This window comes from Malania oleifera, chromosome 3, assembly GCF_029873635.1.
Source record: "Malania oleifera isolate guangnan ecotype guangnan chromosome 3, ASM2987363v1, whole genome shotgun sequence".
Lineage (NCBI taxonomy): Eukaryota > Viridiplantae > Streptophyta > Magnoliopsida > Santalales > Ximeniaceae > Malania > Malania oleifera.
This window is the reverse complement of record NC_080419.1, coordinates 70,589,069-70,708,131: the sequence shown is the minus strand read 5'-3', so window position 1 is coordinate 70,708,131 and position 119,063 is coordinate 70,589,069. Positions and strand designations below refer to the sequence as shown.

The 119,063-nt window shown below is 36.8% G+C and overlaps 1 protein-coding gene across 1 annotated transcript; it reads right to left on the bottom strand.

Annotated features, from left to right (window-relative positions):
* Nucleotides 1–8,016: 8,016 nt before the first annotated feature.
* Nucleotides 8,017–97,944, bottom strand: LOC131150672 (uncharacterized). Its single transcript, XM_058101537.1, has 10 exons — nt 97,455–97,944; nt 77,154–77,329; nt 75,611–75,742; nt 75,465–75,515; nt 66,926–67,022; nt 32,923–32,969; nt 31,894–32,110; nt 8,920–9,049; nt 8,751–8,793; nt 8,017–8,656 (listed from the first exon to the last, which is right to left on the bottom strand). The coding sequence occupies exons 1-10, from the start codon at nt 97,507–97,509 to the stop codon at nt 8,579–8,581; spliced, it is 1,026 nt and encodes a 341-aa protein (XP_057957520.1). The 5' UTR covers nt 97,510–97,944; the 3' UTR covers nt 8,017–8,578.
* Between the last annotated feature and the right edge of the window lie 21,119 nt (nt 97,945–119,063).

Here is a 119,063-nt window from a genome sequence, read left to right as displayed (position 1 = left end):
TATATTTGAAAATATGTTATTATTAAAGTTAAAATCAACAACCTTTGAGTTTTCTAAATATGAGACTACCTCTTTTGAGTTTTAGAGAACTTACAAAAAAAAAATCCTAAAATTTAATTTCATTGACAAAATGAATCACTTGTCAACTATTATGTTTGTAAAAGAAAAGAATTTTACCCTTCAAAAATCATACTTTTTGCTCTTACTCAATTGTAAAAAAATAATATCAATTTAATAAATTAAAAATTTCAATTAGTCTATAATGTCTTGAAAGTCGACTTGGTAAGTGAATTGAAGACCAATCCGCTCCCCTTTGACTGCTAATTAGTTTGATCGATTTGGGCAAACTAACTGATATATGACAATGTAATTATATTATTATTTTAAAAATTTTTTTAAATATATGAAAAAATTTAAAATTACTAATAAATCGCAAAATGCTTATTAATAATGCTACAAAATGTTTGTTACGTGTGATTTGCATATAAATGAAATGACTAAACACATCAGAAAATAAATAAAATATACTTCAATATATTTAAATTTAAATAACCAGTCAAACATGGTGCTAAAAAATGTACACTAAAATTTCAAATTTCATATTTCACAAATTAAAATTATAAAAGAATGTTAATCCTTTTGTGTGTAGAATGTGAATGCTAAAAAAATTAAAATTTATATTAATTGATTGATCTTTATTCGAGCTAACTCGCCTATTTTTCCCAGTTCTATCTCGATTGCTATGCTAATGAATATGTATTCAACTTGATAGTATTGGTTTGGTAATATGACTACCAACAGTGGGGCGAAATGACCGAACTTTACTTTTCAAGTATAATGACAAGGATGATTTGCAAAAACTATTTATGCAAACAAACACTCAATCAAGTCACATGAACAAGTAACAACTTGAAAATTCACTCCTAGAAATAGTTTTAGAAAGCACACAAACAACCTGTCCAAACAAGAATCACTTGGCTAGAAAGCTTTCAATGAAGTCATGCTTAGAAAGCACTTGGACAACATGGTGAAACCTCGAATGGAAACCTAGCTAAGATGGAAAGCCGCTAACACTAGGACTCCATCTCCTAAAATTGGATAGATACTTAAGTAGAATCAACATAACTTTAAAAATATAGAGTTAAAAATAACATAAAACAATACAACACAATATACTGCTCGATATAATAAAAAATTATAGCACAAAAATTAAAAAAGTGGCTCTTGGTTCTTTTAAGAAAATTTAGCACAATTTTTGCCCTTTTAAATCAATTTCAAGGATTTTGTATAAGGTTTTGGGTGTTGAGTGTTGCTCCCTTTTCTTTTTTCTTCGTCAAAAAATATCTCTTTATTCAACTCCTCTATAAGTAGCATAAGAGTTCTCTCTATATATCCCAATGTATATATTTTTGTACTTTTATTCATATTATATCTCTAAAGGCAACCTATTTATAAACGCAAAAAGAAAAGAATTACTGGACTACCAATCACTAAGATAATACAAAACAATTTTAGATTCAAATTTTGGAGCTTGGAGTATCAAGAGGCAAAACATGCTTGCATAGGTAGCAAGGAGAATTATGTTACAAGACAAATATTTTCATTTCTAAGAAAATGAAGTTCAAAGTCAATACAATTTGAAATATCTTCTAATCTTATAAAATATTAGCACACATAATCCTTCAATAATCGTATTGATTGTATCATCATTGTGCACCTTCTCGGAATGTGACGGTGATCATTTAGCCAAAATAGTTGCCTTAAAAAAATGTCATCTAGGCAAAGTGAATCATGTGTTTCCTAGTCACCCAAGTGACTAAGTGGAGAATCGTTTAGAATAGATGTAAGTCAAATACTACAAGCAAGGCTCAAATCGCCTAGAAGATGGAATTGCTTTTTATTAAGGTAATACAGAAGTTGTAAGTAACCACTCTAGGTGACAAAGAACAAGTAGTCCTTAGGCATGATAGTCACATTCGTCATTTGGCGAAGTTTGCCTATCATATTTGGTGATGATGGCCTCCTAAGTCATCAGACTAAGGTTGCCCATCATTAGATGACAAGGAAGATAAGCATTGGGCAAGCATGTCAACTATAATAAATTGGACCTCTAATGTTATAAAACTATTTCAATTTATGATTAAGCTTGAAATGTTTTATAAAATTTCTCTATTATTATTTATTATTTTAAATTTATACTAGTAATTGTAGAATTGAGGTAGGTTTGACCTAAGAAGGGCATAAATATTGTAAATGGATCTCTAACTCAACTCAACAAACATCATGCAATAGCTCAATGCTAAACAGAATCCAATTCCTTTTATCCCTCTTATCTCTCTCTCTCTCTCTCTCTCTCTCTCTCTCTCTCTCTCTCACACACACACACACACACACACACTTTCTTCTCCCCTTATTCTTTTCCATCTCTATCCTTTCTTACATCTTCTAGTATAAGCCTTTCCAGCTCTCTCTTTTCTCATTCCTATGATTTTTACAATTTCTACAATTCTTACTGTCGCCATCCTTACACTTTCGACATAATGAGTCGATTGACAACCATTCCACCATCTACTCATCTAAATATTCACCATCTCTTAAAAGGTGCTTTATTTTTTATTAAACATTTTTTTGTATACTTATGTGGGACCTTTTATGTCATTAGTTACCTAAGGGGTAAGGTAAGGCTATTATGTTGCGAGAGCCAATCAGGCTTGTCGATGCTAACTTGGTGATGATTCGACAAAAAATTGCTAGTAAAAAGTGTTTGAGTAGTTACATATACTTCTCATGGGTGACAACCGTGATGAAAATAATCATGGATGGTCCAAAAATAGAGATGAGATCATAGATGGAGAGCGTGCGAAGAGATATGGTGGGGAAGTCAAGATTCACAAAAGAAATGCCTATGAAAGCCTTTACTGCCCATTCACCCATCATTATCCTATGGGTTCATCTGAACCATTACCTATAGCTGTAATAATGGATTTGACGAGCATATTCTTTTGCAAGAGGACGTTGGGGGTAAATTCCATTCACCCCACAATCGCTACATGGTCGTTTCATTCATGATGACTTCAACCAAACTAAACAACATAAAGGGGCAACCAAATATTTTCCTAGATACTATCGGCTATAAGAAACATGCGAGTGATTTATTGGCCAATTGTATAGAAGAAGATGAAGAGATCAAGCTGCCATCAGCCAACATCACAAAGAATTCTTAGTGGCCAATTACAATGCAACGGAGAAAGATTCTTATTCGGCCAAGTATAAAAAAAAAAAAAAAAAATTTAAAATACATGTGTTTTCGAAGACTTAAACCTTTCCAATGATGAATGAAAAGATGATTTTATGAATGAAGATAAGCTCAAACTCGATTTGGAGATTAGCAAGTTCAACAAAAAAATTGATCTAGGCAAGGACCATTGGCTTAGCCTAAATTCGATATTAGGTGATCCTTTTTAATCCTCCACTCTTAGTCAGTCAAAACTTGTTTGGGGTTCAATATTCTAGAATTATTGTTGACAAATAATTTGAGACAACTATTCTACCTAGGAGAGGTAATACATTCTTCATGGCATTCATCTATACGCTTACACAAAGATCCCCAAGCAAAGCACATGATGAGCATTGCGTAAGACAACCTTTCCTAGCATCAGGTTGATTATCTTGATGTAAGGCAAATTATTTGCAAAAAAATCGCCAAGGTGAAATGCACAACAAGCATCACCTAGGAAAGGATGGGAAGTGATTTGAAGTGAAGACTAGGTTTTATTTAGGTTTATTTAAATTTGGCCAATGCTTAGGACTTAGCCAAGGAAATAAAACATAAAAGAACCATAATCTAATTCTCCTAGTAGCTTGGAGAGGATATACAGATCTTGTAGCCATTGAGCCTCCCCTCTTGATCAGTCAATGTCATCTTCACCTCAAAACTATCACGGATTGCATCTGTAATGGATTCTAGACTGCTAATCACCTTGAACTTTTCTCCTTTGTCATGCCAAAGTATTTGGCGACGAGCAAAGATGAATTTTGAATTCTAGTGCAAGTGGTATTGACCTCAATCTCCTCACTAGCTCCTAAACATCCTTGCGTTTTTTTATCATTGACCTGATGGTATTGATCTCCAAAGTGTTCTAGGAAGCATCTTAGATATTATCTCTGGCATATAGTATCGTCTTGCTCTATTTGATTTTATTTAAACACTACTGCACTAGCACTTCTATTTATCTTTGAAAATAAATTATGTAGCCAATCCCACATAGTAGGACTTAGGCATGCTGTTTTTGTTTAAACTTGTAGTGTTGAATAAATTACTTGTAAATTTTTCTTCAATTTGGTAACTTGTAACTTTTGAGATGCTAATTAATAAGATCTATTTATATTATTTGATCCATAACTTAAATTATGTTTTGAATTCTTTCATGATAAGCACGTGAGGAGAAGAAGATGGAAGCTTTGATGTCACAAATGAAAGCATTACAACTGATTAGAGATATTCACAATCATATGATTTTGAAGCTGTTGAGAGATTTATTGAGATTGTTTAGTGTTGACTTTTTGAGTCCGGTCCTTGTTTTGATGCTGACAAAGCACATGTATCTCATGTATGCATTTAGTGTTTGAACATGTCTATATATTAACATGCACATGTGATAAAGGGAATGAAAGTCAGAAGGAACTTAAAGAGCACATACTCCTAGCGTATTCCATGGGGAATATGAAGAGCAAAGAAGACACGTTCATCTTTATTCATATTGCATTTAATCTTTATGTATGTAATAATCTAAATGGTCTGTAATAATGCTCTGCATCCATGATAGGTATGAATGCTCAATGACCATAGATTCACCATAAGAACCAATACCCTTAAGATAAAATGCCACAGTTTATTCACGCAGGGTTTAAACAGTTCAAGGGCCAAAATGGATTTAATAAAGATTTCAGTTGACCGACGCCAGATTTTTTGGGCTTAATTTAAAAGCTTAGGCCTTAAACTGACTTTAGGTCCCCACACTTCATGAAAAATCCTATTTAAATTCAAAAGTAATACCCATGTGAACAAGGGTGTCTTTCTAATCAAAATCAGGACCTAATTTAACTTTGAAAGATCTTCAGGCGACCGACCAGAGGGTGTTATAAATGCCACGATTGACTGAATTGGTAAAAAGTCAATTCTTTGACTTAGCTCAGGCGACGGTCCCATATTAGAACTAAATATCCATGGTCGACTGAACCTTAGAGCTGTCTCTTTTTACCAGCCCCGATCGACCAAACCTCTAGGTCAAAATCACCTCGGGCGACCGAATAGAAAGAACCGATAGACCAAATCCTAGATCGAGCGACCGAACTTACGAAGGTTTGGTTTTTCGCCCTGGCTTGGCTGACCGGTCCTGTTCTCAGCCAACCGAAGCCAATATGAGCTTTGTATCTATTCGGGTGACCGACCCTATGAATCGGGCGACTGAACGTCTCGGGTTCATGAAAATTAACTACGGTAATTAGGGTTAAAAATTTAATTAAAATTTTTCAAAATATCTAATGTGTCCCCAACGGCTATTTTTTGAAGGTATTCTATATATACCCCTCATTTGTTTTGATTAGCAGGGGATTAGCAAATTAATTAACAAAAATCCTCTCAAATTTTTTATACTCTTATTTGCCCATACTCCATTTTTTTAAGCCTAATTTTTCATACTCTCTCTCATATTCTTTGCTAAAACCATTTTGAAATAGAGAGTATCATTTTATTAAACTCCTCACTTGCAAATTAATTACAAGTTGTAGGGAAATTGATTGTTGTAATTGTGTGTGTTATCTTACATCATTTCCCTTGGCATATACTCACACAAATACATATTTGATAAAATCTTCTTTGAGAGTTTTACTAGTGTGATTATTCCCATAGTATTTCATATACAAATATTGATTGGGAAAATCATTTCTTTACTTCTGAGTCTTGGCATCCTAATTGCAAGACTTGAAAACTTGCATATCATCTTTGATATTTTCTTTGCTACTTTTAACCCAAGATATTTATTGTGGTTGTCATTTAAAAATATCTTTGAGATATTTGATTTGGGTTGTTTAGATTCTTTGATTATTCATATTGTGAATATACCTTCTAGAATCAAAGAACAAGGATCTCACTCACTCATACACACACACACACACACACACACACACACACACACACACATATATATATATATATATATATATATATATATATATATATACTGTTGTGAGTTGATATACTGTTTAACCAAATCTCACTTGAGCATTAATTTTCTATCATATTTGAGTGCATTAATTATACTGTGCTTAATTGTTGTAAATTCTACTTGTGTTAGAAGCATTTATTTGTACACAAAATATTATTTGTTGTATTACCAACGTGTGGTCGAAAGAGGGAGACTTGCTCAGTGAAAAGTCCCGAATTTACTCAGACCCAATTAGGAGAGCATCAGATTGGTTCAGACCTGATTATGAGAATTAGGTGCACCAGCTTGTAAGGACGTTGTATTAAGTGTCGTTCTACCCGTTAAGTGAGTTTTAGTGGAATCTTCTTCCTTGTTCACTTGAAGTGGGGACGTAGGCAAGTTTGGCTAAACCCCGATAACATTTCTTGTGCTTGATTTTAATTTTTACAATTTATTTTTCTGCACTTGAATGTGTATGTTTTTATTATTGTGAATGATTGAGAAATACTGAGCCTGTCGTATCTATTTTATTTATCTGCTCAGTCTTATATTGTTAGGTTTGGTATTTGATTAGACAAACCCTAGGTTGAGTTATACTAATTGCGAATTGAATTGAATCTATACATAAATTTTTAAATACCCAATTCACCTACTCTTGGGAATACACCAATTGGTTTGTTATCATAATTGTGTTAATTATGTTATCATACTCGTGTTAATTAGTTAAACTTAAATCATTCAGACTAGTTAGATTAGTTGACTCGAGAACTACTCAAGTACTCAATTCACTTACCAATTCAATTTTCAAAATATTGTACTTAACTAACAATTTCTCTAACTCAATTCATTAAATTAATATGATTTTTCTAATTTATCTTATAACAATTGAATAAAAAGATAAAAATATAGTTATGTTAAGATAAAAACCATTTTCACCAACAAAAGATTCGTCCATAAAATCAAATTTTTTAGGAATTTTTTGATAGTTTTTTAAAAACTCAAAAAATGGTGTCATATTCTTAAATTCATGAAGTGGTGCTGTATAATAAAGCAAATGACAATCTAAAATTTTTTTTAATGGAATTCATAATAGAAAGTATATATTTTAAAAAAATACCTATTTTCAATCTTCATTATAAAAATGCATATTCCTTTCATATTTCATATTGATGAAAATAACAAGTAATTGAAAAAGAATTAACCATCACCTCTTTTTTCTGTCTCTTTTTTTCTTTTAATATCCGCCTAATCTACAAATCAAACCTTATGATTACAATTGGTTTGCATAATACCTATCCCTAAGAATAAATTAATTTTAATAAGTTAATTATATAAAAAAATTATGTTATTATAAAGCAAATAATGTGAAACATTTTATCAATCCATGATATGGGGAATAACTATTCTCAAATCTCATCATCATAATGCCTACCCCTTTCTCATTACATGTTGAATGAAATAATTAAGAAGATATAAAGAATAACTATTCCCTTAATTCTCAAAATTTTTTCCAATAAATAGTTATTTTGTTGAACCAAATGAGTTGCTTATCGAAAAAGAATCCTCTCTCCATTGACCATAGAAGCATTTTCCCCGACACTAAATGCCCGTGTAGTGCATAAAAATAAAATAAAATAAGACGAAAGAAATCAATTTTATCAACTAATTTCATCATTTTTTTATTCAAATTTAATTCATTTTCTTGCCTATTCTGCAAACCATATGATTTCAACCCAGCCATTCAACCCAGACAGACTGCCATTTCCGTCCTCTTTTAATGTGTTTATGTTACCTTTGCAGTCCGCTGTCCTTGTTCAGATTATATTCTCATTAATAGAACAAACCTTGCTGATTTTTCTTCTAAAGAGAAAAATCTGTTTACAAATGGGAACTTATTTCGCTACAGAAATACATCTAAATTCAGCTTCCCAACGCTCCATTTTGGTATATCATCTCTAACAGTTTCAGTGTTGGTCACATTGAACAAGAATGCCTCGGCATGAAATGCCCTCATCCTGTCAACTGTACCCTTTTTACTTAATTTTCTTCTTGACATTCAATGGTGAGAATTTAGCATCATCTGGGCAGGAAAGTAATGTGATAATGTTTAACCACTAGTTTGGTTTTTAAAAGCGTTAGGGAAACCGCAACGATCCTCGTTACTCGCCAAGTTTGATGTTTACCTCCAATGGAAACACAGGTTGATAATAAAATAAAGGCAGCAGCACCATAGCCAAGAAACTGATTAACTTCTGTACATCTGAATAGAGAGGTCGGGACTAAGAAAGTCAAAGCAGAAAAACTCAGTTTCTGGAAACAGCAGTTTTTATTATAGAGAATTTGATGAAGAGAAGCACTGCAGAATCCAGTCCCTAAAACATTTCCAGCATTCTCCCCCTTAAAATGGCTTCTGCTTTCCTCACCTGCTTAACAGATCCTATGACGAACACCTACACAAAAACCACCACGTCAGGAGCTTCGGTGGAGGAGATTCACACAACTAAGCTTGGTGGTAAACCTTCCCCATAGATCAGGAAGACTAACCTTGTCTGGTGGACCCTTGGCACCTCCAATGAGAATTTCTGCACTGCAAAAAACACATACAATTATCAGTAAAAAAAGTGGCCAATCAAGCATTTCCCAAGATGGAAATAAATTTTGCATGCACACGTTTTTTTGCAGGTGCACAGAGGGGAGAGAGGGAGAGAAATACTCGCAAGATTCCTTTATTGACAAAATGGAAGCTCCTTTTCTTCCAATAACAAGTCCCATTTTTCCCGGAGGAACATCAAGAACTGAAAGGATTTCTTCCGCTGGGGCATTCTCCTCCACAACTAGGCTATCTGCAAGTATAGATTGCACCTAGATCAGTATTTTATCGAAAGTAGCTCCTACATTCCAACCCGAGTGTTTAAATCGTAACATAATTTTGTGGATAAAAAACAATAAAAATCATAATATCCATGCATTCAACAAGAACATAAATAGAGAAATAGAGAAAAACAGATACGTGGAAGACAATGATGAGAGAGAGAGGGAAACAAATCAGATTACATCTTCTTTTCTTGTACAATTTGTTTCTCCCCTTACCCTTTTTTATACAATCCATTTGAGCAAGATTTTGAGCAAGATTCCACTCTTAACTTATTCCAACAAACAACAAACAAATTCTAACCCTAAATAAATTCCATACTTGAGCAGACCATGGTTCAAAACATCACACTCAAACACATCCTTTTAACTCAAGCTTGGGTAATACAAGAACATTATATAGCGGACAATCTCTACATAACCGAACCCAAATTACTCATGGATGCAAAATGCATATCAAAACCAAGCATAATGAGGTGGACCTACTTTGTTCCTGCAATTGTCTTCTTCAAGCATTTCCATATATCTGACATGTTATTTTCTGTAGAGTTGAAGAGAGGACACCATGCATGTTTTGCTCCTATAAATTCAAGTCCTACCAATTCCAGAACCTTAAGAAGCAAAATAAATGACCTGACAAGAACAGGTGAGGGAGAGAGAGTAGGAAGAAATCAAAATTAGCAGAGAGCAAAGAGGAGGCGAGAATAACAGAGTAACAGGAAATATTAACAGAAAATGGGAAGGAGGATAGAAAGGTAGACAAAGAGAGTGAATTCAAAGAAAGGTAACACGGGAAGGAACAGCAAAATATGACAGCACCTCTGACACGGCAAGCATGAAAGAGTTTCTCGACTTCATCAATGAGAATGCACTCATTGATTTTCTCCCCATTGGAGGCTCCTTCAATTGGTCTAACTCCTGGTAGACTCCCTGTTTTTCAAGGATCAGCAGGCTCTTAATCTCTGCGGATTGGGAAGAACATTGCCCTAAGGTCTCTTAAAGAGTCTTCTCACAAGGCTCATCTCAGACCATTTCCCCATCCTGTTGGAAATGGGAGGTATTAGGTGGGGGCCAATTCCATTCCAATTTGAGAACATGCGGCTCAAGTATAATGGTTTGGTGGTCTGGTGAAGAAATGGCGTACTACTCTTTCCATTTCAAAAGGAAAGCTAGTTTTGGATTAGCCCCAAAGCTAAAGGGGCTGAAGGTGAAGTTCAAATGGTGAAACAGGAGTACTTTTGGAAAAATTCAGTCGAAGAAAACTGTTTTCTAAATGGCTTGAAGGAACTTAGTGAGGAGGAACTAAACCAAGGCCTCGATGCTTAGGAGTCAGGCAAGGAGATTCTCACTTAGGAAAAGAGCTTGCAGCTGTCATTTTAACATGGAAGAGATCACATTGAAACAGAAATCCAAGGCTCTTTGGCTTAAAGAAGGGGATCAGAACACCAGGTTCTTCCACCAAATAGCAAATGCTCATCATGGGTTTGACTCTGTCTAGAATTGAACTTGGGGGCAAGTCCTTACTTGAAGTGGAGAATATTAAAAAGGGTATCTGCGGGTTCTACAAGGGCCTTTATGCCGAGCTGGAGCCTGTAGACAAGCAGTTAATGGCATCACTACTTTAAGCACCCTGAACCCTTCCACTGCAGAGTTGCTTGAAAAGATTATTTGATGAGGAGGAAATATTTCAAGCCTTCAATGAAAGTAATGGAGATAAAGCTCTGTGCCCTGATGGTTTAACATTGGATTTCTTTCAAGCTAATTGGAGACTCCTCAAGCAAGATATTATTAACTTTAATGATTTCTATTGTACAGGCAGATTCTTGAACTCCACAACCTTGCCCCCAAGAAAACTGGGGCTAGCAATATCAAGGATTTTTGCTCTATCAATCTGGTTGGTCATATCTATAAGATCCTGTTCAAAGTCGTTGCAAAGAGGCTTAGAAAAGCAAATCCAGAGGTCATTGGCCACCACAAACATGCTTTTGTAGCAAGAAGGCAGCCCATTGATGCAGCCGTTATTGCTAATGAAGTTGTGGATGCCTATAGAAAGGAAAGGAAGAATGGACTGGTTTGCAAACTTGACATGGAGAAGGCCTTTGATCATACTCATTGAATTTCTTCCATTGTATTCTTAGAAAAATTGCTTTTGGGGAGTCATGTGTAGGTGGATCCATCAATGCATCTCAACCCCATCCTTCTCAATGCTAGTTACTGCCCGTAAGATGTTTTTCACTCTACTAGAGGTTTGAAGCAAAGGGATCCTCTTCCCCTTCATTATTTATCTTGGTTATGGAAGTTTTAAGCCTTATGTTGAAAAAGGATAATGAAAGAGGCCTCCTCCAAGGTCTTAGCATTGGAATGAACAGGAGGGAAATGTAAGTCTACGATATCCTATTTGCAAATGAGGCCATTACTTTCTGCAAAAATGACCTTCACCAGATCCTCAATCTTAGGTGCATCTTCCTTGGATTTGAAGGAGTCTCTTGGTTGAAGGTGAACTTGGAAACAGCAAACTTATTCTGCTTCAAGACATAACTGAGGGGCCTCTCCTTGTGGGCCTCTTGGGATGCAAGCTGAAGGCTCTTCCAATTACCTACCTTGGGGCAAGATTTTAGATACCTTCTAGTAAAATGAGAGGTTGTTAAACAAATTTTAAGATATGGAGGTTTGGGGCTAAAATCCCTATCACTTTCAGTAAACCTCTCCTTGGAAAATGGCTCGGGAGATTCATGAATGAGGAGGATAATCTTTCGGAGGGAAGTAATTGCTTGAAAGTATGGGCTTCTGCATAATGTTTGGACCACTAAAGCTGAGAGAGGGCCGTATGGTGTTGGAGTATCAAAAAGGTTTGAGAGGATTTCTTCCCTTACATCAGTATCCTAGTAGGGAATGAGGATAATGTTTCCTTCTGGCATGATATATGGTGCAGTCGATCTCCCGACAGTACCAAATTCCCTTCTATCTCCAGTTTTACTCGTAACAAGGATGCTCTCATCAGTAATCATATCCAAGTTTCTGACCAAGGGAATTTTTGGAAAATTCCTTTGATTAGGAATGCTTTAGATCAAGAAATGGAGCAACATATTGATTTTTTAATTGCTTGTACAAAAATCCACTATTAACACCACAAACAACCCCAAGTGGACCTTGGAAACTCACTGCCCCGGAAGAAACTACTGACAACCTCCATGGAAGCTCATCTGGAAAACAGCAGGCCCCTCTAAAGTTGCTTTCTTGCATGGGATGCAACTCTTGGAAAAATTCTTACTGTGGATAACCTTCAAAAAAGAGGGCTTTCCCTAGTAAACAAGTGTTTCTTGTGTTTAGAAAATGCGGAAACTATTGATCACATCCTTTTGCATTATCCCTGGACCAAAACCCTATGGGACCGGCCATTTCCTCAATACATCAATTAACTATTGCTAGAATAGTCGAAAGAGAGTTGTGAGCTTGGAAGATATTTGTCTCTATTTTGTGCGCCTGATCTCTCTTCTTTTTCCTTACCTGGTTTGAGAATCGTGTGAATGTTTCTCTGCTTGCTGTCTAGTTCCATGTATCTTGTGCTGATCCTCCTATTGCTATTCAAGAAGGGAGGAGATTCTCCTCTAGCTACCACTTCCACACCTCTAGTTTCCCTCATAAGATAATCCTATTTACCAAGTGGTTGATCCTCCAATTGCTATTCAAAAAGGTAAACGCACTTGTACCCGACATTCAATCTCTAGTTTTGTTATAATTTCTGGTCACCTTTGTATTACTGCTTGGTTAGTCTTTTGTTGCTATTCCAAAGTCTACTTTTGAAGCCTTGTCCCACTATGGGCGGAGGAATGCAATGATTGAAAAGATGTATGCGCTACAAGATTCTGATAATTGGGAGTTGGCAACTTTTTCATCCTAATAAGTTTACAACTAGTTGTCACTAGGTGAACACCATGAAGGTCAATCCAGATGGTTGAGTGGCTTGATTGGTGTCCCGCCTTGTTGCTGAAGGATATACTCTAGTGTATGGTTCGAATTACTTAGACAAATTCTCCCATATCCCAAATTTTTTTTTGGTACATTCGTGTATCTCCTAATTTTACTTAGCCACCACCAATCATTGGCCTTTACACCAATTAGATGTGAAGAATGCTTTCCTACGAGATGATCTTCAAGAGGAGGCCTATATGGAGCAACCACTAGGGTTTGTTGCTTAGTGGGAGTCAAGCTTAGTATCTCAGCTCAAAAGATCATTATATGGTTTTAAACAATATCTCAAAGCATGGTTTGGTCAATTCAGTGTTGTAGTACTTGAGTTTGGCCTTTAGACAATGTGCAATAGATCACTTTGTATTTTATTGATACTCCATCCGACAATATTTTGCTTACTGTGTATGTAGATGATATTGTAATTGCTGATAATGATGATCAAGGTATCCAAGGCCTAAAGCATTTCCTATAGCCTAAATTTCAAACCATGGTTTTGGGACCATTGGAGTACTTCCTAGGTACATAAGTTTCGAGATATCGTACAGATGCACTTGTCATAGAGGAAGTATGTTCTTGATCTTTTAGATGGGACTGGGTTTTAGGATCCAAACTTGTTGACACTTGACAAAACTATGTTCTAGTGCCAAATATGGGTTATATTGACGACTTGTTAGAAATTTGAATTATCTCACAATCAATCAACTTGATATATCTTTTGCAGAAAGTGTTGTGAGTCAGCTTCTTGATTCTTCGTCAATAAGTCGCTAGGATGCAGTAATTCGCATCCTGAGATATCCCAAGCATGCACTTGGGAGAGGTCTCTCATATTAGGATCAGGGTCACACTCATATTCAGGGATATGCTAATGCAAATTGGGTTGGGTCACCTTTCAACAAAAGATCGACAATAGGTACTGTATCTTTTTTGGTGGCAATTTGGTTTCTTGGAAGAGTAAGATACAACTGTGGTGGCCAGCTCTAGGTTGAGAAATTGTTTGGTTGAAGAACATGTTGGAAGAATTGGACTTTCCACACTCTTAGTTTATGAAGTTGATGATTGATAATCAAGCTGCCACCTATTGCCTCCAACCTAGTTTTTCATGAGTGGACAAAACACATTGAAATTGATTGCTAGTATAGGAGAAACTTGTGCAAAAGCTCATTACCACCACTCATGTGAAGTTTGGTTTGCACCTTGCGAATTTATTCACTAAAGCCGTGGGGGTTTCTTGTGTTACATTCATTTGTAACAAGCTAGGAACATATGAACATATGCTCCTAGCTTGAGGGGGAGTGTTTGTTAATGGTTATTTTGGTTATTTATAAATATTAGTATGTGCTAGCATTATGATAAGTGTGAGTTACTAAGGGTATTATGGTCATTGGCATGTATTTGACATATATTATAAATAGAGGAAGAGACCTATCATTGTGATTAGGTCTTTCATTTTATTCGATTATTCAACAATCTTAAGAAATGAAAGTGAACACCAATGCATGAGGAAAGTAGGTATCTACTTCATTGGTAACCACCTCCAAACTCCGAAGATTACGAGGACTGCGAAGGGGAATGACAGGCTACTCATTTGATGTGGAATAGCATGGAACCAAGAATTTCTGACAAGGCTAACATTTCATAGGATTGCGAAGGCTGTTTCAGTATTTTTGAGTCATATAAGAAGATTTTCAGCTTTGACTGAAAGAATAGGTCTATTAGTGAGTACTATTGTACTTGACCAACTAATTAGTATTGATATTGAGATGATTAAGAATAATTTTTGGCTGCTAAGTTTCTGACCCAAGTTGAGTCCCTAGCTTCAAATGATCCATGAAAACATTCCTGCCTAAAAATCCATACTATTTATGAAAGGAGCGTATGCCAGAATCCATAGGATCACCAAAGATAGGTCTATCCTCCCTTCTCAAGCTTCTTCTAGAGTTCAACCATGGTCAAAATTGCATCGAACTGTGTAGAGATAGTTTGGGAGGGCATGGCAAAGGTTTAGAAAGACGTCATACTCGTGTTTGTCAAAACAAATTGTTTGTTGGGGTAATACTTGTGTTTGCACACCGTGGGGAAGGAAAATGATAGCGTTGATCTTTGGTGAGATTACCATGGAAAACCACCTTGAACCAACAAGTATTATGTTTATGGTGATTCAAAAGGGGATCCTTTTGACATGCTCATTACATTTATTGTGTCCTGGGAAGAGTATAACAATCTTGTATGTATGGTCCGACTTCAAACTCAATCTTCTATATTTAGTGTTACCGTGGCCTGATCAAGTACAACAAGGCTTCTTACTTCTTCATCCTCCTCTCCCTGAATTCTCGACTCTTGTGCTTCATCCCACAAGACAAGTAGACTTGACTTATTTAAATTCTTGAAAACCAGTACTTCATACTTTAAAGTTACATTTGGATATGGTTTAGTTACCCTTGCTTCTGGTAATGGGTGCATTCTTTGTTTTCCCTAATATGCCACATTTGTTATTTAAAAGTCACTTGACTAAGTCTCAGAGATGCTCCGTAACCTTCTTTCCCTCTTATTATTCTATTTAGGACCTTTAAACAAAGAAGAGGATTAATGGACTTATGAAAGATGGATTATTTTACTTTTATGGTGGTGGTGGTAAGAAGGATGGATTATTTTACTTCTATGGTGATGGTAGTGGCAACTCCAACTCCTATATCATACATCTTCATTTTCCACTCATGGTGTTTATTTGGATTCCTCATCATTCCATCTTCAAATCCTAGTTTGCTTCTAGTTTTGAGTGTTAAGTGTCACAGTCAAGGAACCACACTAGGTTTTCCCTTTCTATCTAGGATTGAGTCTCATAGTGAGTCCTTATTTTCTATTGTCCATTCAAACACTTGGGTAAAAAACTCGAAGAATCATAAGCATTTTTTTGTTGTTTTTGGATGATTATTCTCGTGTGACTTGGTTACATTTGTTAAAAGATAGCTTGAATTTCTTAATGTATTCAACAAATTTGTGAAATGAAAAATCAATTTGGATTTGGCATTGGTACTCAAACCTTTTGGTATGATGTGTTATTTAATTCAAAGTTAGATTCAACCTTTATTCCTAAACAAAAAGGTTATTCATCAAACATTTTCTATGAATACTCCTAAAACAAAATGAAGTAGCTCAAAAGAAAAATTGACATTTTCTTAACAATGATCCTTCCCTTTTCCATATGCATGTTCCCAAATATTTTGTGTTGATGCTACCCTTATAGCTTGGTTTTTGATTAATAAGATGCCATATAGGAATCTTGGGGAAAAATCCTCCTTCCCATACTGTGCTCAAAGGCCTTCATGTTCCCTCTTATTCCTTGTCATTTTTTTGACATTTTTGTACAAGCTTTATTCATGTTCCACATATTGGTCGAGACAAGTTGTGACCTTGAGGAGACGCCTTATTTTTCTAGTTTTGGATCATCCTTGGATGTGGCATTCTTAGTGACTCAGCTATTCTTGGTCCACCAGTTCCAACCATTATTCCTCTATAGGATACTTCTACTCTTCTTCCACATGAGGCAGTTTTGCATTTGAGAAACTATTGGAGGTCTATGAGTGTTGTAAGCTAGGTACTGACATCACCATCACCATGTACCTTTTTTCTCTGGTTCTAGAGATCTCAACTACACTTGGATTTGCCCATTTGCCATCGGAAAGGTACTAGAATTTGAATTTTAAGTTCTTTATCACGTATCCTAGTGCAAATTATGCTTTGGTTCTTCATCCTCTTTCTACTATGCATTCTTTTTCCATGTCTATTTCCTATGTTTCTATTCCTTCACATGTTGAGGCACTTGTGAATCCTAGATGGAAGCATGTTGATAGATTCGAAAAAGAAGGTCTTGACTTCTCAAGGGACATGAACATTGGAAGATCTTCCTTTTGGTAAGGGTTGGGCAAGTGCCATTGGGTCTATACCACCAAATATCACCCCCATGGTTCTATTGGAAGATTAAAAGGTTGGCTTGGAGCCAATGGATATACCCCAAACATATGGTATTGATTTTTTTGAAACCATCTCTCTCGCCATTTGACTTAAGTATGTTGGAGTTTTAATTTCATAGTTGTTAAATTTAATAAACTCTTACATCATATACATGTCAAGAATGCGTTCTTATATGGGGATTTGCACGAAGAAGTGAACATGGAGCAACCTCCGGTGAGTGTCACTCAAGGGGGAAGTTGCATAAGGCCATTTAAGGTCTTAAACAGTCTCCTAGGGACACTAGACAAATCAAGTAGGTTTTTAACCTTTGCTTTACACACTAATACTAAGGACATTCTTCTTCTTCATTTTTTTTTTTTTTTTTTCTTCAACAAGGGGACGTGTGGTGCTTCAGCCAAAATTTTAAATCAACACTTGGGAACTCTTTATTATTTTCTCGAAGTTAATATTGTAAGGTGTTTGAAAAGTTTAAGCTTGTCTCAGCAAAAAATATACTATTAATTTGCTAAATGGGGCTAGTATCTTGGAAGAAAAGCCAAGTGACACTCCTAAAGATCCAAATGTTATGGATGGTGGCCTTAACTTTAAAACAAGCATCAGAATAGAAAGTTGACTGTTGCTAGACCCATCATATCCCTTTTAGTGGGTCTGATTAGCCTATTTATGAAGAATTCATACAGGCACACTCTTTGTAGGCTTCGATATCACAATAGTTCTCCTAGTACAGGATTGGTATACAAGTGTAATGGAAACTGTTGATATTGTTCAACACTCTGATGCAGATTGGACTGGTTCTGTTCAACTACTATATATTGTATGTTTGTGGGTGGCAATACTGTTTCACCAAGGCTTTATTTAAACCCACCTTGCCTAATTGTCTTGACAAGAAACATTTTTAGATAATAAATGAAGAATTCATTAATAGAATAAGAATATGCAGCTAGGAGCCTAGGAGACTAAGACACGTCCTTAACAAAGTCTGGAAAATCCAGATAAAAAACACAAAGGAGCTACCTAAAGACTAAAGAACAAAAGAGAAAAAAACCAGCTCAAGCTAACACTCCCAACACAAAATGCTAATCACGCTGAATATCAGAAAAGGTCATCCCCTTAAAAGTCCCTTGTCCCACACACCAAAGAGAAGCCAAATAATGTATCTTTTCCCAAACCAACAACTGGCAGGACTTTTTCCCTAGCGCATTACGCTCCATCCACGACCCCCAAAAGACTGCAATAAAAGCACATTTCCAAAGCGCTGCCCTTTCCTTTTTCCTGCCAAATCCAGCGAAACCCACTGCCCAAAAAACCTCCACTGTCTTAGAGCTCACCCAACATTCACCTAAAAATTCCAAATAACTTATTCCAAACACTCCAAACATAGTCACAATGAATGAACAAATGTGATGATGATTCTGAACAATTAAAGCATAGAATACATGCCTTTAAAAGTCTCCTAACCTGCAGCAAGTTATTGGTATTAATTATATCAAGCACAACCAACGAGATAAAAGCCTTAATTTTAAAGGGGGCTTTGGCCTTTCAAATGGAAGTATAGAGAGGAAAAAATAAATTAGATCTATTAAAAAAATCACAAAAAGATTTGCATGAATAAACCCTTGAAGGACTAAAGACCAAGACTGCGTATCCTACCCTAAAGAAAAACAACAGTTATTCAACAAGACTAGCAAAGACGATAGCTCTACCATCTCCCTATCATTTAATGGTCTACATAAGTGCAAATCCCAAGAAGGCAAAGGACCACATGGATCAACAACAAAAGAAGAAATGGACCCATCCTGCCCTAAGCTTGGGTGAAAGAAGCATGAAAAAGAGGTGGACAAAACTACATTCCCTAGCCAAGAATCTTTCCAAAAACGGATATTACTACCTCTTCCCACCAGGAATTTAATAGGAAGAATGAAGAGGGGATAACTCCGAGAGATAGCTTTCACGGACTCTCCAAAGAACGTCTAAATTTCAAAATAGTATCCCATCCATTCTCGTATAATCCATCTTGCTTTTAACTAAATGCCACAGGGAGGAATTCTCTAGCTGAAACTGCCAAAGCCATTTAACCAAAAGAGTTGTATTTTTAGACACCAGATTTCCAATACCCAAACCACCCTCTTGTTTAGACCTACCCACCCACATGATCCCTAATATCCTCCACCACTAACCACAAGAAATCCCTCATTATCTTCTCAGTCTTATAAGCAACCCCCGCCAGAATCTTGAAAATTGAAAGAAAATATAAAAGGGATATTAGAAAGGCAGACCTAAATAAGAGTAATTCTACCACCAAGAGAAAAAAGAGCATCTTTCCACCCATCCAGTCTCTTAAAAACCCTTTCCACAACAGAATACCAAAAGCTAGCAGATCTAGGGTTACCCCCCAAAGGAAACCCAATAGGACAACAGCCAATCCAAAACACTACACGCCACCTCCACAGATAGCTCCCTAACACTCTCACCAGACATATTGGTAGCAGCAATACCGCTCTTTCCCATATTAATCTTAAGCCCAGAAACCTTCTCAAAAATGTGAAGGAGACCCAAAACTTTCTTGAAGGATGGTCTATGGTCCTCTAGATAAAAAATAGTAGTAGTATCAGCAGCAAACTGAAGGTGCGAAACCTTGACCCCAACTGCTCTAACAAGATGTAATTATGTGATATTTGTACACCTCCTGCTTGAGGGGGCGTGTTAGAGAGTGGACAGGTTATATAGAGTATTTTATATTTATTGTGTGAGGGGACTTTTTGTAATAAGGAATTTTTTTATTTAAATTAGTCAAGAGAGTCAACAATTCAGTCCCTCATTAGGCTGCCAGTTCTCTTCCTTCCCTTCTCCTCCTTTGTCTTGCACTAAACTAATTATTTTTTTATTAATCCATAGGTCTTTGAAATTTACAAGAAGAAAGAAAGAGGAGAGAGAAGAGACAAGGGAGGGAGTCTTCTGCTTCCCACACTTCCTTGTCATGATCAGAATCAGAGATTTAATTCTACCAATTCTGTTTTGTTTGAAACAATATCATTTTGCTGGCCTGCCTAGTGTTTCTGTTAGGAACAGTTGGTTATATTGATCTTTGTTACTTGATGACACTTACTCTAGATTTGCTATTGTTAGTTGTTCGTAATCACTTTTTATAAAAAGAAAAGGGTAGTAGTACTATAACTCTCAATTTAATTTTTATTTCTTCATCATCTCAATTGATTCTGCTGCACTAGAAGTAGGACATAAGAATTTGGCATCAGTGCAGGTCTATATCCGGTGGATTTAAGTGGCAAAGGCACAAAATTCAAGGCTCATGGGGACCAACTCAAGAGAGAGAGAGAATGTGTTTACTAGAGAAGTAATCAGAACAGAACTTTGTTAATCTCATTCCTAGGAAATATTAGATCTGCAGTTGAAAACCAGAACAGAGCTTTATGAATTCAAGATATTTCAAGAGCAAGGCAATAAATGAATTAAGCAATTGTATAATATGCAGAGGGTTGGACTCGGTGGATGTTTCTCAATTTTTCTAGGCAATGTCTCGAATCCTGAAAATGGTTGCAGCCCAATCCAAAAGAGCTTGAAGTAGGAGAGGCTAGTTATCAGAGTAAAATTTTCGAAATTGGGAGATTTCTCAGAGGTCATCAGGTAGATACCTCTATTTTTTTGTTGGATAGAAAAATGTAAATAGTATTTCCTGATCAATCAGGTTCCTGAGAAATGCAAAGTAGAAATTACTGCCCTTTATTTAAAAGAAAGAGAAGATATTCCATATCAAAGATTCATAATGGATCAAACTAAATGTTCCATGGGATACATTTACTGCAGTCTGTAGGAGGTTTGGGCCAATTGATTATCAAAATATAGTAGTGGAATTCAATAAGCTACAACAAACTGACAAAGTTTCAAGTTATCAAGAAATGTTTGGAGAGCTAAAATTATTGATTGCAAATCCAGGTTTGTCACAATCTTATTTTGTATCCAGTTTTTTTTTTTAGTGGATTAAAGGAGGAGCAGGTACATAGTATGCATGTTGAACCCTTCCACATTAACTAGGGCTTCTAAAACTGCCAAATTAGAAAAAAAAAAAAATGGCATTAATTTCTCATTTCCTGCTACTTCAAACCATCCCAAAATTTTTCAAATTCCATAATTTCTTATTCCTCAAAGAATCCACAAACTCAGCTACATCCTCTGCCATATACTTTCAACAAGTCACCCTTGGCTAAAAATTCGGAGGAGAAACAAGTTTCAAAATTATTGGAAAGTATGCTCTCTAATTCTGTGGTCAATATAGTGAATCCCAGGGTAGAAGGCAACTGGATTGTGCTTAAGATATAGGGATAAGTATGTACGGAGTCATAGGTGCAAAATAAACAGTTAAATTGTTTTTATGTGCTGAGGTGATGATCATTTAGGAAGAAATTTTTCAGGAGACCTTAAAAGAGTTTGGACAGGAATTAGAAATTTCTGCTCACGCTTTAGCTGGACAAGTGATTCCAAAGACTTCAAATATATAAAAGTTTCTATTTTATTTTTTTATTTTTAAAAGTCTTATTTCAATTTTTATTTACAGTGGCAGCACCAACAGTTTTTAGACCCAACTTCTGTAACAGCAGGTTACCCAACTGAATCAACAATTTCTGATGGAAATACTATAAGTGATCATCCTAAGTGACAATTGGTTTAGAATATGGAAGGAATGGGACTTCACAACTGAGGTCAGATTTCTTCAATTCGGAGGATGTGATATGGTCCTGGGCATAGATTGGTCAGAGCCTTAACAGAGTTATCATTCTCAAGTGCACAGGGGCTACACTTTTTTTCATAAGGATGGTCAATTGGTAGTCCATAGAGTTAGAAACCAAGCTGAATGTAACGTGGCTAACAAAAGAGCATTCTACAGGCTTTTTTCACACAGGAATTTCTAGTTTATTTTGCCAATTTTGATCAGTTAATGCAACATTGCCACATGTCTTTTATTATCCTTCTTTACTGCCTCAGGAGAGAAATTTGAAGATATATTTATAGAACCTCAGGGTCTGCTTACTGCTTGACCATAAGATACCTCTAATCCCTCAAGCTAAGCCTCTTTATCAGAAAGCCAATTGATGTTCTTATGTAGGAAAGGATGATAGTGAAAAATGATTCAAGAGATATTATACAATGGAATAATAAAGCAGAGAAATAGACCACTTGGGAACATACACAATTCCCGCATCTTCATCCACACTTCGCTATCTCTGAATAACAAATAGAACCTCCTTCCAAACTTGAACAATCAGAAATCAATGAAGATTGAGTCACAACTTTACTTGTCTCCTTTGAAACCACAATCTACTGCTACTCTCGCAAAACCTCCACCAACCTCCCCTTCATGACCTTGAGGAATGAAGATCACATAATCCTCACCATTCGATTGTAGACCCACCTCCATAAAATTGCCTGTCTGGTTTGCTTTAATCCCCACGCAAAATTTTACCTGAATGAACAAGTGACCTCTGATTTTCTCTGATTTTGATACAAGCACAGGCAAACACTCGCATACCCAACTAGCAGCTGATAAAGTAAATCTAATCCATCAGCTGCAATTCTAAGTTTTCTTCTCTAAACGAACAAAACCCTTGCCTCAACCTGTTAATGATCCGCTGATGGGGGTCAATTTGTACCTCTTCATGATTAAATCCATCAAAATGAACGAAAGAAAACTGTGAATGCAAACACAAATTTTCATGCTTCAGCTGTAAAGATTTTAAACATTCTAGCAACTGTTATTTGGAAAAACCCATCAGGAAGCGCACACTGTTTCTCTCTCTCCCCTAAGAATAGTATTATAAGGGGAGAGCACATAGGAATGGCCGGGGCTAAGGTTTATTAAGAGAACCTTCAGATTAAAAAAAAAAAATTTAAATTTTCCGAACTTACATGTGTCTAATCCATCAGCTGATGGACTAACTTTGAACCTACCGATGATCAAATCCATTAAAACGAACGAGAAAAAATTGAGAATGCAAACACAAATTTGTGTGGCTCAGCTGTAAAGCTTTTAAACATGCAAGCAGCTGTTATTTTGGAAAACTCATCAAGATTGAGAATGGTATAAGGGAGAGAGCACGATGGAAGGGTAAGCACCAAGGTTTATCCAAATAACCTTTTGATTTTCAAAAACAAAAATTCTAAACTTACATGCTTCAATTAAAGTCCTTGCAATAAATTTTCAATCATACAAGATCATTCAACCATTTTCACCTAGGCGGAAGAACAGAACTTTCTCTTTAATTTCTATTATTCATTCATCATTGGATAGGATATCAAAAAAAAGAAATTGGAAGCTTTAGAATCAGCTTCCTTCCTAACTAGCCCTCTCTTTAAACTTTAATGACAAAAACCAATTCTTTCATCTTCTTTTAGTGAAGATGATTTCTTGTCTGAGTGCAACTATACATATAAACAATTTTTTTATTATGAAGTAAGCTATAATTTACAACTTAAAGTTTCACAATATTAAATTTTATATAATTTTAATGCAAAGAGAGTCCATCCTTCTTACCATCTCAAATGCACTCCAATTTCTCTCACATTTTGACAAGCCACATGTCAAGCTTAATATTTGAATAACAAATCTTTTCAACTTAGTACACTCATCCCCATAAGAATCCCACCAATCAGCTGGGGAATTTTTTGGTTCTTGTCATTCTTGCTGGTTCAATGCCAAAAAGTCCACTAGCGTTCTTAAATTTATCAATTTGTAAATCCATTTTTACACTTTCATCAGGATCACCAAAATTCTTTGACAGCAACTGCACAACCCCATCTTAGCTCCTGCATCAACCTTTAAATCTAGGCTACAATTATGCTACAATTATAGTGGGGACTACAATTATAGTGGGGATTCAAAAAGTAGGCTGCATCATGTAATGGCCTACGGAGTTGAAGCTCCCATGTTGCATCAATAATGTCCCAAAAGTTACAATAAAACCAACTGAAATAAGATAACTCTTTAAACTTACTCAAATTGTATATAAAACTATTAAAGCAAATTCAAAACATCAAGAGAGACTTGATTTACCTCTTCTGAACACTGTTTTAAGTACAATTGTATTTTTTTCCATTGCACAATTCATTTGCTCATAAATAAGCCCTACTTCTTGTGCTGGATCCAAATCTACCATAATATAGTAGTAGCTAGGGGTGTACAAAAATTACGAAAAACCGAAAAAAGGACCGAAACCGAACCAAAACACATTTCGGTTCGGTTTTTCGGTTTGAGGTTTCGGCTTCGGTTTTGAAATATAAAATATTTCGGTTTTGGGTTCGGTTTTGGACCAAAACCGAACTGAAAAAACCAAAAACCGAATTAATAAATTATAATTGTATAATTTTATAGAATAATGATAATTATAGATGCTGCCTGTTGGATCGCCAGTCGCCAGCAAGAAACCACCTCTGAATCCACCATGGCTACCAAAGTCGGAATAATTAAAGTGTGGTCTCTTCGTCTTCGTCTTCATCTTCAAGTGCTTATGGTGGTTCTTCTGGGTTTAATCATCAATCTCCATCTTCGATCTGCAACTGGAACGGGCTCTATCCAGTCACGCAGCTATTTGCCTCTTCGGATCTGGGTAATCAGCATTCAGCAACAGATTTTTCTTTCCAAGCTTGATGCCATTTGGGCCTTCAAATCAGCCGCTGACATGATCAACGACTCCAACTCCATAAACTCCGGTGAGAGATCCTCGCTGAACAATGACTTCCATGGCATCACTCACTAACCGCCTATGTGCTCTGTCACCAAAATGTCGAGGACAAAGGCACCGTCACCGAATAGAAGAACTCTCTCTTAATAGGTGAAGCTTCCATGGCATCAAAATTAATTAATATATTTCTACTGAACTTTCATTGTGGTGTTTATACATTTCAAGAAAAGAAAACAAAACATGGAAGAAGAAGGAAGTGAATGGATGATTCTGTGTGACATTCACCACGACATTAATCTTCAAATCCAACAGCTTCAATTTGTGTGTCTATATATACATGCATATATATATATATATATATATATATATGTAGTTCTGGGTAGATAATTTTTTAAAAAAAATTGCTTTTGGGTGATGTCAAATTTACAGGGACATGAAATCTGGAGAATCTGAGTGGAGATTAATATTATTCCACAATCTGGTATTCACAATGCCCCCTCAGCCTCAATCTGGAGAATCTAAGTGGAGATCATAATATTAATTTATTCCACAATCTAGCCTGCAGCCCTTCCAGCGGCTTTCTTGTGCAGAAAAGCAGAGAGAAGAATTTAAGATGCAGGAACCACAAGACGCTAGCCTTCCCACATCGGTTGGAAATGAGAAGAAAACAAGTATCCCCACCTTATATATTTTAGTTAGATCCTCCTTTCTACATGTCTCAGGCGCTTGGCTTTGCAATTAAAGTGTTGGCCCAGGAGTTAATAATGGGCTGTGGCCTGTTGATGCAGCCCAACTTGGGCCCAAGTAATGTTTTTGTTGCTTGATAGTTCAAAATTTGGTAAAACCAAAAATAACTGAACCGAACCGCAAAGCTCACAGTTTGGTTTGTTCATAAAACGACGGTTTACGGTTTGGTTTCAGTTCAGTCATTTTGAAAACTGAGGAGTTTGGTTCGGTTGGTGGTTTTGGCAAAAACCGAACCGAACCAAACCGTGTACACCCCTAGTAGTAGCAATACAACCACAAGGCAAGTACTGCCATATAGCCAAAAACCTTGACTTTCCAACATATATATATTTTTTAATGTTCTTCCCTTTCTTGTGAAGCTGCAACCCTACTAGATTACTTCTTCGGGGAAAACACAGACATCAAGGGTCCTTTATGCACACTAAAGCAAGATAAATTCAAGTATGCAACTGCAAAGCATGTCTTAGCTAGTCTAATGAGATCCCTCCCTTTGGTAACTCTTTCAACTAAGTAATGAGCATGGTCATAGAATATATATATATACATATATTATGCGTTGTAATTTTTCTACGTTTTGCAATAGTAACATAGATGGACTTAAAACTCTTTCAACTAAATAATGAGCTCGGTCATAGAATATATATATACATATAACGCATTGTAGTTTTTCTACCTTTTGCATTAGTAACATAGATGGAATTGAAGCTTCCTCTCAAAGTCTTCCAACATCAAATCAATGATATTAGATGCTATATATATATATATATAACGCATTGTAGTTTTTCTACATTTTTCAATAGTAACGTAGATGGACTTGAAGCTTCTCTCAAAGTCTTCCAACATCAAATCAATGATATTAGATGCAAAAGGTGTCCAAAACAATTTTTTACTTTTCTCCATTAACATCTCACCAGCTAAATTGTAGTCTGAAGCATTATCTTTCATAATTGTACAACATTCTCTACTCTAAATTGCTTTGACAACCTCATCTAACATTTCAAAACCTTTTCTGCAATTTTTGAAATATAAGAAATGCTAATAGATGACAAAGAGATGGTTCCCTTGGGGCTATTCACCAAAAAGTTACAAATGAGTCGCCTATTTTTGTCCGTCCTTCCATTAGACATAATAGTGCAACCAGCTTTCTTCCACTCTCACTTGTACTCTTCAATCAAATCCATAACCTTCATTATTTCATTTTTGATAAATTTCACCTTAATTTCATGATAAAGTGCAGGACCATATTTCCCAACCATATCAAGCATTAACAAAAATTCTGGATTGTTCACATAGTTGAAATAGAAAAATCTGGCAACTCATTGACAAACTTTACCCCAATCTCCTTTTCTGAAAATTTGATTCCACGTAGCTTGGTTTCTCAGTTTGGATACAAAAACATCATGTTTAATCCCCCTTTTTCTGTACTGGTTGCACCTCTCTACATGATTCATCATCTAGACTATGAATTTTTTTTTTCTTGCTAAGATTCCTTTGTTTGAGGGTGCAAAATGTCAGGGTATTTTTTCCTCACATCCTCTGCAACTTTGCCACAGGGTCAACATTTTTCCTAGTTCCAGCAAGATGATATTTTTAGCCTATGTACCACACCAAATAAAAAAACTCGAAAACATTGGCACTTCACCTTCTTACGATTATTATCCACTTCTATAACATGTTGTCATCCAACATCAGACCTATTACCTGCTGAGTTTTTCTTTTTTCTATTCCCAAATCCAACAACACCACTAGACATGATAGGCTGCAAGCACAGCTGCACAAATCTAGAATTACAAGTTCATATAAAATCAAGAAAGCAATCAAAGAAATTAACAAACCAAGCTTAATTCAGTGAAGTAAAATGAACTGCTGTGCTGTCAGCAGCAAACTACTATGATTCTCTGTTACTGTCATTAGAGTCATCTTCAAGAAGAAGAGGAACAAGACTCAAGATTTCTGGCTTGAAACTCTTAAAGATATTGATAATTTCATATGCAGCAATGGCTGAATAGATGTTTGTTCATCAAAGCTTTTCAAGAGCTCTCTGGCTGTTGAAAACTTCAAAGAACCAGGTGCAGACTGAACACAAGACTGCAACTTCAAAGCTCTCAGCAAGACTGCAACTCAAGGAAGTTAATTGAACACCAAGAAGAAGTTGATTCCTAGTAACGGATTCTGATCGAACACATGAAGGATTGAACTCCAGAACTATCTGCAAACTGCTGTGAGAGACATCTCCTAGAACAAATCCCATGTGCTATTTTGCCCTAATTTTGAAGATTTGGACCAAATAGGCCAATAGATCTCTCTTCTATTGCAAGACAAAACTTTCGGGCCAACAAAAAAGTAAAAAACGCATATTCCTTATCTTTAAAGAATAGAACAGAAAAGGCCACTCTAGTTGAAGAAGCAAACTGCTGTAACGATTCTATGATTCTACCAATTCTGCTGTGATCCTACCTGATCCCGAACATATGCATATCACAATCTTGATAACCATGATCCTCTCTAGACAAAGTTCCAAGACAGCACAAACTTCACCGCCATAAAATCTTCACATCTTTACCCCCCCAAACTCCCCCAAAAAAAAAAAAATTCCTAAAATTGATCAGCAAAAAATCCTCCAAGGTGCTAGGGCACCTAACATTCTATAAACAGACTAAAAAGCTTGTTACACAACCAAGCCATGGAACAAAGGAGAAATAATGTGTGCCTCACAACTAGAAAAACACATCACACATATCTGGAGACAGTTTTACAACCACATCGTCAATTGTCAGAGTATGTTGGATATTACAATTCTCAAGCGCATCAGATCCATAGCTTCTTGTTTAAAACTTCCACTGGGATCCTTAAATTCATCCAGTTTTCCATGTTCCAAGTTGGTGTTCCTCATGTTCCTTCTTCATGTTTTACTGTCATTGATCTTGACAGCCAATTTCAAGTCAAACAAATGACAAATCTGAAAAGGCGCATGATCCACTGCAATAACCAAGCAAGTGGTCCAACTTATCAGTAAAAGAGGCTAATAGGGAAGATTGGTCTTTCTTACATTACCAAGTTCCACACTTCAAGCTTTGAGAACAAGGCTCATCTTATCGCAGCAATGGGGGGAGGAGGGGAGGTATAACACAATTTCATGATCAGAATCAATTTAATTCTACCAATTCTGTTTTGTATGAAACAATATATATAATTTTTATGGAGCTGTGTAGTGGTTCAGTTAGTAATAATTCATCGGAGTGGTTATTGTTACTTGTTGGTAGTTACTCTGGATGGGCTATTGTTAGTCTTTGATAATTACTTTGTTATTTATAAAAAGCAGAGTAGTAAGGAACTAAGGATCATAGTGAAATTGATAAAACTTTCAATTGTATTCTTCTTCACAGTTGTATCTGATACTGTCCCACTGGAAATGGGGCATACCTTTCATCATTCTCTCCACCATGGATATTGGAAAAGGATATGTGTATGGCGAACAAAGAGTTGCTGAAAGAATTAAGGATAGACTAGAAAGTTATACACAAATTCTGTAAAAAAGATAAAAACAGAAAAGAAAAACAGAGGGAGGGAGAAATAGAAAAGGCAAGGAAGAAAAGAGACGAGGTTGAGAAAGCAAAATTTAGTTCAAATTCCTCCATAGCATAACCAAGAACAACTGTTTTGACTGTCTATGAATGGAAATTGCTCTGATACCAACTGTTATGTCCCTGCTTTCGAAGAAAGGGAGAAGAAAAGACCAACCAACTGGATCACGTTTTTCTTCATGTACAATCACCTTTTCCCTTTACTCTTGCTACACAATCCATTTGAGCAAGATTCCCTATTATCATTCCCAACAAAGAATGAAGTCTAACTGCTAATTAATGCAACTCAATTCCATCCACTTGAGCAGACCATGGTGATAACTGAGGTGGAAGAATAAAAGAAAATAAAGGAAACCAGATGCTATACCACTGCTGCTTGTTAAATTTGGTGACAAGAATTTCCACCTACAATCTTGAGCAAGCCAGACGCATGTTTTCCTCCACGGAGAAATTAAAACAAAATAATTTGTAACAGCCAATGAGAACATAATCATTTTACATATAAATTCAAGGCCTTGAAAGGTTAGGATAAGAATTCTATTCTTGAAAGCTCATCATATAATTTGCAATTTTGACGTTAATATATACCTTAAGAAAAGCAGAATGAACTGTTTCTTGAAGAAATCATGCAAAAAACTTGTCATTTACTTACATTGTTTACAAAAAATCATTATTTTAGTAAGAAATGAGGGAGGGATGATGCTCTCAAGGAATCTTACTACAGGACACACCTTTGAAGATTGGTCATACAGCTTGCATAAAGCACAGCACCGTTGACAATCACTAAAGATATTTAAATAGTACATATGTAATGGTGTCCTTTTCTTTTGTAGATAATGAAAAAATATATTAAAAAAGAAAAAAAAGTACAAATATCATAGGAAGGAGGACAAGGTATCATAAAAATAATAAAGAAAACTAGAAAAATTACAAATAAAGCAACATCCACCAATCTCTTTGTATATTCAGCAAGGCACTCTTTTAAATCCACCAAAGCAAAGACAGAAAAAGCCAAACAGGACATGAAAAGTTCTTTTCGCTTTGAAAGTCCCAGTACTTCATCCCAACCACATACACCAAACAACTGCCGAATTATCACACCTCCAAACTTTCCCTCCTCATGACTACCAAAAGCCATAAACTTCTGAAGAAGGAGGTCATTCAAAGGGCAAACCCAATCCAAATGTCCAAACAACCTACTCCAGATAGACCAAGGGAAATCACAAATGCAAAAGTACGAGCACTTGCCTCACTACCCAGAAAGCAAAGAAGAGAATCATCAGGCCTTCTTACATGTAACAAATCATTAGCATAAATTCTAGTTAGGAACACAGACCAGGCAAAAGCCTTAATTTTGGAAAGAGTCATTCACTCTCTTCTCTCTCATTCAAATTTTTCCTAAAGAACAAATTCCGATAAGCATTGATCCCATCAGGAAAAAAAACAAATAATATATAAATAAAAATAGGAACATGGTGATAATTGGAAAGGAAATACAGACAAGGAAACATAATCAAAACATAATCCTCCCAGAACCAATATTTGCTCCATTGCAATGCAGAATTTAACTGAGAAATAAACTCTCAAGGGCTCACAAAATGACATCAACCTATAGCCTCACAACCATATTTAATCCAGATAACTTTATGCAGAAGGGGACTTAGGCTTCAAAAGAAGATGCCAAAGCCACTAGGGATCGTTTCAAACCACTTATAGGAAAGTAATTTTCTGGAAAACAACTTATCTGAAAAAGTACTTATCTAAAAGTAGTATGGGATTACTTATCGTAAGTACTTTTTCAGATAAGTACTTGCTTTTCACAACAATACTTGCTTTCCAAAAAAAAAAAAGTTTGGATAAGTAATTTTTGATGTACTATTGACAGAAGTATTTACAAAAAGCACTTTTTCTGAAAAAGTACTTATTTTTTAAGACGTTCCAAATAGGGGCTTAGACACCAAGTTTCCCACCCCCACCACCACAAATTCTTTTATCTTCTCATTCTTAGGCTTACAAACAAGTAACCATTAGAGTAACTTTAACATGCATCTCAAAGCCCTAATCCTAACCATTTAGTAACAAAAGCATACATTTGTGGGGAGAAAGAATGAGGAAACAATGGTGATTTTTCATATACACTAAATTTCAGCTCAAACAAATTTATGAAGCTCACAACAAAGTTTTAATCCAACACAAGTGCCTGTGATAAATGTTGCACTAAAGTTATTTTTAGTATGATAACTTTTAAGCCTGGGCACTTCCACTAAAAAAATACTGTTGCCAGTTGTTACCATCTAAGTTGTCTATTTTTCAGCTATTTTCCATTATCTTAACTGTTTGGTAGGAGTACCTATGTTTCGTACCCATGCACTGGACGCAGGTACTCTACAGTCAAGGTCTGGGTCCAAGTATCAGAGATGCTGTGATACCCTGAGCCAACTGCTTGGGTTTGGATAAGACCAATCCTTATAGATACCTGCAAGCCACATGTATTGGGTATGGCTCGGGAATCTTGCTTGAAGCAATAAATATAAGTATAAACACAACAAAGCCTTTCCTTACAATCCAGTATTACGTGTGTGAACCATTCCTGATGGATCATTCATCACAGGTTGAAGTCAAATGGAATATATGCACACACAATTCTAGTTGGATCATTCATCACACATGTCAAAGTTAGCAATTGTGACACAACTGATGTTATGCCAACTTAATTTAAGCAGAACAAACTAAGTTTGATATGCATTTAATGATGCTGCGGTTGGGATCAAGGCAAAGTCAGTTGACTAGAGAATATAATGCATGAATAACTAGATATACCGTAACATGTTCAGTCAAAAAACATATAACCTGGAATTGGAGGAAGAGATGGCCAATCTGCAAAGTTATTATCGCTGAGGCAAAAGCAACGGCAATAAAGTGCACCACGAATTGCAAGATACCATGAGGATCGTTGACTTAATTTTTCCATCATCTTGTGATAGATATACAGAAGAAAGCGGACATCATCTGCTGCTGCACGGACCATCAGTTCAGACAATGGTCTGCATGTCCAAAATTCAGGGTCCTGAAAGTGAAATGCAAGATTGTAAAAATATATAAACAAAATGAAATGCGAGACAGAAGATATCATTTTTCAGAAAAAAAAACTAGTCAAAAAGTTACATGTCATGTACAAAATAATGCCAATATAAGTGATGATGAAAGAATTTTAAATATACAATTGAACACCTCTTTATTGACAATAGCAGTGATGTTGGCGGAAAAGTGGATATGATTAATATACATAAAATGAATTGGACATGAATATAATGAAAAAAGGTGAAATTTGAGCAAGGAAACCAGCTTAACTGCCTGTTAAAATTTAACAGAGAAGAAGGGGCTGACCCTCCATAACAAAACTAATCTGCTTGATGCCCAACACTAATGAACCTGAACCTACCCAGCAACTTTTTCTCTCACCTGCCATTTCACAAGACCACACTGAATTTTTTTGGATCCAAGTGGGTCCTGTGCATTTAGTATGTTCTGCAAAGAAACCAAGGGTGATTTCATGCAGAGGAATCCTTTTTTTTTTTTTTTTTGTGGGAAGGGAGGAAGCCACCGGAGAGGATCATTCTTCATATCTGCCAAAAAGGCCCTTGTCACAGGGTGAAATCTAACAATTAGGCACTTATCACTAAGTGAAATCAGACATGCAGTCCTCCAAAATTGTTCACTAAATACTCAGACATACATTAGCAAACTAAAGTGGTCTTACAGATTTGCAACTAAGGCAGTAGAGCCGTAGAGGGACATTTACTATAGTTTTACTGGCATAATCATCATTTGGAACCACCATCATCAGCTCTAGAATAATGAAAAGCGATTAACACTGACCTGCCTTAGAAGGACACGAACTTCTTGCTTCTCCAGATAAGATATTCCTGTGTCAAAAATCCTCAAGGTGAAAATTGAACCAATATGATAAATAATATCACAAAGCAAATGTAAAATTTACCAGTTGACAAACCCATGTTTATAAAAAGAACAATAATCAAATGTATTTGTCATAGAACAGTATAGGGAGGCCAATAACACACATATCATAGCAGCTGGTGTGAGAATAATGCAAACTGTACAACACAGACTACAATGAGAAAGAAAGAGTAATGCACTACACACTTCTGATAGCAAGCCAAAACTACTGAATCTTGTCACAACTCACAAGCAGACATGATTATATTACACAACCAAGTCTGTGCATGCATAGTTAGTCTTGCTTGAACCTGCGAAGGGTCTCACCTAATTATATTGCAGTTTTGCACATTTGTAATTGTCAGTAGCTAAGTGTTGCAAATTGTAGGCAGGCACCAAAGAAGAAAAAGTATAAATAACCACCAAAAGAAACACATGGAAAAATGCATTTATCTCTATGCTACGACTATAGAAGCTTTTAAAATTCAATAAATATTGTCACAAAGAGTGCTGTAACAATATTGATCTAAGCTAAAACACATGAAACATTCTAGCTTCTATAATAGCTTAAGCAGAATAAAAAGAAATTGATGCCTACAGAGAAAGCATTTCGGTTTAACAAGCATTAGTGCCTTATAGCTCTACATGGAAATTTATTCCTAGTATTTCACACGTTCATAATATTATTCCTAATCAACATTCTACAAGACATAGTGAGCCACAAAGCAAGGCAAAGTGAAAAAATACAAAATAAAAAAATAAAATAAAATAAAAGGAATTTAGGCTAAGTTTGAAAGGCTAAACTCCTAAATGGCATTTGTGGAGAAGGCACGCCTTCATCCATTTAGGAAATTAAATTTAAGTTTGATAATTGTTCAAATGATACAAACCAGACACACAAATCAAGAAAATTCTATAGTCCATCCACGAAGTCTTCCAAACCCTTTGACTCTTGAAGAGGTGTACACGTGCTGGGTAATAAAATTTTAATTTGAGTATTGTTCAATCGAAAAGCACCAGACTGATAAAAAGTAAAGAAAATGTCCTCATCTATTGACAAACACTTCCAAAGCCCTTGACTCTTCCTTTTCTCTTCCAAGGACTCCCCACTCTACTCCCACACCCCCTCCTCCACCCTCTTCAAGCTATTTCCCCTTTGATGACCTCCAAAGGGAACATAAAAAACTCTTCAACAAGGATACCCATCCCAATCTTTTGTTTTTGTGGCAATGTTCCCCTGAAAGTTGGAACCATGAAAGCAAGTTGAGGATTGTGATTTTGGAGCTAATGAGTCTGGAATGATTATTTGAATGAATTAAGTTTGTCAGCTTATAACGGCCTAAAAGTGCTTGAGAAAATATATGACTAGTCTCCAAAATTTATTCATAGTTCTTAAGTTTTTATATATATTATATATATATATATATAATATCTATTTTGTATTTTTTAACAAAAAATCAAAAAATACATAAAGCTTCTTGAGCTTTCTAAAATTACAAGGGTTTCCCCTCACATTTGAAAAAGTTCATAGACATCCCCTATCAAAGATTTTTTTTTTTCATTTTATTTTTTATAGTAGAAAAAGAATTTCATAATAGATTAAGAATATACAACCAGGAGACTAAGACATCTCCATAATAAAGTCTGGAAAAATCAGGAAAAAAAAAATGGGAAACTAGTAAAAAGCAAGTAAAACCAGCGCAAACTAACAATCCAGCAGATAGCGCCAATCACACTGAATATCAGAGAAGATCAACCCCCAACCCCCCAAAAAAAACAAAAAAATTGCTGTCCCACACACCAAAGAGAAGCCAAATAATGTAATCTTTTTTTCCAAACCAACAAATGCAGCAACTTCTTCCCTAAAAAAGTACGCACATCACGCTCCATCCACAACCCTCAAAATACTGCAAAGAAGTCACATTTCCAGAGCACTGCCCTTTCCTTTTTCCTGCCAAAACCAACAAAAGAAACTGGCAAAAAGTCCACTGCCTCTGCACTCAGATAACATTTTCCTAAAAAACCAAATAACTTGTTCCACATCCTTGAAGCATAATCACAATGTATAAAAAGATGTGATGCAGATAAAAAACAATTAAAACAAAGAACACAGGCATCTAGAGATAGAGCCTTCAAAGGTCTCCTGACCCATAACAAGTTATTGGTATTAATTCTATCAATGCAAACAACCAGATAAAAGCCTTGATTTTGAAGGGGAATTTGGCCTTCCAAATGGATCTATAGAGGAAAAGATGAATAAGATCTAGTCAGAAAATCATGAAAAGATTTGCAAGAATAAACCCCCGAAAGATCCAAAGACCAAGATCTACCATCCTCCTCCAAATAAAATCAACAGCTATTCAACACGACTAGCAAAGAGGATAACTCTACCAACTCCCTATTGTTCAACGAACTATAAAAATGAAAATCCCAAGAAGGCAAAGGACCACCTGAATCAACAACAAAACATGAAATGGGACCATCCTGCCCTAAGATCAAGGGAAAGAGATGAGCAAAAGAAGTGAACAAAACTACATTCCCCAACCAAGGATCTTTCCAAAAGCGGACATTACTACCCCTTCTGACCAAAAAATTAATATGAGGAATGAAGAGGGGATAACTCTGAGTGATAGCTATCCATGGACTCTCTGAAGAACATCTAAATCTCAAATTAGTATCCCACCCATTCTCATTTAATCCATACTTACTTTTAACAGCTTTATGCTACAAGGAAGAGTTCCCTAGCAGAAACCGCCAAAGCCATTTAGCCAAAAGAGCTGTGTTTCAAACACCATGTTTTCAATACCCAGACCACCCTCCCCTTTAGACCTACCCAGCACTTCTCAACTTACCAAATGATCCCTCAAGCTGCCAACCCTGACCACATGAAGTCCCTCATCATCTTCTCAATCTTGCTAGCTACCCTCCTGAGAATTGTTGGTTGAATCTGCGAAGAAAATGCCGCATAAATATCAAAGGAGCTGAAGGGGAAATGTTAGGAAAGGTCCTTACAACATTCGCAAAACTTAAGGAAGACACCATAGTTTGCCCATCAAATTTTAAACTTCCAAAAGGCTTATGCCTCTTCACCTTGGGATTACACTTCCCTCATCAATGGTAAAATGGCTCACCTTATGCCTTCCAATTTATAAAAATGACCCTAGTTATGTGAAAAATGCATGGTGTCCTAAGAAAAGAATGGGGTTTTGGCAGTTAAAACTATTATTAATGATCATTTAGCATTAAAAGCATGTGTTAGTGTCATGTTAGTTAGGAAGGGTATTTTGGTCATTGCAATGTACTTCGCATATATTTATAAATAGAGGGAGAAACCTATTGTTATGATGAGATCTTCCATATTACTCAAAAGTTCAACATGGTATCAGAGCAAGATCCGACCTAACCCTAATTACATAACCATCACTATATCAAACCCTAAACATCATAATACCACACAAACTTGCTGCTGTAGAAGGCTTAGCAGAATCATCAAATTCCTGAAGCAGGTTCAGGAGTTGCTATAAAACCTGTCCCTAGGCTGCTCTTTTACTATCACTGATATATTAGTAATTCAGTAAGGCTAAGGCACCCTCTTAACCAATTTCTCCATCCTGTCCCAAGACCCTTTTTTCTTATCAGCAAAATATTATTAGAAAAAAAGAAAAAACTAGGCATCAAGAAGATGCCAAACAAATACAGTGAAACTAACAAAAATATATAGTCACTAAAGTACATCTAGAAAATCAAGTATTATAGAGGAATTTCTTTTAGGTGTTCCACTATGCCAACAGGAGATCACAGAAATCCAGTTATCCATAACAGCCTGCAAAGAAGAAGCCATCCCATTAAAAGCTCTTCTATTCCTTCTTTCAAAACCATCCAAAAAAATATCAAGAGGGAGAAGGGAAATAGAAAACCTCACCCTCAACTGAAGCTGCTACAAACAATTTCTTCCTAACCATGGAAATAGCCAAGCTCCAGAGATTCTTGGTCAAGGAACGGAAGACATGATCCACAAATTCCACTTCCTCAAGGCATAGAAAACACCTATTCACAATAAAGAAGCCTTTTCTTTGGAGGTTACAAAGGATGAGGATTTTCCCTACAGCGGCCTCAAAATTGAAAAAAGCAACATTTGAAGGGGCTGCAGTTTTACAAACAGGCTTTCAAGGAAAGGAGCTGATGCAATCCACAGGGTAGATCAGGTGACAAAAAAGACTTGATCGTGGAAATTCCTTCCTTGCTTAGAAATCACAAGGGTTTATTGGAGGAGGCCTAGCATTGAACATTGTAAAAACTTCTTTAAAAATTTATACACGTAGCCATCTCCCAATCAAAACATTCCTAATCAAGGGAATGTTCCAAACAGTCCCATGGACCAAGTATTTTTGGTGATGACAAATGAGGGCATTTTTGTTGCAGGCAAGTCTGCAAATGGATGGGAAGGAGGTGCTAAGCTAGGAACCACCACGCCAGAGGTCATGCCAGAAAACATATCCACCCCATTTCCCCACGCTAATATGAATGGAACTTCTCCCAGCCTGTTCTAATGAATATCAAGACACTAGTGCCATAGCCATCGATTGCCTCTCTAGAGTGCATTGTTGGAAGTAAGAAGGGATCTAAGGCGAAGACTTCCCCAGTGCAAGGGTTGTGATGATATTTGAATTCCTGTTCTGTGCTCCCCCAAAGGAATCTTCTTTGAATGCCCTCTAGTCGATTGGCCTCTACACTAGGGATAGGAAACAAAGACATAAAATAGGCTAGGAAATTGCATACCTTTTATAAAAGGGAGTATGCCGCCCTTGAAAAGATAATTCCTTTTTCCAACTAGCTAGTTTCCTTTCAAATCCACCAATTATAGAATAAAAAACACCCTTGTCTTTGAACTGGGCTCCCAGAGGGAGACCAAGGTAAGGAATAGGAAAGCTACCGAGGTTGCAGCCAAGGATACCAATGAGGAGAGGACCGCAATCACAAGGTCACATAGGAATGACAATGCTCTTTCCCAAGTTCACTTCAAACCCAAGAAGGATGCATCTAAGGTTAAGAATTTGCTCCAAATCATCCCCGGAGTCATCCACAAAAAGGAGATGGGAGACTTCAAAATTAACACTGTTCCTTCCTATGTTAAGCCCCTTAAGCAAGCCACCTTAATTTGCTTTAATTAACATGTGGCTTAAAACCTCCACAACCAAGATAAATATGAGAAGGGGGAGGGGATCCCCTTGTCTCAAATCGTGCGAGGATTTGAAAACTCCAAAGGGCAGCCATTAATCAACACAGAAAATGATGGGATAGATGTTGAGAATTCCACTTGTGACTTTGTCCCACATTGAAAAAAGTGAGTGGATGATGGGTGCTTATATACATGGTTGGGCCCAAAACCCAATAGGCTTAAGCGTTTGGGTCAAGTCGGTGTTCACCCATGTGTATCAAGCACACCCATGGACTCCTCCGGTGTTAACAAGTGGTATCAGAGCCACGTTCATATTAAATATGGAAGACAACGTAGGTACTATGTGCAAGCTCACAGCTTCAAATTATTCAATTTGGAAACCAAAGATGGAGGATATTCTTTACTGTAAGGATTTATTTGATCCGATTGAGTTGGGTAGCGATAAGCCGGAAAAACAAACTGAAGCTGACTAGAAGAAAATGCATAGGAAAGAAGTTGGCAAAATCAGACAGTGGGTGGATAATAGTATTTTTCATCATGTGGCTCAAGAGACAAATGCCCAAATACTTTGGAAGAAGTTGGAGAGTCTTTATGAGAGATACTGCTCACAGCAAAACTTTTGCAAATAGAAAGCTTGTAAATTTGAAGCTTAGAGAAGGAAAATTTGTTACTGAGCATTTGAGCGATTTCCAAAATTTGGTAAAACAGTTAACCAACATGAAGATAATTTTAGATGATAAACTACAAGCTTTGTTGCTATTAAGTTCTTTGTCAGATAGTTGGGAGACTCTTGTAGTATCTCTTAGCAACTCAGCCCCAAACGGTGTGTTGACCCTATCGTTTGTTAAAGATAGCTTGTTTAATGAAGAGACCAAAAGGAAAGAAATGGGTATAGATAATACCCAGGTACTTGTTACAGAAGATAGGGGGAGAAGCCGATACAAAAATGAAAAGGGTAGAAGTAAAAGTAGCTTCAAGGTTAAGATTTAAAAATCTTGAGTGTCATTATTGTGGTAAAAATGGTCATATCAAGAAATATTGTTACAAGTGGAAGAGAAAAAATAAAAGTATTAGTGACAAGCAAGAAAAGAAGGATCAGGATAATAATGATCGTGTTACTGTTGAAGATGATTTGGTTTTTGCTTACGATGATAATGTAATTAGTGTTGCCTGTAATGAAATTAGTTGGGTGGTTGACGGTGGTGCCTCTTTTCACGTGACATCAAGTAAGGATTTCTTCAGTTCATATGCTTCCGGTGACTTTGGAGTTTTGAAGATGGGAAACGATGTTGTGGTACCGATAGTTGGCACTGGAACTGTTTGCTTAAAGACCAACAATGGAACAAAATTGGTGCTCAATAATGTCAGGCATGCTCCTAGTGTCCGTCTGCATTTGATCTTTACTGGAAGACTTGATGATGATGGATATTGCAACTTCTTTGGTAATGGACAATGGAGACTTACCAGAGGAAATTTAATTGTGGCCCAAGGTAATAAATTTTCTAATTTATATTTTATGAATGCTTCTATTTGTTTGAATTCTGTGAATCCAGTTGATAACGATATCACATCAAAGTTATGGAACAAGCGACTCATTCACATAAGTGAGAAAGGACTCGATTGCTTGGCCAAGAAGAATTTGCTATCAAGCTTAAATGGTGCAAAACTAAAAAGATGCGTTCACTGTTTGGCCGGGAAGCAGAAAAGGGTTTCATTTAAGAGTCATCCTCCTTCCAGAAAAACAAAGTTACTTGAGTTGATTCATTCAGATGTTTTGTGGCCCAATGAAGGTAAGGACACTTCATGGTGCACTTTATTTTGTTACTTTTATTGATGATCATTCAAGAAAGCTTTGGGTTTATGCTTTGAAATCCAAAGATCAGGTGCTTGATATGTTTAAAGATTTTTAGGCTTTAGTTGTGAGAGAAACAGGAAAGAAGATAAAATGTATTCGCACTGATAATGGTGGGGAGTATTGTGGTCCATTTGATGTTTACTGTAGACAACAGGGCATCCGACATCAAAAGACACCTCATAAGACTACTCAATTGAATGGTTTGGCAAAAAGGATGAACAGAACACTAGCAGAGAGAGTCAGATGTTTGCTTTCAGAAGCAAAATTACCTGGATCATTTTGGGGTGAGGCATTATATACTGTTGTTCATGTAACTAACTTGTCTCCTACTGTTGCGCTATAGACTGATGTCCCTAACAAAATCTGGAATGGGAAGGATGTTTCCTATGACCATCTATGTGTGTTTGGCTGCAAAGCTTTTGTTCATATGCCTAAAGATGAAAGGTCCAAGTTAGATGAAAGCAAGGCAGTGCATTTTTATTGGGTATGGTCAGGATAAGTTTGGCTATAGGTTTTATGATCTAGTGGAAAAGAAACTTGTGAGAAGCAGTGATGTAGTCTTCATCCAGGATCAAACCATTGAAGACATTGGCAAGACAGAAAATTCTCAATTTCAGGATAGTGATGGCTCAGTTGACTTGGATCTGATTCCTTCTGAAAATTTTCCTCGTACAATTGAGATTGACAATCAGTATGATACAGAGGCAGATGTTCAAAATGATCATGTGGTGGAAGATCACGAAACTACTGATGAGGAAGGTACTTCGACTTATAAATCACCTATAGCCAAGGACTTAAATTTCAGTCAAAATGTCGAAATTTCGACCGAAATTTCGAATTTTGAGGGTTCCCAAAAGGAAATTGAGAGACAAATTCGATTTCGAAAAAATTCGACCGAAATTTCGAGCTTTTGGCAAAGTTCGAAATTTCAAAAATTTTGAAAATTTCGGCTGTTCTTCCGAAATTTTCTGGAAATCATGTGAAAAAAAAAAAAAAAATGGAGGGAAGAATTTCAGCGCTATTCTGAGTATTCTCAGATTTTTTTTTTGCTTTTCCCACGTGATTGTGCACATTGTGCAACCCGTGAGCTTATACAATGAAAAACAAAAATCTTGCAGAGATACTCTACAGATCCATTATTCAACCCAATAATTCCACCGACCACTACACAATTTATTTGTATAAATTAACATGCATTCAGATACATACCTCAAGCTCAAACTCCCAAAGCCTTCTTCTTCTTCCATCTTCAAACTTCAAAAAAAAAAACCCTAGATTCCAAATTTTCTGCAGCCTCCTGCCTCCACCTTTGAAGTTCGAACTCCGAAAATCCCTAGCCTTCGAATCCCCTCCTGCCAACCCTTCGAGCCTCTGCCTCTAGCCTTCGGCTTCACCCTCCACCTCCATTGTTGTCAGCGTCGCACACAGTCGTAGCCAGCCACAAGAACTCCAGCCTGCAATCTTCCTTTTTGTCGAGGCTCTCGCAGAGCTGTGAGCAAGAAACCGAGAGAAGAGAGACGAGAGTCTGGAGCCACTGTCGCCCCTCCCTCCATGAGCAGCAGCAGCTCCACGAAATAAAAGGGCTGCAAACTAAAGGCTGGTTTATATTTTAAATAACATGTTTTAACTTCTAAGTTTTTTTATTTACTCAAAATCCCCCTTGCCCCCAATATATTTACAGCAATGCCCTCCTCTCCCATTTACTATTTACCCCTTAGTTAATGTTACTAACTTACTAGTTACTACTTACTGCTTTGCTAGTATACTAAATAATAAGTTAGTATAATAAATAATTAGTTAATAACTAGTAAATTTAATAACTAAATACAATTAGAATAATTTACTATTATTTTCTTATTATAGTATAAATTAATAAATTATTTCATTTATTTAAATATATTCATTTTAAAAATTTATTACTTAATAATAATTTTCTAAAAATTATCATTAATTTTGTAATTTTAATTTAATAATTTAATATTTCTCTTAGTTATTAATTTATCTTTATTTAGTATCTAAATATTTTTATTTTAAAATTGCAGAGTAACATCCAAATAATTTTTTTTTTTTTTTTTTTTACAATTTTAGAGTAATTTAACACCTAATCAGTATAACCTAGTAATTAAATAAATTAAAGTACTTATTAGCTTAATATAGTTTAAATTATTTCATTTATTTGACTAATTTAATTTCCATAATTTATTGGTAATTTTGTACATTATCATTAAATTTTGTAAATTTAATTTAATATTTTAATGTTTGTCTTATTTATTAATATTATATTGATAATAAAACATCTCAAATAATTTTCTTTTAAAATTGTTGACTAATTTAACACCTAATTTTTGATTCATTGTTACCTTGTAGGAAAGTAAAATTATCTACAAAAATGTCTGAAGGAAGAAAACAAGATCCAGCATGGGAACATGGATACCCAATGCCCAATGTCAAGAATCGATTTATTTGCAAATTCTGCGGAACACAAATGAAGAGTGGTGGTGCAACAAGATTAAAAATGCACCTAGCAAATTACGACCGACAAAGTACCTCCAGAAGTTAAGCAAGAAATGAGAATTGTTTTAGAAAGAAAAAAAACAGCTAAGGCCAAAAAAATAGAAAGAATGGATCAAATAAAAAATGAATTGCATGGGAACTTGATGCAATCACAACAAATTGATGAAGTTGATGATGTTGACGATATTGCATACCCGCCTGACATTTCTTCCTACGAAAGGTTTGCATATCGTCAAGCATTCTATGCTTCAAAATAGACGAAATGGGAAAGAGACCAATCTCGTAGGTTTGCAGGTAGCCAACAAGGAGGCAGTTTAGGGGCTAGTAGTAGTGCAGGGCAACCTCCGATGAGGCGATCTCAAAGTGTGAGAGTGCCAGAAATAGAGTCATATATTTCAAAGCCTACTCAATATTACAAGTCAGATGCAGCAAAACAAAGAAACTTGAAAAATTTATTCAAAGGAGGTAAAATAAAAGAAGAAATGAATAGGTTGATTTCAAAGCTTTTTATATATGATAATGTGCCACCTGAGAAGGCAAAATCACCTCATTTTAAAAACATGGTATGGGGTTGGCAATCAGCTGGAACGGGAGTCGATCTACCGACACCCTATGAAATCAGAACAAAATACCTTGATTTAGAGGTAAAAGAAATGGAAGGCCACGTAGAAGAAGTGAAGAAAAAGTGGGCCACGTATAGCGGCACTGTAATGTGTGATGGATGGACAGGCCCTACAAAATTATCCATCATAAATTTCATGGTTTACTCGAAAGGAAGCACAATTTTCCTAAAGTCGGTAGATGCTTCTGACAAAATAAAAGACCATGAATACATATATTCCCTATTAAAACATGTTGTGCAAGAGGTAGGAAAGCAACATGTTGTCCAAGTGGTGACCGATAATGGTAGTGCCTACAAGAAAGCGGGTCTAAAATTAATGAAAAAATTCAACTTGTATTGGACTCCTTGCGCCGCTCATTGTATTGATCTCAGTTTTTAAGAGATTAGAAAAGAGAAGCAATAAGCATAGTGATCTTGCAGGGGAGGCAGATCACTAATTTTATATATATCATGGATGGTTGCTTGCTAAAATGAGGGAGCACTGTCAAGGGGATATTGTGCGTCCAGGGGCCACACGATTTGCTACAAACTACATTGCACTTGATAGCCTACAAAAAAAAAGAGTAGGTTTAAAATCTCTATTCACATCTGATGAATGGGCTGAGCATGCTCTTAGTCGAACAAAAATGGGTAGAGAAATTGAAAGTACAGTTCTTAACCATCAATTTTGGGATAGAGTGGCTAAAGTTTGTAACATTTATGAGCCTATATATCGAGTATTGCATATAGTTGATAGTGAAGTGTGGCCAACATTAGGAGTTGTGTTTGAAGCAATAAGGGTGATGAAAGAGGCCATTGAAATAGGTGCAAGAAGTGCAAGATGGGTTCTCAAAGTCATCAATGACCGGTGGGAAAGAACCCTTGAACACCCTCTTCATGCAGCAGGTATAAAATATTTATAAATTTCAAGAAATTCATATATCAAAATACTTATAACATATTTATATTTTACATTATTTGATTGGCAGCTTATTTCTTAAATCCAAAATGTCAATACAAAGAAGGTGTTGGGGAAGATCCTTATTTTCTTGATGCAATTTACAAAGTTTTTAACACCCTTGAGCCACATTCCTCAGGCCTGGATCAAATTGGAAATGAGGTATATTTTTAAAATAAAATTTAAATAAAATAAGTCTTAATCCATGTTTAATTATTCAATAACAATATTTTTTTTTAGATTATTATATTTAGAAATGCTAAAAGAAGCTTTGGAGAAGCAGCTGCTTTAGGCAACCATGGCACCTGGTAAGTATTTTTATATAAATGTATAATACAAAGTTACAAACTTCAAGTACAATCTACTAAGTAGTAAATACTAATTAGTGTTCTTAAAACATCTTGCACAGCTGATTGGTGGATGATGTATGGATCAAGTGCTCCAATCCTAAGAAAGCTAGCATTGCGCATTTTGTCACAAACCGCATCTTCGTCAGCTTGTGAACGAAATTGGAGCACATTTGCACTCATTCACACAAAGCAAAGAAATAGACTAGCCTACACCAGACTTCAGCAGCTTGTTTTTTGTTATTACAACATGAAACTTCGAATAAGAGATATGGAGGCCGAAATGGACAAAGTGGCTGAACAAGATCCCCTGGACCTTCTTGACATATCAGTTGAATTTGGTGATGAGGATGAGTATCCACTTTTTCAATGGATTATGCCATCCCATTTTGATGAAAGAGACGGAAATTCCCATCCACAAATGGCCAAGCATGCACAAGATGACTTTGGCATTAATGTTAATCAAGTAATGGTAGAAGAAGTAATATCTAGTAGTGATGATTCACAAATGAATCTTGGATCTAGATATGGAACTTCATCCACTATACCCTCTGGTGGTGATGATAATAATGACAACAATGATGCTAGTGGTGACGGATCTAACCCCGGCGGTAGCAGTGGGCAAGGTGGTGATGGTAGGGACTATGGAGGAAATGAAGGATGGCAAGATTATAGACCAGAAGTGGAATATACATGTCCATCCCAACTAGAAGATGAGGGTCCACAAAGAGAAACACGTCCAGTTGATAGGCAATACAGTCGTAGAAAAGAAAAAGGGAAGATGCATCAAATAGAAGAGGATACATTTTCCCTTAGTATAGAATCTATGAGTATAGGAACAGAGCATGACTCTAATAGTTATGGTGGTTATGAATCTACACAGAACAGCTTCTCACAATCTACATATGGCCAACCGTTTTCATATGCAAATGAGCAGGCACAACAATATGGAAATTGGCAACCACATGTCTATGGGTATGGACAAATAGGTCAAGAATATGGGTATGAGTATGACCAGTATGCAAATGCAAAACAATCCTATGGACATACACAACAAGTAGAACCTACAAGAAGAAATCCTAGCACACGAAGATCTTCTGGCCGAGTAGAAACTGCCATGAACCAGATGACTATGGAGGAGTATGAACAACACATGTACACCTATACTCAATATTTTGGAAATTATATGACATGGAGTGATTATTGTAAACAATATATGTCATCTCGAAATCCTAATGATAGGGATAAGAGAGATGACTTTGAGCCACCAAGAAAGTCCATGTGGTATTAGATCATTAAATGTATAATTTTTATTGAAAATGTAGTTGTTTAAATGATAATTTGTTGCCTTAAATCTTAAAGGACTAATTTCAAAACTTTATAATCATTTGAATGTTCTTCAGCTCATGGTTTGTTTCGCGATATGCAGTTTAATATCCTACACACTAGAAACTTATCATATATGAATTTTTTTAATGTATTTTGATACCATATTAAGCATAATCATCTATTCTAATATTTCCTAAAGTTTTATTGTAAATTTCCATCATTTACTATAAATTTCTGTAATTTCTTTAAATCGAAATCAAAATCGAAATTGAAATTTCCATCGAAATTTCCATAAATTGAGACCATCAAAATTTCCATCGAAATCGAAATTTAAGTCCTTGCCTATAGCTTCACTCAGGAGGTCTACCAGAGACTGACAGCCCTCCACGAAATATCCTATAGATTAGTATGTTCTTCTAACTGATGAGGGAGAACCAGTGTTTTGAAAAAGCCATTGAAAGTGAGCAGAAGCAACAATGGTTTAGTGCAATGGAAGATGAAATGAAATCTCTGCATGACAACCACACTTTTGAGCTGGTAAAATTACCTAAAGGTAAGAGAGCTTTGAAAAATCGGTGGTTCTATAGATTAAAACAGGTTGAGAATTCTTTACTCCCACGGTACAAAGCTAGATTAGTTGTCAAAGGCTTCAGTCAGAAAAAGAGGATTGATTTTGGGGAGATTTTCTCACCGGTAGTGAAAATGTCGTCAATTCGTGTTGTTTTGGGCTTGGTTGCTAGTCTTGATTTGGATGTTGAGCAGATAGATGTGAAAACTACTTTCCTCCATGGCGATCTCAAGGAGGAAATTTATATGAACCAACCTAAGGGTTTTGTGGTGAAAGGTGAGGAGAATTATGCTTGTAGATTGAAGAAGAGCTTGTATGGCCTGAAACAAACTCCTAGATAGTGGTATAAGAAATTTGAGTTTGTCATGGTTCAACAAGGCTATAGGAAGACAACTTTAGACCATTGTGTATTTGTTCAAAAATTATCTAATGATGATTTCATTATTTTGTTGCTTTATGTCGATGACATGCTCATTATTGGTCACAATGCTTCTAAAATTGATAGGTTAAAGCACGTGTTGAGCAAGTCTTTTGCAATGAAAGACTTGGGACCAGCGAAACAGATTCTTGGCATGAGAATCTCATGTGACAGAAGTGCTAAGAAGTTATGGCTATCTCAGGAAAAGTATATTGAGAAGGTACTTCAACGGTTTCACATGGAGAAAGCCAAAGTGGTAAGTACTCCTCTTGCTACACATTTCAAGTAAAGTAGTAAACAGTCTCCTTCTAATGATGAAGAGAAGAGAGAAATGGAAAGTGTTCCATATGCATCTGCAGTTGGTAGCTTAATGTATGTCACGGTTTGCACAAGGCCAAATTTAGCTCATGCAGTTGGTGTAGTTAGTAGATTTCTCTCTAATCCATTCCAGGTAGAAAGCATTGGAATTCTATGAAATGGATTATGAGGTATCTCCATGGTACAGCTAATTTGAAACTCTATTTTGGTTCTAAAAAACCTGTTCTGGTTAGCTATAAAGATTCAAACATGGCTGGAGATTCGGACTCGAGGAAATCTACTTAAGGTTATTTGATTACCTTGGCAGGGGGAGTTGTGTCTTGGCAATCCAAGTTGCAGAAATGTGTTGTTTTGTCCACTACAGAAGCTGAGTTCATTACAGCTACTGAGGCATGTAAAGAGTTATTGTGGATGAAGAAATTGGTTCGTGAACTTGGATTCACTCAAAAGAGGTATGTGTTGTTTTGTGATAACCAAAGTGTTATTCATCTTAATAAGAATTCAACCTTTCATGGTAAATCAAAGCATATTGATGTGAGATATCATTGGATTCAAGACACTTTGGATTCTAAGTTGCTTGAACTTGAGAAGATCCACACTGATAAGAATGTTGCTGATTTGATGACAAAGGTGGTGCCTTGTGCGAAACTTGAGTTGTGTGCCGAGGCAACCGGTATCAAAATTGTTTGATAATCTTAATGAATGTTTCCTTCCTCTTATGGGCTTGAGGGGGAGATTTGTTTGATCCAACCCACATAAGTAAATAATTAAAAAAAAAAAAAAAAAAGGAAGCCCATGTGCTTGAAGCCAACTAGGGCAATTAAAGGAGGCCGCAGTGTGGAGTGCTGCTACAGGGAAAGAAAAAAAATTTGGAGCGCCACAACAATGAAAAAGAAGTGTGTGTGGTAGTGTGTGAGGCAACAGTAGTGTGTTGTCGTCTTTATCAACTCGATGATCGGAAAGTCTTTTGTGATCCGATTTTGCTAAAATTTGGAGCACGTTCGAGATTTGTCGACCTTCGATCTGGACGGTGAAGATCTATTTCAGAGCTTTGGAGGACCTGATTTTGTAGTACTGACAGTAACTGCGTTCGAGTGACTTCTTTCCGCTCATTCTTATTTTATCGTGATTCTTTTGGAAATCCTTTTTGCTCTAAGTTTGTGAGCATTTTTGGTGATTGAACTACTATAATTTTTGCCTCTAATATAGTGAAAATTTTATTGGGTCTCATAGGCCCCGTGGTTTTTACCCTTCACGTTGGAGGGGTTTTCTACGTTAAAAAATCGAGGTGTTCCTATTGTGGTATGTGATTTATTATTATTGTTGGTTGGTTATTTTTGCTCGTCACAAATTTAATTTTTGGGAAAGATTTATCCGCTGTGTTAGTTGTCTTGTTACTTTCCCAACAAGTGGTATTGTTGGGTCCAGCCCACATAAATAAATAATTTAAAAAAAAGAAAAAGAAAAAGGAAACTCATGTGCTTGAAGCCCATTAGGGCAAATTAAAGGAGGCAGCAGTGTGGAGTGCCGCTATAGGGAGAGAAAAAAAAATTTGGAGCTCCACAACAGTGAAAAAGAAGTGTGTGGCAGTGTGTGAGGCAGTAGCAGTGTGTTGTGCAGTCTTTATCAACTCGACGATCGAAAGATCTTTTGTGATCCGATTTTGCTAAAATTTGGAGAGCACGTTCGGGATTTATTGACCTTCGATCTAGACAGTGAAGATCTGTTTCAAAGCTTTGGAGGACCTGATTTTGTGGTACTGATAGTAACTGTGTTCGAGTGACTTCTTTCTGCTCATTCTTATTTTATCGCGATTCTTTTGGGAATCCTTTTTGCACTAAGTTTGTGAGCAATTTTTGTGATTGTACTGCTGTAATTTTTGCCTCTATTATAGTTGAAATTTTATTGGGTCTCATAGGCCCCATGGTTTTTACCCTTCACATTAAAGGGGTTTTCCACGTTAAAATCGTGGTGTTCCTATTGTGGTGTGATTTATTATTATTGTTGGTTGGTTATTTTTGCTCATCACAGATTTAATTTTTGGGAAAGATTTATCCATTGTGCTAGTTGTCTTGTTACTTTCCCAACAAGTGGTATCAAAGCTGACAGTTCATAACTTTGGGTGAGCAACATCGTAAAAGTTGAGACGTTAAGCTAATTCTCTTGACGTGCTAACAGTTGGAGGACCAAGTGTGTGACTGAGGCCAATAAGGATCATCTAGGCTTGGGATGGATCGGAATAGGGCCAAGACGTGGGAGGTAGGACTGGTTCGGAGGCACATGGAATGCAATATGTGGCACGTAAGGCGCTAATGGTAAGGCCCACTTGAGCAACTGTTAGGGAATTGGGCATACTCCCATAAGGGAGACGGTTTCCATTCAAGGGGGAGCAGTGGCAACTCACAAGTGAGGGGGAGATTGTTTAAAATTCCACTTGTGAGTTTGTCCCACATTGGAAAAAGTGAGTGGATGATGGGTGCTTATATACATGGTTGGGCCCAAGACCCAATAGGCTTAAGCTTTTGGGTCAAGTTGGTGTTCACCCATGTGTATCAAGCATACCCATGAACTCCTCCGGTGTTAACATTAGAAACACAAAAACTAACCAACTTCACCAAATTTCCCCAAAACCCACCCTTCTGAAGATATAAAGTAGGCAGCTCTAGTTCCCATAGTCAAAGGATTTTTCCATATCCAACTTACAAACAATTCCTCTTTCTCCTTCCTTTATGTCAGAGTCAACAACCTCATTCACAATAAGGGCAGCATCCATGATCTGACTACCACTCACAAAGGCATATTGTTGCTTCCCAACGATTTTCAAAACTGCCACTTTAAGCTTGATTGCCAGAACTTCAGAGAGGAGTTCATACAAGCTACCAACCAAGTTGATGGAACGAAAATATTTTATGCTTAGAGCCTGCGCTCTTTTAGGGATACGAAAGACAAAGGTTGAGCTGATGCTAGTGACAAATTTTTGTAGGCCATGGAAGTCTTTAAAGACTCCAATAATGTCTTGTTTGAGAAGGTCCCAATTCCTTTGAACGAATGCCACGTTAAAACCATAAGATCCAAGGGCCTTGTCTCCATTACAGCTCTTGAGAGCTTAAGTCATGGTTTTAAAACCCGGACCAGTGACCAACTTGGTAAAGCTACTAGATTAGTCTAACTGGTAAGACTGGTGGGTCAAATTGGTAGTCAAACCGATTATATATATATAGTGTAATAATAATGTCATATTTTTATTAAGATTCAAACTAATATTAAATAATAGTGAGGATTTAATTCAACTTAAATTTATTTAAGAGTATCACACTCAATCAATTCATAACTATTAAATCAAAGCAAAGAGGGTAATAATTTTTCACAATAAAATAATTTAGAAATTAATTTATTTACGAGGGTTTGTACATAATAAATGTCATTATATGGATATATATACATATATATGTATATATGTTTTCAAATGTAAGCAAAACAAAATGTGGGTTGTAGTGGTACACTCCCTCAAGCATGGTTGAGGACCGGGGTTCAAACCTTCACAGCTTCACCATGCACACAACATTTTATCTTATTTATGAAAGATTGAGAGGTATTGCTAGGTCAACAAGGCCAACACACCAAGTGTCACCGGGTTATGCTGGGTTGCCCGAGACCGACCAAGTTGACGCTGCTCTAGGTTTGTTAAAAATGGATGAAATGATTTCCTCTTCTTTAAAAGGTCTTTCAAGCAACTGAGTCATTAAGAAATTCAGTTTTTAAAAAGATATATCATTAACAATTGATCTCCAAGACTCCTTCTCAATGTAAAGATTCCTGTAGAAATTGCAAATTGCCCTTTTATTGTTGCCATCTTCCTCAAGAAGCTTGCCTTCCACTTCAACTTTTGTCAGCAGATTGTATCTTCGATGTGCATTAGCTACATGGTAAAAAAAATGGTGTTCTTGTCTCCTACCTTCAACCAAAGAGCCCTAGATTTTTGTCTCCGAGCTATTTCCTCTGAGTTAATGATCAACAAGGACTTTTTGACAACTCTACTAGTCTTATCTTTAGCATTTAGGCCTTACTCTAAGCTTTTGGTCATCAATCTCCTTTATGTCATTTATGATCTCAGTTTTGCTCTAAGTAATATTGCCCAAAGATAATTCTATTCCACCATTTCATTTTTTCAGCAATTTTAGTTTTGAGGCAACCATGTAGCTAGCCTTTCCTTTAATCCACAAGTTAAGGGGTCATTTGGTATCATTGTCAAAAATTGGAGAAATGAAAACCAAAAACGAAAACCAAAAACCAGAAACAGAAATTAAAAACTAGAAACCAGCAACCTGTTTGGTTACATTTGTAAAACTAATATAAATTAAAAACTGAATTAAAAAAATACACATTTTCATCTTTAAATCAAAATATTATAAAAATCCGATTAAAATAAAAAAAAAATTACAAATAATATTACATTTAAAAAATTACTATAATAAAATTAAAAATTCATTATAACTATTTTACTTAATTGTTCTACTTTCAAATTTTACTTTACAATAAAAAAAATTTATTGGGCATGACAATTGAAAAATAGTTAAAGTATTTTGTAATTGGCTTTGTTATTATTTTTTGAAATTTATGTATATTTTTATTTTAATTATATTTAAATTCATATGATCATTTAATTTTTATTTTAATTTAAAAGTATATAAAATAAATAATTTAATCCAAAAAAGCTCTTTCTAGATATTAAAATGTCTGGCAACGGTTGCCAAAACAACTGAAAACCATTAAATCTAGTTTTCAATTTTTGGCAAACAGTTGTAAACCGGCAACAGAAATAGAAAACCGACAACAGAAACAAACGCATTTTTATAATCTAATTTTTCATTGGGGAGAAACAGAAACAAAAAACCAAAAACAGTAAACACACCAAACATGCCCAAGCCAACAGTTCTTAACTAGATCGTCAAAACCATTGTGATTAAGCCACATGTTCTCAAAACGAAAGGGGGTTGGCCCCACTTGATTTCCCCTCTGTCAAGTAAGATGGGAAAGTGATATGAAATGGGCCGAACGAGTAGAATTGTGTCACTTTCGAAAAGTGTTCCTCCCAGTCAAAGGAGATAAGGAATTCGCCAATCATTGAGAGAAAGGAGAGCTCTCTTGAGTTAGACTACGTGAAAGAGCCTTTAATGAGGAGGAGATCAATGGGACCAAAATCACTCATAAAGTCATGAAATTCTTGCAAATCCCGAGGATCTCACACTCCTTTTGTAAGGATGCCAAATCATGTTAAAATCCCCCCCCCACTAATGCATAATTATTTTTTATTTCCACGAGCTCGTTCCAAAAGACATGCCTAGAAGGACTTTTTCCAAGACCATAGACCCTAGTGAAAATCTATGAGAAATTGTCATCTAGGCAAGAAACCAAGAAAGAATTAATAGAATGATCTAGTAATTCCACAACCAAATCGGTCCATATAATAAGAATCCCTCTTGTTGAGCCTAACCCTTTTAATGCAAACCAACTACTATTTTTTGAACCTTATAAACTATTTACAAATCACCGGTTTAGAGCATCGACCTAGTTCCCTGAAAGCAGATAACATCCCCTCTCCAATTAGTGAGCAAAGATCTAATGATTGCTCTTTTGGCCTTTTCATTTTAACCCCCTCACATTCCATGAAATTATCTTCCTCAACATAAGGTCGCAATAGTCCCACTACTACTAGCAACTCCCAAGTCTGAAACTCTATCTGATTTATCGTAGTTAACAGAAAATTCCGATCTTTTCAGCTCCCTATTCATGCCTTTCCTACGACTGCTGCCCTATTGTTTATTCTCATGAATCAGCCCTTCATCTCTTTTCTTTTTGCCAATTTCTTCAAAAAGAAACAAATCTCTTTCCTCAAAACCTTCAAAGGAAACACCAATAGCCTTGCTTACTAGATTCATTTTTCCAAGAACCTAGTCCAAAAGGTGGCTAGAGTCTATACCATTCAAAGAATCAGGCTCATCAAAGGGGATGATTGTTAAGTTATTCGTTTGACTTGTGGGCAATGGAGACTCTTCCCTATGCTGATCTTTCATCAAGGCAAAAGTCATAAATGGAGGATGGGCAATAGGAGGGGAAGAGCCTTTGAAAAGAGGCTTTGGAGCTTCGCCACTGGTTAGGCCAGCAGAAGAAGGAAAAGGGAAGACGATGTCGAGCTAGGCAGGAGCTTGCAAGGGAGTGGCCCATTTGGGAGGAAACCCAAAATAAAAACGAGGGTTGGGGGTAAAAGGTCTTACCAAAAGGTGACAACCAACTTCTCTAAAGCAAGTGAAAGATTTAGGCCGCAGGAGAAAAGGCCCAGTAAATTCAAAATCTACTTACTTCTCAAAGGACCATCCTGAAAAACACTCAAGAAGGAGCATGTGCCTCCGTTCATCTTCTCCACCGCCTGCAACTTGGAGATGGAGAGGCTTAGACAGCCACAGCAATGAGGGCAAGTGCAAGTTGCTGTCAAAGAAAAAGCAAGAGGGGCAACCTGAGATTTATGCTAAAGAGGAGGCTCAATCAAGGTCTTAGACTTCTCTAAACTTGGAATGAGCAGGGATGGCCAAACTTGGAACAAGCAAAAATGGTTGGGGAGAGTCTACTATCAAGCTCCAACAAAACAACAAATAACTCTAATCAACCTTTCAAACCAAAGTCTTCTAGGAAGACTACTGTTGGAAATTTTCAAATCTATTTAGTCAACTTTCCTATATTTCTAAGAGAATCTTGGTTGTAAATGTGTGAATATCCTAGAATATTTAATTTCCTTAGAAGTTAGCATCTTTGGCTCTTTCCTTATATTCTTCTATTGTACATCTATTTATACAGACCTGTACCTATGTTACTATTAATGAGAATTATTTCCACAAGAAGCTATCTCATTCTAGATGGTATCAAAGCAAGGTCCGACTCTTGGCCTTGTGTAAACCCTAGTTTCCCTTGGCGGCTCCAATCTGACCCTAATCTCTATAGGGTTTTCTTATTTGTTCAACTCTACCCTAATCTCTTCTATTGTTGTAGCCATGGCTAAACCTGAAACCAAACCTAAAACCAGACCTACCCATTCTGAACCTTACTCTATCCAAATTACCAATATATGATTGAATGAGGCCAACTTCCTACTGTGGTCACAATCTGTCAGGATGTATATTCGTGGAAGAAGGAAGATAGGGTACTTGACTGGTGAAGCTAAGGAGCCCAAGAAGACAAACCCATCTTATGCTATATGGGATGCTGAAAATTCCATGGTGATGGCATGGCTCGTGAATGCTATGGATGAAGAGATTAGTGCTAATTACATGTGCTATTCTACAGCAAAGGAACTCTGGGACAATGTGAGTCAAATGTACTCTGACCTTGACCTTGGGAATTGCTCTCAGATTTATGAACTGCAGTAGAAGATCAGCAATACTTACCAAGGAGATGGCAGTGTGACAAGGTATTTCAATGTTCTTAAGGACCTATGGCAAGATTTGGATTTATTCAATGATTATGAATGGAAAAATCCTGCTGATAGCAATCACAATAAGAAAATGGTGGAGAATGCAATAATTTTTAAATTCTTGGCTGGACTTAATGATGAATTTGATGAAGTAAGGGGAAGAATCCTAGGGAGACAGCTCCTACCCCCACTTAGGGAAGTATTTTCTAAAGTACAATGAGAAGATTGTCGAAGGAGAGTGATGATAAAGAAAAAGGAGGATGAGACTGGAAAATTCTGCTTTACTTACTGCCAATAATCCTGCTCCTCATGCTGCTGGTAACACAGATTTGGCTGTTGCCAATATTTCTACATAGTGGCCTTACTCTAATCAACAGAGGTTGGAAGATAAGCCTCAAGTATGGTGTGACTATTGCAATAAGCCACGCCACACTCGAGAAAATCGCTAGAAACTCCATGGAAATATAGAAAACTGGAAGAGCAACAAATCTGGACCCCCTGGCAGCAAGCATGCAGTCCCGAAAGCCAATGAAGCTAATTTCCTAAGTGCTAAACAGATGGATCATCTTCTTCAACTGCTGAAATCTACTTCTGCCTCTAGTCTTCCTACTAGTTCATTGGCCCAAACAGGTGATAACTCTAGCGCCTACCCTTGTTGCTTAGATCTTGCACCATGGATTATTGATTCTGGTGCATCTGATCACATGACCAGTACCTCACAATTGTTTCAATCTTATTCTCCTTGTTCTGGTAATAAAAGATTAGAATTGCAAATGGAAGTTTTTCATCCATTGCTAGAACGGGTTCTGTCCAAATCTCTGAAAAAATAGAACTCAAATCTTTCCTTCACGTCCCTAAACTTGCTTGTAACCTGCTGTCTGTTAGTAAACTCTCAAGGGATTCTAATTGTTGTGTCATTTTCTTTGATTCCCATTGTGAATTTCAGGATTTTTATAATGTGGCTGAAACCTAGTTCCAAACGAAAATCAATATCCTTAGAACTGATAATGGTACTGAATATTTTAACAAATGTTTAGGAACATTTCTTTCAACAAAGGGTATTCAACATCAATCTACTTGTCGTGACACCCCACAACAAAATGGCATTGCTAAGAGAAAAAATCGCCATTTGTAAGAGGTTGCACAGACCCTAATGTTTTCAATGCAAGTTCCTAAGAGGTTGCACAGACCCTAATGTTTTCAATGCAAGTTCCTAAATATCTATAGGGTGATGCCATTGTAACTGCATGTTATCTCATTAATAGGATGCCTACTCGAGTGCTAAAATACATCACTCTCTTATATTGCCTAAAAAAATTGTTTCCTACATGTCCGATAACATCATACCTGCCACTAAAAGTGTTTGGATGCACTATTTTTGTTCATATACCTACCAATCTTCGATCCAAGCTTGATCCTAGAGCAGAAAAGTGTGTTTTCCTTGGATATACTCCAAATAAAAAAGGGTACAAATGTTTTAACCCTCAGACAAAAAAAATCATATCAGTATGGATGTTGTTTTTATTGAACACCAGCCCTTTTTTGGCCATAACCATCTTCAAGGGGAGAAAAAGGAAACTGAAGATGAGTTCTGGCAAACCTCTAAACCTCTTCCAAATGTTTTCCTTGACATTGACATCCACTCTTTAAAGGGTCAGGAAAGTGATACTTTAACTCGCAAAAATAATGGAAATCCTAGTCTGCCTATACAAGGCAAACCTGATTTACAAACAGGGGGAGAAGTACTAACAAATATTCCCTCATCTGAGCTTCGTGTTTATACCAGAAGAAGAAATCATCAGAATAATAGAGCTCTTTTTTCAAATCCAGAGCAAGGCCAATCATCATCACCTACACAAGTTGGTCCTCCTTCACATACTCCAAGGTACTTTTTCTTCTCCAAATCCTTGTTTTGATAATTCTTCTGATCTTGATTTGCCCATTGCCCTTAGGAAAGGAGTTAGAACTTGTACCACACATCCTATTTCCAACCATCTATCCTATCATAGACTCTCCGATTCTCATAAGGCCTTTACTTCAAATGTTTCTCATCTGTTTATTCCAAGAACCATTCAGGAAGCACTAGATCACCCGAAATGGAGATTGGTTGTTCAAGAAGAGATGGATGCACTAATTGCTAATGGCATTTGGGAAATTGGTGACCTACCGGAGGAAAAGAATATTGTTGGTTGTAAATGGGTATTTACAGTAAAATTCAAGGCTAACGGGAGTATAGAAAGGTACATCGCAAGACTTGTGGCGAAGGGGTTCACTCAAACATATGGAATTGCCTACTAGGAAACATTTGCTCCTGTAGCCAAGATGAACTCAATACGTGTGTTGCTTTCTCTAGCAGCTCACTCTAACTGGCCCTTATATCAACTAGATGTGAAGAACGCCTTCATAAATGGAGACTAAGAGGAGAAAGTCTTTATGGATCTACTGCCAGGATTTGAAGGGAAAGGTGGCAAAGGCAAGGTGTGCATATTGAGGAAATCATTGTATGGACTCAAACAATCTCCTAGAGCTTGGTTTGAACACTTTGGGAAGGTAGTAAAGAGTCATGGCTACATCCAAGGTCAAGCCGATCATACTATGTTATATAGACACACAAGTGAAGGTAAAATGGTTATCCTTATTGTCTATGTAGATGATATAATTCTAATAGGTGATGATAGCAATGAGCTAGAGAGGTTAAAGAAGATCCTTGCTCAAGAATTTAAGATCAAAGACTTAGGCAAATTGAAGTATTTTCTTGGTATGGAATTTGCAAGGTCAGAGAAAGGAATTTTTGTTTCCCAACACAAGTATGTGCTTGATTTACTTAGAGAAATAGCTATGCTAGGGTGCAAAGTAGCAGAAATACCTATAGAGCCGAACATAAAACTCCAACCAGCTAAGGCTGAAGAAGTGATCAACAGAGAGCAATACCAAAGATTGGTAGGGAAACTCCTTTATCTCTCTCATACACGTCCTTACATAGCCTTTGCAACAAGTGTGGTAAGTCAATTTATGCACTCACCAAGACCCGAGCATTTTGATGCTGTGTACAGGATTCTAAGGTACCTAAAAGGAACTCCAGGTAAAGGTTTATTATTTGGAGGACATGGGAATTTATAGGTTGAAGTATAAAATGATGCAGATTGGGCTGGAAGTATCACTGATAAAAGATCAACTTCTAGCTATTGCACATTTGTTGGAGGAAACCTAGTAACATGGCGTAGCAAGAAACAAAATGTGCTGGCAAGGAGTAGTGCAGAGGCAGAATTTAAGGCTGTTGCTCATTTAATTTGTGAAGCACTATGGATCAAAAGGTTGCTGGAAGAATTAAAGATCAATAATTCACTACCAATGAAACTGTATTGTGACAATAAAGCAGCAATAGCTATCACTCACAATCCAGTTCTTCATGATAGAACTAAACATATGGAGGTAGACAAGCATTTTATCAAGGAGAAAATAGATGAGGGAGTAATATGTCAACCATATATCTCAACAACTGAGTAAGTAGCAAACATACTGATAAAGGGACTGCCGAAGAAATAGTTTGAATACTTCATTAGCAAGCTGGCCATGGAAGATATCTTCAAGCCAGCTTGAGGGGGAGTGTTGGAAAGTTTCAAATCTTTTTAGTCAACTTTCCTATTTTTCTAAGAGAATCTTCGCTATAAATGTGTTAATATCCTAGAATATTTAGTTTCCTTAGAAGTTAGCATCTTTGTTTCTTTCCTTCTATTCTTCTGTTGTACATCTATTTATACAGACCTGTACCTATGTTACGATTAATGAGAATTATTTCCACAAGAAGCTATCTCATTCTAGAGCTACAGTCCTCCAAGCACCTTCATCTATCTCCATAAGGGAAAAAATCTGTCGAATCTATTCTCGTAAAGGTCGAGCAAAAGGGTTCTCACCTTCGCTCTAGCACGCTTCCTCCAAGAGGGGTAATGAATTCCTTCCTTGCAGCAGTACCAAAACTCCTCAAACAATGGGAGGAGCCATATAGCTTCTCATGTCTCCAAAAAGGCTGGCATTCTTCTTCCTTTACGATTCTCAATTATTCAAAGAGATCAACCCTTCCCCCTTAAATCATAAGGTCAAAATATTTTTGCTCGATGAATACTGCAGTTCTCCCATCTCTTCTCATGGTGGTTCATAGAAAATTAAAACCTCAAATGTTGGGTCTTAGGCAGTCGAAGGCGAAAGCAACATCATCAACTATTGAAAGAGGGGGAAGCTTCATCATCATTCATCGGCCTTCCACAACTTCACCGTCGTCACTTGTCACTGGAGGAGGGGTGTCATTCACAACTACTCCTTGCCCCAAAACCCTTCTTACACATCACATTATCAAGAATTCCTTATTTTATCATATCGTAGACCTTTCCAAAATCTAGTTTGAAATCACACCTCCTTACTCCTCCTAACATTCTCAACCACCTCTCATTTGCCACCATAACAACATCTAAGATTTGTCTATCTTTAACAAAATAAAATTGGACCATTGTTACCCTATCTCCCAACACCTCCCTTGGTCTCCTTGACAAGAGCTTAGCTAAAACTTGTAAATGTTGGTCACCTAAAATAGCCAGCCTAAAATCCTTTACCCTCCTCGACCCCTTCTTCCTAAGAATAAGTGTAATAGAAGTTGAGCTCACACACTTCCCCATCACTCCCACTCCCACCGTGACAAAAAATCCCCAAAAAAAACCTCATGATATTTTCTTGCAACAACTCCTAACTATCCTAAAAGAAGGCCATGGTAAAACCATCCAAACCCGGTGCTTTATCCTATCGATATCAAACACCAACTAGTCATTACCTCCCCAATGGGACTCCAATCTAGACCCTCCACCATCAACCTATTCGTCCACTTATCACCGTATAATAATTGATGGTGTCTCTCATCTTTGATCTATTTGTGATCCCTCATTACTCTCCCTAAATCTAACTCCAACTTCTTCATATAGCTCTTTCTCTTCCCATTAGCCATCCTTAAAAAACCAAAATTACAATGCCCTTCCTTCACCCATTTCATCCTCCATTTTTGACGCCAACTCCTCTCTTCCCTCGTCAAGAGCACGTCCAACTTGTTACAAAGATGAATCCTTCTAACACTATCCTCCCCTCTGCCCCAAACAAACAACATCCAACCTTTCCAACCCATCTCATAATAAATAAAACATAAATTAATGATAATAAAAAAAATATTTGTTTCTTTGTTCCCTAATATTCCGAAACACCTCTTTGTTCTATTCCTTCAATTTATTTTTAACAAACTTCAATTTGCTCATCACTTCAAAACCATCCTACCCTTTAACATGGCAGTCCTTCTACTAATCTTTAAAATTATCCTTGAATCTAAAGGGTATAAAGCGACACTGAGCAACATTGGCGTCTAAGAGTGCCAAACAATGATCAAAATGGTCTAAGCAATGCCTGCACAATTTAGAAACAAATCATCACAAGCACTAGTGAACAAAAATCTATCAATGCAAAACGAGGCTTATTGCTAAAAGCCACCTAAGTGAAACTACCATTACTCAAGTGTGCATCCCTAAGGTTGCAATCTCAAATATTTAAAAAAACAAAACAAAAACTAAAAATAAATTTTCTCATACTACTAGTTATTCTAAACCCCAAACTTTTCCCTATAAGTTCTAATAACATTGAAATCGCCTCCACCACCTGACGCAGAATACAAAGGCCAAACAAAAAATTCATCGATGAAAACATTCCACTAAGAAAACAGTATAGGACCATAGACAAAAGTGAACCACCACTCCAAAATCCCTAACCTCTAACAAAGAAGATAAAGAGTAAGGTCCAAAAATACTATCTCTAAACATAGCAACATTGGTATCCCAAGCTACTATTAACCGTAAATGCTCCTGAAGAAGGGAAGACACCCACAATTTGAATCTATAATCCTAAATACTCCTAAAACACAGGGCATTTATATCTCCTAGTTTTAACTCTTGCAAGAACAAAATATTTGGATTAACTGTAATAACCAACTCCTTAACTACTCCTCTCATCACCCCCCTCCCCCCCGCCAAAAAAAAACAAAACCTTGCACATTCCGGGAAAGGAGCGTCATTTAATCTCACTATCAACCACCAAACAAACTTACCCCTTTAGCTAATGTAACCAATTCCCTGCACAACTTATTGGTCTTTTTCTTCTCCCTTATGCCTTCCTTTTTAAGCCTAACTAGCTGAACTTATCTCCATTAGGAATCACCATATTAAGACCCAACTCACCAAGGAGTTCTTAGGCATCCTATCTATCTCTCTCATCCCCTAAAAGGATAAAAGTATCAAGACTCCCCCCAGATTCTAACTCCTACATTTTGGAAATTCAAAATTTGAATGAAATAAGACGAGAATGGGACTTTTACCTTCAGAATTTGCAATGTTCACTTGTTGAGCTTTTTAAAGATTATATTTCCAAGATCTCTTATCCCCAAGCTAGGACTAGGAAAAGAACTTGGAATATGAATTTTTCTTTAGAAAATAGAACTATGTCATCAAAGTCATCAAACCACGATGTTAAGCGACTAGTTCTTGTTAAAAATCAGAATTCCGAATTCTTATGTGCCCTAAGCTCTCTAAACAAACTGATCCTATCCTCCTAGATAATAGAGCCTGTGTTTTGACTGACATCCATGGTCTTAAATTTCCATCGAAATTTATGCTTTTTGTCACCCTCGCAATCGAAATAACAATATGTTTCCATCTCACACAATTCCCATCAAAGTTTCAACAAATCATCCAAAATCTTATTAAAATCTTGAATTATAGCGAAACTTGTAGAAATTTTAATTACAGAATAAAATTTCCATGGAATTCAAATGTGAGACTTAGATAAAAAGAGAAATTTCTATCTTATTTTATCTTCTTTTTTTTATTGAAACAAAATATTATTACAAGCGCTTTTGAAATTACATGAAAAATGAACTTACAACAACATTTTTATTTGACCATTCATATCTAAATTATCTTTATTTGTATAATGAATACTATTTTAATTTATTTATGAATTTCATTTATATTAACCGAATATGTTTAGTACACATATTATAACTATTGCATCTCGTACACAACATAGATGTATTTAGTTTGTAATATAGTAGTCCTAAAACTTACATTATTGTCTCTATTAACCATTTCTAAATTTTCATAAAAGAATTTCATGCTTTACTAAAAATTTCCATAATTTTTTTTAAAAAATTGAAATCAAAATTTCGATACTTTGGAGCATTGAAATTTTAATTGAAATCAAAATTTAAAACATTGTTGACATCAGCCCCCAGTTACCCATAAACCATCATCATTCCACTGCATAATATATTCACAGCATTATCACCTTCTCCTTCTCCCTTCTTTTGCAAGTGCTCAACTAGTAGCTCTTCTTCCTCAAGGTCATACGATAAGAATGAGCCATACTCTTCATCTTCGTACTCAGAGTGCATCTCACTCTGACTGTTTGGGCACATCATTTCTTTCCCTTTTATCCGTGTAACCCTTTGACAGCCATCATCTTCTTCATTCTATTATAGACAATTGATAAACATCTCAAATTCTATCAGTAGACTTATACCTGAATTATTATGCTGAATTCGTCATATCTATGCTACATCTTTGAGATTTCAAAATTTGTTGGTTCAGATGATCATTCTTCAAGAACAGCCACCCCTCCCTCATCTTCATTTTGGATTTCTCTTAACTGGATTCTTAGCACATTCAAAGTTCCAGCCCCCAATATACCTTTACTAAGTTGCATTCGTCAACACAGGCTGAAATCTCTCTCTCCCACTCCTAGGTCTATCTCCGTCACCTGCATGTAGCACGTCCTCTCCTCCATATTATGCTGCAGAAGCTTCTAATTCCCCTCCCTCTCTCAAGCCCCAGTAAAATGTCCTCCGGACAAAGAGGGTCCATTTACTATTGGACTCAGCCAAATTCTAAACTAAACCCCATTTCAGGCTTTATCATAGAGCCCATTTGTTAAAGCTCATAAATAAGATATCTGCTAATCATTGGACCAAAAACTTCACAAGATTCCATCATTGAGCCTAACAAGTTGGGTTGTGTTCAATAAATCATTTACGCTCCTTTAACTAATTTGCCAAAACCATTTTAAAAATTTTCCCCAAGAATATGGCACTTCATACAATCACCCCTCATTTCTGCCCAGGTCAGAGACACTCCCTTTCAACTACTTTCCTTCCTTGGATCCTCTCAACAGAGTTCCAGAGACACTCCCTTTCAACTACTTTCCTTCCTTGGATCCTCTCAACAGAGTTCCACAATCACTGGCGCAAGGAATCGTCAACCATTGAAAAGACATTTTGTTGGTGACACATGGATTGCTCCGGCTTCCTAAAACCTCCGCACACTTCATGGCAACATCAGTGCCTCCATTTGTGTGTCCGATCTAGAATGACCTACCGCTATTCCATCTATCAACCCCTCTAGAAATATTTCCCACCCATTGCCTCGTTTCCTTCTGGAATGCATATCATGTGGATAGCTCCCTTATTTGGAATTTTCTTCAAAGAGAGGAATTTCCAGTATCCTTTCACCCTCAAACACAACATGAAGTGTTTAGATTCCCTGAAAGTTCTTACCCATGGATTTGCTGTTTTTGTGAAGAGAAATGAATGTAGCAATGATGCTAGCCATTGTCGTCCCTTGGATGAAATCGCGATATGCAAAAAAACACTAATAGGTTTTTCTCCTTCTCTTATGAAAATAGTACCTCTGATTTCAAGGGGGGAAAAACAGCTTTTCATTTCACTATACAAGACACTCCCATGCTTTCAAAAGAGGACGTTGTGCAAGTGAATCACTCGTACTTATCTTGCCAGAGCTCCAACATCATGTCAAGGGGAAAAAAAAAAAAATATTCTTTGTCTATCACAATGCAAGACACTCCCATGGTTTGAAAAGAAGACGTTGTGCAAGTGCACTACACTTATCTTACGGGAGCTCCAACATCATGACAAGGACTTTTGCCTTTCATATTCCTACTCAATTGATCATATGTTGAACTTTAATTTGAACTTTAACTGACTCGTTTAATTTTAATAAAGCTTCTTAGGATTCCCAAGAAGGGGAGCCTAGGCACAACGGTAAGATTGTCGTTGTGTGACCTAAAGGTCACAGGTTTGAGGCGTGGAAACAGCCTCTTGCAAAAATGCAAGGTAAGGCTATGTACTATAGACCCATCGTGGTCCACCCCTTCCCCGAACCCTGCATACGTGGGAGCTTTGTGCACCGGGCCGCCCCTTTTTTTTTTTCTTAGGATTCCCAAAAATGCCTAGCAATCCAACTCAACAACCTCATCCTAGACGCCCCCTCCCTGTCAACCATTGACCCCTTAATAATTAATAATAGTAGAAAGTTCTAGCAACTCCTTTCCAAACCACTTCCTCTTTCTAACATATATCCTGGGAGTCACTATAAAACACACCTCCTAATCAGTGAGACAAACTAATCTCAACCACAAAAAATCAAGCAACTCCTTGTGGATCTTGGGTGTCCCCCTTGACCCCTCAACAGGTTCCAAAGTGAGACATCCCCTTTTAAAATCCAACTCCCTCTAACAATTCAACAAACTCTTCTCATTATCAACTTCAACAGGTGTCGATAGAATGTCTTTGCCAATAGGGTTTTCCAATAGAGCACCTTACAATTCATTCGTAGTTCAAGTGTGAACAAAAGAAGGAACTAGAGAGTAAGGGTTTATAAAGGGTCTAAACTTATCCCATCGCCAAGACTAAAATATCAGCAACATTATCTCCGTAGGGTGAAGAACCATTTAAATTCACATCAACCATCTATGTACTGCCTATATACCCTGTAAAACTTGCTCACCCCTTCTCTCCTCCCACATCCTGCACCTCCTCTTAAATGTATCTTGATTCAGCAAAATATGAAACTGGGAGCAAGAACATTGAGTGTCTTTGTCGATTCTTAGGTTCTCCAGCAGCATCTCATCATCGCCTTCAAAAGGAATATTGATTTCTCCTGTGTTGTCAGACTGGAAAGCTCCAATCCTCTCTTCAAGCATCAAAGCAGTTTTCCTCCCTCTCCTCCCTTCCAATACTATATACCAGAGTAACACTGCCAGAAACCACAAGATTTGTTCGGTATGCAAGTGTGGAATGGAATGGAATGAAATTGGTCTTCATAGTTTTACATTTTTTCAATTTAAATTTTCATTCAATTGAATTGATTCCATCCCAATCCATTCCATTACTGTATACTAAACATTAGTATCTGTTTTGAACAAAGCAGTCTGCCCTGTAATTGAGTGCCTACCAGCCAAAGCAAGACGCAATCCAGCAAAAAACTTCCAATTTGAAATCTCCTATGTTAACCAATTATCAACAATAGCCTACGGTTTGGTTTTTACTCTTCCTAATTTACACAGTAGAGGCAAACAAAGTCAAATGACAGAGGGAAAAAAACAAAATCTAGAAAAGCAATGTTGGGCCCAATTACTAGCACTCGAGCTATTGGAATAGTCTACATGGTTTCAGAGCTCCAGTTCCTAAAGATATTGAGTTTAAGCATTGCAGTTTATGTTTCTTTCCCTAGTGTGCATTATACTACGTGTTGCTTCGTTTGTATTCTTTCAAATCCCAGCCGCCACACCTTATATGTGGAGCCTACAATATCACTTTCTCAATCATTTTCTTTGTCACACTACCTACCAAGAGAAAAAGAATAACAAATCATTTTCACATAATCCTGTCAATACACATATTTCCAACAATTTGAAGATTTGCATTGCATTTTTAACTTTAAACAATTGAAATAAGCGGTGTAAGTTTTGAATCCAGGTAAATTACTTAAGATACACTGTCATCAAACTTGCTGGGCCCTGGAATCCTCATAGCACCTTAAACAACTCCTGCACCTTGGGGGCAAGAGAATAATCCAAAAAAGTATTGAGTCAATATCCACCCGATGTCTAGCACACCTAAACAGAAGTGATGCAACAGAAGGCATCACTGACTTGAAAATTTAGGAATTAGGCTCAAGAAACCATATTCCTCCTCTAAATGAACTTGCCATAAACAATGAATTCTATTTTGGAAAAAGGAAAGATTTAATTAGAGACCAAATCAATGCTGTCCTCAAAAATGAAAAACTACATACTTACAAATTACAATAGAGCTGCCGACCAATCCTTTTTGAGGTCAGGCAGTGGTAAGCCCCTTAAAAAATAAAAATAAAAAGCCGAAGTGGACCCAAAATGAAACCTAGAACATCACTTTGTCCATAGGAAACGGGAACAATTTGCGCGGCTCTTAAATATTCTCCAGCTCATCTCAGTCCATAGAGTCCAAAGACAGCCAATGCAGCACCATACCACAGAACACTGCCATCTCTTCTTGAGCCAAACCCACTAAACCTCACAAGAAATAGATCACCCACATTCCATGGTGCCACCCAGTCTTGGCCAAAATGGAAATAGAGAGCATTCCATGGCTGAGTTGCCACCTTACAATGTACAAACAAGTGAGCATTCATTTCTTGACCTTGCAGTGCATGATGCACGTGTCGGGGCTGAGAGATTGTAGGGCCTTCTTTTCTAAAGAAAATCATGTGCATTAATCCTATTCAGAATCAGAGTGCAGACAAAGGTCTGAATCTTCCAAAGAACCTTAGCCTTCCAAATGGTGTGGCTCCAAGGGAAGAGGATGGGAGAAGGGGATTTTAAAAGGTGTGATAAAAAGGATTTTGAGCTGAACAGCTTGAAGAATCACACGCACACACCCCCAAACACTCACTTGTCCTCCCTGCTGGGAGGAACAAAATGGTCCAGTATAGAAAGTAAGATGGTCAGCTCATCAACCTCTCTTTTGTTGAGATTCTTGAAGAAATGGAAATCCCATGAAAGAGCCCCCCCAACCCCAAACCCCACCCTGCTGAAGAAATAAATGAACTGATAGGTGCATTGTGGAGAGAAGAAAGCTTAAACAAACGAGGCACTTTCAGCTCCAAAGAAGTCTCACCCGCCCAATCAATTAACAACATGTATTTCGCATTATAGTTTGGAAAGTGTTAAGACACTCATAGGGTACTGTTTATTTGAGTTAGCGCCTCCTATCTACTAATTTAAGGATTGAATCAAATAATGTGTCAGAAAAAAAAAAAAAAACACACATCCATAATATTAAAGCACAGAAATACATTTCTCAGCCTGAAGCAAAAAAAATTAATCCATAATAATAAACCACAGAAATACATTTCTCAACCTGAAGCAAAAAAAATTAATCCATAATAATAAACCACAGAAATACATTTCTCAACGAAAAACAAAAAATTAAAAATGGATACCACGGCAGATTTAATACCACAGTAACGTGGGTCCGCAAGGAGGCCGACGAAAGATATATAATCATCTGGCAATCTTGTATGTCCTTCTTGCTCCTCTATCAAAGAATAAGCAATCTGCATGCAATTTCAGACAATATCAACTGACCAAAGAGTATTGTGATTGCCATATGTCAATGCAACATCCTCACTTCTTAATGAAAGCCTTTATGAGTTGAACGCAAGGAATATTAGGACACATGATTGAATGACCAAATAAAAGCACTCATTAGGTTAATCATTAGTTAAAAGAAGTCATTAAATCGGTTGAAGCAATTTACACATTAGGAGGTAGGGCATTTTAGGATTTTTTTTTTTTTAATTAAAAATTTTAACTAAAACATTGGGTTAAAATGTGAAACAATTGAAGACCATTCCAGCCTTTGAGACTTCATCAAAGGCAAATCTATCCGTCTCCCTCAGTTCTCACAGCAGCAGTTGCCCCCTATCTCAACAATGACAACGTATCCAAAATGACCATTGTCAATCCAGCAACCTCCAAGGACTCATATCTCTTTCTTTTCCTTTTTTGTGATGTTTCTTTGAAAGTTTGAACTTTGAAACGTAAAAAATGATGTAAGTTTTGCAATATTATGGTTTATGATTATATTTTGATCTGTTATTTGAGTTTTTAAGCTTAAAATATCATGCATGTGATTTAGGATGCTTAGTTGGGAATATGATGCTATAGGCGAGAAGAATAAGTGAGGGGCTGTCCAAGAGATCATTCTTTGGGTTTCTCCTCATGTTATCTCACTACAAGAAACCAAATTTCAGTTGATTGACAGGTATCAGGAGTATATAGGGGGAGCAATTTAAGGATTGAGAAAGTCTTCCATTTGAAAGGCAAATTGTGTCCTAGAAGATGGAATTTGAAACTTTTTTCCAAACAGTTTGAACCTGCCAACATAATGGCTGTGGGATGCTAGGTTGCTTCTAAGATGGATAGCCTTCCTGGTTATTTTACCCTTTCTGTCCATTTGGAGTTTCTTGGGAAGGGTCAGCACTGGGTTCTTCAGTGCAAGGGACATCTCATCATGGTCCTTATGTTTCTGGATGATAAAAATGGTTGCAGCAAGAGCAACGGTTGACCTTTGAAATGGCCATGCCAACATGCTCCGGGAAGAGCATGACTGCTCATGCTCACTTGGACTGATTTTTAATGATACAGATGCTGATGCAGAGAAAGATACTGAGTCATCATTTTTTGGGTGAGGACTTGCAAGGGTTATGAGTTCTAGCGATGAAGGCTTGACCAGGTAGCCTATGGTTGGGTCTGCCACCATCATGTGAGAAGGCTAGGAAGGACAGTCGTCCTTCAACAAGGAAGAGTGGGTCTAGCAAATGTCAGCAGAGCTCCAACAATGACTGTCAAGGAAGGAAGCTCCCATGATTTTTAATGATACAGATAATGATGCAGAGAAAGATACTGAGTCATCATTTTTTGGGTGAGGACTTGCAAGGGTTATGGGTTCAAGCGATGAAGGCTAAAATGACCAGGTAGAACATGGTTGGGTCTGCCACCATTATGTGAGAAGGCTAGGAGGGACAGTCGTCCTTCAACAAGGAAGAGTGGGTCTAGCAAATGTCAGCAGAGCTCCAACAATGACTGTCAAGGAAGGAAGCTCCCATGGTTGGAGGGAAATTAATTAAAGAATTCTTCCTAGAAGGACTCAGGCAGCATAGACCAGTCCTTGATCTGGTTCCAAGGGCTTCGAAGGCTCCGACTTACAGTCACAACTCACAAGGCAACAATGCAGGTTCATTGTGACTCGCTTAAGTCATCATGTACTGGCAATGAGGAGACAGCAATGGTGCCATCGTTTAGGGAAGGATTGATTGTAGCGGCATGGTCTTAAATTTCCACAAAATTGTCAAAATTTCCGCTGAAAAAATTTCCGATTTCCGTCACCCTCGAAATCAAAATGGCAGAAAAATTTTCGTTTTACATAATTTCCATCAAAATTACAACGAATCATTCAAAATTTATCAAAATCTCAAAATTTTAGCGAAACTTATCAAAATTTTATCTATAGAACAAAATTTCCTCAAAATTCAAATGAGAGATTTAGAAGGAATTGAAATATCTCCCTTAATTTATTTTATTTTTTATTGAAACAAAAAGATTATTGCAAGGGATTTTGAAATTATATGAAAAAATAAACTTACAGCAACATTTTTTATCGAAGCATTCACATCTAAATTATCATTATTTGTATAATATAATATTTAAATAATTTAGGAATTTCATTTGTATTAACTGAATATTTTTAATGCACATTATCTTATACACAAATTATATAAGTGGCGGAGCAATGGTGACAGTACAGCACTAGGCTGGGAGGCCTACACCTCATAGAAACTATCTACTTAAGACTGTCCCTCGGCCCGTAGGTCCTAACATGAGGTTAAAATTCTAGCTCTTCCAGAGTGGGATCTCACTAATAGCTCACACCCCCTTCTGCCCCCTGCACGGAAGGAGGCCTTCTTCGCCCTCCACCTAAGCTGTGCAGCTTTGATACCAGGTTGATACAAGGCCTTGCATCGTCACACAAAGGGATAACCCTAATACTCCAAATTCAATTCATAATATTGAAGTCTAAACAAGAACTCTTACAATTACATACTTATGCCTAACATACTTTGGTCCTCGGAACCAAGCAAATAAAATCAGGAAACCTGCCTGCAGAGAATGATAGGGAATTATATTTGGAAGTAGAGTGTGTTGAGTTGGATTGGCCGCTTTCCTATCTAGGGGATTGGAGGGAGGGGGGCGGGGGGGTTGTGTAATCCTAGATAAGTTAGTTTTTGGGATCCTGTGGTGAAAAGAGTGGCAAGTGTTTAGATGGGTGGAATGGAGCACTTTTTTTCTTTGGGAGGTAGGATTACCCTAATTCAGGGTTGTCTTTCTAGTATCCCATTGTATTTTCTTTCTATTTTCAAAATTCCAGCAGGAGTCACTAGTAAGATAGAGAGAATTATGGGAGATCTTCTCTAGTTCGGGGGTGGGGGTTTTAGATATCATTTGGTTAGATGAGATACGGTTTGTAGGACTAAGAGGCAGGGTGATTCGGGTCTTGGAAATTTAGTGCCTAAGAACATGGCTCTTTTAGCTAAATGGCTTTGGCGATCCTGCTAGAGGATTCTTCCTTGTGGCATAAAGTTATCAAAAGCAAGTTGGACTTGATGGGAATAGGTGGGGTACAAATTTGGGTTTTAGATGTTTTTCCGAAAGTCCGTGGAAAGTTATTTCCCAGATTACCCTCTCTTTATTCCCTATATTAAATTTGTTTTGGGTAAGGGCTGTAATAACCATTTTTGGAAAGACCTTTGGTTGGGGAATGTTGTTTTGTCCACCTCTTTTCCTCACCTATTTCGCTTGAGCTCAGGGCAAAATGATCCCATTTCTTCTTTTAGTGTAGATCTGGGCAGTCCTTTACCTTCTTGGGATTTCAATTCAGGAGATTTTGAATAATAGGGAAAAAGTTATCTTCTTTGTCAGTCCTGTTGGATAATTGTAGGGTATCTTTGAAAGATGATAGTTGATCATGGTTGTTGGATCCTTCAGGGGTTTATTCTTGTACATCTTTCTGTGAATTTTTGGTTGGCACCAATGTCTACTTAGTCCCTTCCACTTTACAAATTCATTTGGAAGATCAAATTCCTCCCCCCCCCCCCCCCCCCTTTCCCAAAATCAATGAGTTTCTTCATTGGTTGTGCTTAATAGGATAAATACTAATGACTTGCTGCAGATTAGGAGACCTCTAAAGGCCCTCTCTCCAGATATATGTATGCTTTGTTTTCACTGTTCAGAATCTGTTTCACATCTTTCCTTGCATTGCATTTTGCATGGAATGTATAGAACAAGCTATTCAATTATTTTGGGGAAAGCTGGGTTTGTCCAAGAACAGTGGAGTTCTTGGAAATATTTATTGTTGGCTTTAATAAGAAGAAGGAAGGAATTGCATTATGGAATTGTGCTTTATTTGCAGTGTTTTGGGTTTGTGGAAGGAACATAACTTGCGTATATTTTCAGGGAAAAAGTTATAATATTTGATGGTGTGGGAAAGGTTCATTTTATGGCTTCTTTATGGCGTGTGGGCAATGAAAACTTCAAGGGGCTGTGTTTTTCAGATGTTCAGCGTGACTGGCATTCTCTCCTTCGGGCGTGCTCACTTTCTTTTGCCACCTTTTATACTTTCCCTATGTTTGGAGAGGCCTTGGATTTGAATTATAATGTAATATTTATTATATTGAAACTTGTCCAAATCCACCCAAATCCAAATCCAAGATCCAAAATCCATGCTCCCAAACGCAGCTTTAGTGTTTTTCTTTTTTTTGTTTTTTTCTGGGGGTTTTCAGACTTCGATAAACAGATGTCTTCTCTCCTGATTGTACATTCTTTCTCTATCTAATGAATTTCTTTTTCTATTGAAAAAAAAAAATACATGAAACCTAAATACTAGGTAGGATATCTCTTTCTTAACAAACAATCTCATAATCTACTAGGTCATTACATCCTAAAATCCCACAATAAAATGCTGTGACAATAGGTAAATCCTAAGAAACAAATAATTAAAACACTGCACAAAAATATTTAAAATGCCAAATGTTATGAAGCTGCATCCTTGAAGCTTACAATGCATCACCCTTGCCACCAAGAGTCCAAGTTTTGACAATATATGGGTATATACGAATAGAGAAGTTCTCTAGAGTTTAAAGAGAGCATCAAAAGAAAGCAGGAGAGGTTAAGGGAACACCCTTGGACATTCTAGAGTAGAGGGTGCTTGTTTCTGTGAGGCTATTGCATGACAGCAAGCCAGAGAAGTTGCCAGGATTCAAGATCAACTAAAGGGTTGTTTGTTGCATAGTACAAGTTACATTAGCACCAATAGGTAAGAACATCTCTTTTTGGACATAGGCATCATTGCCAAATCACATAAAATTTTATGTCTTGTGTTCTCGTTTATTTATCATGCTCCATCTATGCATTGATTCAAGGCTATGTCAGTTGATTGTTGATCTTAACGAGTTCATCACATTCCATAATAAACTGGTATAATAGCAACATTGTTGAGATAAAGATTTAATAATGATGTAGATTTTTTTTAATTAGTAAAGAAAATTTATAGAAAAGGCATCAAGTGTATCACAAAAATCAAAGATCAAATTATAATTGTTTACAACAATCCCACTATGCCACCTACTAACTGCAGTAAACCACATCTCTTTGCTGATCTGGAGTGCTGAGGTTGAGTTATTAAACACTCTCATGTTCCTCTCTTTCCAAAAGCACCATAAAATTGCAAGGGAATGAGAGACATAGCTGTTCTCTTCTCTTTTGATGCCTGAATCCCTCTCCAGGCCGAGAGTTCCCCTCCCACAGAATTGGCAATAACCCACCCATATCCGATCAAATTCAGCGCCAAATTCCAAAGATTCCTGGTCCAAGGGCAATGAAGGAGGATGCACTCAACAGATTCTGCATCCGCGCAAAGGGGGCATTAGTGACGAACAGCCCCCTTCTTTGCAAGTTATTCAAAGTCAAGATCTTGCCATGTGTTGCCTCCTAGGCAAGAGAGGCAACTTTTGTAGGGGCATGTAGATAACAGCTACTAGTACTATGTGATTGAAGAAGTAGTTGACTATGGCTACTAGTATTATTTGATTGAGGAAGTAGCTTCGCCCTATGTCAGATAAGGGTGAAGGAGGGGAATCCAAAGGTCTAGCAACAGCATTGAAAGGAAAGGAGGACAATCCAAAGAAGATGATTGAATACAATTGAGAAAAATTGGAGTCGGGGGGTGTCAGCACAATTTGACTTTTTACCACCAATAATACTACGAATAATGTTATTAATGAAAACTCCAAACAGGCAATAGGAACAATCAAAGAGCTTGACCAACAAGTTACGTCTGAAGTGGAAAATATACCTGTTTAAGATGAAGCAAGGTAGGACCCTTGTATGGCACAAGATAAGTTTATTGGATTCATGAATGAACTTAAAAAGGGTTTACGTACAGCTTTTTTTTTTTTGGTTTGTTATTTTAATGAAGGTTTTTGTTGTTTTTGTGTGTGTGTGTGTGTACTGCTACACCAAATGCATACAAAACCATATACAAGAAAAGAAACAAAACAAAACTAAGACAAAAGGGGGGCCGCTTCAGCAACAGTTGACAAAGCAACATGGGAGGGAGAGGGCAAGGGTGTATTTAGAAAAACTAGGAACCTAATAGTTAGAGGCCCAACAAGTGAACTTGAGGCTCTAAATTTCCTTGATCTGGGAACAAAATTGAACTCCGTGACTTTTAGGGGATTCATAACTAGTGGTTAACTCAGATATATAAAATAGTTGTTTTGGTCATGGATCCATTGTAAGAACGCTCTTCTGCATGATGATTGGTATTTAAATTCTATTTGTCACCCTTGAAAGGAAAATTTTGATTCATCTAAGAAAGGTAACACCAATAGTGCAGTTTGGGTAATAATTCAACAATGGAGGCCATGTGCTTTGGAGAGATAAAGAACAAGATGTTTGACGGTGTTCTCATACTATGAATGATTTGGCAGCTGTCCCAAAGTTTAGGAATCTAATATAATTGGGCTGGTTGGACTCAATGAGCTACAGTCATTCAGCAATAGCACGGCAGGTAAAGGTTTAAAAAAGCCTACATTATCAAAATGAGCAAGTTTGGTGATGTGAACCAGCGTGCAAAGGTAGCTACCAAAGGATGACAGCTTTGTTCAAAGTGGAGGAAATGAATGGTGATTTGAATAGTTACTGTTAATGGTTATTTAGTCTTTTAGCATTATTAAATGCGTTAGTGCTATGGTAATTAGTGATAGTAAGGGTATTATGGTCATTAGAATGTATTTGATATGTATTATAAATAGAGGGAGAGACATATCTGTGTTAGGTCATTCATTTAATCAAAAATCTGAACATGGTATCAGAGCAAGATCCAACCCAAATCCTATCACCAACCCAAACTCAGCCACTGCCAGAAAACACCCTCACCTTGCTGCCCTTCTCAAAACCACCACAACCTTCATTCTCACAAAACAACCATAAAGCCATAAACAGAACCCTTTGAACCATAATTTCCTCACTAACTCTCACTAATTAACATAACACTAACACACTTAATAATACTAAAAGACTAAAATATCCATTAACACTGCCCGTCAAGCTAGAGCATAGATATCATATGCTCCTAGCTTGTCACAAATAAATTTAACATGATCACTCCCCAAAGCTTCAGTAAACAAATCAGCAAGCTGCATATACTTCACATAAGTGGTAGTAATGAGCTTCTGCGCAACTCCCAAAAAAAATGGCAATCAACTTCAACGTGTTTCGTTTGCTCATGGAAGACCGGGTTGGAGGCAATATAAAGAGCAGGTTGATTATCACACACCAACTCCATAGACTGAGAATGTGGAAACCCAATTCTTCCAACATGTTCTTCAACCACTTGGTTGAGTGTTAATGGTTATTTTAGTCTCTTAGTATTATTAAGGGTGTTAGTGCTATGTTAATTAGTGAGAGTTAGTAAGGGTACTATGGTTATTAGAATGTATTTTATAAGTATTATAGATAGAGGGAGAGACCTATCTTTGTGTTAGGTCATTCATATAAAAAATCTCAACAGTTTCTATGGTGCAGATGATTATAAGGTGACGAAAAACCTTCTCAAAAGTATGGAGCAGTCATTTTGAACCCTACTTAAAGTCACATGGTTATTTGAGTCCAGCAAAACACAAACATTAGCCATGTGCTTGAATTTAAGTATTGGACCATGATTGATTCAGGTTGATCACAGCTAAGATCCCAAGAAGGCCGATGGATCTTTTTTCTACTTGTATGGAAAAGTGGGTGGAACTACTCATGGCATTGGCAAGTAGATCAAATTGCCAGTGGCTGCAACAGCTTCAAGGATGACAAAGGTGGGGCACATTCAAGTCAAGGAGGAGATCTGAGGGTGTGACTTGAATTTGTATTGAAACAATGGAGAAGTCACATACAGGAAAATTGGTCCAAGAAAACAGATGACCGATCCAAGGTAGTAAAATATAATTGGCTGTCTTACTGATCCCGACAGGATTAGACATTCATCTGCAGCAATTTCCTATTCCATTTTAGGAAATTCTTGCAGCACAACGCTCCTAGTCTTGTCAAGATACAACTATAGAATAAGGAACATCATCTTGGATTAAAGGGAGCAACGACAACCAGGTTGACCTTGATACTAGAGATTTTGATTAAAGAAAAAAAATACTAGACTGAAATTTTCATATCAACCCTATGCTAAAAACCCTAATCACCATACAACTTATTCTGTTTTTCCAGAAAAGCCTAAATCCTAAAATCCAACCCTTTTCATTATTATTGGGGGAAAAAGATATGCAAATGTTTGATTCATGGAAACATTGAGGTTTACCAGAAGTATTCAAGGAAATGTTCATAAAATGCATAGCAATTCCATCCATAGCATTGGGTGAGTAATGAAGGAAACTCACCTGAGTATCAACAACATTATGCAACTTGATGCCAAATTGAAAATATAATGCCTACAAAATAAGAAGAGATTCAAAGATGGACACAATAAATTTATACATACTTGAAACATTTTACATGCACAAATTAAATAAAGTCAATTAGAGACCTCACTATCTCTTTTGCAGTCATGAATAACTTTTGTGATGTAACTAGACTCAAGTGCAGGCTTACAGGCTTTCATAAGCATCTCTCCTCCCTGGATGGCATCAACCAAATATATGGCATCTGGAAAAGCAAGCTGCCAAAGATATTTTTTTTTATAAAAAAAAATTATCATCAACTAATTGAGCCTAACTGGCAGGAGACAGTAACGAACAATAAAAAGTGAAATTGAAGTCAAATTTTAAATACAAACAAAAAAATAAAAAATATACAAGATAAATTATTCAAAGAAAATTGCTTATTGCATGGAGCTCAAAATTGAGCAATTTGAGTAGAGTGCTACATGAGCAAGAAATGATTGACTAGCTCATACAAAGTAAAGAAACAAGATAAGTTGATGAGAGATGGAGGTCACTTACCAACAAAAAATTAAAAATTATGTTATTTTAAAAGCAATAAAAATTTTTAAATTAGACAAAGGAAACAATAAGAACCAAGAAAATAAAAACCAGATTACATCTTGAGAATGGAGTTTTTAGATATTTTCAGTTACTACATCAAACAAGCAATGCTTATCTATGTCACATATCACATTAATGTCTTCTCTAGGCTCCAAGCAATCACATCACAAAAGTATTCAATTTTTCGTAAATGGTTATGCATGCTAAATCTGCCACAAGGGAAAAAATTTCATTTGTGCTTCAGCAACAATTGTGCAGGATAATTCTCGAAATGCAAGAATGAAATCTGCTCATTCTTAGCAATCAAAACCTTAGGGATCAGCTTTATTCACTCAAAACCACCCACACACACACTGCATGCATGCACACACATGCTCACACGCATATAATAACTGAGGCAAAGTTAGCACTTTTATTTCTTCTGCCAATTTCCTAAAATAACAGACTTCTTACTGACATATCCTTGCTTTTTTTATATTGTAAAAACATGTAGACAATGTGCAAATAAAAAAGTATAAATTAAACACTAGCTATGTTAAAGCAATTATAGATATCTAGTTTGAAGATGCAGAGTGGACTTTAAATTTAAGAACATAAAATAGAAAGGCATTGACCACTGAGATTAACCTCATCAATGATGACATTATTGTGTAAATTAACTATGTTATGACATTAATTCCTTTTTTTTTTTTTCACAAGACCAGTTTTTGGATGTAAAGGTTTTGGATAACGCGAAGGTGGATGTTCAAATCTCGTAAGCAGTCTCTCTAAGGACAAAGCCATTAAGGTAAAACTGCATGCAACATGCCCTCCTCCAAAGCCCCAATGCCGTGGGAGCCTTGCGCACTAACTGTTACATTTTTTTTTTTTTTGGCATTTTAAGTCTGCATGCATAAAAGTATATCTATGAAGAGCACTAACATAAACAGTAACATAATATCCATCTTCCATGTGCAGATCTAGGATACTGCATTAGATTGTATTTTATTAAATATATGGCTGAAGGGAACAAACAGTTTTCATGTATGTTTGGCAAATTCTTTAGCATGCAGATCAACAAATGTAGCTGTGTCAGGCTCAGTTCACCTGCATGATACAAAGAGTTCCATAACGACAAAGGTCAACACCTTCACAGTCAAATCCAATAACTAATTGCTTTTCAGGAGAGGGCTCAAGGAATTCAATTGGGAGTTGAGACGCATGAGTAACAATGTGGATAGGAACCAGTGAGAAGTGTGTTTCGTGGTCTAGCAGCCTATCACCTGCAAAACTCAAAAGGAACCCATCAATGAAAATTCAGTGTCAATAATAAGTGACTCCAGATGCAATGCTTCATATTGCAAAAATGAAAAAGGTGGAAAGAGTTCCCAAAAGGAGAGAGGAGAATTGTCAACCAACTATGCAAGCCTATGCATCATAAACAATGAAGCAGTTGTAAACCAGCGATGTCAACCAATTTATGCATAACCAAGATATTAAGGCTCAAATTTTGGATTTTGAGGAGTTAAATGAAGCTCAAGTTCAATTTCCTTTTTCCAATTTTTTGGCCAAAATTTAGGAATTTAGGAATAAAAAACTGAAAAAGCATATTTTAGGGCCTCTTTCTTTCAAACCTCCATTCTCCTCCTTCATTCTTTCAATGAGTTGCAGGCTTGCAGCATGAATGGCACTTCTCAAAGTTCCAAAAAATTCAAGCTTATAAAACCCTCTTGGACCTTGTATTGGGCCTTTCAAACTCAAATTGTTCCATTTATTTGCCACTTAAAAAGATGATGCATTTTTTTAGAAACTCCACATGTTTTAACCCATAAAACATAATTCAAAAATGGGCCAAAGTCTTCTGAATCATATGATTAAGATGATACCATAATACATGACTTGATATTAAATTCAATAGTAAGTTATTGAGATCATAAATGATGTTATGTTAAATAATAAGTTATCTTAAATAAATGTTGGATAAGCATTGTAATGATTTGAATGTTTTCTTAACTTCTTTGTATAGCAATGTCATTTATAAAACAAATATACTGTAAAATTATCATTTATACATTTCTTTTAATTTATTTTGGTTCTAAATTATACACAATCATCTATTTTAACATTTCTCAAGTCTCATTCATAATTTCCATAATAAACTGTAAGTTACTGTTGTTTCTTTAAATCAAAATTGACATTTCCATTGAAAAGTGAGATTTCTATCATATTTCCCGTAATTAAGACCCATAAAATTTCCATCGAAATTGATATTTAAGTCCTTGTGCCTGACAAGAAATGAAGTTTGATATTATGCTAAAACAAAGAAATTCAGGACTTCATCTGCATACTCAAAACACTTTTAGTTTTACATTATTGGAACTCCATTCACTTCCATTTTTTGCCAATTTCCTTTAAGATCAAAGTATAGTTAACTCTCGATGAATGCATTGTGAAAAACAATAATCAGAAATGTAAGTATAATGCAACAACAAGCAATGAATAAAGAGTAAAAAAAAAGTAAGAGTAAACAAACTGAAACAGAAAAGAAAGGTGTTTAAGGGCATCAGATTAACATTACAGAAAAGAAAACACCATATCATTATGGAGCAAATGACCACACAAAAGTTGAAGTTATTCCAACCAATGTGGAATACCATAAAAATATATATTCCCATGGTAAGATTTGGGAATAGTCATTCCTCAACTTCCATATTGGTTGAGATAACACTGATTTTTGCAAGCACTTGTCTTAAAATGGCACCATCAGTTTCTTTGTATACTCTTATATCCCTATACAATAATCATTCCACTCCCAATTTATTCCATTTGACAAACCAAGCGTAGCATAAGTTTCTCTTGTAGCTACCAAAAGATGCTAACATCCTAGCAAACTGCAACGACTGCTCCAAAGGTGCATTTCATTCTGAAAGAGTAAATCTAGCAAAGTTTTAATTCAATGTTTTATATATGAGAATTTTATTAGTCACAATGGAGCATTATTGCATTGGAGTTTCATTTTCTGTCATTATTAATCTACATGACAAAAGAAAAAAGTATATCCTAACATACCACACAAACCACCATTTTAACATGGTCCTAGTCTCATCCCACAAACCAACATGTTCTATATTCTAGATAAAATAGGTTTCTCCCCTTCTGCTACCTGAATGTTGCTACAGAAATCTGCCCAAACATGCATTTTGTTCTCCACATTGGCAGTTGATTGACAACCATCTCCCTATTCCTTCAATCAAAAATAAAGAAAGAAGCACTTGGGCTTGTGACCTCTCTGATGCTTGGGTCAATGCTTCCTGTTGATTGGAATGGAAACATTTAGGGAGGAACCTCATAACTCGAGTATTTAGGGTGGTTCCACGTACACTGAATCATGAAGTTTGAAGTAAATGCAACAGATGGGAATCATTGAGTGCTTGTGATTTCTTGTGAAGGTGAAATTTGAGCTAGCACATCTTAACGGGGCTAAGGGTGGAAAGAATGACCTGTCATTACTGGCTAATTGCCTAGTGTATAATGACCATGTTGCCCCCTATTTTACAACTATAAGTTGGATTTGCCACTAGCTTAATAATTAGATGTTAGATTTAACCCCCACATATGTCTCCTTCCACGACCAAGGTGATTTTGCCTGGGGTAGAGGAATTAGTTTCCTTCTTTTTCTTTTCTTTCCTTTCCTTTTAATTAGAGTTTATGCCAAACATAGGGGATTTATCTAACCTTACCATGTTGAAAAGCTCAATTTAATTTCACCATGGTAATGAGCTCATTTAATTTGAGTTACTTCAAGTGTAGGTATCCTTGTGCTAAGTTTTGGAGATTGATGCGGATGCCCTTTTCTAGGCTTGAGCATCTTAAAGACCAATCCAACTTTTCTTCTAGGTCCAGGGGTCAACTTAAGAGCTTCTTAGGAGTAGACCGTCTTTGGCAATGGGCATAGGCCGCTCTTTGTCTTCCAAGTGTTTGAGAACAGTTGAAGGGCCACTTCAACAAGTTGTTTTTTTCCTAGAACTCAAGTTGAGCTAAAGAGCAACTTTTATAGGGCAGGCTATCTTAGGATAGGCCCCCTTTTTCTCCAAAGTGTTGTAGCTTAGCTAAAAAGCCATTTTGGCACATCAGGCTATCTTAGTATATAGGCCTCTTTTTTCTCCCAGGTGTTGGAGCTTAGCTAAAGAGCCACTTAGCCACCTTAACTAATGGAAGTTTGGAGGTTAGTCCAAACCACCTTGGAAGGCGTCACAGTCTAAGTTAACAGCAGAAAACTTGACACTGCAATGGCACCAAGTGGCACACTCAGTTAAGCGAATGACACAATCTCACAAAATGTTGGTTAATCCTCCTAGAGTATAAGAAGCATGCCATATACTGTTAGCAATGGTATACGAGCAACCATTTACAAGAACAACACCTCCCACCTTATTCTTTATTTTAAGACAAGGATTATACCCTCTTTACATGTGCATGAACACCGTGCATGAATTCCTCAATGCCCTATGCCACCCACATGTCATATTAATATACAGATGACATCCCCAACTACCTAAGGCCTGCAATTGACAACCTCAATGCATAGGTTGTGCTAACGCAGCCAGCATTTTCCAGCAAGGCTAAACAAGTTATGTTTCCAATTATGTGGCTAGAAACATGCTCAAATGTCAACCCACAAATTCATCCTTCAGCCAAGCCGAAGTAAGTACCCTCCCTGGTCAGCATGTCAACACTGCAGCATCTGACATTGACATTGCATACTGCCTACGGAACAACACTTTGTGTAAAGCATGGTTTCCCCTTAACCATGACTTACTTCATGTCCTAGCAACACCATATACCAATAAGGCACTTGACATAACTCAAGTTAACCATCTAACCATGTCAACCAAAACCCGCCACTGTACACAACCTTGTCAAGGACCATGGCCCCAATCATTTCCATCCCTGACCATGTTAAGTAGGCAAGTTAGCATCATGTGCTCCCTCACGAGGGGTGTCAACTCGCTCTTCACTTAAGAACCTATGTGATCATTGTGCATTCCTGTCACTAGAGGAACCTAAGAACATTAATGATGCAATCAACAATGATTCATGGGTATTAGCTATGCAAGAAGAGCTAAATCAATTGAAAAGGAATAAAGTTTGGAAGCTAGTTCCTAGGCCTGATGATCATTCAGTAATATGCACTAAATGGGTCTATAGGAATAAAAAGGATGAAAACGGCATTGTTGTCCATAGCAAGGCTAGATTGGTAGCACAAGGTTACAATCAAGAAGAAGGAATGATTGGGAGTCTGCTCTACTTAACAGTCAGTAGACCAGACATAATGTTCAGCGTTTGTATGTGTGCTAGATTTCAAGCCTCACCTAAGAAATAACATCAAATAGTTGTTAAAAGGAACTTAAGGTATTTGATAGGTACTATAGACTTAGGTTTATGGTATCCAAAGGACACATCCTTTGAAATGATCAGCTACTCTAATGCGGACTATGTCGGGTGCAAAATTGACCGCAAGAGTACAAGTGGTACATGTCACTTCTTAGGGCATTCTCTAGTATCTTGATTTTCCAAGAAACAAAATTATGTGGCATTGTCTACCACCGAGGCTGAATATGTTGCTGCTGGCAGTTGTTGTGCTCAAGTTTTGTATATGAAGCAACAACCTAAGGACTATAAATTGGACTGAGTCTGTACCAATAAAGTGATATAATACCAACGCAATTAATATATCCAAAAATCCAATATCTCACTCAAAAACAAAGCACATCGATATAAGGCATCACTTTCTTTGAGATCATGTGCAAAAGAAGGACATTAGTTTTGAATTTGTGAGCACGGATGAACAATGGGCCGACATATTCACGAAACCTCTTCAAGAGGACCGCTTCATATTAATAAGACATGAATTAGGCTTATTGCAAACTAGGGAAGTAGTTGGAGGAGAAGTTGTTCATTAACTTGAGTGTTCCGAGTGAAATTTTAAGTTACTTAAAAATTTCAGGACTTCGGGTGACCAAAGGGTGTAGGTCAGTTGACTGCACCCTCATTAGACTGGTCGCCGAGAGTATGTTGTGGTTCAGGCAGCTAAAAGCTCAAGATAGAGTCAACCGAAGACTTAAAGCGACTGAACTCCCTGTCCAATCGATCAAATGCATACTATGTTAGGAGTTTTTAAAACCCAAAATGTTCAGGCGACTAAACCGCGCAGTTATAAAATCTAAAACTCGCAAAAAACCCCTAACTTTTAAGCACTTCAGCTCCCCGAACCCTATTATTCTCTCACCTCGAATGTGCATCTCACCCTCTTCGAACCTTCTACACTTCGATTTAGCCTCAAAAACTCAAATCTACGCTCCAATCTTGCTTCTTAACCTCAAATTTCTAGGATTTCTCTACTCTCAAACTCCGAAATCATGCCAAGAGCAAAGAGCATTGGACACAAAAATCCTCCCACAAGTCAGGATGATATTGAGCACATTCACCGTTGGCTTGCGACTCCAGGAGCAAATAAAATCAACAATGAACATCTTCATTCTATAGAACCTATTTTGTGTAAGATTCTAGACTTGCTTTTTATGCAATAGCACTTTCCCAATATTCTCCGTATGTTTGCTACATTAGGTTGGGATAGATTTGTATCTTATCCAAAGGGGTTTATCCAAACCTAGTACGCCTATTTTATGCAAATCTAGGAAAGGAAGGCGTAATGTATACAACCCAAATTATGAACAAGTGTTTTCCACTCACCCCACAAACCATAGCTGAAAATTTTCGAATTCAGAATGGGGATTTTGAGTGTCCTAACTTAGGACAATCTTGGATAATGGAGCAAGGGTTCACCCCCCAAGCATTTTTGCCTATCATCTTAACCAAACCACCAATTTATTTTGGTCATCCTCCTTTGTATAGCCAATTAACACTTGAAGCTAAGATGATTCACTTGCTCATTACATACAACATTCTACCTAGGAGTGGGTCACGAGACCATATTTCCTATTTAGACTGTTTTGTTATGTGGTGCTTATATACCAGCAAGCGTCTTGATCTTCCAACTCTTATACTCAAATGGATGATTACCAAGGAAGAATCTAGACGAGTCATTCTCCCTTATGGAGGGACTCCAAATTTCATTTTTGAATATCTTGGTCTAGCCCGTTCATCAACTCAATTTGTCAAAGGCAAAACCTCCGATAAATTTTTATCAACCACCATGAAACTCATGGGTTATGAATTGGATTGAGCACTTGGTTGGATCCTTAAGAAACCTTCAACCTCAGCAAGATAATGTGAATGTACGCTTTGAGGGAGATTGTGCTCGTAGAAATGATCCACGCCGTAAGGAGCCACCTACTCCTGCTGGTGCTGTCACTGATCCTCCTGCATGGTTTATGGATTATTGTCGGGATACGGATTCACAATTTAGTGCTATTCGTGGAGATATGGAATCTAAATACAATGCACTTCAACAGACAATCCAATCTAACTTCAACTCCTTCAATCAGCGGCTCGCCCGAATTGAAAGCAACACGGACAGTGCTTCCTCGACAAAAGGGAAAGCTCCCATGGAAGCAAGTTCAAGTAACGAGGACGACGACGATGATGAGGAGGACGAGAGCTCATCTAGTGGAGATGATAGTGATGAGGACTAGCTGAGCGTTAGTGTTAGAGAGATTATTTGAAACATTTTGTCTCTAACTGTTTTATAATTGTACTTTTTTTTTTTTTTGCTTTGCAAACAGCTTTATCATGTAATGACTTCTAATATCATTATATGCTTTGTCTGCAATCGTTATGCGTTCTACTTTGGAAATATTGAATATGTACGCATGTTGAATACTACATGTTGATTGTGACTTTCTCCTGATTGTCATATCTTTGTGAAGTACATGCTGGATGTTGGCGAACTTATGTTAGATATTTATGTTTAGTTGAGTACTTTTTGCTGATGTCAAAAGGGGGAGAATAACATGCAAAATGTAATATAATACTTTTGTATTTTCCAAAGGGGGAGACTAATGTATTCTCCAAATGTATTTTGAGCTAAATGCAAAATTATCATAACATACCTTTTTGAGTTCTAAGTAAAATAAAAAGGGAAATTTTTTTTTGAAAAGGAGAGAATCTAATCACAATTGAGCTTAAACAAATGTTCTGACTTTGAATATTTTTTATGTTTATGCTTATTGTGACGGGGAGCCTTACCAAGGCTACCTCATTTTGTTCCTTATTTGTCATTATCAAAAATGGGGAGATTGTTGGTCTAACAAGGCTTAATCTTGTTTTGATAATGACAAACTAAGGAATCTAATTGTGCTATCAAGTATACTTACAAGTATTATAACTTACAAGCACAATGAACGATGTAAAGCCATGAAAAACATGAGTAAAATGAAGAATGGCTATTGAAGAAGAGCTTGGATGATGATCAAGCTTAAAGACATGAAGACTTAGATAGCATTCCATGTTTGTTAGAACATAAGTCTTATGTAAGTACTTCTCAAATTAGTATTTGTTTGTGAAGCTCTTAGGATTACTTATTGGACCTAGAGACCTGTTTTATAACTCGAAAAATATCTTTACAAAGTCCAAACATCTTTTCAAAAGGATACAAATGAGTTTTGGAATCAAAAATAAAAAGAAAATTGAATTTCAGAGTGTTCGAGCGCCTGAGGCTTATGCTCAATCGACCGAATGCACAAATCTGAACAATCTGGTTTGACATCAGAGAGTTCGGGCGACCAAACCTATGGTTCAGTCGACCGAATGGCTACTACCATTGTTGAAGTCCAAAAAGTGTTGGTTCGGGCGATCGAACTGAAAGTTCAATCGACCTGGCTGTTTCGAAATTCATATGTTTATTTGGTTCGGACAACCCAGTTCAGTCAACCGAAGCGCACAATATATTTTGCAAACAACGTGACATCTTTCCGATTTTGAAACATATTGTTACCAAAACTTGGGCAAACGGTTAGATTTCAAACCTAGCTATAAAAGGCTAACCCAAAACGTGTTAGGGCAACCTAATAGCAAGAAAATACATTGATTTCCACTTTGAAAAGTTGTTGTGCGCCATTCCCCTTCTTTGAAAATATTTTTTGGTTTTATACTTCAAGTTTCAAGTTTTCAAACCTAGAAAACCCAGCAAATCTCTTGAGCTTCATAGCAAATATATTTTGAGAGTATCATAGTGATTTTTACGTGTACAAATCTGCTCTTTGAGATAGTTTTCTTCTTGTACAAAATCTGCTATTGTTTTGTTTGTGAACTAACAATTCTTGTTGACAAGCAAGAGCATTGTTCTTGCTTCAGAGGTGTCCCCACCTACTGAAGGAGAGAGGTGCTCCACCTATTGAAAGGAGAGAGGTGCTCCACCTACTGAATGGAGGGTATAGTGAAATCCTCATACAGAGTTGCTTGAGGCAAGGACGTAGACACGTTGCCAAACCTTGTAAAAAATACCAGTGTCACTCTTTCCCTCATCGCATTTTATTTTCTAGCATATTTATTTTAAACTATATCTGTTGTGTATGCTGTGAATGATTTGTTTCGATTTGTAAAAGTTGTAAATGCCATGAATGATTTAAATATTCTTGTTGATCAAAATTTGATGTACCTACAAATATAAATATTGTGATCTAGCTACTGGAAATAGTATTGAGTTTGTACATCATTCAATTAAGTTAATTTATAAATTATTCGGTGGCCAAGTAAATTCTTGTTAATATTGATTTGCTGCAAGTACTATTGATTGAGTGTAGTTGATTCCATATTAATACATAAGGTTAAGTTCTCTCATATTTAGGATTGTTGTTATTGGTATAGTTGTTTGCTGAATATATTTTCGTGGTAGTTAAAATATTTAGGGCACATATTAAGTAAGTTTTAAAATTGATCAAGCTTCCGCAGATAAAATTTCAAAATACCCAATTCACCCCCTCTCCTAGGATTACACCTTAACTTACAATACCCACCCCTAGGATACTTGCGATGGTAGGCCCATTTAGCGAGACAAGAACCAGTGGTGGCTCAACTTGCCATTTTTTCCCCTTTAAAGAGCTTTTAGAGCAATTATAACTCTAGTACGAGGAAATATCAACATGTCTAAGGAGTCATGCTGGCCATATTTACAGCAATTCGATCCAATTCTTCAAAGCCATAAGCAAGCCAGTGTGCACAACATATCAGCTTGTGACAATGGCCTTACATATTGAACTAGCTCATCACCAGTCCCCAACATTGCAAAGATATAAAGAGGGTTGTTCCTAAGATGGTGTAAGCTACCAAAGTGGCTCTTTGTTCAATTTCAACACTTCAAAGAAAAAGATAGGCATATCCATGAAATGGCACAAACTACCCATGGCTCTTTATTAATCTCCAACATAAGAAAGAAAATGAGAGAGATATCATAAGGATGGCTCAACGGTCTAAAGAAACTCCCAAGCTAACCCCCTAAGCCCAAAAGGATAAAGGGACCAACTCTTCAAGACAATCCAACCTGAAAATACCACTATACCACCCTTGAAGTGATCCAAGTTGAGTTTGACTTGAACTCTGCCATCACAACAAAAAGAAAGAGGGATATCCTCCACAATACTACAATTATCTCCATTATTTCACTTCTCTTAAGGCAACAGGCCAATCCTTAATAACAAATTCTCATCTCCTCTAACAAAAGGGGAGATGTCTCCTTAAAAAGACCCAAGATATGAACTACTAAACCTTAAAATTTCACATTTCATGAAAAAATGAGGGCTAACTCAGGGGTTGTTTGATATCATTGTCAAAGATTATGAGAATTAAAACCTAAAACGAAAACTAGAAACTAGAAACAAAAACTAAAAACCCAAAGCCAACATGTTTGGTTAATATTCTAAAATTAAAACAAATTAAAAACAATTCACCAAATGCTCATTTTCATCCTTGAACCAGACGAAAATTAATATATATATATATATGAATTTTCATCTGGTTCAAGGATGAAAATGTATATATTAATTTTCATCTGGTTCAAGGATGAAAATGAGCATTTGGTCAATTGTTCTTAATTTTTTTTAATTTTAGAATATTAATTTTATATATATATATATATGACTAAAATAATAAAAATACAATAATAATAAAAATTATTATAACTATTTTACTTAATTATTATATTTCAAAACTCACTTTTACTGCTACAAGAACAATCCTATTGTACATGACAATTGAAAAATAGTAAAAGTATTTTTTTTAAGATGACTTTTATTTTGTAAAAAAGAAATTGAAAATTTACAAATATTTTTATTTCATTTATATTTTAAATTCACACGGTTATTTTTTTTTAGTTTTAATTAAAAATTATGTATAAAATGAATGATTTAGTCCACAAAAGTTAATTCTAGATATGAAAGTATTCTTGCAATAGATTGCCAAAAGAAATGAAAACCATAAATTTTGGCTCGCAAATTTTTCCAAAACAACTAAAAACCGACAATGAAAATAGACATTTGTTGTGAATTATGACTCACATTCAAATGGAAAGCATGAATGGAATTCAGAGTGCAGCAGTTCAGCAGTTGCAGTATTTCTGTTTTGTCTGAAACCGTCGATTGTTTTCTGAAACCGTCAACGGTTTTGTTCTGAGCAGCGAGGCTGAATTCAAAATTTTAATATGAATGTTAAGTTGATTGGGTTTTGGGGGGAAACCTCCGAAGGAAATTTTATTTATACACTTGTCTGAGTGTGTTGAGAGAAGAATATCATTGTGAATTGTATTATATTGTCTCCTTTGACATTTACATAGTGAAAACCTTTACCGATTGCTCCCATGGATGTAGGCATTGCCGAACCACGTAAACCTTTGTGTCGTTGTTCGTGCTTTCAGATATACTGCGTGTGTGTTCTATATTTGCCCTTCATTGATTGCTGCATTTAGATTCCACTGTGCAAATACGAGTTTATACACAACAATTGGTATCAGAGCACCGTTGCTATGGCATCAGGTTACTTCATCTGCAAAAATTTGACATTGTCAAATTTGATGGAACCGAAAACTTTGGTTTATGGCAGATGGTGAAGGTCTTGTATGGTGTTCAATCGGAAGGTATGGATGAGGCTAATTTGAAAGAATTAGAGGCAAAGGCTGTTTCTACAATACGATTGTGTTTGGCCGACGAAATGCTCTATCATGTCATGGAGGAAGATTCTCCTACGGCTGTTTGGCAAAAGCTTGAAAGCCGGTACATGTCCAAATCTCTTACTAACAAATTATTTCTTAAGCAACGTCTTTATTGACTTAAGATGGTTGATGGGTCAAACTTGAACCAACACATCAACGCATTTAATCAAATCATAAGTGATTTAATGCATATTGATGTGAAATTTGAAGAGGATGATAAGGCGTTGATGCTACTGAATTCCTTGCCATCAACTCAAAAATATGAGAACCTTGTTATCACTCTTACATGGGGGAAAGAGACCCTAAACTTGGAAGAGGTGAGAAGTGCGTTGTTGGGGTTTCATCAAAGGATGAAAATCTACTATGAAAATTCACACGAAGAAGGACTTGCAGTGAAAGGTAACTATGATCGTGGGAAAGGAAAATTCAGAAATGGATCAAGTCAAAAATCAAGAACTCAATCCAAGAAGAAAAAGGATATCCGGTGTTACAAGTGCAACAAAAAAGGGCACAGTAAATCGAAGTGTCCAGATTGGAATAAAGGAAATGCTGAAAAGCATGAAAGAACTTCAAAATCAGAAAATGTAGTTCAAGAAGAAAATTCAGTTTGCAGTGATGGTGATGTACTTTCAATTTCATCAGGGTTGGATCACCTCATGGACTCATGGATCCTAGACTCGGCATGCTCTTACCATATGACTCCAAATAAGAAGTGGTTCAACACTTACAAGTTGGTAAATTCAAGTTGAGTTCTTATGGGCAATGATGGCTCTTGTAAAATCATTGGCATAGGAAGTGTTAGAATCAAAATGTTTGATAGTGCTATGAGAACCTTGAGTGATCTAAGACACATACCAGACCTATAGAAGAGTCTCATTTCACTTGGCATTTTGGATTGTAATGGATTCAATTACAAGTCCAAAGGTGAGATTATGAAAGTGTACAAAGGTAATCTGATGGTAATGAAAGGGCAAAAGTTAGATGGAAATATTTATACACTGCAGGGAACTACTGTTGTAGGTGGAGCTACAACTATAGATTCTAAATTTGATGAAACCGTTTTGTGGCATATGCGGCTTGGGCTTATAGGTGAACATGGTATGAAAGAACTTCACAAGAGGAAACTCTTGAACGGTATGAAAACATGTAAGCTGAATTTTTGCAAATTTTGTGTTCTTGGAAAGCAAAATAGGGCACAATTTAAATCAGTTATTCATAGGAAGGAAGGTATTCTTGATTACATGCATTCTGATGTTTGGGGGCCTGTTAAAGTGGCATCATAGGGAGGACATGTTTATTTTGTGAGCTTTGTTGACGACTACTCACGGAAAGTCTGGGTATACTTCATGCGGCACAAGTGTGATACGTTTGCCAGGTTTAAATTGTGAAAAACTAAAGTGGAAAACCAGACTAGGAGGAAAATCAAATGCCTCAGGTCAGACAATGGGACCAAGTACGCTAATTCTAGGTTCATGGAGTTTTGTAAGCAGTGAGGCATTAAGAGATATTTCACTACTCGTCGGACACCTCAACAAAACGGTGTGGCTGAAAGGATGAACCGAACTCTAACTGAAAAAACTCGGTGTCTCAGGCTTAATGCAAGGCTACCGAAGAACTTCTAGGTAGAGGCATTTAGTATGGCTTGTTTCTTGGTAAACCGATCACCAAGGGCATCACTAGAAGGGAAAGTGGCAGAAGAGATATGGACGGGAAATGCAATAGACTATTCCGAATTGAAGGTATTCGGTTGTCCAACCTATGTACAAGTGTCTAGTGAGGAGAGATCAAAGCTTGACACAAAGTCTAGTGTTGTATCTCTTTGGGATATCAAAATGGTGTGAAGGGGTTTAAGCTATGGGATCCAATGAAAAACAAGGTAGCGATCAGTAGGGATGTAGTTTTCAATGAAAAAGTTATGGTGAGGCGTACTCAAGAATCTGATGAAAAGAAACGGGAACTAGAAAACTGGAGCAAGGATGAACATGTTATGCAAGTGGAGTTAGAAACTCAAGGCAATGATAATGATCTTGGTCCCCCGGTTGCAAGGGGTTCTAACTCGAGAAATCAGCAAGTCAACAATATTCCTATACAGAGATCCAAACGCACTATCAGACGCACTATCAGACCAAACGCACTTGAACCACCCAGGTGTAGCAAAAAATGGGCGAGGGTGGGCTAGGTCGTCGCCCCGAAGCGACGCGCCGTGTCGGCGCCCGGGTACGGTGTCAAATATGCAAGGGTTCCTGCATCATTCTGGACGTGGGCAGGTAAAGACGTTAGTTCAGGAAACTAGGATTAGATTAGAAACTTGGAATATAAGGACACTTACAGGTAAAAGCATGGAAATTGTGGATACAATGATTAGAAGAAGAAATAATATAATTTGCCTTCAAGAAACTAAGTGGGTGGGGGAGAAAGCTAGAGAAATCGATAAATCAGGTTTTAAACTTTGGTACACTGGAAAAGAAAAACATAAGAATGGAGTAGGCATTATTATAAACAAAAACTTAAAAGATAGCATTGTGGATGTAACTAGAGTAAGGGATAGAATTATAAAAATCAAAATGGTATTAGGACAAGAGATAATAAATATCATTAGTGCTTATGCTCCTCAAGTTGGCTTAGCAGAAAATCTTAAGAGACAATTTTGGGAAGATATGGATAGTATTATACAAGGCATACCAGGGACTGAGAAAATATTTATAGGAGGAGATCTGAATGGACACATTGGAAGAGATAATAAAAATTATGAAAGGATACATAGAGGATATGGATATGGAGACAAAAATGAGTCTGGGGAGATGATCTTAGACTTTGCTATGTCATATGATTTTAGTATAATGAATACTTGCTTTAAGAAGAGAGAAGAACACTTAATAACCTTTAAAAGTGGACAAAATAGAAGTCAAATAGATTTTTTTTTAACTAGGAGGGTAGATCGTGTATCATGCAAGGATTGTAAAGTTATTCCAGGTGAAATTCTAACCACACAACATAGAGTCTTAGTGTTAGATATATGCATTAAAAAATGGAAGAAAAAGGATAAAATAAACCAGTGTAGGAGAACTAGATGATGGAACCTAAAAGGAGAAAATATAATAAAATTTAAAGATAAAATGATCAAAGATGGGGATTGGACCTTAGAGGATGGGATAGATTCAAATACTCTTTGGAATAGATTAGCTAGCTCTATTAAAAAGATAGCAAAAGAGATTTTAGGCAAATCAAGGGGTATATTCTCAAATAGCAAAGAAAGTTAGTGGTGGGATAAAGATGTACAAAAAATCATAAAGATAAAAAGAATTTGGTATAAAACGTGGCAAAAATGTAGAAACAGCGATAACTTTGAAAAATATAAGGAGGCAAGAAAAGATGCAAAAAGGGCCGTTAGTGAAGCTAAATATAGATCATTTAATAGTTTGTATGATAGATTAGGTACAAAAGAAGGGGAAAGAGATATATTTAAACTTGCTAAAGCTAGAGAAAGGAAGAACAAGGACTTAGGAAATGTAAAATGTATAAAAAGTGAGGATGATATTGTCTTGGTTAAGGACGAAGATATTAAAGAAAGATGGCGAAGTTACTTTAGTAAGTTGTTTAACGAAAACCAAATAGAAGGCTTAAATTTAGAATTGTCAAATGAGGAAAAGACAAAAAATATAAGATTTATTCAAAAAATTAGAGTTAACGAAGTTAAGTTTGCACTAAAAAAGATGAAAAATGGGAAAGCTATGGGACCAGATAACATCCCAATTGAAGTTTAGAAATGCTTGGGTGATAACGGAATTATATGATTAACTAATTTATTTAATACAATTGTAAAAACTAAGAAAATGCCAGATGAATGGAGGAAAAGCACTTTAATACCTATATACAAAAATAAAGGAGATATTCAAAATTGTAATAACTATCGTGGAATTAAACTTATGAGTCATACGATGAAACTATGGGAAAGAGTAGTTGAACAAAGATTAAGGTTAGAAACAAAGATCTCAGAAAATCAATTTGGTTTTATGCCTGGGAGATCTACCACAGAAGCTATTTATCTTTTAAGAAGATTAATGGAAAAGTTTAGGGAAAAGAAGAGGGACTTGCATATGATATTTATTAACCTTGAGAAAGCATATGATAGGATACCTAGGGAAGTTCTATGGTGGGTTTTAGAAAAAAAGGGTGTATATTGTAGGTATACCGATGTCATTAAGGATATGTACGATGGAGTAATGACTATTGTAAAGACTATAAATGGAGAAACTAGAGAATTTCCAATTACCATAGGTGTACATCAAGGATCTGCTTTGAGTCCTTATCTTTTTGCTTTAGTGATAGACCAATTGACTAAGAGTATTCAAAAGGAGGTTCCATGGTGTATGTTGTTTGCAGATGATATTGTATTAATTGATGAAACTAGGGATGGAGTAGAGGTTGAGTTAGAATTATGGAGAGAAGCTTTGGAATCTAGAGGCTTTAAGATAAGTAGAAATAAAATAGAATATATGAAATGTAATTTTAGTAATGATAGGAGGAATATTGGAGACAAAGTTAAACTTGATGATGAAGAAATGAATAGCACTTGTAGATTTCGATACCTTGGATCTATTATGCAAGCTGAAGGAGAAATTGAAGATGATGTAATGCATAGAGTTAAAGCAGGTTGGGTAAAATGAAGAAGTTCTTCAAGTGTTATATGTGATCGAAGAATACCCTTAAAATTGAAAGGGAAGTTTTATAGGACAGCTATAAGACTAGCTATGCTATATGGATCAGAATGTTGGGCGACGAAGAAACATAATATCCAAAAAGTAAAAGTTGCCGAGATGAGGATGCTTAGATGGACGAGTGGTATAACATTGAAAGATAAATTAAGGAATGAACATATTCGTGGTAAGTTAGGTGTAGCTCCTATAGAAGATAAGGGAAGGACGACTCAGATGGTATGGACACTTGCAACGTAGGCCTTATAGTGCACCTGTGAGGAAGAGTGACTTAGTTACTGTGGGGGGTAGTAGAAGGGGTAGGGGTAGACCTAAAATAACTTGGGAGAAGATAGTGAGTAAGGATTTAATATCTTCGAATCTATCAAAAGAAATGGTCCATGATCGCATAAATTAGCAGAAGAGGATTCATATAGCCGACCACACTTAGTGGGACTAAGGCTTGGTTTTGTTGTTGTTGTTGTTGTAGTGTACGACCAGGAGAAAAGTAGGTGGATGGATGCTATGATTGAGGAAATAGAGTTGCTGCATAAGAATCAAAGTTGGGAGTTGGTGGAGCTTCCAAATGGGAAAAGGGCAATAGGTTGCAAATGGGTATATAGGAAGAAGGAAGCAATTTCAGAAAATGAATGAGAGAAATTCAAGGCACGGTTAGTAGCAAATGGGTACTCACAAGAAAAGGGAATAGATTATGATGAAATCTATTCACCTGTGGTCCAACACACTTCCATCATGGTAGTGTTGGGGTTAGTAGCTCATTATGATCTGCATTTGGAACAAATGGATGTGAAGACGACATTTCTACATGGTGACTTGGAGGAGCAAATTTATAAGGTACAGCTAGAGGGATTCAGTGAACCAGGGCAAGAACACTTAGTTTGCAAGTTGAAAAAGTCTCTTTACGGGCTGAAACAGTCTCCAAGGCAATGGCATAAAAGATTTGATTCCTACATGATTAGGATAGGTTACAGAAGATGTGAGTATGTCTGCTACGTGTATGTGAAGAAGCTTGATGATGGTGCTCTTATTTTCTTATTGATGTATGTTGATGACATGTTAATAGCTGTGAAGGATTTAACTAAGGTAAAGCAGTTAGGGTCTATTACATAAAGAGTTTGACATGAAGGATCTTGGTCCAGCCAAGAAGATACTTGGGATGGAGATTCACCGAGACAAAACTACAAGGAGATTATGGCTATCTCAGGGCGGTTATGTGGAGAAAGTGTTGGAAAGGTTCAGCATGGCTGATGCTAAACCGATATGTACACCTCTAGCGAGTCACTTCAAATTGTCTACTATTGAATGCCCAAGTACTAATGATGATATCCAGGACATGTCAAAGGTCCCCTATGCTAGCACCGTGAGGAGTTTAATGTATGTCATGGTGTGTACGAGACTAGACTTGGCAAATGCAATGAGTGTAGTAAGTAAGTTTCTCTCTAATCTGGGCAGACAGCACTGGGAGCCATCAAATGGATTTTCATATACTTAAAGGGTACTTTGAGTTATGGCATCATGTTCGACAAGCAACAGGATAGTCCATCAGTTGTGAGGTTTGTTGATGCTGATTATGCAAGGAATATAGATGACTGAAGGTCTACAACGGGTTATGTCTTTACCCTTGTGGGAGGACCTATATGTTAAAGGTCCATGGTATAATCCTTGGTGGCATTACCTACAACTGAATCTGAATACATGGCAGTTGCCAAAACTACAAAGGAAGTCTTATAACTTACTGGTTTCATCAATGAGCCGAGTGTACAGCAAGGTAGAGTTGTGTTGCATTGTGACAATCAGAGTGTCATTTTCTTGGCAAAGAATCAAGTGTACCATGCTACAACCAAATATATTGATGTAAGGTTCCATAGGGTCCAGGAATTAATTACTTCACATGAACTTGTATTGGAGAAGGTTCACCATGGTCTTAAATTTCCACGAAACTGTCGAAATTTCTGATTTCCGTCACCTTCGAAATCGAAATGGCAGTCGATTTCCGTCTTGCATAATTTCCGTTGAAATCTCAACGAATCATCTGAAATTTATCGAAACCTCGAAATTTTAGCGAAATTTGTCGAAATTCATCGCAACCTTGAGAGTGAAGTGAAATTTCTCTTTTAATTTATTTTATTTATTTTATTGAAACAAAAGGTTATCACAAGTGCTTTTGAAATTATATGAAAAAATAAATTTATAGTAATATTTTATTTAACCATTCATGTCTAAATTATCAATATTTGTATAATAAATAATATTTAAATGATTTATGAATTTCATTTGCATTAACTGAATATGTTTAATGTACATTATCTTACAAACATGTTTGATACACATACTATTTTACAACTTTTTCACCTCATACAAAACATAGATGTATTTAATTTGTAATATATTAGTCTTAAAACTTCTATTTTTATGTTTGTTAACCATTTCTAAAGTTTCACAAAGAATTTCATGCTTTACTACTACTTTCCGTTATTTTTTCAAATCGAAATCGAAATTTCTGTCGAAATTTCCATACTTTTGGAGCTTCAAAATTTGAGTCGAAATCAAAATTTAAGACCTTGAAGTTCACACATCTAAAAGCATACATTTTGACAAAATTGGTTACTACTAAAAAATTCAAGCATTGCTTGGACTAGCTTCATCTCTCCAAGTGCTAGAAGGCAGACGGACCCAACCTAACGTTCCAAGTTCAAGGTGGAGCAGTGGATTCATATTTGTCAATTTCTCCTAAGGGGTGTATGTTCGCCAAGGTGGAGTTTGCTATGAATTATGGCTCACATTCAAAAGGAAAGCATGAATGGAATTCAGAGTGCAGTAGTTTAGAAGTTGCAGTATTTCTGTTTTGTCTGATATCGTCGACTGTTTCGTCGACGGTTTTGTTCTGGGCAGCGAGGCTGAATTCAAAATTTGAATATGAACGTTAAGTTGGTTGGGTTTTGGGGGGAAACCTCTGAATGAAACTTTATTTATACACTTGTCTAAGTGTATTGAGAGAAGAAAATCATTGTGAATTGTACTGTATTGTCTCCTTTAACATTTACATAGTGAAAACCTTTGCCAATTGCTACCGTGGATGTAGGCATTGTTGAACCACATAAACCTTTGTGTTGTTGTTCTTGCTTTCAGATATACTATGTGCATGTTCTATATTTGTCCTTCATTGGTTGTTGCATTTAGATTCCGCTACGCAAATATGAGTTTATACCCAACAACATTTATAATAATTTGTTTCTTCGTAATGCAAAGATGAAATAGAAACCAAACAACTCCTTGTGAATTGGAGAGGTCCTAAAGGCTGGTGGGAGCCTCCCAAGCACTTCTCTCTTCATTAATTGGAGGGCTAAGGAGGAGATTGCTGATTAATTGTTGATGCAGATATTGATTCCATGCATAGACAATTTTCTGCAGCAACACCAGTCAAATTTTTGTACAAACTTAACGTATCACAAAGTAAAGCAAGGAATAAGTTATCAATATTAAAATAGTCTCTCCAGCGCTTAATACTTTACATAGTATTAGGCATACAAGTGGCTCGGTAAAATGCGAACTCGAAGGCAACAAGACTAAAAATCAATGAGGCTATGTGAAAAAATCATAAACATGACCTTATGTGCAAAATGGGCCCATTTTAAGTTTGACTCATTTATGCTCAAAGAAAAATGGATTGATTCAATTCTCAAGATATCTCCCAGACATCGTAAGAATATTGGTATATAAAATTGATTCTTTAATCTTTGCCTGCCGCCTACTTGACCTTGCCTTCCACAAATTAGGCTAAATGTGAATTAGTGCAACACTCAATTCTTTTCCCATTCTTTCTCCACTCTCCATCTTCAAGAAATCAGTGGACGCAGCACAAATAAAGGCAGAAAGCAACTAGCACAGTCCAAATAAGAAACAGAGCTACTGCATGAACCTTGCAGTCAGCAACTCTCAATAAAAAAAAATGCAACGCACAGACATAACTGTCATCTCGTCTAACAAGAAAAGATAAGTTTTACGCCAAGAAATGAAGTAGGAGAAAGTCAATGAAATTATCAAGATTCTCATCACCTAGGCCTACATAAGCCATAACATGTAAATTCATAGTCAAAAAAACAAGACCGTCATTCAGAAACATAAAATCAAATGGCACAAAGTACAAATTTTGCTCAAATACAATTTGTTAGGACAGTCCCAAAACAAACAAACAAACCACCCCTCCTCAAAAACTTCTTAACAGAGGAGGCAGATGTGCGGGAAAAAAAAAATTAAAAAAGAAAGAAAGACAAGAAGCCGAACCCAACAGAGAACCGATCAGTCTTTCACCTCAGAAAATTAAATTTCAAACAAAATGCAGAAACCCACTCTTGAGATCAACAAAATTATCAAAATCACATAAAATTAGATGGCTTACACAACCTACAAGCAAAAAATACAATTCTTAAAATAACTATAAACCAGCAGCAACGAAATTTCAAAGGGGGTGGAGTGGGGTATTACGACTTTGATTCGGAGTATAAACGTACAGCGAAGAGCAAAGGCTACCTGGGTGTAAAGGCAAAGGAACGTGTGCCTGATGAGAGGAGGGATCTGAAGCCATGTGATCGGACCATCCAAACAGATCAAAAACTCTCCGTCGAGCCCGCTGGGGCTCAAGCTTTAATTTTTTTTGTTTCCCTTAGGAGTCTGGACAATTTCACCTGTGCTTTAAGTCTGTCTAGAAAGCAATATAACATTCCACCATAAGACACCTTCTTGCATGAATAGAATGTCATATCTATATTATTAAAGATATTAAAGTTGAGCTTAAATGAGGAGGTGAGTTAGGCTTCTTCTTCTTTTTCATCTCTCTGACTGTTTTTTTTATGTTTTTTGGTTTTTTTTCTGCTATAAAAAATAATTTTTTCTAAGTGTAGGTTTCTTGGGAGCAGTAAATTATCAACATTCCTCCCATATATAAAAGCCTAGTGGGTTTTCTTTTCTTCTCTTAAAATAAAATTTCAATGCTTTTATTAGAGGGAGAGAGGAGGAGAATAATTCTACTATAGAGTAGAGTAGCAGATAAGCACATCTAAAATTTAATTTTTGGGTGCAATCATGAGCATAAATGGAATATTTATGATTACATATATTTATTAGGGCTAATATAATAAATTATTGTATAATAGCTACCAACTCATATTTTTGCTTTTAAATAATATTTTTGATAACTAAAGTCAACTTGGAGAAGCTATTTGGACCCCTCCCCAGACTATATCAAATAAAGGGAGGGCATGACAGGCCTCTTAGTTCTCTCTTGATAAATTAAATATTAGCCTTCGTGTGAAATCGGATGTAATACCTCTTATTACTAGGAAGCTTGCTATGTGCATTAAATTTGTCATTTTACCTTTTTCACTAAATTTGTTGCTCAAAATATGTTCATTGTGAACAAATTGTAGAAAATATCTCAAAATATGACACTATTAATATTTGATAGTATAAAAAAATATGAATTTACAATAACTGTACTACGTTGTCATATTCAAATTGTATGTTTTTTTTTTCAAATTATCTTACTATTTTGTTAACTATTTGTTATTTTGTGAACTTAAGATCAATATTAAATGCCAAAAACACTCTTGGTATATATATATATATATATATATATATATATATATATATATATGTAGATATTGGTAACAATTATTCATACTTATAAATAGTAAAACTAACTAGCACTTCATGCCAGAAACACATGTGTAACTAGAATACGCAGGATCGTTAATAAAAGAAATTTAAACAATAAAGCAAAGTAATAACAAAGTAGTGATTTTTTTTAACGCATAATATCACTTACAAAATAATAGGTGTTGTTTGAGACAACCTTATGAATAATTGTATCTACTTTTGAACAATACACTTGAATATTGAACAATACACTTGAATAAAGTTCTAGACTTCTAAGTCTAAGAACAAATGAAAATTTTAATATAAGGTGATCGCTCAGGGTACACATGAAACCTCTCTAGGATGAAGCGTATGCCTTGGTGAGGCGGTGCTGAACTTATCAGTAGACCTCTCTTTAAATAGAGAAGTGTTGAGTGCTTTTAATAATTGAAGTTGCAATGTGTCGAATTGCAGATGGAGAATCTTTTCTTTTGATAAAGTCTTGCTTTAAAAACTTGGACTAGAGCGTCGACTACTTTTCAGAAAAGGAAAAGTATTTTGGACGGATGCGTCGGCACGACAAACTTTACCTAACTTTTGATAAGGAAGGGACATTTTGATAAGGTTGCTTTTATTTTTGTCAGCCACGTGAAAGCTTTAATCTATGAATTATTTTTTTTCTTTGACAGTGACCTCTCTTCTTTTGAATGAGATGACTTAGCAGACATCTTCTTAACTTCCTCCTTTTGCATAAAGTTGTACCAATTGCAATGCCAGAGTAATTAAAATTATCATCTTCTGGGGAACCTGGAGAACTATAGGCATAATGGTCTGAAGAGTTTGAATTGTCTAAATTCAATTGAGCAATTATTTGGAAGATTTTAGCCTTGAGACTTTTGAACTTGGGCTTCCTTGAAGAACATGATGATAAAGCTTCGTCTTCCAAAACTATCTTATTGTCTTTAGATCTTGATGAAGGATCTTCTTGAAAAACTGGCAAACTTTGACTAGAGCTTTGGGCAAGCCAAGCATGAACTTTTCCTTCAGGGATGGTGAACTTGTCCCACCAGCGAACTCTAAACATTCTTCGAATTGCTCTTGATTTACCTAAGGAGCTTACTTTAGGGGGAATTATGCAATAGCCCCACTAGAAAATCTAGGTTACCATGAAATGAGAACAAAAAGTAATAATTTTGAAGATCGATCCGAAAACGCTTGAGGAGCATGAAAATTCTTTTGAAAAAATTCAAAATCATTTCGAATGGTCTCAGGAAAAATACTTTCTTCAGGCAAAAAACGAAACCAAGAAAGAAACCATTTTGGACAGTTTATTAAGATCTTTTAATCAAAATGAATAAGCCAAAAATGACTGAAATTTCTTATGAACAAGGCATTTGACCAGACTTGAATATAATCTTTATAACCATAGGTCTGAGGAGTAAAAATGCCTTGGAATCTTTTGGGAGTCCTAGGATGTTGCCATTCTAAAGGAGTAAGAAACTTCAAAATTTTGATTTTGGAAAAATTAAACCTTGAAATATCTCTTGTATCAAAATTATGATAAATGAAGACCGAATTGGTTTCAATTAAAATAAGCTCATAAAACTTTTGAGTTTTTGAGGGATCAAGAGTATCAAAATGACATCCTCTGTGAAAATACTTTTGAATAATTGCAAAGGGAGTGGCCGAATTCCACTTTGGTACGATAACGAACAGATCATTGAAAACAGGCTTGTCAATATAACCTGAAGGCTTCTTCGGAGTAGAAGCTTGTTCTTGCATGATTTCCTTGAATGAAGGTTGTACCTGAGGAGGCTATATCCGATGTCTTATAAGCCATTGAAACCTATTTTGAATAATGATTCCCTCATGAGAACCTTCTTTTGAATAACCCTCTTTTGAATAATAGTCACTAGCTTTTTGCCATGGCATTTTTGCCCTGAAGAAAATCTCTTGTAAGAAAATCAGGTAAAGAGTTTGAAGAGCCTTTGATAAATTCAATAAGAAAATCAAAAATAGAAAGAATGGCTTGCCATCTAGCAAAAATATGTTTTGAAACCAAATTTCTTGCATCCTTTTCTAAAACTTCTTTTGCGCTTTTACAATCAATGCGAAGTAAAAATTCTTTATTGAACAAATCATCTTGAAATTTTTGGATGCACAAAACAATTGATAAAATCTCTTTTTTGATGGTAGAGTAATTGAATTGTGGACCTAACCAGGCTCCTGAATGAAACCTAATAAGGATTTCTTTTGAATCTAACTTTTGTTTGAGGATACCACCATAGTCCATGTTAGAGGCATCTGTTTTAACTATCATAAAAGCTTTTGGATGTGGTAAAAAACTGAGGCATGGAAGAGTCTTGATAGCAGATTTTACTCTTTTGACTACTTGAGTACGTTCTTCAGACCAAGCGGCAAATTTTTCTTAAGTCTTCTAAAAAGAGGTTCGAGAATTTTCCTAAGATTAGGTATAAAATCTGCAACATAATTAAGACATCCTAAAAATCTTTGCAATTGATTTTTGTCTTTTAATTTCATCAGGAAATTTGTCTGCAAAGTCTAAAGCTCTTCAAATAGGAGTTATAGTATTTTGATAGATATTATGACCTCAGAAATGAACATTTACTTGAAAGAGTTTGATTTTTGGCTGAGAGTGTAATAACCCAAGAAATTAATTAGGACTTCGTCAACGAACACAGGGGTTTCGTCGACGAAGGTTCAAAAGGACCTCATCGACGAGGATACGTTTCGTCGACGAGAAGATACCGAGAGGGAGTTTGTGGCAGTCTGAAACTCGTCGACGAAGGGTGTAAGTTTCGTCAACAAACTTTCTTTAGGACTCGTCGACGAGATGACGTGTCTCGTCGACGAATCCGAGTATATAAATACAATGAAAATCGGATTTTCATGAGAAAACTGGCGCAAGAAAACTCCCTCTCTCTCTAAAACGTTTCCCTCCCCTTCTCTCTTTGATCCTGGCTCCGTTTCTTCCTCGACGATCTAAGGCCAACATGACACTCTTGGGAAAGTTCTCTACGAGTCTGCCGAAGCGGATCGTTGGTGGGGCTGGTTTGGATTTCGTCCCAATCTCAGGGTAAGGCATTTTATTTAATATTTGTCTTTCTCATAGTTATAAGAAATGTAGTATACGAAGAAATATTGATGTTTTATTCTGGGAGATGTTGTTTTCAGGTTATTGAGCAGGGAACCCTGCGGGTATAGGGCCAGAGTACATTATGGACTTTTCAGAATTTAGGTAAGGGAAATAGCTATGCTAGGAATTTTTAGTATGTATAACAGAAGGTTATGAATGTGTATTTGCAAGCATGTAGATCAGGTTATTTTTCTAGAATATCATGAATATTATTCTTACAGCAAAATTACAGAAATTGAACATGAGATTTTAAGTACACAATTGTGTGGCCTGAGTTTATTACTTTATGTAGTTTTATAGATATTCAGATATACAAATTGTTAACAAAAGATATGATTTATAGTATTTTTCAGAACAACATGATTTCTAAATCATAACACTCAGACAGATGTATAGATATACAGATATCTCAGACAGACATTACAGAGATTTCAAATAAATAGTACAAATATTACAGTTAGATATTACAAATATACCAGATAGAAAATATAGACATTACAGCTAAGATTTATAGTGTTATGCTTTGAAATCATGTTAAAACAACAAGATAAGTATATTTATATATATAGTATTGCACAGTATCAGATCTCGGTGGATATTACAGACAGAGATATGCAGCAGAACATGGTACAGTTGCTATTTTAGACACGTGCAACCATATAACTTAGATAGTATGTGGATTCCGTCTAATCGTACGAGGAGAGATTGCAATCTCCCCATCATACTGGGTTGAGGCAGCCGGTTAGACGAGATAGAGGTACGATGGTCCGGAGTGATTGCAGTGAGCCAGATTGACACAGATTAGTGGATGTTAGAGATTCAGATTGACTTGCCTGGTAGGCCAACCAGAGTAAGTCCAGCCTACAGGCCGCACAACCCAGTCATGAGGGGATATATCATGATATACAGATCTCAGGGTATAGTAGAAGTTCCTATGTACAAATATATCACGCAACAGCAGTTATATTATTATATTAGCAATATTTACAAATAGCAAGCTCAGATACAGAGTTATATTTTAATTTACATTAAATGTGTTTTGTACAGTATATTAGCTTATTCATTTTATAGAATCAATGTTATTTCAGTTTATTAAATGTACAACTCAACAGCCACACACTAGTGATAGCATATTTCCACTTACTGAACGTTGTCTCATTCCAGTGACTTATTATTTTTCAGGAGATCCAGTTAGGAGAGCAGATCAGGCTCGCGGATAGAGATTATCTTACACTACCCATACTAGAAGGGTAGGTGTTTCTATGATACCAATGGCTTGGGGTAGATTTCAAGTTTTGGTGATGTCACTGGGTATTTTGGTGATATATATGTATTTTTGGGTATTATAGTTTGCTGGTATTGCATGTAAATGTTTGCAGATTTTTAGTTATCGCGGCTTAAGATATGTATGATGTCCAGAATTTCCTCAGTGCTCTTTTGAGCCTAGGGTATTATCAGTAGTATTTCAGACAAATGATATTTATGTTATAGGTGTATCTAAATGGAAAAAAATGTTATATAAGTAGCAGGTTGTTACAGTTTGGTATCAGAGCTTAGCTTGTTAGGTTCTGTAGATTTTAGAATGCAGTGGGAACAATACCAGAAAATAGGAAAAAGGATTGGAGGTTTTGTTCTGTAGTTTTTAATACAAGATTTTCGTGGTGGTTTCTATGGTTTTCCTAGGGTGACGATTTCAGGAAAGCCATAGTAAACTACTGACAAGTCGTGTGTTTAGGTTGCAGGATTGGATTTTGAGCAAGGAACATGGGTGATAGTTAATAAAGAATTTGAGGTTTTAGTTGAATGAAATAAATAGATTTGTACGAGAGATAGGATTTTGAAATGGTGTTTTATGTATTTTCAGGATGGATCTAGGGAGCAGTGGTATGAATGCAAGAGGTGATAGACCAGGACCCTCCAGTATGGGACGTGGAGATACAAATGTCGTATTACACAGCGTCACTTAGCAGGTGATGGCTAAGATGGCTAGGAGCGGAGGAGAGCATGGCTGCACGATCGAGCAGTTTACGCGGATGAAGCCTCCCTCTTTTGCTAGAGGACCTGACCCGATTGTAGCTAAAAATTGGGTTCAGGATGTCAAGGAGATTCTATAAGTGCTGTAATGTACAGATAAACAGAAAGTGGCATTTGCATCGTTTAAACTGACGGGAGAGGCAAAGCGTTGGTGGAGATCAGCGCGGTTGATTGAGGAGCAGAAGCTAGAACCAGTGCCAGTATCATGGAGTCAGTTCAAGGAACTATTCTTCGAGCGATATTTCCCTGCTATCGTTCGGAGTGTGCGAAGGTAGCAGAATTCCTACATTTGACTCAGGGGTTGGTGATGATATCTTAGTATGCTGCACGATTTATCGAATTGTCCCGTTTCACCCCATACTTAGCGCCAGATGAAGAAAAGAAAGTAAGGAAGTTTGAAGAAGGCTTGAGGCAAAATTTATTTGAGAAAATCATTTGCTTCTGGGCTCAGACGTTCGCGTAGGTAGTGGATAGAGCTGCTATTATTGAGAGTGGTATCCAAAGAGGTGTTGCAGCTCAGATTTAGAGGAAAAGATTCGCGACTCAGGATCTACAGGAGAGTTCCAGCCGAGGGCCATGGAGAAAAGATCGATATGGAGGTAGTAAGGGATGGATGACGGGTTGTGGTGGACCTCAGAGTGGACGAGCAGTTCCTACCTCTCCTAGATGTGGCTGCAGACATCCAAGTGAATGCAGGATGGGTGAGGACGTATGCTACTGATGTGGGAGACTCGGGCACAGATCTTGGTTGTGTCAGGGATTTCCAGCTCAGGCACCAGCTCCTAGACCATATTGGGGTGGTTATCAGGTGCCTTGTGGTGGTAAGCAGAGGAACACTGCACCGGCAAGAGTGTACGCGTTGATGTCGGGTGACGCCGATGCAACTGGAGACGTAGTTACAGGTACTCTTACTGCTTTCTCATATATAGATATTGTTCTATTTGATACAGGTGCCACCCACTCATTTATTTCATCGGTCTATGCTAAATTAACGGGGTATGAGGCACGAATGTTGATTGTTGAATTAGTTGTAGCTACACCGACTAGATCTGTGGTGAGATGTAGGAAGGTATTCAGGAGTTTTCCAGTGACTATTCAGGGAAAGGTATTGCCAACTGATCTTATGATGTTAGATATTCAGGGGTTTGATATAATTTTGGGTATGGATTGGTTGGCAGTTAATCATGCTAGTATTAACTGTCATTTGAAAGAAGTGATTTTTAGACCTCCGGGCGAGCAAGAATACGTATTTCTTGGCTCACATGTACGTTCTCCACCACAACTTGCATAAGCTATTCCGGTGAGGAAATTGATTCAAGAAGGTTGCCAGGGATTTTTTGCTTACATTAAGGAATTGCCAAAAGAAGAATTGAAACAAGCTGATATTCCTATGGTTAGAGATTTTCAGATGTATTTCTAAAAGAATTACCTGGCTTGCCACCAGACCGTGAAGTTGAGTTTATTGTGGATCTTCTACTGGGGCCAGCACCAGTATCCAAAGCACCTTACCAAATGGCCCCAGTTGAGTTAAAAGAATTAAAATATCAATTGCAAGAATTGTTGGATAAAGGATTTATCAGGCCTAGCATGTCGCCCTGGGGGGCACTGGTTCTATTTGTGAAAAAGAAGGATGGGACCATGAAGATGTGTATAGATTACAGAGAGATAAATAAGCTGACAGTTAAGAATCAAATATCCTCTTCCCAGGATCAACGACTTATTTGATCAGCTCCAGGGGATCCAAATCTTTCTAAAATTGGCTTGCGGTCAGGTTATCACCAGGTGAAAATGAGGGTAGAAGACATCTCAAAGACTGCATTTTGAACGAGATATGAGCATTACGAGTTCTTTGTGATGCCATTTGGGTTTACTAACACACTAGGGGTATTTATGGATTTAATGAATCAAGTGTTCCATCAGTACTTGGACCAATTTGTAGTTGTATTCATTGATGATATACTGGTCTACTCAAGGATTTTTTAGGAGCACGAGCATCATTTGAGGCTGGTATTGTAAACATTGAGAGAGAGAAAGTTGTATGTGAAGTTCAAGAAGTGTGAATTCTGGCTGAGGCAGAATTCTTTTCTTGGCCATGTGATCTCTGAGGCAGGTGTATCTGTTGATCCGAGTAAGATAGAGGCAGTGGTAAATTGGGTAAGGCCTGGAAATGTTCAAGAGGTTAATTGAAGTGTGTTTCAACTCCTTTAAACTAAGTATCTTTCAACTCCTTTGGTAGCAATCTGTGGTTCCATTTATCATATATACAATTTATACTGAAAACATAATAACCTGAGCAATTCCAGTATTTTCACAAACTCATACAATCACATTGCGGTGTAAACCGGCACACATGCTCTCAGTTTAACCCTTTTTATGTATGTAGCTCGGTATATAACCGGCAACTGTTTCACACATTTTTTGTATAGCAAAATGGAACTCCAGTTCCCATAATTCATACAAGTAATATGAAAGATTCTCACATTCCATTTCAATACACATGTCACACTAGTTTGATCACAAGTCCGCTATATAGTACATAATACCATAAATATCGTTTAAATGAGAAATAAGGGTTTCAAGCATCTCCTATATTAAATAATAATGCAAATAAGGAAGTTTTGAAAAGTGTGGAGATCATACGCCAAAACCCATATTTTTACCCAAAACCGTAAAATCGTAAAACCGATATTTTTACCCAATGAAATTTAGTAAATAAGTAGTCAAATCATACATATAACCGTAAACTATCTTTTTAGTGGTTTAGTTTTACAAAAATACTGTTGTAAACAAATTCCCCTTACCTTAAATCCGAAAGTAGAAACACGTACCCAACGATCCAAAACAACGAATCGGGATCCTCGAAACCAAAAAACCACAAAACATTACTTCTCTACAATCTCGACTACTATATAACTACCTAATCGAAAATGAAATCAGATCCTTACCTCGATTTCGGGGAAAATATCGAAAATCTTCAAAATGATGATCTGATCCGCTAAAACTGTAGAGTTTCCACTCCTGATCCACACAAGAACTTCTGATCGTAGAAATAGACGACGAACGGCGAAGGATTGTAGAGAAAGAGATAGAGAGAGAACTTGCTGGTTCTAGAGAGAGAGAAAGAGACAACTTTTGGGTTTTCTTAGCCTTTAAAAAACCAAAAAGGATATTTATAGGGCCTTTGACCGAGTCAAACTCATCGACGAGGTGGGGCCTTCGTCAACGAGCCAGCCACGTAGTTCATCAGCGAAGCCATACCTTCGTCAACGAGCCCACCTGGATATTTCTTTGGCTCGCTCGGTATTCCTTCGTCGACGAATCTCTGAATTTTTTCAACGAGGTACTGAAGGAACTTCATCGACGAACCTTTTGCTTTCTTCTACGAACTTGCTGTAATACCCCTTTTTCTTATCTATTTTCCTTATTTACGGGTTCAGGTCTTTACAATATCCCATCCTTATAAAAATTTTGTCCTAAAAATTTGTTAACTATTGCTAAGCATAATCTTATCTTATAACTCTGTTCTACCGAAAAGTCGGCAACCACCCACAAAGCGGCCCCAACCCAAGTTTATTATAAACCCTCACATATGGCAGAGGAATACTATAGTTACAACATAACATTTTGAGAACGTACAATATACATACAAAACATATGAACATATATACATTCCTTTACCTGACTAACTCAACTATCTCTGAATAACTGAGGATACTTCAGACGTATCTCAATTTCTAATTCCCGTGAAGCTTCTTCCTCTGCATGGTTTCACCACAATACTTTCACTAGCGGTATTTCCTTAGTCTGTAATTGTTGAACCTTCCGATCTAATACCTGCACTGGTATCTCCTCATATGATAGAGCATCATTGATCTCTAGAGGTTTGTAATTCAGCACGTGTGATGGATTTGACACGTACTTCCTCAGTACTGACACGTGGAACACGTCATGGACTCTTGATAGTACTGGGGGTAGCACCACTCGATACGCAACCGAACCTATCCTTTACAGGATCTCGAAAGGCTCGATATACCGAGGACTTAGCTTTCCCTTCTTTCCGAACCTCATCACCCCTTTCATCAGAGCGATCCTCAGGAACACCATATCTCCTACCTCAAATTCCAACTCTTGAGGCGAGTATCAGCATAACTCTTATATCGACTCTGAGCTGCCTTGATTCTCTCCCTAATCAAATCAACCTTTGTAGAGGCCTACTGAACCAGTTTTGGACCCAATATCTGCTGCTCACCTACCTGATCCCAGTATAATGGAGATCGACACCGACGACCATACAGTGCTTTGTAAGGTGCCATCTCTATGCTAGCCTGGTAATTGTTGTTATAAGCAAACTCAACAAGTGGTAGATATCATATCCAACTATCACCGAAGTCCAATACACAAGCCTGCAACATATCCTCTAACGTCTGAATAGTCCTCTCAGACTGTCCATCCGTCTGCGGGTTGAAATACGTATTGAACGTCAGTTGTGATCCCAAGACATCCGTTAGAATCTTCTAGAAACGAGATGTAAAACGCGGATCTCGATATGAAACAATAGAAATAGGGACACCATGGAGTCGTACCACCTTTTGCACATAAATCTCAGCCAGCTTATTCCGAGAGTAGCTGACTCTGATTGGAATAAAATGTGCAGTCTTCGTTAGCCGATCCACTATAACCCATATAGCATTATGCCCATGCACTGCCGCCGATAACCCCGTCATAAAATCCATCGAGATGTGCTCCCACTTCCACTTGGGAATGCAAAGTGGCTGAAGTGGTCCTGTTAGCCTCTAATGCTCTGCTTTGACCCACTGACATGTCAGACACTGCTCTACAAAACGAGCGATCTCTCTTTTCATATTGGACTACCAGAAAGATTCCCTTAAATTTCGGTACATCTTAGTCCCACCAGGATGTACGGTGTAGAGTGAATGGTGTGCCTCCTTCAGAATGACTCGTTTAATCACGACATCATTCGATACACAAACCCTACTGTGAAATCTCAATATCCCATCGCCAGCGATATTGAAATCCGGCTTCAACCCACTTTGAACCCCTTCTTCAACCTCAACCAACTCTGGATCCCCCTTCTATGCTACTCGGATCCTCTCTTGTAAGGTCGGCTGTACCACCAAGTTGGCAAGAACATCTTAATGATTTCCTTTCACCACCTCTAAACCCAACCTTTCTAGGACTCCATACAAATATGGTGCTAAACTCCCAATGCTGAGACCGACGCATCAATTGACTTCCGACTTAGAGCATCTGCTACCACATTAGCCTTTCCTAGGTGATAACTAATAGTATATTCATAGTCTTTTATCAAATCAAGCCACCTGCGCTGTCTCATGTTCAGCTCCTTCTAGATGAAAAAGTATTTAAGACTTTTATGGTCAGTAAAAATATCACACCTTTGACCGTACAGATAGTGCCTCCAAATTTTCAATGCAAACACTACCACTACTAATTCCATATCATGTGTCAGGTAGTTCTTCTCACATTCTTTGAGTTGACACAAAGCGTAAGCAACTACTCTACCCTGCTGCATTAGAACACAGTCAAGACCCTTTTTAGAGGCATCACTGTAGATAACAAAGCCGCCATCCCCGGATGGAATTGTTAGAACTGGAGTAGTAACCAATCGCCATTTTAGCTCTTGGAAACTCAGCTTGCACTCATCATTCCAATCGTACTTCACGTTCTTCTTTGTGAGTCGCGTCAAAGGACTTGCTAAACTGGAAACCCCTTCTACGAATCAACTGTAGTAACCTGCAAGACCTAGAAAACTTCTAACCTCCTGAACATTCTTCGGTCTCGCCCAATTCACTACTATCTCTATCTTACTCGTGTCCACTGATACACCTTCTTTGGAGACTACGTGCCCTAGAAATGCAATCAGTTCCAACCAAAACTCACACTTCTTTAGTTTAGCATATAACCTCTTATTCCTAAGCATTTGCAGCACTAGCCTCAAATGAACTTCATGCTCTGCAATGCTCCTAGAATACACTAGGATGTCGTCAATTGTTAACTTTGGTGTATTCCCAAAGGGGGGGGTGAATTGGAATTTTAAGCTTATTCCGAGGTTAAACCAGATGTTAGCAAAATATTACAACCTAGGGTCAGTCTATGCAATCCCAAATGTGCAGATTAATATAATATGCGAAAATTTAAACCATACGCATTATTCACAATAAAACATACACGTGCAGTAAATAAATTGCAGAAATGTAAAGAACACGCACGATATGTTATCGGGGTTCGGCCAACTATGCCTACGTCCCCGCCTCTAGCTCGCACGCCTGAGGATTCCACTAAAGGCTCACTTAAAAGGTGGAGCGGCACCTAATACAACCAGGTCAATTAGCACAGGGCTGACCTCAACCTTTACAAACTCTCCTTGTGGGGCGGAGAAGGCCCTAGGTCAAATTCACAGGGCTAACCCGAACCTGATCCTTTCGAGCTAGATCAAACCCCCTCAGGTCACGCCTGGAAATACAACAATATTTTTCACAATAAACTGGTACAGTGATTATGCTTTCATGTAAAACAGATATGTACCCAAATACGCGCAGTATACTTAATCAATCACATACACATTAACAAGGTACGTAGATGTAAGCTTAGTGATGTGTATCTTTGTGCAAGTAACACTCAACAAGATATGATAACAAGTATGCTCAAGAGTGTTCTAAGACAAGCTATATCTTGAAACAATTTATATCAAATCTCAATAACAAACTAGGGTTTCAAAGATGCTAATCAGATAATCAAACTATCTTTAAAAGATTTCCTTCAATGAAATAAGCACAAGAATAGTTTGAAAAAGTATTATAGCTTGTAGAAAATATTTTGCACAACAAAATCAAAGCCATAGGATACTTGCAATAACAATGCAAATATCTTAAGCTTGCTAGTTTATCCCAACACAAGATTTATTATATTCAAATATGTGGGATAAACTTTGCTAACTCCCCAAAATTAATATCACACTCAAACAATCAAGTGAGAGTATCTAGCAAAGCGTAGCAATCACAAACACTCAAAATGCACTCTCACAAACTCAAAATGTATCTAGGGAGTAAAGATTTGAGAGTATTTGGACAAAATGGGATTTTGAGATAGAGAGGATTTTTGCTGATTATTTTTGGCTAATCTTTTTTTTTATCCTCACAAATGAAACTATATATATAGGCCAAGACCAAAATATAACCGTTTACGACCTATAGGGTATTTTTAGAAAAGTTCTAAAATGCTTAGGGAGTATTAACCCTAATTAACTAAATTTACCGCAGTTAAATTATTTTTAACCTGCCGAGGTTCGGGTGGCTGAACCTAGGTTTGGTCGCCTGAACAGACATAATTATAAAAGCCATTTAAATCAATTTAGCAGCCCGAGTCTCAGTTCGGTGGCCCAAACAAAAGTCATAACATTTCTTCGTAACTTCGGGTGCCCGGTCATAGGTTCGGTAGCCTGAACTCGTGTGTTCGGTCGCTCGGGGTCTGATTTGAACGCGAAGGTTCGGCAGCCCGAGTTGGTGAAAAGTAACCTTCTATGGGTTCGGGTGCCCGAGGGCAATATGGTCATTTTGGGTTTGGTCGCCCGAAGCATGGTCAAACTGCTGACTTTCCAGCAATTCGGGCGCCTAAGGAGTTTTGAACTCCTGAGGTTCGGTCGCCCGACCTTTTACATACTTACCCTATTTTGTCCAATTTTATTTTAATTCTTTCCTCTGATAATGAAAGCGATTATGGGTACTTTGTGCACAATGTGTAGGAACCTATGGTCTTTTCAAGTACGCCCAAAAACCTGGAGTCGGTCGACCTTCGGTCAACTGAAGGGTGCCCTAAGGTCATTCGGTCTCTATGGTCAATCTATGGCATTTTTGAGCTTACAGAAACCTACATGCATGACATGCAGAGATTATTACAGACCATATCCTAATTACTATTACAGACCCAATAACGTTACAACAATTAATAAACATTCCGGGTCTTCATCTTCTTCAAGTTGCCATATTCCATTAATATGATTTTCCTACTGTGGTCCTACACACAAACTTGGCAAATGTTAAATACCAGAGTATTTGTCATAATCAAAACAGGGTATGACCCATGGGGTCAACATCAATAAATACCACAATGAACTGGTCTAAATATTCGTGAAAGACCCTGTTGATCATATCCATAAATGATGTAGGTGCATTAGTCAAACCAAAAGCATAACCATAAATTCGTAATGGCCATACCGGGTTCGAAATGTTGTCTTTGGGATGTCCTCCACTTTCACCTTCAGCTGGTGATTCCTAGATCGTAGATCAATTTTAGAAAAGGCTTGCTGTGCCTTGAAGCTGGTCAAACAAATCATCAATCCTAGGTAGCGGGTATTTGTTCTTCAGCGTTACCTTGTTATGTTATCTATAGTCGATGCACATCCTCATTGACCCATCCTTCTTCTTCACAAATAACACTGGTGCTCCCCAGGGACAAACACTTGGTCGAATGCACCCATTGTCTAGCAGCTCCTGAAGCTATTCTGTTGGCCTAACAAGGCTTACAATTCTTATTTTGATGATAACATATCACAATAAGTTTGATATGGTTTGTTTCAAGTGAAATTCTTTCAGGAATAAGGCAAAGCTTAAAGAAATTCCAAGCTCAAATGGATGATAAAGCTCATGATGAATATAATATACAAAAGGTTCAATAAAGAAAGATGATCAAAAGCTCAAAGATGATATATGATCATGGAAGAACAAGGACTTACTTGAAGATCAAAAGAATAGAGTTTTAAGGATGTCTCTATGTAAGTACTTCATGTAAATTTCAATATAAACTGAATTAAAGCTTTTATAAATCAAAAGAAACTAAGAAATATACTTTTAGAAAAACCCTAAAATATGTTTTATAATCAAAGTAAATAAGGTCTCAAAAGAAGCAAAGTTTTTCAATTAAATATAAGTGAAATATGAGAGCCAGACGACTGCCCATATAGGCAGTAGACTGCCATATTTTAAAAGAAATAAACATAGGAGGCAATAGGGTGCCAGGCGACTGCCTGAGCACTGCCAGACGCTTGGGTGGTCAAGCCAAGCAATTGCCTGGGTTATGGTAGACAACTACTAGCCTTTTGGGTTGTTCAGTTTCCTCTATGGCAGGCGATTGCCAAGTCCTAGCAGGCGATTGCCACTCGACAAAAGTTTTAAAATTCTCAATAGGAAGATTTTTTAAATGGATTTCTTGGGCACTACTCTTTTAAAAAACTTGAGGATTACTCCAACTAAACTTGGGGGGCAAGGAATTACTTTTTAAACATCTATAAATAGCCCCAAACTTCAAAGATTTCTACACCAATAAATTTTCTAGCAATCAAAGTTCTCTAAAAGCTCTCAATCTCTCTTGTGTTCATCCTACTTCCACTACTGAGTTGGTGTTGATACAAATTTTGAAGTAGAGCATTCAAAGTCTGAATCTTTCAATACTTGAAAGATATATTTGGTGATCTAAATTCAATTGAGCTTCAATCTCTTTATATTGATTTACTTTGAAGCATATTTGTGCTGAATTGTTGTACTAATCAGCTCTTTGTGTGAGCAAATTCTTTGTACACAAATATTTGATTTGTATTTTGTAGTTAGATGATTCCAAGGATTGTTTAGATCGTTGGCTAAGCAAGGGGATATTGCTTAGAGAGGCGGGCTCTAGCCTAAGTAAGGAGTGACCGAACGAGAGGACATCGTTTGGAGAAGGCGGACTCTAGCCTTAACCAAGGAATGTTGTAAAGGTTTGTTCCGTCCATTAAAGGAACAGGTTTAGTGAATCCTTTGGTGGTTTGCCAAAGGTGAGGACGTAGGCTGGGTATAAGCTGAACCTCGTAAAAATCCCTGTCTCACTCTCTCTTTCCCTTACTCTTTTTATTTTCAATATATATACAACTGCGTGGATGTTTTAAATATCTAAATCATACAAACTACGTAATTTGGAAGTTAAATAAACTTAAGGTTTAATTTTGATTTGGGATTGCAGAAATCGAAAGGGAGTATGTTGGTTGATCAAACTTTTGCGGAAACCTCAAAAGGAAGTGTGTTGGTTGGTTAACACCCAAAGAAAAATTAACCAAGAGGTTATTTAAATTCTGAGTTGTTTGGGATTTGAGTTGTGGATTGTGTTAAAGAAACCATTTAACATATACAGGGCTTGATTCAAATTTACATATCTAGGGCTGACAACAAAAGCTGAAAATTGAATTTAATATATTGATGTTGAATGGTTTAAAGTGTGACTTGATTGGAATGTGTTTATATTTCAAAGAGTACTGAATCTTCCATTAATCAAATAGTGCTGCAGTTAATTTATACTTGACAAATCATTTGATTGTTTGGTTTAAACATTGTGCTTGATTAGTTTGGTTGAATGATTGATTACTTGTTTGGATAAGCAATAGTGTTGTTGTGGATAAAAGAATCTAAGTTCTTTTGTGATTAAAGAGTTAAACAAACAAGTCAAGAATTTTTTAAAAGAAATAAAAGAAGTGTAAGAATTCTAAAAAGGAATTAAAAGAAAGTTTTAAAATTCAATTCACCCCCCCTCTTGGGACTACACCTTGCTTTTCATGTTCTTTCAACTCTCTCAGTTTAGCTGGAGCCATACGATATGAAGCTTTTAATATCGACATCGTACCCGGAGCTATCTTTATAGCAAATTCAACTTCACGGTCCGGAGGTAATCCTGGCAAGTCCTCTGGAAACATGTCAAGGAACTGGCGCACTACAACATTCATCTCCTGTAATGACCCCCTTAAATATTCATATAATGAAACATACTTAATAACAAAGTCAACCCGAACCCATGGGTAATGGGGACACTTGTCATATGCAGCGGAACCTAGATAGCAGTAAATATAAATCATATTTTCATAACCATAAAATATAAATACTAGAGTCAACTACATTCCCAAATATTTGTGTTTATGTACAATCTCCAAAAATACAACATACATATAAACATATCTAGGAACCCACAACACACATCTACTGTCCCTAGATCAAAACTTACCCTCCTAGCGGGGTAGTACTACTAACTCAACAGCGGCCTCGACCCGCCGGTTCTTCTGGGTTTCCTGAAAATCATTGAATGTTCGGGGGTGAGACACTTCTCAGTAAGGGAAAATAAACTAAATACAGTTATGTAGCAACATAAATATTTAATGATAATATAGATATACAGTACATTTTCCATACTAAAAAACATTAATCATTTAATAATTGCATAAACATATACCTTCATATTTTTAATAAATCATACTAATCATAACTGTCTGGTATAGCTAATAATACTGAAAACATACCCAGGATGAATAGCTAGCTGATGTCATGTATTACCCCCCATGACGGGTTGTGCAGCCTGAAGGCGGGACCCGACAATGGCTGGCCGACCACTGCCGAGTCAAAAATGTCTGTAAGTACGATGGGCCCACCACACCCTAGTCTGGACTATTAGGTGGATGTCTACAACTCTACATTGAAAGCCACTTCGACTATCCATCTCCCACCCTCTCGTGGGGTGGTTAGCACCAATCTAAACATAGATATATGATCTATATAGCTACGGTACCGTGCTCTTGAAACTGAACTAAACTAACATCTAGGTTCTAATAACATATAATACATGATAATATAACATTTAACATAAATGGATTGATAGCATTTTCTATAATTTCATAAATACAGCATTGCGCCGAACATTTCATAAATACGGCCTCGCGCCGAAATCATACATAAAACAAGGCTTTACGCCGGCTATCAATCACGGCCTTGCGCCGAATATCTTATACATAACATTCTAAATAAATAAATCAATTATCATGTATTTTCAAAAATCATAATGTACTGTATTATTTCATAATTCCTGAAAACATGTTTTACTCGTAAAATTTGCCATAACATATTACTTATCACGTAAAATAATATTCATGCCACACAATGTTGAATAAAAATCGTACATTTCATTCTAAAATTTCATTTCCTGTATAACAACAGTATTTTCCCAAATATGCATTTTCTCAATAATATTCAAATATAACACATGCTTTCCTGAAAATTTATTTGCTGATAAATAATACTAATTTGCATAGAAAAATAACTGCTTTAGTTTATTCCCTTACCTTACACTTGAAAGAAACCCCCTAAAAATTCTGGTCCTTCACTCGTAGGTTTCCTCGTTTAACTCCCTGAAAACAATAACTCTCAGAACTAAACTTCAGTATTTTTCCGTGAATATCATTTCTTATAACTACGATAAGACCAAATTTGGCATAAAAAGTCTTACCTCAACTTAGGGATGAATTTCAACTCGCTTCCACCAATGATCCGCTCAGGCAGATTTGGAGAGAACTTCCCCACAAGCGTCGTGGTGGCCTCAGATCATTGATCCGGCAAACGAAGGAGCCGAAATCGAAGAGAGAGGAGAGAGGAATCGTAGAGGAGAGAGAGAAAGAGACTAAGAAATGTTTCTATTTTTTCTGCGTTTAATCCGAGTTTTAGGCTATTTATAGGACCAGATTCGTCAACAAGACACGTCACCTCGTCTATGAGTCCCTGAAGAGTTTTGTTGACGAACCTTCACCTCTCGTTGATGAAATTTAGAATTGCCAGAACCCTCCTCAGTATTTTCTCGTCAACGAGCCCAATTTTGCATTTGTCGACAAAGTCTGCTGCACCCTCTTTTCTATTCCCATTTTCCTCTCTCTTAATTATTACTAAAATACCATTATACTTCGGGTCATTACATCTCCATTTTACTTTCTTCGAATGGTGTGTCTTTCACAAATGCAAGATACCCTTGGCATCCTTTCAAGAGTAACCTCCTGGTTTGCATAGCTGAAAGGATCCGTGGTGTGGAACGCACACACGACCCTTGGAACTTGAACTCCTGCTCCCCTGGCGGTCTAAACATCACCTCCCTTCTATGGCAATCAATACTGGCATAATTGGCCAATAGCCAGTCCATCCTTAAGATGATATTAAAGTCATACATGTCATACACGTCATACACCACAAGGCTAACTGGTAGTACCCTCCCTTGAATTTCGATCGGGAAGTCATAGACTACTTTGCTACACCTAACTATATACCCAGATGACGTAGCTACTACTAGTTCATAATCTAACAGTTGCACCGCTAATCCACATAGTTTAACAAATCCACGAGAAATAAAAGAATGCGTTTCCTCGAAATCAAATAATACAACAACTTTATGGGAAAGCATGTAAATAATACATTTGACTACATCACCAGCATTCTCGGTGTCACCTGCAGTAAGAGAATACACCCTAGCCTGGGTTGTACCCCCTTGTTGACCACCACGTTGTACCTGAGTATTTCCTTTGTAAGGCTGTTGCGAGGTTCCATTGTTTCCCTACATACAACAGTCTCTCGCCCAGTGTCTTTGCTTACCACACTGTATACAAGCTTCCGTAGTCATCCAACACTGCCCAGTGTGCCTCTTACCACGTAGAGAGTAGCCATGATAAGATATGGTACCCTGAGACGTACCACCACTACTCTTCTTCCAATTACCCTGCCTCGTTCGAGACGAAGAACTGGGAGGCACTGGCCTCTTCTTTGGGACTTGAACCTCCGCGTCTTCCAACAGAATCTCCTCTACCATAGTGACTTTGTCAACTAGAGTAGCAAAGTCTTGCAACTGCAAGATTGTTGTTTGTCTACGGATCTCCTTCCTCAGACCCCTCTGAAACTTCTAGGCCTTCGCTTCATCTGGTATCATAAATGGAGTGAACCGGGATAGCTCCTGGAATTTGGCAGCGTACTGCTGTACCGTCAGCGACTCCTGCGTCAGGCTCATGAATTCCTCCATCTTCGCATTTTTGACCGTGGCCGAAAAGTATCGTTCAAAGAATAGTTCTCTGAAACAGGCCTATGTCATCGCTACTTGTATCGGCCGGTGCTCCTCCATCTTCCTAACTGAGACCCACCATCTCTCAGCCTCATCACACAACTTGAACGTTGCAAAGGTCACCTTCTGCTTCTTCGTGCAGTTTAAAACGTCCAGGATCTTCTCGATCTCCTGAATCCAATTCTTAGCTCGAACTAGATCTGCACTTCTTATGAAAACTGAAGGCTTCAACCTGGTGAACTGATCAATGGAGCAACCTATCTCAGTTACGGAATGGTCCTGCCCCCTATTCGTTCTCACCACCTCAGCCATAAGCTGCTATGCGAAATCCTGTAACACGCTCGTAGAGTCATTGTCAGCCTCATGGCCAGTACCCTCACTACTACTGCCTCCTACATTGGTAGTAATGTCCTTGGATTCCATCCTGAAAAGCAATTGTGAAAATCCATTAGAAGGGTAATAGCCTAAGTACCGGGTAATACTATCATACTATAGACTCAATCCCCTAAATTCATATCCTTAATATTGACGTACTCCACTAATTTAACATCACCATTCTAACTCAAATTCTGCCCTTCCACTTGGAAACAAAACTGTTAATGGATTGCCGTGATTTTCTGAACCTTATGATTGATCAAGAAAAACATAGAAGTCTGTCAATGGATTTTTGTCTCCAGGTATACAAAGCAAAACCCAAGGTCCTATCCATATGCTATACTCTGGTATATTCTAGACTACAGAAACTAGCAAATCTTAAGTTTTGTACATATCCCTAACTAGGCAGCATGAATTAAATCACACTTCTGACTGGTTAACGCTCTAATACCAATTGTAACGACTCGACCCTTGATACGGACCCAGATTGCTACCACACCAACAAAAAACCTGTAGCTGATAAACACACATAACAGTAATTCAAATGTAGCGAAAAAACATAAACATCCATAGGGATTCTATTAGACATATACCAGAGTTTACTAACTTTACTTTCAAAAACATTCATCCATACTGAAAACATAATCAGTTATTACAACGTCCTTTCAAAAAGGTACTCCAACTAAGTTTACTACACAAATAATACACTTACGTAAGCTAAAACCAAAACAACCTTCCACTTATCCCTCTAGCAACTAAGAATGACGTCCTTTAAGACTTGAAAACAAAGGTTGTATAATGGGGTGAGACACTTCTCAGTAAGGTGGAAGATATTACAATCAGTGTGTGACCACATACGTTTATTTCAATTTAAAAACTAGTACATACAACAAACATTTTCAATACTATAATGCAACAGATATATCGATATAAATACTATAAATTTTCCCATAATAGATTTTAAGTCATGTATATGAACATTTAGAATGACGACCAGCTTGGTATGACATATTACGCCTATT

Bases quoted from the DNA above. Each gene is read 5' to 3' on its own strand.
- LOC131150672 (XM_058101537.1), bottom strand. From the start codon at position 97,509: ATGGCTTCAGATCCCTCCTCTCATCAGGCACACGTTCCTTTGCCTTTA. The intron at 75,743-77,153 runs GTGAACTGAGCC...TATCTTTGGCAG, and splicing joins GAACTCTTTGTATCATGCAG to CTTGCTTTTCCAGATGCCAT. The intron at 32,111-32,922 runs GTCAGTGTTAAT...TTTCACTTTCAG, and splicing joins TTCGTGTCCTTCTAAGGCAG to GACCCTGAATTTTGGACATG.